This window comes from Salarias fasciatus, chromosome 23, assembly GCF_902148845.1.
Source record: "Salarias fasciatus chromosome 23, fSalaFa1.1, whole genome shotgun sequence".
Lineage (NCBI taxonomy): Eukaryota > Metazoa > Chordata > Actinopteri > Blenniiformes > Blenniidae > Salarias > Salarias fasciatus.
The window spans coordinates 13,097,139-13,215,065 of record NC_043766.1 but is presented as its reverse complement, the minus strand read 5'-3'; the positions used below and the strand labels follow the sequence as shown (position 1 = coordinate 13,215,065).

Below are 117,927 nucleotides of genomic sequence, written 5' to 3'. Positions count from 1 at the left end.
CTACACAGACAGCATTATGGTGGAATTTGTCTTTTATGCTGAATGACTCGCAGATGGCATTTAGGTTGTGGACAAGCACCATTTTTTACTTTCTCTTTTATAAACTTTTCACTTGTTCAAGGTTTGTAGATTCCTCCACGCTTCAGCATCTGTAGAAACCTAATGGATGGAATAACGTTGAGGTTCATTTTATCACTGTTAACGCTTTAAGTCTGCGTGCAGTTTTACGTACTTAACACGATTTCAGAGAAGCTAAGAGAACAAAGCTCTTTTTAATTTATGCCGCGATACTTTTTTTAAACTGACCTGCTTCAAACACTCTTCGGAGGTCACTGATTAACGAGGAGCAGCAGGATTCCTCTCCCGTTCTTTGCTTCAGAAGTTCACATTTTCTTGTTTTTGGTTTAATTGATTAAAAGCACGAGTGTCAGTTATTTCCTCTCTATATGAAGCAGTCTTTTTACACTATAATAACCACTCATATTACTTTTAGTGTTTTAATAGAGAAACCTTTGACTTGTTTACTCTTGTTTTACTGTGTTTCACTTTCTCGCTTTTATTTTACTTTTAAATTGCTAATTGCATTGTGCTGCTGCAGGGATCGTCAGTTTTAGCCGTCTGTTATGTTGCATTACATAAACAAACACAACAGGAGCCAGGTTTTGTGAGACCAGTTTCTAGTACTGCTGCCTTTCTATATTGATACAAATGAAAACGTCGTATAAAACAAACTGAAAGTGGGGATTTTCGTCTTGATTTGGGCCCCTGATACCTTAATTCCCAGTGGCCCCTGTAAGCCTCACATACTTCAGGCCACTTCAGCAATTGATGCCCTTCCTCGCCTCCTCTTCTGTTTCCTCCCACTTGTGTGTTTTTGTTTTTTTGTTTTGTTTTGTTTGGTTTTTTAACTGACGCTTGGATAGCTTTAATACATTGCTCTGTCTTTCTGTGGCCTGCCTGGCTCAGCGACACGTACGCACTCCCTCTGCCCTTAAATGTAAATGCATCTGAGCACAGGAAATGTCTCAGAACAAACAAACAAACAAAAAAAAAAAAACCCTGGATCCACACCGCCTTACATGCCCTACAGTAACCCTCCCCGCTTCCTCCTCCTGCCCGCCCCTCCTCGCACCACCTGTGTTTTCTCAAGGTGTGCCTCCGTCAACAGAACTTCGGCCCGCGATTATCACCGAGAATGAACTTTGCAACTGTGTGAGTGACGTCTGTGTGTCTGTCAGCGGTAGCAGAGTTTAAGGAGAACAACTTTTCCTTTTCTGTCCACGTCCCTGTGTACCGATGTGGGAACTCTTAAGTCCTAGTTCATGAACTCTGACCTTTGACCAGGCACTCATTCAGTCCCTTGTGGTGGAGGTGGAGAGGTGGAGTGATGTGGGGGAAGCCCCACTGTCGGCCCACAGTCAATATTTTATTTATGGACCTCTGCACTTTTGGCTGTGATGACTTCAGTACTTAAGTAGTTATCTGAACTGTATTTTTAAGGATTTTATACAATATTTACATGCAATACAATATGAATTGATTTTTTTTTTTTTTTTTTTTTTTTGCCAAGCTTTTCTTTTCTTCTTTTGTTTTCTTATTTAATTGTCTATCTTGGCATGCGTTGTCACTTATTATTCACAAACATGCCTGTTGAATCTATTTTAGGTATCAAATGTTATGGGGAATGATGTTTTTGTGTCTCTTTGATTCTGATGACAGCTGAACATCACAGAGCAGGTGTTAAAAAAAAATGTTTGCTGGATGAGCAAAGCTTTTAACAGTACAAATAACTGAACCAGGAGGAGGAAAACATCAGGAGTCCACACTTCGGTTCAGGAAACTGAGAATTGATATTTTTCTGTGTCATGTCCACTGTAGACTTGAGGTTCTCTGTCTCTCTCTTTGTCTCTCTCTCTTTTCTCTTTCTCTTCAGTATGAATTGACAGAAGTCCGAACAAGAAACTGTCATGGTCACCCATAGCGAGAGCTGCACTGGAGGTGAATGTGCCATTTATGTGTTAAAAACCACTCTCTGATCACTAAACCTGCCGGCGTCGGCTAAATCTGCTGCACCAGCCGTTGTCACGCTTGTGGTGCATTTCCCTGATCTGGACTGACACAGAAAAAAAATGTAGACTGCATCTTATTGGCTTGGGTACTGCTGGACCATAAGCATCATGAAATACATCTGTTAGAAAACTTCCACAAGAACGCCATGCACTAGTCTCTAAGTGTGGAGGGAGCTTTTAGGGATCGGGGGGGGGGATGTCTTTTCCACAATTTATTTCCTTATTTCTTGAGAGGGGAAAAACCGCGATGAAACAGAACTGAGTTTATTGTAAGTGTCATAAGAACCTATTTGACTAGGGCGGCAGGAGAGGTTTCACCGCCACAGTAAGTGCTTTGGGTTGGTGGCGATCTGTAGTGTAATTATAAGATGCTCTTATGTCCTACATACTAGTCGTTTGGAGTTGAGCCTTCATGGGAGCCCAACTGTGGCAGGAACTGCTCCGTTTTATAGGATTTGCCACATTTTAATCATCCTTTCTGTGGTCGAATTGGCGCTATTTGATCAGTGCTGCTTTCTGGCTGCAAATCAACCTTTACTCAAACTGCATCAGAATTAATTTGGGATTGAACCTTACCTGCTTTTCAGACCAGCTTGGCCTGCGTGCTAGGAGCATGCTCAGATCCTCCAGTTAGCAGATGCAGGTCTACAGATGCACCTCGAGCAGAGCGACCACAGCACTGACAGGCTTGTTTGGACTGAGCCTCTCTAGTGCGAACGCAGCCTGAGAATCCCCTCTGGGACAAGGTGTAGATATCATTCACGCTTCCACTGAAAACTAATGTCCGCTTTAATCCACCCGAACCTAACAAGTGTGAACACACCTTTAGTGGATAGGTAGTTAACTGACGGAAACGACCCCCGTGCATTCCAGCGAGACTCGCTGAAGCTGTATGCATAAAGACATTGCTGAGGGAGCTCACAATATTCTGTTATGTATTCACAAAATGTTTGGATTTGTTAGAATTTTTAGTCAAGCTGAGGCTCAATCGCCCTGACAGATAACCAAACACTTTTCTGAAATATTCTGATGAAGATTTCACATTCAGGAAACATTTTTAAACGGCACAGAGACAACTAGGTATGCATTAAACAGAAACGCAAAGCAGAAAAATCCCAGAGGCTCCTTCACTTTGCGACTCTACAAGCAGGGCAGTGAGAGTGGAGCATGTCAGCTGAGACTATATTATATATAATATGTGTACAATACAGCAAAGGTAGAATATCTACTGTGTGGATCTTTAGAGGATGAGGAAAAAGCAAAAATATAGGGCAAATGTGTGGCGGGGGTGTGGGTGGGTGGGGGCATGTGCAGACGGGGTGTTTCCTGTGTCAGTGGTGTCATAATGTGTCTGTGACAGGGGACAGGGTTACCTGTATTTATAAACGTTTGATTTTTCTTTTTCTTTCTTTTTTTTTTTTTTTTTAAAGTGGGGGAGGGGGTGGACTCTGAAATGTGTTCCTTATATGTGGTCAAAGCAACAAATGACGGGCAGAACAAACGAACTGGATGGCTGATGAACAATTTGGTATTTTTAAAAAGGAAAACTTGGCATTGCAATGCCACCATGTGGCCATATGATGCAAGTTGTTAACGAGGACGAAACATGTTATTTTAATGGTATTTTTTATTTTGAAATCATATTATTAATAAAGTCATTAAGTACTGTTGCCCCTGTGTGTCTCATCATTGGCCTCTGAGTGACCCTCCGCAGAGGGTTCATGGGAAGTTCACGTGACGGGCCGGGAGGTCAAAGGGACGAGCAGCAGGCCAGACGAGGAGCACATCTATTGAGGAAATGGTGAGGGTTGATCAATAAGCTGCCCTGCAGAGAGTCGTGTTTTGACTGGTCACAGCAGGGAGAGCGCACGTGGAAATAATGAAATTAAAGAGGGCCCAGCGCCGTTTAGCGGCTTCACTTTCAAGGAGCTGCCATTGTTCCCACGGGTTCACCGCACACACACAAAGTTGATTTGTATTAGGAGTCACACAACGTCTGAGTGTGAGAGGCAGTTGACAGGATACCTCCACTGCACGCCATTTGTTTGATTCCAACAAGATGTGCAAAAAAATAAAGCTGGTATTGATTTATCTAGGAGTTGTAGAGAGTTGTACCCATTTATCAGTAATTTCACAATAAGTATATAAAAAATTTAATTGAGTTTATAGGTAATTTCAGCCTTTAAGCCAAATTATGACATTATCTCCTTTACTCTGTGGTATACAAACTTAAAATAGTTGGACCCACAGTTTCAATGCTGAATACTGATCGTAATCCATGTAAAAGTGATCGACATGTATACAGTCCAAAGTGTTCAACTTCTGGAAAGAATTAGAAATTAAACCATATGTTATAACTGAGGATATTTCAGCCAAATCAGGTGAATGGTGTTGAATTAAAAGTGCATTTTGTAAGTCCTGCTCCTCTTTTTTAAATAACCAAAAGTAGCTGGAGCTCTAATATATTCACATATCAGTTTATTTTTTTAAGTCATGATTATTCCAACACTTTGGTCCCTGTGCAGCTCTCATAGGAATTGGCAGTTTTTTCACATACTTATACCATTTTTAGATTGTTCAATCAAAATGTTAGAGACCTCCTCATAAATGCATACATCAAGACTTCATTTGTAGAAATGCAGTTGCTTCATGTAAAATGTGTTTGGTGTGACTCAAAGTACTTAAACTACAGCGTTTACTTGCAATATCTCCCAATGGCTCCTTTCGACCAGGGTTTGGTTTTCTACGAACTTCTCCGCTCAGTCACGGACGGCAGGTGATCAAATCATGATCTTTTCCTGTCGGGTATGTTTTCCATAGAAGAGGCTCCTCGGTTGATATTTCTCTAATGAAAGAAATGTGTTCTTGGGGCTGTTTCACATAAACCAGCATAAAGCCTATTCATTCATTTAGACAAATTCAAATGCAAAACTTTTACTATCAATATACACATATTATTTTTTTTAACTTGTTCAATTTTAATGTTGATTTAATTTCCATGTGCATTTTGAATGCCATGAGTATCTCAGGCTAAATAGTGTGAGGTGAAAAATGTTTATCTGTAAAATGGGAACAAAAACCAGAAGAAGACTGCCACGCTCAAATTAATTTTACTTTTATTTGATAACCAGTGACACATAAATTCAAATTTCAGCAGGTAGACACCGCTTCATTTATACTTCTGTCCTTCAACCCTGATATAGTTCATGTCTTCAGGCTCAGGCAAATTCAGTTTTCTGTCGGAGGTGTTGTGAATTCTCTCTGCAGCATTTGAGTTTAACAGTAACTGAAAAATAGATGCGATACACTTTGTGCATTCAATGCAGATTTCAGATTTCTACATTTAAAGTTTTTTCAAATGGATTTCATCGGGTGTCAGAGGTCACTCGCTCAGATGCTTTGAATCCGTGTCACTTCCTCAACTTTTAGCTTAAATAATTTACTTTCAGTGATTAATCACTTTGCCATCGGATTGCTACAAATATTTGTCCTATAATATGGTGATGATATAATACACAACTACTTCATATACAAGATCAGCTGTCCACAGTGAATTTTCTGTCCTGATGATGTGTGAAATGTCTTAAAGCAGGCTGAAGACATCTGAATGGGATCATAAACTTGGGATTTTCTTTGACACAGCAGTACGAACAAGTTGAATCCAGCTGCCATAAACCCATAACTCTGCCATAAACCCACAATAACGTTTACCTTACATACATATCACATTGCCTTCATTTGAGTGCAAAAACCGAGGCGGTGCATTCAGAGCGGTTCCGAGAATAAAATGGTGAAACAAAAATACAAGTAAATGAAGTCCAGTGAAACAAATGAAGAGAAACATATTTACAATATTCCACAAAATTACAGCATTTAAATGAGTCAGTACAAAAACATCAGAAATTCACATTCTGACCAAAACACAAAAAGCACAAAAAGCAAGAGATATGGCTTAATGACATTTTCTGAGTAATGATATAGCTTTAAATGCAGAACCCTTCAGCTTTCTGAGCACAAGTGGAAAAAAATAACTTCCTTTAGATCATAGCTTAAAATGAATGAGAGGAACATCAAACTTGGAAACGACAAGAAGTTGTTCATTATAGGAGGTTCATATGATGTCTGTCCAGAAACGGTTCTTCATTTGATGCTTATTTGGCAAGATGTAAACTTTGGCAAACCCAAAATAATAAGACAATAAGAAAAACACAAATCATTCCTTATGTAACTTGAATTTTTGGGGATTCTCACCATCTCTCCAACTGTGACGTTACAGTACAATAAACAGCTTCTCTCATAAACAGCTGCAGCTACTTCATCCATCTGATATGACTCCCAGAAACACAAATAAATAGCTGAATTTTACAATGTATTTAAAATCATAAAGCTTTTTTATACAATGGCTTACCCACAGATTTCCTCTGTAAAACAAACAAAATTTTTAACCAATACAGAACCAATGCAACTTAAGGCAAAATGTACAACAGCAAAACGGCAGCGAGGATGAGGAGACGAAGGGGATAAGCGGGTTCTTCTCCATTGGGATCTCCCCACGCCTGCTGCAGCGCGCCTATTTGGGAGGCAGCGGGGTGTCCGGGGTTGTCGGAGTCGTCGGAGACAGCTGCTTGTAAAAGTTGTCAATCTGTTCCTTGTACATCTTTGCCACCACCGGCCGCTTCAGCTTCATGGTCGGCCCTGATGAAGAGATAAAGAGTGAGTCAAACACGTGACCTGAGAGCCAAAACCAACATAAATGATGTTCTAACTAAGAGTAAAATTAACTAAGATACAAAACGCCATTTGCCAAATGTGTCCACTGGAGGGCGCGCTGTTAGGAGTGGCGGTTAATCACACACCACAGGGCCCAACATGCAGCAGTGAAAGTCAGTAAAATGAACAATAAAATAACATTTTCAGTATGTAATAATATTTTTCTTAATTGTTTCTGTTGTCTTCATTCTCCTTTCATTTTATTTATTTGTTTGTTTTTTTAAATAGAGTAACTCTTTTACCTTATGGAAAGCTCCTCAAAGCTTTACTTTGTGTATTATCTCAATGCTGTCTTCAAACTTCAAAAAGCATTTAACGGAAATGCAAGAAGAAACTATTGAATACAATGTTTAAAAAGATACAAAGTTAAAATAAAGCATCCCCTAACACTGAAATTTAATGTACAAATAGGGTCACAAGATGAAGAAATTAAGTTGTTAAATGTACGGCTTTTAATCTACTGCTTCCATTTTTGTTCATCTAATTTAACAAAGTTCAGACTTCACATTTTTTGCAGCGACACACTGCTCTCAAACTATTACCCAGTCAGCATTTGTGTGTCTAATTCAAACTGAACATGCTGCAGGAATAAACAGTAACATGAGCAGATTTATTCTTGTTCAGAGAATTTTTCAGCCAAATGAGACGACCCCGATTTCCCAAACGACTCACCCAGCTCTCCTCCTGCGACTGAGAAGTCCCGGTCCAGAACCACCCACTTCTGGACGCGCTGAGCGTTGGACGTCGCCTTCTCGTTGACTTTGTCCATACCCTTCTGGATGGCGGCGTGGACGGCGCGGTCTCGTCCGCCTGCGATCTCAGAGACGCGGGTGGCATTGCTGCCCAGTTTTCTGCAGAACTCCACGGCCTCTGGCGTCAGTTCATCCTCCGGCTCGCCCGACTCCTGGTTCACTTGGCACTGGAGGGACAAAACCCAGGAACGCTTATTATTTGGCACCCATGATTTTAGCTTCCAGTGAAGCATCACTGGCCGGTCATTTAGTTTTTGTTCGTGCTGCATAAACCCAATTTCTGATTATGTTATTGAAATTTAGAATTCAACAGGAAATTTCAAGCAGTTCAAATAAACGTTTGCGGAGACACGGATACTCAAGCAAACCCGACTTCAGATCAACAACAGTGTGATGACAGTGTTTTTACTGGGAATATCAAATGTAGATCTGACAAAAGTGCAGTTCGGTCTGATAAGTTGGTTATCAGATATAGAAAAAAACTCCTAATTGTGAAGGTAGAGAATGAGATACATCACAATAACAGGGAGGAATATAAAGACATATTGAGCACAAACATTTCAGCACTGTGCAGGGCGGTTGTAACTACAACAAATCTGACATTATACAGCATGAGCTGTTGTGTAATAATGGTTTAAAACAAAATCCTTTTTTTTTTTTTTTTTACAAACCTCAAAGATGTATTTGTTCACAGAAGGCAACACTTTACTTAGCCTTGTTATTGACCAGTTGGAAATTATCTAAATGGTTGAAAAACACACTTCCAGCAGTTTATCATTACCATTCACCATTTCACTGTGTAGAATTTTGTTGCTCCTGTGCTTTTATGTATTAATTTTTTTTGAAAGCGTGTCTCTGTCATCAGATTTTATATCATGTAATATCTTTCTGCTTCAGCACCCCATAAGCCTGCACAGGACAAAGATGCATAGAAGTTGCAGGATATTTGCAGGATATAAATGTTGACACATCGTCTTTGTAACATTTAATAGGTATGATATGATAATAGATATTTTAGTGGATTTATTTATTCATTTTAAAACCTGAAAAATGTTATTCATGCTGTATTGTGTTTTAACTTAAATTTATTGAAATCAATGATCAACTAATTCACAAACAGCGCAGAAAATGCATCAGCAGTTGTAAAATATCTGCGGACATACAGTAGTTTAACACCAGAGGGCAGTGTTTCAAAGTAAATTTCTAAACACGCCTCACCTTTATTTCAACCTTTACTCCACCCCCTGTACTCATCTGTGAAAACATTCATACTGACTCTTTTTTAGATTAGATAAAAGTTGCATGTTGTCTGACTGATCGCAAAAGCTAAGTGCTTGTTTTGACATTCATGTTTTGGATACAGGAATGCAACAAAGTTCTGATTCTTGTCACTCTGCAGGAGAAGGTTGTATCCTGTGTTATCTGCACAGAAGAAGATTATCTGGAGGAGTCGAGCCTCCCTGTTGGCTGCACAGACACTACAAGCCTCAAACGTTGTAGATCCAAGCGATAAATCACGTCTGTTTGGTCGGTTTCTACCAGCTTTACCTTAATGGTGAGCAGCATAGAGAGAAACTTCTTCTTGTCGCCGATCAGCATGGCATTGCTGATGATTGGCAAGGCTTCCTTCACTTCATCCTCGATGGGGACGGGAGGGACGTTTTCACCTCCTGCTGTGATAATCAGCTCTGCAAATCGAGCGTGCATACACACACAGATGTTGAATAACAAACACAATCAGAGGTTCAGACATTCATAACAGAAGACCAGATAATGATTTACTGTCTGATTAGAGAGCAAGAGAGTTTACATAAGATTAGACTGCAATAAGAAGATAGAGCTCTTCTGATAATGAAGCGAAAATGAAACAGGGCGAGGAAAGAACATATGGCAAAATAACAAAGCAAAATGTAAAAGTGATCTTTTAAATTACTCTTGAATTACAGAAAATCAGTGTGGCTCTTTGTCTTCATTCTTCTGCTGGAGCGTTGATCATTACCTTTGATCCGTCCGGTGATGAAGAGGAATCCATTCTCGTCGTGTTTACCCAGGTCGCCCGAGTGCAGCCAGCCCTCTGCGTCCAGAGACTCTTCGGTCCTCTCAACCATGTTGAGGTAACCCATGAAGACGTGGCGGCCCCAGAAGCAGATCTCGCCGTTTCCCTCTTCGTCCTGGTTGTGCAGCTTTGTTTTGCATCCCGGGATTTCTTTCCCACAACTGCAACGACAGCATGAGCACCTCTCGCCGTCAGATACGAGTGCTGCGCCGGCTTCAGTTTGTCACTGAAGTAACGAAGGTTACTGTGGAAGTGGAGAAAGGAGGAACTGGTACCTGGTGAGTTTGAAGGCGGAGGGCCGGGAGATGGTGTGAGGGCCGGTGCTCTCGCTCATGCCGTACAGCTCAAACAGGGGAATGTCGAGGCTGAGGAAGAACTCTAAAGTCTCTTTGGTGATGGGTGCGGCGCCCGTGTAGCACTTGGTGCAGCGGTCCAGCCCGAGGGCCTTACGCACCTTCTTGAAAACCAGCTTTTTGGCAATGTGATAGCCCAGTGGAGTTCGACCCGCCGCTGTGTTTCTGGAGAGAAGAGAGAGATGGAACATTTTTGTGTGTTAATATGTTACATTATTCAATTACAATGGTTAAAAAGAACGAAGAAATACTTCTTCAACCACAGAACAGTAAAGTATTAACTGTTACACACTGTCTGAAACTTAGCATTTTCTTTTTTAGTTTGTAGCTCTTGTTTATGTTACCATTTTTACATTTTACTTTAATGATCTGGAACACTAATCGTTTATGTCTACGCAGCCAAATTATCATCACTTTGATAACTGAGCATTTGTTTCCAAGTGATGTCCTCATATTCAGACTTTGTAATTGTATTTTGGGAATTTTTTATTTTTTATTTTCATCTAACCTCTTTTTCATTTATCTGTCACCGCTTTCGTAGCCTTTAAGTGAAGTTCTGTGAGATATAACCTGATTAAAACTACCTCATGGAAATCCTTTTAACTGATTAAATTGGCCCTATTTGATTGACATTATAAATGTTTGGAAGAAGTTATCAGGGGGAAAAAAAAAGCATAACGGCTCAGAGGTCAGCAGATATTGCTGCTTTGAATCATATCAGCATCTCTTCCTGATCAGACCGTGAATCTTGACAATTCCTCTCTGGTGTGTTCCAGTTCTTAAAATAATTCAGTAACAAACACCACAAGCTTCATGAGCTGAACTAACAAATCCATTTTTACCAGCGGTGAGCTGCTGCCTAAAGCTGGATGTGGGATCACGTCCGTGTTACAAAAAAACCAGCACCACAAGCAATGTATTATGGGAGTGATCCCCTGAATTTGAATAATCTTGGTGCAAATAAATGTGGACTGAATCTGACACATTATTCAGTGTTCATGTAAACAAAAGAATCCGATGTCTTAAAGACGTCACCGAAGCACAGAGAAAGAGTTGATCCCTCTGAGGAAATGATTCACACTGAATCAATGGAGCGATCATCTCGCAATGTGTGCTTACTGGTTCATCTTGGTGAGATTCGTCTGCAGACCCACGTCTTTGGCCCAGGCTGCCACTTTTCTCCGCACTGTCGAAGACTTGGCTCCAGCTGATTTCATCTTCTCCTGCATCTTCTCCCAGACACGTGGGACTCCCATGAAGGCCGTGGGACGCACCTCCTTCAGCGTGTTCACCAGAGAGCCCTGTTCACACAACAGCCGATACATTATTATTCATTCTTTTCTGAAGATTCTGAAAATTAATCTAAAAAGAAAAAAGTATATGTATCACAATCAACATTCAACTGTGTGTGAACTTCAAGTTCAGCACCAGATACAATTATTTAAAAGTGACCGGAGCTCTTGAAAGATCAAGTGTATATAATGTGGAGTGAAATTAGGACATCTGTTGCCACAACGTGCAGAAAGAAGCCTGGAAAAAGCTTTTTGAATCAACTGATTTTTTTTTTTTTTTTCCCCCACAGACAAAAGTCTTTCTGTTTTAACTTCCTCTGAATGTCACTGTAACATTTACTGGAGATGCTCAGTTAATGTGCCGCTCCTAACAACATTACACAGCTAATTTAGCTGAATGAACATTGTAGGAGTGAGGATGATGATTAAGACTGAGATGCCTGGAAAAGAAAGTGCCTCTATTTGACAGCAACTCTTCATAACACACGTGTTTCAATGTTATGAATAAAATCTCCCCAAGGAAATGAAAGAACGTGTTCAAGAAGAGGCACATGACAGCAAGTGTTTAAGGACCTGAGAGGAGATTTTCATGCTTCATTATGATCCTCGGGGTTTATTCCTGCCATGGTGTAACCCTAAACTATAAATGCGTCTCTTCTAAGACAGAATTACTGAACTCGGTTTGAAATAAGAACATTTTGAGAAAAAGAAGGGCTAAGTTTTGAATGTGTCTCCTTATTTGTTAATATTTTACATTTATGAATATTATAAAGAAGTAGTTCAAAGAAAAATGCTGCAGTTGTTTAATTATCTTGCTTGCGTGTCGGGTGGCCTTGCAATGACACCGTGAGAGTGAACTGAATCAATAATCTAAGCAAATGGTCTTTATCCTCATAAAGTCTTTGACAAATGTAATAATGGTGGAGTTCAGGCAGCACTGAGTGTAACCTATTAAAAACTGGAGCAAAACACCTCCTGTCTCTTGAATCATGAGTGCAATGTAAGCATATTTTAGATAGTAAATCATATTAAATCAAAAATATGTAGCTTTTTGGTGAGGTGTACATAAATAAAGATTTTTTTTGTACTATAGTTTACAGCTTTAAACTGTTGGAAGAATTTATTCAAAATGTAAATGTAATTCATGTTTGTACCTTTACAATAGCCAACAAAAGCAACAGATCATAAAAGAAAAACTTCCAGCTGCACAGTTGGAACAGACTGAACTGGTAAACCAAACAGAAAAGAAGGGACGGGGAGTTTACTCGGAGACGGTGCTTTGTTCAGGAAGTCTCACCTTCAAGGCGTCTGGCTGAGCGAAGTAAGTGGCCCCTCCGACGCGCATGGTGACCCAGATGTCCACCATCTGAGCGGCGATGTGGCTCAGCGGCAGGTAGCTGACCACAATCTCCTGAGCCTGAGTGGCGTCTGTGAGGCTGACGTGTCGGCTGGTGGAGAGGGCGGTCCAAGTCAACTGCTCCAAAAGAGAGCGATCGTGAGATTACATCAATGCATGTTCTCATTTGTCCAGGCGCAAGACATCTAAAAGCAACTGAATCCAGGAGACTGGACTTTGTCAGAAGTCTTGGAAGACATATGATTATGGTCAGCCACAAAAGACCTCCTGTGAACCCATATGGCCTCAAGTGACTTCGACAATCACAAGAAAGGTCGTCAAAACACGACTGACGAGCTACAGCCAAGGCTGATCATGAAGCAGTTTGGTGGTTTTCCCAAGCAGATAAACAATTTTCTATAAAGATGAAAGTGAACACATTGGAGCAGCGTTCGATCTTTATAGACGAGTGTTTGAATGAAAAAAACAATTAAAAAAAGGTGTGAAGTTAGCAAAAAGTGACAGAAGTACAAGAAGTACTGCAAGTACTGTGACAAGTAAAATCTCACTACATTCCAAAACCTGGATAAAGCATTTATCATGCATGAATCATTTTGATTCGTCATGATGCCCCAACAACAACAAAACAACAACATAATAGTATATGTTGTTAGTACATGTAAAATGCTTCACTTCACAGGCTGAACTCTTTCACCTGGAATTACTATAGTTAATTTGTCAAACAGAAGAATTTCACTCAGACACTGGCGTTGCACACTTATTTTTGTTTTGCCGATTTGTTCTCAGTGCTGTAACCCTGCACACCTGTCAGCTGCAAATGCTTCTGTCTTCTCTCACAAAAACTCAGGGACAAGTTTCTGCTGCTCGCCTCAGGCACCAAACATGTGACGCTGAAGGACGCAAAAACACACGGGCAGACCTAACATAACTCACGTTGTCGTGGCTGAGCATGACTCCTTTGGGCTGGCCTGTGGTTCCTGAGGTGTAGATGAGCGTGCAGCACTGGTTCGGCTTCTGGCTGGAGATGATTGCATCGAGTCGAGCATCAGACTCTTCACGGCCGAGTTCCATGAACTCTGCCCACTGCACCACACAAAGAAAGTCAATTACGTGATCGGTTTCCTGCACATAATGAACACATTGCGCATCTTGTGTATTTTCTGCTTACTGTATACAGATTTGGTCTCTTCTCTTTGAGGGTATCTTTGTACTGGATGATGGCTTTCAAGTGGGGAAGCTTGTCTTCAATCTGCAAACAGAGATACGACGATCTGATAAGTACAAAACTGAACTGTCTCCTGCAAAGCTATAAATGAATATAGTTCGTTCGAAACAAAAAAGACAGTTTTATTGAAGTTATTAGAGGCTTGTTTAATTACATGTCGAGGAAAGGATACATGGATTTTTATCTGTATCTCAAATTTAAACAGCAAACATCCTAAGTAAGCGCTAAAAGTCCAAATTTCTTTTGTTTGATATGAAGGAACTTCAACACATTGTAGAAAAATGGGGAATGATTCAAAATAACTGAGCTGTATTGCGAAAGCTGTGTTTTTTTAAAGGTTTCATGGCATATCTGACATTACCATGAATTATGTAAATATTTCACCTCCTTGATTGTCTTTTATTTTCCAGTTGGCCTGCTCTGTAACGCTCACGCTCGTCTTACCTGAAGGATTTTCTGCAGCTGCTTGTGGTTCTCCACCACCATGATGTCGGCCTTGCAGTTCTCTGCTACATACTGGCAGGCCTCAGGTGAGTTGGTGGTGTAGAAGCCGACAGCAAAGCCCCTGAGAGAACAAAGAGAAAAAAATGAGGAGAGAGCAGTTAAAAAACAAACCTCTATATTTAGTGTGGAAGAGATAAAGGTGTATCTGCCTCGATACTGTCCTGGTGAAGAGATTTGAGGGTATAGAGTAATGAAAATTGATATTTTTGGGAGCTTTAGGAGAATGTCTGAGTTTCATTTAGTTTGAAATCATAAAAAAAAAACAAACAAAACCTTTAGAGAATCTCCAGAGTGCCTGGTGCTGTGGGACCGCTTACCGTTCAGACTCCGTGCAACCCTGACTAGAGTGAACTGGGTACACAGGATGGACTGACAGTGAAATTTGTTTTTGTCTCGGTAAATAATTTTTTTGTGGATAGATGAGTACATAAGTGGCCATTAAAGTTACGATTTTATACACATTAGATCTGCAATATAAGTAGGAGCAAAGAAAACTTGTTAAGAAATAAACAGTTTTACAGGGAAGTTTATTGGAACACTAAAGGTCTCGAAGAACACGAGACTGGATTATTCATCTGCTTAAAATCATTGACTGAAACGTTTCAAGGCTGAATTAAACATTTGAAAGTTTATTAATGGCATGCTAGGATATTCTGAGATGGTGGGGGAAATAACCTTTTTCCATGTTACAGATCATCTGAAATGAAGACTTGCTGTTGCTGAGAACATTCACAGATTTGCTTTTTGTTTCATTCCTACAATTCTACAATTTCATTTAGGAGACGCTTTTGTCCAAAGCGACGTACAACACAAACAAGAATACAGACATAAGAAAGAAACCATTAGTAAATGCTTCAATGGCTTCAAGTGCAGTTCCTACTGCAGATATGGTGACAGGAAGAATACGATCCAGTTAGCCTAGTTTCATTTAAATACAATACAAACTTACAAACCGAAAAATGTACACAAGACTAGAGCAACTGGTTGTTTTGGTTTCTCTTAGTATGTCGATCAAGGTCTCATTCCACGTGTATCCAACACCATCGGTTATTTGGTTCATCTGGACTGGTTTGGCAAGGCGACATTCTTTAGAGGATGACTCAGCACTGAGGACGCAGTGAGGACGTGTGGGAATCTGCAGAGACTACCTGATACTATCTGAGTGTGTTTAGGAGCTCCCATGGAGGAGGGTTAATTCTTTGCGCAACAGCAAGCCAACATCTCCTGATCTGTACAAAGAGACCCATTTACACTTGTCTGCATTCCAAGAAATTACGTGATCAGAGAACTTCGAATTGAACGGAGTGTATTAAAAAAAAATCCACTGTAGCCTAACAGATGTTCAGAGACGTAAGCAGCTCAGGCCTTCACTAGCCGACGTGCTCTGTCTCTTCTTCATTTTTTTTTTTTTTTTTTTTTTTTTAGTTTCACGGATGGAGTGATTTTCTTGTTTCTGTTGAGCTTGTTGAATATGGTTTGGTTTCTGCTCAAGGCCAAATTGAATATCTGCACAACTGCAAAGCAGAGAGGCTCGTGATTGCTGTTGCGTGACCAGAGCTCAGTGCATCAGCTGTGAAGGAAATGCTTTGCTTCAGATAAAATATCAACACACCCATCTGCAAAAACTTAAAAAAAAAGACATCTTGCATTTAAAAGTGAAACTCAATAACTAGTCTTAGCAAAACGCCAAAGGAATATGTGAACATCAAAATGTTTACTTCCAGTGACAACCTGCAGGGAATTGAAGCAGGGAATTTGACTGGGCCAGAATCAGTGTGCACCCTGGACAGGAGAGACTCCTCTCAAAATCTACGCTGTGATTATATTGTCAGTGTTTTTGTATTAGTGTGTGTTTAGTGGCTCCGTTTCTATTACAACAGTCTTTTAATTCCTCACTAAGCAAACTAGTGCAGTCCATCAATCAGTCTGTCAGTGAGGCTGAGAGGCTACGTGATGAACTGGATAACACCAGAGATCCTTTCTGACACAGTCACATTTCAAGTCTACGATTACATAGTCCAAGAATGAAACACTCCTAAACACACATCTATAAAGAGCTCTTCAGCGGGAGACGACTTAGAGATATTGACAGTCACATAAAAATAAAAATTCCTGAGCTAAAAATGAAACTCACCCAGCCAAAATTGCCCCAATGTCGGCGATGAACCACTCGGCAGAGTTGAAGCCCAGGATGCCGACGCTGTGGTAACGCTGCAAACCGAGCTACAGAGACACAAACAGACTTTTAAAGCAACTGTTCAAAAGGTAATTTCCATAATCCAGAGCATAACACTGTGGGAGATGCAGCAGAAGTGAGCATGCAACTCAAAGCTGGGTTCAAAAACACAGATGTGGTGGTCTTTTTTTCCATCCTTCCACCCAACACAGTCCAAATGATACCATTGTCAGCTGAAATTTATACAACAGCCATCACTTCACTTTACAGAGTTTCATCCCATTCAGGGTCACAGGCACTGGAGCTCATTCCAGCTGAGTACTAGTGATGGGAAATACCTCTAGAGTCCATCTGTGCCATCACAGGGCACAGAGAACCAGTCAAAAGCTTCATCACATGTTCTCATACACATGATTTTAAATAATAAAAGACGGCGAATAAATTGTGACGATGATGTTGTAAAATTAAAATAAAGCACAAATAGCATCCGACTTTTAAAAAGGAGTACGTAAGGTTTTTTTGTGGTTTAGAGAAATTATTTGCTTCTGAAGTGTTATTTGTCTGATCAATGGTATCAAATTGTAACAAGAATGATCAATGGGACCATTTATTGTCCAGTCAGTGGGATAATTTGGTGCTTTACTTTGTTAATTTGTATGAAAAAAAAACATTTTCTTGGTTCCCCCCACCCCCTCTTGAGATAAGTTAAAAGAAAAGACCTTCCTACCTTCAAGAAACTCTTGGCAGCGCTGCGACAGGTCTGGTAGTAATCTCTGTAGTTCATGGTTTTCTGCTGCTCACCCTCCTTCCACCCCAAAGCTACGAAGTCGCCAAAGCGCTCCACAGCCGAGGTGAACATCTGGTTGATGGTCAGTGGAGTCTCGGCCGCCAGGCCGGAGTCTCCCATCCTCAGCTTCACCGCTCCATCGCAATGTGTCGTCCATAGACGTGGCTCCGCTGCCGCCCCCACTGACAGAGAGTCTGGACGCGGGGCGCTCACTGGAAGATGCAACAAAGACATTATCATAATACTGGAGGCTTCAGACTCCCTGCAGGAACACATTCACCTATATACCATACTGTGTAAGGCATAAGGAGAAATATGGTTAAGGTGCCACAAAGAATACAAACAAGAATCGGCCTTTAAGCAAATTGGAGAAACTCATTTAAGCCTCAGTCATTCAGAACAGACTGTGAGGTGCAGCAAACCAAACGTGAAATGATCTTTAGGACAACTGCATGTATGTTTCCTGAGAGACGAATTTCATGTAAATGGACTTTTCATTCCTTTGGTCCGACTGCTTACAACTCGTGTAGTTTTGACTTCAAGTTTATAATTAACAATACAAAGAATAATGTCAGTCATGTCTGTTGCATTTTGCTTGCTTGCAGTTTTAGGCTGCCACAAAAAAGAGGTTTTCCACTTTGTCAGGCTGTTATAAGACCATTTGTTTCATTGCCAGATGAATAAAGGCATATCTAATCTCATTGCATTGTGTCTCGCTATCTCATCTTTATTGTGATTTACAACGTTGTGGAGAACCCTGTTCTGACCTCAGACACAAAGTTGCTTTGTTATTTTATGTGAACATTGTTTTACAAGTCTGAAGTCGTTTCGCTTATGGGTTGATTGCAGGAGTGAAAGTGGTACAGGGGTGTACTAGTTTTCTTCAACGCAACAGTGACAAAGCGAAATGAACTTAATCATTCTGAATTCTTCCAAACTGCCGATGAAGGATGAATACAACTACTGGCCTATGACAACATGGCTTTCATACTGTATCTGTGACGGGCCATCTGCTCTGTTGGTCGTGATAACGAAGCACACTCCAGTCATTACTGATATATTCAGAACACAAGCGGGCAGATGGCCATGTCTCCTCATTAGCTAAATGTCATTATAAATGACAACAAAAGTAAACAGTAAAACAGAACCTTTTCAAACAAACCCGGACATCTCAGTTTACACACAGACGTCCTGGTTAAACAGGTTCTACATATGCAGCCACAGAAACACTCGGGGGGCGTCTTTCTTGGTTTTCTTTACAATTAAATGGTTTGTTCTATAAGAAGTGTTTAAAACATCAAAGTGGTTCAGTTTTTACAGCCAAAACAAATAATACAATATTGCGATAGCTGTGAGCAGGATGTTTTGAGTCCGTAATGGTGTCATATAGTGAGTTTATGACCAAACACACAGCTGGTTATCAGCAGGGTCATTGAAAGGCCAGGAAGGCAGTTGCTTCATTTGGAAAACTACACAGAATAAATATGTACACGAACCTTTCAGGTAATTTATATTCACTCAGAATTTCAGAATTTCATAAATCAATAAATGTTTTCATGATGAACATAAAAACTCCACTTAATTTACCCCGTCCGATTTTAAAAAAATGAAGTGGTCAAAGTTAATTCAATTTTTTTTTTTTTCATAATGCTTCATATTGTTAACTTACATCACAAACTATATTTACTGGAACTCTGTCCATCTGCAAGGAAGGCAGGAACGAATCTGGACTTTAAAGGCAGGAAAAAGGAAGTCGGGTTTGTTCTGCCAGAGAATGTGAACTTCATTCACTCCCGCTCACGCAACGCTTCCTCAGGAAAGAAATGGCAAGAGATAAACCAGAAGCCAGCCCAGTACATCGGCCTTGTCTTGATGTGTGTGTGTAGTGATATAGATAAAGTGTTTGTGTACATGGAGGGATGGAGAGTAAACACTTTGAAGCTGGTGTCTTTTAATTGCTTTATCCCTCACCCTGCTGTGTGTTGGAGCTTTGGTCTGCAGGGACCACTGTGGGCTTGGTGCTCCTGGTGACCTCGTTATGCACACCAGTTTCCTCTTCCCTTTCCCCCGCGGACTCTTCCTCTGAGGACTCACTACGGTGAAGGGGGAAAAAAAAACATGTCACTGCACCCAGATGAGGTGCTGCATCCTAACAGACTCACTGAGTCATACGGGGACAACAGTGAGTTTCAAGACAGCACAGTTACAGAACAGATTCATATTGACATAATCTTGGCACAGACAAGAGTGTCAAACCTACAACCTATAACCAAAGAAAGGCACCACAGCTCATCTGCAAGTTGTAAATTTCAACTAATAAGTCCAATAACAAAATATGTAGCTGTAACAAATCTGTTGATTTTACGGTTGTTCTTCTCATGTGTTTTATGCTGATACTCTGGTTTTCCCCCACAGTTACCCATGGTCTGTCTCTCTCTGTTTGTCCTGTGATGAACTGGTAACCTTTCCGTGGTGTGCGCTGCATTTTCCCTGAGTTATCTGGTATCAGCTCCAACCCCTTGTGACACTGAACTACAATACATGGTACAGTTAAAAAGTACTCAGGTTATAACAGTTTACGAAATGGAGACTCAAAGAGCTTGTTTCAGTTTGCAATGACTCTCAATTAAAAGTAATCTCTTTTTAATCTACTTTTACTTCACTGGAAAATTATTCCTTCAATAAAATAAAATCAAAAAAGGTGCCGCTTTCGTAAGTAATTCAAGAAACTCTAGATGCCGAGAGAGGTAAAAACAAACAACCCTACAACATCCAGCAGAGTATATTTGTTGCGCTTTGTGTTTCACATACTTTGCTGTGTCCATGAGGCCATCATCAAGCGATGCTTTGCTGTCACCTGCAGCACTGGATGACTCCAGGAACTCTTGTGCCCGAGGAGGCTCCATCGCTACAGTTTCAGACACACCGACGGACTCGCACACGGTTACTGAAAGAAAGCAGCATCAAGGATTGTCAGCTGTAAGCAACAGAAACATACAATTTACAAAACAATGTAAACAAGTTCTGATTTTGCATCAGGCGCATTGTCTTCAAGAAAAGTCTCTACATAACTTAAAGGGAGCTTTTCAACATTGCACCTTTTTCATGGTTATGAACTCCTGTGCCATCAAATGAATCATTTTGCTAATGCTGCACATCCAGTTACCTGCATGTCACACTGACACTTCTGCAAGTAAATTTCCGGTATATTCAGCAGGCTTACAGATGTAAACATCAGTATTCTCTGGCATCAGTATCATTTGTATGTGAGGTTGCATCTCAACATCCAACGTCCAACATCCATCTTTCTATGTTGTGGTCATTTAATTCAGAGTGCAATCAGTGGCTTAGAGATGTCACTGAGACTTTTCTTTTTTTTTTTTTAAATCACAAAAATTCTTTTTGTCTGCTGAACAAAACATGATTGTAACATGTTGAAATGCACAACGCCACAAGAATTTACTCAAAATTAATGATTGACATCATCAGCTTTGAAATTATTATTGACTTTGTACAAACTTGACTTCTAGTTCAAATTTATTGAGTAGTAACAGTGTAAGCAGCAGATGGAGTCAAGCTGGCAAAGGGGAAAGTCCTGCTACTGATACAATTGTCTTTTGGCAAATGATAGGCTGCCATTCCTTGCTGTACTGGGTCAACAAAACACCAGTTGCAAACATTTCTGCTGCTCCACCCTCAGCAATTCCAACAAAGGTCATACATAAGAATGAACAAAATTATGTGTTAGGCAGCCAAATGAATATCCCTGTCCAGAATGGACAGAGCTGTGGAAGATTGAAAAATATCCCCAACAGTTGCTCTCCTCTCTCTTGACTCGTAGAAACGTCAGCCAGTGTACAAACAGCGAGAGCTACTTTTCAGAAACGTTGTAGAGAAAAATGCTTGACAGCTTTTAGCATCACTTCACTGCCGGAACTGCATCAAAGCCAGTCAAAACAAAAAAAGTGTCATCTTCCATGAAACGCACATCCCTGTCTCTTTCATTCATTGTTGCCTGACACTGACCCCAGCCCTCCCTCATTCTCTCTCTCCGGCTTTGGTAAATCACAGATCCAACTTGCTTATTTAAAGGGGCTGAAAACACATGCCAGCAGCTTCTTCCTGCAGAGCCAACGTCCTATCGGAGTTGGCCTGTCAGGTACAACTGAATCTGTATCACTTATCAAAAAAAAAAAAAAAGAAAAAAAAAGTCTTTAACCAGATCTTATATTTTCCCCTGATAGTCACATTTTAATGCACCTCACTGAGTTCTACTCATTGAGTTCTACTCACGTGCCCTATTCCAGACACACTAATGTCAACAGCTGCTGTTTAAGCTCAGGGCTCAGGGTCTTCTGCAAGGTCACTTCAAACACATCAACAACTTGAGATGGGATCCAACCTTGATACTGGAAGACAACCTGATCCTTTATTCTCAGAGTTTATAACACAGGCAACTGAGTTGCTTGTGATTTTAAAATGATTCTGAAGGCCATGCATTTTCTGTAAATAGAAACAATTGCATGACGAATTCTTAAATCCTCCTTTCAAACACAACAAAGCTTTCTTGCTTGGCAGGCGCCTCCACTGGTGTGTGAATGGGTAAAAGTGAATTGCTCTTTGGTCTCTGCTCAAGCAGTATGAACAGCTCTATATACCTGTCGTCCATTTACCATCATCACATATGCCTACTGCAACTATGTCTCACATCAAAGCTGAAGTTGTATGTCTCTGTTTTAGCTGTCATGTGGTGAAGCTCCACTGTAATAGCTCCCTACAACATGAAAATCATCACTGAACATGTCAATCACCATTACTGATCAACTGCAAGACTAAGAATAAATTCTGACTTTGCTAGTTTCTTTATCAACCTTTTTCTTAGTCAGCTTAGTTTATGGTCTTTCATTCATTTTGAAATAGTTAAGCTATCAAGATCCGGACTAATGATAGATTAAAGTGTGAACTGTTTGATTTGAAGTGTTGGAATAACTCATTGCAGCATTTTTATCAATCAAAGTGACATATTTTTATAAATTCAAAAATGAAAACTCTTGAACAAAGATACAAAATAATTACAGACAAGTTATCTCAAGTCAACATAACTAGCCCTAAACGTTTCAGAAATATACTAAACAACAAAACTATCATTCTAAAGTTATTTGCTTTGATATAATCCACCATGAATTCCTCATCAAAAGACCAAACAAGTGAATAGTATCCAGAAAACTTCCCATTCAAACGTGCTTCAACAAATACTGTTTCACTTGACTCATTACATGTTGCAATTTGTGAATGAGTCCTGCACTCATCCACATACTTAAGTTGTATATCTTTTGGTCAACTACAGGAAACAATCCTCTCAAATGAGAAGTATTAAACCGAGATGATCTGCCATTACCTATTCTTATAGCTGAGTTTTTCTTTCTGTTGACTATATAATTAAAAGATATGCATAGGTATGATGATCATGACTGAGAGAATTAGTATCTTTTTTTTTTATTTGGTGTTTCCTCAATACTGATTTAGCACAACCACAAAAACTGACATCCTGACAGAAACACTGCATTCAATCCCATTCAATCATGGGAGGATTACGACTGTAGTGCAGAGTTGAGCATAGCAACAGCTGTTCCATTCAGAGATGGAAGTCAGCCACAGTTGGGAAACCAACAACATCTAAGTCTTTTAAATGTTATCAATGATTAATACAGATGATTAATACAGACAGAGCCCATGCTCAGACAAAACGTGTCTGCCCCAAACCAAACAAGGGACTCTCCCCAATGCACTCCCCTCCATGGTTGTAAAATTCAGTTAGGTTAATCCCCTGTCAAACACAGCAGACAATAACCCAATCCCCCTTTCAGTTTGGTCTGAGTTCCCCTCTTTGTCATAGATATCAGATGTCTTTCCACTGGACTGACCAAAGCTTGATACAATCCCTGAAAAAAGTGAGACAGACTAAATTTTTAATATTCTGCATCTCCATCCAGCTGCTGCATCCAGTCATCACAGAATACAGCATCTCCCTCAGCATCCTTATTGTGCTGCTCCTATTTCTGTTTAGAGTGTTGACAAAAGCAAGTGCAGACCTTTAACAACACAGATTGAGGCTTAAAAAGCATTCCTGCTTCATGACCGAAATAACACCGGGAAATTCTCACAGATCTGCTGGCTGGGTTACACCCTTCCAGAGAGGGACTAGCCGTGCACATGCTGCTTTTAACAGGCTAAGTCTTACATTTCAGACAATTATGCAGGCATACAGACCAAAAGCAAACCAGTAATAATTCCACAAAGCATTTACAATGAGATGTATTGAGAAATAATTATGACAAATTGAGAGCTTGCGTTCATTACAAGAGCATTACAAGAAATCAACAGAGAAATCTTATACTCACACTGCATTGCTGAGAACTGATTCTTTCCACTCAGGAGATGTTTTCTCTAGTAAGCTTTCTCAAAATATCGCCCTTTTTTTTTCACTAAATGCTGTGGATGCAGTTTAGTGCTGAACACACATTAACGACCCCTGTGTCTACAACTCCAGCAGCATATCATTCATTTTCAAACAGCAGCCGGCTGCACTGGTCCCTCCCCCTGAAAACCCCACCCAGACAGGCCTGCCAGCTTCCTCCAGACACCCCTTCTCAGCCTGCAGCCTCCGGATTGGCTCAAACTGCTCACACCACAAGTCCCATTTCCCATACAAGGCCACGCAAGCCAAACGAGAGAAGGAGGGGTGAAACCAACCCACACATGCACTTCCACAGATGAATCTATAAAACTCAAGCCCATCCCCCCTACAGAGGAGAGAAACCGGCCTCACACACACACACACACACACACACACACACACACACACACACACACACACACACACACACACACACACACACGTTGCAGAGATGCCGGGCGGGGTTACTATCGAACAAATGGAAAGCAAACCCTCAGACTGGGATTGCTGAGCTGCACGAGTTTCTTCTGACTTGGGAAAGCATGCACAGTGCAAATACAGAATCACAGTGACCAATATTTAAGTTAAATATTATAAATCTTACTCATGAGACAGGTCATGACATTCTTTTTAATGAATAATCATCAGATTTTCTTCTTGATTCAAAAATTCGTCATCATTGTAAGGGCTGCAAATAAATACCTATTTATCTGAAACGTAAACCAAAATAATCAATTAGAGCTACAAAGATGATGTCAAAAATATACATATTGGATAACTAAATTTCCTCAAACAGTCCAAAATTAAGGTAATTGGTGGCTCTGAACACAATAAAAGATCACAGGCTGTTTGAATATTTTCTGATGTACCACTGAATGAAATTTTTTTTTAAAAATTCTTGAATGACTAATTTTTTTATTAAACTTGAAAAAAAAAACAAGAACAAAAAACAACTGCACCACACAATCAGACACCAAAAAAGAAAGAACTTCTTAAAGTGTCTTCAACCCCACAATAACCAGTTCAAGTGATCTGGTAAATCAAAAATACTTATGTCCTGATATATATATATATATATATATATATATATATATAATATATATATATATATATATATATATATATATATATATATATATATATATATATATATATATATCTATACATATATATATATATATATATATATATATATATATATATATATATATATATATATATATATATATATATATATATATATATATATATGTATATATATGTATAGATATACACATACATATATAAAATTAAGTTTCATAACACAATATTTAAGTGCCCTATATAGGGTTTTTTTTGTTCAATTCAATTCAATTCAGCTTTATTTATGAAGTGCCAATTACAACATGGTCGTTTCTAGACACTTTTACAGAGAAACCCAACAGATCCACATGAGCAAGCATAAGCGACTGTGGAAAGGAAAAACTCCCTTTCAACAGGAAGAAACCTTTGCAGAACCAGGCTCAGAGGTGGCAGCTTTCTGCTGTTCTGGTTGGGGTGAGGGGACAGCAACTACTAAATACTATTTAGCTAAAGCCGTCAGTCTAATTACATAGCCTCACAAGCTGATCCTGTCTTGCTGGTTTTTCAGTCTGATATACAAGATTGAAGAATAGTTTACATCTCGAAACAGGAACCACTGGCTGAAGAGTGAACTGAAAATAAAACAAACAAAACTGGTTACGCTACAATGTACTATTGTGGAATTACTGCAATGATTGTAAACAAAGCAGATGAAAACAAGGCAAACAGATGATGGCCCTTCATAAACTTCACGTCTATAAAAATATGAAGTAAGGACCTAGCTTTGGTGTTTTAAAGGTTTTATTGCCTATGACAACAGATGTCAGTTTCCACACGAAGGTCTCAATTAAACACATTCTCGAGAAACACTCAAGGGTTGAAAAAAAAAAACCCCAAACAAATATGACTGTGTAGAATATATTAAAGTTTCCCACATGTAATTTCCCCTCAAGTCCCGCCTTCAGGTCAAATAATTCAAACAGAGGAAACAAAAACCCCACACACTTCCTCCTCTGACTAATATACAAGCCACGGAGCCAGTTTTAAGTTTTTGCACCTCAGTTGGAAATGCAAGAAGATATAATGTCCTCTTGTGGCTTGTATCAAAACTGAATTTATAAATTGTAAACATTGAATTTTTTTAAAGCCATTACTGTATATGAAATCAAAACATTCTCATCATAATGTGAGGTGAAATATGTGTATGAAATGGACACCAATTTACCTAGTACACAATGCAAAATGTAAAATTATCTTCAAGAGTATGAGATCAGTTTTTAAATAGCTCATGTCTACAGATGCTCACATGACCTCACAAATGTGTGCCATCACTGCTTTATAGAAAGATCAGTCTCAGCCAATTGGCTTGAGAGACGAAAACACAGAGCCACCACACCACAGCGTCACATGATGCACTGAGGTCTGCTGATCCAGTGTGCTCATGCGCTCACACAGGAGCGCTGCAGGATGCGTTTAGTGCTGATGCACAATACACTGGGGTTACTGTCGGTCAATGACTTTCTCCCACTCATCACAGGCACTGCTGAGGCACACAGACACTCTCAGTTTGTCTCAATCGCGTTTGTTACGATGCAGACAGGACCTCTTCTGTCTCATACGTGTAAATAACATCTCAGCATTTTATTTTCTGGTTTCATGTATTTTGTACACTGGTGGCTGGTTGATTCTACAATACTGCATCATTTTAAATGAATAAAATAATGTGTAACTTTACTGTAAATGGCTTTGTAAATAGTATATAGTGCTGTCTTGAGCATTTAAGGTAGTGTCACCAATAACTGACTTTTTTGCACTTGAAAACAGAGCAAACTGTCATGATGAAAAGATGACAAAGCATTTTCTTTATCTTGTTCAAAAACAATGACAGTGTCATTGACATGAAAACTTGAGAAATACGAGATAGATACTGTAGATACATAGATAGATAGATAGATGATAGATAGATAGATAGATAGATAGATAGATAGATAGATAGATAGATAGACAGACAGATGGACTTACAGGTGGATAGACAGATGGAGAGAGAGAGAGCTCATACACTCATTGGCTATTTTTTAGTACACCTGTGCAAACACCCATGAATGCAAAGAACTGCTAATAGCCAATCAAAGGGCAGAACCTCAATGATAGACATTGTCAAAATAAGCTGATGAGACTTAAACCATCCATGAGAATGGGGACCAAAGATGATTTAAGTGACTCTAAACATGGCACAGCTGTTAGTGCCTCTCCATCTCTGAATATTTGAGAAGCTGCTGATTCACTGGAATCTTTGCATATAAACATATTTGGGGTTTAAAGTGAATGGTCCAAAGAACAGACATTATCATGTGAGTTGCAGTTCTCTGGGCCAAAATGCCTCTCCATGCCAGGACTCAGAGGAAAAATACCAAACTGGTTCAAAATAATAAAGACTCAACAGGACCTCAAAGAATGCAGAAGGCATTTCATGGCTGCTTAACACTTGAAACATTGAAACCGATGAGCACAGCAGCAGGAGACCACACTGGATGTTACTCCTGTCAAGAACAGAAATCTAGAGCAAAATGGGACCTAAGAAGGAGCTTGGAAAAAATGTTATCTGGTCTGATGAGTCTGAAGTTTTGCTGCCACATTCAGATTGGAGAGTCAGAATTTGGTGTAAATAAAACTAAAATATGGATTTATCCTGCCTTGTACCAATGGAATTAGCTGCTGCTAGTGGTGTAGTGGTGTGGGAGGCATTTTCTTTGCACACTTAGGGGCCCTTAGAATGAATTAAACACTGTTTTAACACCACAGCCATCTTTAATATTGTTTGTGATAATGCCCATTCCTTTATGACCACCATCTACTTCTGTAGGACAATGAATTCACAGTATTCCGATAACTTCAAAAGTCACCGGATGTATCCAATAGATTGCCTTTGTTATAGGTTTATAAGGGCACTTTTATACCATGGGCGTGCAGCCAGGAATTGAGGTGGTTTTGAAGGTAAAACTTGACCCAACCTGCTTCTAACAAAGTGTCCTTAAAAAAGTGACTGGGCATTTACATCTCAAGAAGTTGAGCATTGCTAAAGCTGTAGACAGCAGTGGGTAGTTGAAGAAAGGCTGGCTAAATATGTAGTTGTTAAAAGGAAAAAAAGAAAGAAAAAGACTAATATTCAAAGTATGGAAATATAACATTTGGGCCAACCAGACATTGTTCGTTTAAAATGATTAAATTCTAAAGCATCAACAGACATCTTGTTTAAACTCCTGAAGCGTATCACTTATAACTTCAATGTAGTAGAATTTACCTGTAGCATTTACCTGTATTACCTGTAGAATCATACCAATGTAGATTTACCTGAACTTTCAGAACAAATGAGTCATATAACACAAGAACTTTACAGCAGTGTTCCTACAGCTATTGCAATGGAAAGATCAAATACTATAATGTAAATAAATAAATAAAAAATAAATAAAAGAGAAAAATTGAGCGGATTTTTGGTGCCTTACCTGGAGAGATAGTTCCTTGGGACTAACGGTCTCCCTTCACAGCACACGATCCCAATGCTGCAGAGCAAGGCCAACCTGCTGCAGTTCCACACCTGCTGCTGCCAACTGTCAGATTTACAACCGGCTATTCACCCCTGTCACACAACTCATTATGCACATTCTCTTATCAACAATATCTCAACTGCAGTTTTTCTATAACAACAGCTTCTTCTAAAAACAATAGGATTTTCACAACATATGCAGCTGGCCAGCTGAGACTTGGACATCAGCGAATCTGAGCCTCTTCACCTTTTTTTTTACCTTCTGGCTGAGAATTCAGAGGGCAGGGTATTTATTATGCTTAGTTTTTCTTAAGTGTGTATTATTCCAATACCGTGATCTTTCTGGCATTAATGTTCGTGTTATTTTCAGATCATTAAAAGGTTTCATGGTGATATCCTCAGCAAATTTGACCAAGATATTGCTGTTGTGGATAGGTCAACAGTCATTGGTGAAGAGTAAGTTGACAAGCAGACTACGTTCCCGTGCCTCTGTGTGGATGATGTGTAATGTGCCATTCTGATTTCCCATGGGTTATTGTTCAGGAAGTCCAGAATACAAGCACACAGGAAACTATCTGAGTCACCAGATTGATGTACCAGTTGTCATCTCTTCACCAAAGGTTCATTTGATTACCTGTCACAAAGTAGATGTATGCTGCCACCTTGTGCTGAAAAAATGAAATGCACAAAGGCTTGTTTTCAAGAAATAAAGGGAAACTTCTGTGATATTCACACATAACCGTACGATTTTTCGAATTCAAAATTGAGGACACTCATAATCATAGCCATGATAACAACAACGAACATTATTAGAAAATTATATGATGAATACACTTATGCAAATTATGAGATTAAGTATCGTATGAGCTATTTATTCACAGCAGCATCTGAAGTATGGTAACAGAAGCTATTGTGCATTCACATGTAAAAAGTATTATCGAGAGTTGCTCTTTCAGCAGCAAAAACTGCTAACCTTTGCTCAAAAAAGTAAGAATAAATTGAAGGTTAGGAGGCAACATTTCTATCCCCAATGTTTGGTTTAACAGTTACCATTTTAACTCACGGCAGTTAATTTATGAACACACTACCTTTGTGTCACGTAGAATCATAAGGGTTCTTTCACTTATTTTCCAAGCCGCTTGTCCTTTTCATTGTCTGCAGGGGCTGGAGGCAATCCCAGGTCCAAATGGGCGCGGGCGGAATACACCATGCAGCTCTCCACTCTGTCATTCACACAAATCAAAATAAGTACATATGATATGTGACAAGTTCATAAATGAGCTTCCTTTTGAGATTTGTCGACTGATTTACTTTAGGAATAATAATAATAATAATAATAATAATAATAATAATAATAATAATAATAATAATAATAATGATAATAATAATAATAATAATAATAATAATAATAATAATAATAATAGACACATGTTCAATTAATTTTATTAGGAATTCAACAAAAAAGTAAAAAAAAACAAAACAATTACATTATGATTGGAATTGTACACATTTTATGCATGTGTTAACCAGGTCAGTCCCTTTGAAAGACAATGATTTCTTTTTCAATGGAAGCCTGGCCAATCTAGCAGCTTAAAACATTAAGTTTGAAGTATTACTACTGACAGTGCAGAGGTCACTTAAAATACAAAATCAGACAAGACAAAAACAAACACAGAGAGTACAGAGTAATAAAATCAAATAACGGTGCTATCACGGAAAGCAGGAGCAAGAACAATATAATACTGATTCTGGAATACCAACAAGGTTTTTGAATGTTGACTAATTCTTTCAAGTTTTAAGTTTTCAGGAGTGACCTCCAGGCAGTGCATGCAGAGTAGGAGTGCTTGACGAATTCAGTGCAAACTTTTGGTGACCTCTAGTAAATGGTGGTTGTTTGAGCGTATGGAATAACTGTTCTGGATTCTTCTAATATAGCCACATAAATATTGGGGGAGTAGGCCTAAGATGGCTTTATGAATAAAAGTCTGCCATTGTGAAAAACAACGTGTAGTCAATGAAGGGTACTCCACTCTGCTACAATGTTACAATGATGAGTGAGTGCTCTGCAGCTTGCTACAACTCTCAGAGTTGCCGTCTTAATGTAAACTGAATACGTTTTATTTGCATGTTTTAGCTACACCTGCAGGCCTATACATCCATACATCCTTTAAGACCACCTCCTAGCGGTTCAGCTTGACGGTGCAGCCCAGTTGAACTGGGCGGACCGCTCGTGCCTTTGGCCCCTCCCGGATATAGTGAGGGCCGTGACGTCGGCGTTCAAGGGTAGCAACAGTTGCCTCGAGACCCCGTCGCGCTATAGTGACTGTAGCCGTGGAGACAGTTACTTACCAACGGGAGCAACACTCAGCAACAGCAGCAGCAGCAGCATCTGGAAGTCACCGAACGAGAGGGAGAGAGGGGAAAGAGAGCAGAACTTTTCCTCAAGGCAAAGGTGATTATATGTTGATAGAATCTAGAAACAAGCTTTATCTGAATTTAGAGGGACATGCTCCTCAGGACGGAAGCTTTGCTAGCAAAGTCGATTTACCAACATAACTTTTCCTTCCTTGAGGCTTCTGTCCCAAGTTAGGTTTTGTTACTTCTCAATTTCAGTAACTGACGATCAGCTTCTGCTGGTGAGAGATTTTAGCATCTAATGTCCGCCTGGGAGCTCTTTCACTTCACACAGCGTCACTGCTACTCCGAACTGATCCAACATCACTTCACACTTGTTGCTACGTTGTCTCTGTGTGTGTGTGTGAGAGAGAGAGACAGTGGAGACGTGAACGCACTTTCAGCTCAGTCCCAGCTGGATGGACAGTTTGGCTGCGAGTCTCAGCTTCAGCTAAAGGCTAATTTGGACCACTGCAGCCATGGGGGCGAGTTCACTTGTGAGTTTGACCGTTTGTCGTCTTGTTAGCAGCAGCTCGGTGTTGTTCGTGGTAACTTGTGTGCTGGAGCGTCTTTCTCAGACAGGTGGGCATGTACAGCCAGAACTAGCCTTGAGCAACGTTGGTCCTGGTGGTCGAGCTGCAACCAGTGTCTACTGCAAACAGGCGAAAACTCATCACTTTGATATCAGGGACGTATTTAATGGTTTTTCTTCACTTGTGCTTGTGTCCAGAAGGCTGTAAGACATGAAAGTCGCACTGTGGCAGACGTCCACCGGTATTTTGGTGTCTCCCTTTAAACTGCGATCAAAATGATTAGTGATTATACATAATGCCACATAGCGAAGTGTCGATGCCTTACAAAGTTTGTTGAATAACATGATATGTTACAGCTAGGTGGTGCTATGAGGATTCCATTATACCGCTATATTCGAGTGTAAAAACTCCGATTTTATTTGTGCTTCAAAACTACCCGTGCCACAGTACATAGTCTTGCTGTTTATTTGAATCAGAGTGATATACAGGACTCATTTCTCAGCATGCCATTTACGTTTGCCTTTTTTCGAAGTTTCACAGTTTACACCCGCAATAAGCTTAAGAAACAGTTCGCTTATTATCTAGTTACTTTAAGCAACGCCGGTTTGTTGTCTCATTAATGTTGCAGTTTGACCTCTGTGGGATTTTAGCACTATGAGGGTCAAAATTGTGGTCGATGGGAACTTTTATCAATGGTTTTGCATAGTGCATGTGCCTGGTTTTCTACCACTTGGTATGCATTTCTTTCTCCCCTGAGTTACAAAAATGAACAATCTTTTCCAAGATAGCTGTCAGAGGCTACAGTGTTTGTATTGTTTATCATTATAGAATCATAACCAATCTTTACAACATGACTGTTTCTGTAACTGAAAATGACAGATAATTTCAATCAAGAAAAAAATAGTCTGAATATACAGAATGTTGGAATTTAGAAATAGTGGAATGATAAAACAGTTGTAATGTTGATGAAGACAAATCTCTATTAACTTTGATATGAAACGATCAAAATGTAGATTTTATATGTGGTTTTCATCACAATTGTTCAAATGCACTGTTGGAAATGTCCTTTCTGTTATTTTTTTGAAAATGCTTGCAAGAAGAATCGAACATGCATTAACTTAACACTGTGAGTAATAAGTGGCAGAGAAATAAATCTAACTTTGATTGGTCAGACATCTCTCTGCAGCTACAAAGAAAATAAAGAGATGACTGCGCTAAAATTGTATGTAACCCCCGCCTACCCCACCTCCCAATTTGAGCATGACACTGTTATGTTTACATGGCAACTTGATATACAAATACACCCAAGTCATGGAAAGAAAAGGGTTGGATTGGGCCAGGGGCTAAAATGCTATTCTTTTAAAATTCAGTGTTTTTAATCAGGTTATTTTCATCTACTCTGTCACTTTGGTGTGCATTGAGCTTTAGGATACAGGTCTGAAAAAAAGTTTTAAGTAACTTATTTGAACAAGTTAAATAAAATTGGAACACAGAGTGTTCTTTCTTTAGAGTGGTTTCTGTTTTTTTTTTGTTATTATACTGTAAAGTACAAGAATAATTGTAAAAAGAATGCAGAAAATAATTATTTCCATTTATTTTTTTTTCCGTTACTGACACATGATCTACAAAACGTTTTTGGTCCTTTTCAGAGTATCTCTCTTTTCATGAGACTCCTCTTTGACAGTGTAATATTTTTGCATAGTTGTTTCCACTGTTAACTGTGTAGCATTTTGACACTTTAATAGACCTGTGTGTGTTGTACGTACAGTCCAGCTATCAATAGGATAGCTACAGTAAACTCGGGCAGAGGGTGACCCGACACAGCTTTCAGTCACATGTCCTGTGTTGTGTGTGTGTGTGTGTGTGTGTGTGTGTGTGTGTGTGTGTGTGAATGTGTGTGTGTGTGTGTGTGTGTGTGTGTGTGTGTCTGTGTGTGTCTGTGTGTGTCTGTGTGTGTCTGTGTGTGCGCGCACGCTGTATTTAGCTTATCTTGATGAGGCCCACTGCTGCCCCAGGGAGAAGTTCTCAATCCCATAGCCAGTTACAGATATAGACCTGCTCATTGCCAACTGTTTAGCTGCTGCTGTTCACAAGTTATTGTATTCATATACAGTGAATTTACCTCTTGCTGTGATAAATGAATGTTTCCATTTTTTTCACATGTATCAGTATCTGTTTTTTGTACAGTTTTAATGGGTAATCTCATAACTCCAGTCAGAAGCATGTCACAAAATCACGGAGCAAAACAGAATAACAGAGAGAGAATGCCTTGTGGGGCTTGTTAAGTGGAAATTAATAGTACCATTTGTACACATGAAATGTTTCAGCTTCATAATCTTCACAATTCATTTATTTGTTAAGGGCTTTTCGTTTCAAGTGATGTGCTTGAACTGGTTTATAAGAATTTGTTGAAAGGAAAATTGTTTAAGTGTTCTAGGGACTCTTGTATGAAGTCTTCCAGCAATAAAGATTTTGGAAATCATTGTAGACTTACGCTGCTAGGATACAAAGAAACAAACTTGTCATATGCTGAGAAATCCTGCCCCTGGTTGGCCCATGTCTGTTGGCAACAAGTTGAAACTCGTTGTAAGATGAAATGTTTTTCTGTTCTTCTCCACTGTCTGTGTGTGTCATCAGCAGCATTCTTAACATTCCACCTGTTTGTATCGTAGCTACACAACTGGTAATTAAATTTCCTGCCACAAACAGCAGACAAGGCAGTGACATTTGCATTACAATGACTGATCCCCCCACCTTCCTTTCAGGCGGGCATAGTAGCAAACCCCCATTCCTCCTCTCACTTTTTCTTTCTTTTGTGAAGTTTTAGGTGCATTTGTTAAGTGATGTTTATTTAACTAAAAGAAATCAGCATAATCTTGCTACAAAGTAATCACAAAAGTTAAAACTCTTTCTTTGGTTGCAGTGAGATTTGAATTATATTTAGAAAACTAGTAGTTTTAAGCAAAATTGGTTTCAAGAGCACTTATGATTATGTTTACTTTGGTTCAATCACTAAGGATGTCAGATGTAATTAACTGTTATTATTTTATTCTCATTGTTGATTACTAATTTTATAGGATGCATATCCATATAGGAATTAATAATATGCATGTTGTCTGATCTAAAAGGAAAAAAAACCTGATCTGATACTGTGTCTGCTTCACCACTGTTTTTCTATATGGTCTGTAATTGCTGTCTTAATACAAATGACTATGTAATTCTCAAATCATTTATAATTTCTCTGGAAACCGTGTTTGACATGGTTTGCTTAATCAGTGAAATTTAATGAAACTGTTGTTTAATCTTTGAAGCATCATACTGTGCACAATTCACCCTCTTTATTCAGGAAAGCACATTTAAAACCCACACTCTCTATACTGTCTTCTTTGGAAAGACATTTCTGGTTGAATTTGTTCTAATAGCTCATTATGCATCATCCAACATTCACCTTTGACCAAAGATGCAGTTGACATTGCCTTATCCCCAGTGAAATATTTATATGTACGTATTTGTCTGCTTTCAAATAGATAAATTGGAATCCTGCTTCAAATATTAAAACAACCTGGTGCGATATTCACTGCATGAGTAAAAGATACTTTGCTTTCTCAGTGATTTGGAAAAACTACCTGATGACTCATTCTTCATGTCAGATAGTGCACGTGGACGCATACTGTACTTACAGTATTCTCATTCTGTTATCTCTGTATAAAAGACTTATCTACCTTATCACAATGCTTGTCTGATGGAGGTAGGATGCCTGTGCTGCTGAGGTCATCTTTGCAGAACATGTTTCTTGGGAAATAAAATTCACATGTCCACGGGCTGGAAACGCTTATTTAAGAGAGCAGCTGGAAGTAGAATTTAATAATGTAGAGAGTGTTGTGTGCCTGTATTGATTTTTGTTATATAGCTGCAGACTAGAATGCAGGTTCAATTGAGACTGAAGCAAAAACCTAAATACTCAGTCTTAATTAGTCTCAAAGACATTGACTTCTAGGTTTGATATTATGTTATAAAGATTTTTGGAGGAAGAGCAGCATGGCCTCAATATTTTTGGCCTTGTGTTTATCCAAATGTAATACTTTATGTCTTATATTTCTTCTTTCATATAAATATCAAAGGCTAATGCAGTCCTAGCAGGAGTAAGTGTTATCTGAGTCCTTCAGCTGTGGAAGCAAAACTAATATTATGTAATAATACTAACTGTAACTGGCAGCATTACACAGTTTGTCCTTAAGCGGCCAGGTAACTTGAGAGAGCAGGAGAAAAAGAGTGAGAGGGAGAGAATTCACAGTTGTGAAAGTTCCACATTCTTCCTCCTCTCCCCATTTCTTTCCCATGCCCATGTATTTTTTTCATTTGAAATGTTGAAAATTTGCAGTTACAGGTGCCCAGTCTTTATCTTTAGATGATAAATAGCACAGAGAAAAGCTGCTTGAGGTGTAAGGTGGAGGGCAGTGGAAATCTGTAAAAGGTTAAAAAAGACAGGGTGTTGGGGGAGGAAGTTCCTATTCTAAAGCATTGACGAACACACGATCTCCATGGCAACAGTTTGATCTTTCTCTCTGTGGCTGTCAGACCTGCAGTGCACATGGTGACAGAGTGGACAGGTTGAGCTGATGGCCAGAGGTGGGGAGGTGAGCTGGTGAGGGGAGGAGTGGGCTTATATCACAGACAGTGGTCAGTGCCTCCCTTTTTCCACCCCACACTCCCCACCCCTCTAAAACTCTGCCATCTGCAGACCCCAAGAGCTGCTTTGATTGGATTAGCCATGAATTAATGAGACAGGCTTGAAGAACAGCCTCTGTTGTGGAAATCTCTTATCATATCTTAATTTGCTCTTTGTGTCAGTGCATGTAGTGTGTGATCTTATAGCTTCTCTCAATGAAATCAAAGGAAAGTGTTGTGATTTTTTCCTAAATAACAAAATAATAATAATAATAATAATGATAAATTTGTTTGAAATAATAATGTACAACATGTTTACTGAAATTGGGGATTATATCTAACATCTATCCAAAACCTGTTGCTGTCCTATAGTAGATGTATTAGAAATATGTTTACACTCTGAGCTGCAATTGTCTCTCATATGTGTCCCTTTTAAAGCAATATGTGCACGTTTAGATTTTTTAAAATTATTTTCCTTTTCACTATGTTGGATAAAAGCAAAGCTGTAGTCCAGCTGTTCACTCTTACTTCTACTCATGAAACTTCAGGAAAGACTCAGCTTGGTTTTGAAAGTGCTGAATTCCAGTGCCATGAGTGTAAAAGAAATATACTGTTGTCTTTCTGATGACTTAAACATTCCTTGCTCTCCTCACCACCAAGTAGACACAAACTTCTCATACAGTCTTTGCATTTTTCTATGACTGCAGCCCAGGAGTAAATCTGCCTCTATGTTCCCTGGTGTCTGAAATTAATAGCTTACATAGTATTTATTGTTGTAAGTTTCTACTTAGCGTGAGACAGCGGGATCAGGTGGGGGATGGCATTGTTTGGTTTGGGAAGTATTCTGTTGGTTGCATAGCAACAAGCTCCTGGAAACGGGAGTGGACGGTGTTGCCACTAGCAACCGTTGTTGCTCTGCAAACAATGTGGGCCAGTGCAAACATGAGCCAAGACTGTGGGCTCCTGCTTTAATTGAACATCTGTATATGTTTTTCTCTGATTGAGCTCTGTTTAAGTTTGATCTGTCAGTGATAGATGCTTCAATTTTGTCTGCCCTGGAAACATTATAGACTGACGTATTGCCAACAGTTTATGAAGCTTTGAGTTTGTTAAAAATGTGCCTTTTGTTGTTTTTGTACAGCTTTAAAAACTCAGGTATTTCTTGAAGGAGGTACTGTTGCTTTAATAGTGTTAAGTGCTCATCTGGGATTTCCTTGTATAAAACCAGACTTACAGACCTGACATGAAAAGACACTTGTGTGTGAAGTTGTCTTTAGGTTAGAAGCATGAAGGTTTGGCCCTAAACAGCAGCCCATCCTCGGTAGTGGTTTTGCTGCAGTCTGCTGTGCCTCCTGCTGTGTTCTACCTTTGTGCCTTTCAGAGTTGCTGGTGGGGAATTTGTGTGGCTTTTAACCTTCCATGAACACTAAACAGACAGACTCTTCTAAGCCACTTTTTCTTTTTCTCCTCAACTCAGTGATTTGACACACTTGCCAAACCACCATGCCTATTGAAGCTAGTGCTTTAAAGGATGAAAACATGGAGGTCAGTGCTCTGTTTTTTGATCCCTCAGTACCGTATAGTACCACCCACTTTCTTGTATCATAAAGAAGCTCCTTGCTTTTTGTCACTTCCTCTGGTGAAAATGACAACTCTAAAGTAAAACTACGTGATTTTTACAAGTTTATTTATAACTCAACTCACACTTCCCGTACAAATACCAGGGTTTAGGAAGCTGCTCTGACTTTGCAGCAGGTTTTAAATGGTTCGCTCCTTGTTGACATTACTCTGATAATAAACTTTTCATACGTAATGACATGCAAGAAAGAGGTGTGAAAAACAATTTACTGGAATAATAAAGCCCCTACATGCAAGTGTTAATTGTGCAGTGTGCTGGGAAATATGTCAGACTCAAATCTATGCTTAAGCAAGCTTCATGATGGTGCTTACAACCATATCTGTGTTTGAAAATTAAAACAACAGCAGTTTCAACATAGTCAATCCAGTCACTTTATGAGTGATGTTGGCAGAGCATCTTCTTTTTGTCAGACCATCTTTGTCTGTGGCTCAAAAAAAGTTAGTGGTGGCTCACCCAAATATGTATAGCTTTTCATCTGGAAGGAAGATGAATTTTGCAACTGGGATGGTTGGTTTTGTCAGCTCACAATATAGAGTTGATCGGTTTTTATTAAAAAAATGTTTCTGTAGTCAAGGAAAAAAAAGCACTGTTCACACACATAATGAAATGGCATAAGCACACGGCATGCTAACCATGTGAAAGGGGACCCTTCTTGAACAATCTTTTTAACTGTTCATACAATCAAAAATGCTGTTCTTTACTGTGTCATAATTTAGCAAGCAACTCCAATTGAATGGAACATTGAACCTCTTCCAGGTTTTCAATTCTCAGGTAGGAATAGGAAGGATTTAATGTCCGTGACAGATTAACCATGCTGACCCCTGTTTTTTACTGGAAACATTTTAATGGTTTGTGCTGTTCATTCTATGGCCTCAATTTTGAAAATATTCAACAAGATATGTGACACCAATTTGTTTGAGTGCAACAAATTTTGGTTGGTTGATTTCATCTGTCTTCCCACCACCACGGTGTCCTCAGTTGCACCTCACTCATACTTGTTTCCTTTTCTTGACCAATTGACAGATTTACTGTTTATGTTTCATCACTTTTAAGCTATGCATTTTCAGCTGTGAGCTGTTAAAAAGTTTAGAATAGGGTTGAGAAGGCCCAGATTTGTGTGTGTCTGTTTCTTTCAAATAAACCGGTGCACTAATTATTGCAGGTCAAGTTCTGTTAGTCAGGATATTACCAATAAGTTAAGTAAGATTATTGCGCATGTTGTGTGTTATGTCTAATGCTAGCATGTCGAGGGTAGGTTGCATCTTGTGGCTTTCTGCTGTAATACTATTTGTGAACACCGCTCTGTCATTTACGTAGTGACTTTTCCTGCTGCTCCATGATTTGTCCCTTAACCTAAAGACTACTCATCAATTTAACCCACCCCCAACTGTGCCATATCTCTCCCTCCTGCATTGTAATCCTCCTCCCCCTCTTCTCTTTGTGGTCGCACTCAAAAGTTCCTGTGCAAGAGCTTTATAAAAGGGGGGAAATAGAGGAGTGAACATGGAGGGTGGGTGAGTGAGTTGGGGGTGGTCGTCATGGATTCCTCACCATAGCAACCAACAAACGTTTACAAAGCATTGAGGAATTTCCTCATATCAGCTGGATTATTGGAGCCCTTAGAGATCAACTCTCTTTCGAAACAAATGCTGGATATCATCAGGACCCTGGCTGGGGCTGGAACCCCATTGCCATTTTCATCTTTTTTGCTTTTTTTTTTTTTTTTTTGGGAGTGGGGAAGTTGTTGTTTTTTTATCTGCTTACTCCCCCTTGCAGTTCCATTCTTCTCTTGTCTCTGCCTTGCTGTTGCTCTTTCCCTCTCTGTCTTTCTTAAAAAAAGAGAGCCTTTGTGACACTCCATTTTTAGCTCTCCCTTGCTATGCTGTGCACATTGTCACCCAATGGAAAACAGACTGAGTTTGGAACTCAGGAAGTTGGTCACTGCAGTCAGTAACTTTAACTCCTTTACTGTAACTTTCTACTTAGCTCTGTTCTATTAGCAGAGTTCCACGAGAACTGCAAGGTGTAAGGTTAAAATGCATTCATTTGGCATACCTATTTGAATTTGTACACTTCCAAACTTCCATTATTGTCTTTAGAATATATTTTCATTTGGAAGTGTAAACACGTATTAAGTGTGTTCTTTCTTTACCCTTTCCCTTTCTTCACACCTACTAGCATGCAGAACTCCGAGGGAGGGTCAGACTCTACAACCAGCGTGGCAGCGCTGCGGACGTCATCATCGGCCCAGGCTCCTGTGGTACAGCCTGTCCCGGCCTCCCAGCAGGTAGGATAATGTCTTTACCCTGCTACTACTGCAACAACAGGCTAAATCTTTAATGGTTTACATGTACCATCCTGTGTACATCCATATCTTTGGTTTTATAGGAAGTTATTTTATTAATTTTTTTATATCATTGTATGAAATTACACCTGAAAGTATGTTTTCAAAATGGGTTTCCAGTTTGTGAGTTACAGAAGGCTTTTGACGTGAAGTTCCTCTACATTTTGCCATAGCATATTTTTTAACAGACCAATATATTGATTTGAGCAGTGTTTTATTGCATGTTTTGTTTGTTACATTTTTGAAATCAGGTAATAATTTCCTTTATGTTTCACTATCAGTGTTGATCATTCATCAGACATTACATTATCACTCCAAGCTTGATCAAATTGTATTTCATATTAGACTGTCTGCGATAGTGTGTTCGTTTACAATTGTACATACATACCTATGTAATTTGAGTTATGTCTTGTATCCACACAGAGGGTGTTGGTTCAAGCCACAGGCTCAGCTCAGAAGGGAGGACAAGTACAGCAGCTTTCAGTACCCAGGGTCCAACAGGTCCCTCAGCAGGTACACAGTACTGTACATACTGGTACAGCACTCTTCAGTACACCCCACAACTTCAACTCTTTTTATAAAAATAAAGTAAATTCATCAACTGTAGACAATTACTTCAGCACAAAAAAAAACATTTATATGAGCTGATTTACAAGGACAAATTGCATGCACAGCCTGTTCGGTCCTGATTTGGTCCTCAACTGATGACTGTAAGCAAGTCAAACAATTACCAAACCAGGTTTATGATAATAATCCCTGGCAAATGACCACAAACATGGATGCCAATTTTTTCCAGATATGAAACATTTTTCCTGCTTGTTCTGCTCCTCTTGCATGCGCTAAACTTTGTTTTTCTGGCTGAGCCTGGCCCACTGCATGTATACATGAATAACATGGGTTTAAAAACTTAAAACATTCTGCTGTGGCCTTTAGTCCTAGAGGCTTGATATCCAAACAATTATTTTTAGGTGTGAATGATGGGGGAAGAATACTTTTCTTGAATTTCTGCTGCTTCTTTTGTGATGAGGTGTGCAGAAAGAAGTGATTATTGGTGCTGGTGTATAATATTTTCTTTTCGTAAAGCTCAGTGATGTTCTTTTAGGCTTGAACCAAGCCCTTGCACAGATTCTGTGTGGTGTTGAGGGCTGACACAGCTGTACTCTTGTTTACTGTCTGTTTTGTCCATGGTATTCTTCCAATTTGCTTTCTTCTAATATCTCCTTATGACCATTTAAAATTTCTTAATTTTTACATAAACTGTAACATAATTTGTATGAAGATTTACTTTTCCTCAGGCTATCAGTCTGAGATAAATATGTTAATATAAATGGCTTCTTTCAACAGAATGTTGTGAATTACCTGAGCAGAGGGCACTTTTTTTCATGTTTGTCACTGAAATGCATGTTGGTGCACAGGAGGTGTGATGCTGCCTGCAAAATTATGAAGATATGTTTATCTGTGTTGTCTCTGTAAAATTAATATTGAAGCTTGACTTTCAGAGCATGACTTCTCAATCTCTGACCTGTGACCACTGTGCACCAGTTTTATTGTCCTGTTGACCCAATGTAGGTGCAGCAGGTACAGCATGTCTACCCGTCCCAGGTCCAGTATGTAGGAGAAGGTGGAGAGACTGTTTACCCCAATGGAACCATGTAAGCAGTCATTATATTGCAGCATGTAAAATTTGACATTAATTAAAGTGTTTATCGCCACTGAAGTTTTCCACTCTTAACAAAGACACTAAGGGCCATCTTTGCTTTCTCAGCTAGTCAGGCTCTGCCATTCACACACTGTTTGGTGACTCTTCAAATGCAGTCATCTTGAATTATGCATGGATTGGTGGTGATAGAAAAACAAAATGACAACTTCCCAAGATTCCAAAAAGATTTCCCAGAGCACTTTCTCATCATTTCAACTGTGTCACATAAAACTGCTTTTATAAGGCTTAAATCAAAGTACAATTTAAGCTTAGTTGAACCAAAGAGATTTTTTCCCCAAGGTGCATCTGTCATGACATTGCTACAAAACAGTATTTTGGTGAAATCAGTTCTGTTGTTGTTGCTGTCAACGTGATTGTTTACTGTAACAGCAGTACTGTGCTTATGTCCAAGATTATAAATCTAAATCACAAAAACACCACATTGAAAATGTGCTTGGAGGATAAATATAGAATGATGTGCTGAAACTGTGCAGTATCATCATATGGGACTTGATATTGCATTATGATATTTAAGAATTTACATTTCTTTTTTTTCTATTAAAGGCTGCACTACAACAATAATCATGATTTATTAAATACATTATGTAATTTTCACTGATTTCAAGCAGCTGATTTTGAGTGTCAATTTTTACCTGTATGCATGATTTAAAACCACAGTTATTAGTCCAAGTTCTTCAGTTGTTTTTAAGGAGCTGGAATTAGACTTCAACCTTGACAGAACTAACAATTTCATGAGTATCTTGATAAGTTAAAATTTTTCAGTTTACTTTCTTGTAGATTGTATGCTAATTACATTGCTCTTTCTCCAGCCGAACAGCCTACTCCTACAACCCCGAGGCTCAGTTATACGGGCAGAGCAGTGGAGGAACTTATTTTGACTCTCAGGCTGGTGGAGCTCATGTCACTACGGTAGTTTCCTCTGCCAGTGGCGGTGTGCCCCCTCATGGCATGGTTGGCATCGCCATGGATGTGGGCAGCAGTCACATTATCTCCAGTGGCAGTACCTATCTGATCCACGGCGGAAGTATGGAGGGAAGCCGCAACCACATATCCCACTCCTCACGCTCTTCCTCAGCTATGGTGAGCAACTGTTCCTGAGGTACTCTGTTGCACATTCGATATGACAGGATTAACAGGAACGCCGAAAAACAACATAAATCAAGGGGTTTGCACACATCAAGACAGAGTGACTCTAAATATCTGTTCTTCAACATTACTGAATGTATTTGGAGTTGTTTGTCCAAGTAGGAAGGTTTGTAGAAACCATCATCACTAACTGAACTTAAATCCTGACTGATTTACAAGGTTCCCAGGGACCTGCAACCTGAGTTGGGGTCTCCTCGCTCTGTAGTAACACCCACAGAATAGAGTGGTGCAGGGCAGTCAGCCTGTAGAATCAGGGCACTGGCTTAAATGATTCAGCTCTGCCTTGTTTCAGAGGGTTTCACAGGCACTTGAGCACCCTACGAAACAAAGCAACCCCTGGGGCTCATTACCATTTGGCCAAGAGCCCTCGGGAACCTTCTTAAGGCTTGGAACGCTGCCTGCTTCTTTTTGCTTTTCTTCTGTCTCCAGTTTGGCTGCAATACCACATATCTTTTCTTTTTCTGACTTGATTTGCTTCTACAGTTCAACAGAATGTCCCTGGTTTTGTCATTCCCTTTGAATGCCAGTTGGACTCCATAATGTCTTTGTTGTTCAATGATAGGAAAATATGTAAGTGTATTTACAACCATGGCATTCATGTAAATATCAAAAATACATGTTACTCTACCTGCTTTTAGGTTTTCATTTTAAAGTTTATTTTTGGCTAAATGGACTGGTGGGGTGGTTGTTGACCTATTGTCCCTAATCTGAAGGTGACCTGTGCCCCTGTTTGTGGTTCCTATTTGCATACATTAGAGTGTCTGACGTGAGCCTTCACTGAGCAGCTTAACCCTATGAGTTCCTTGATTTGCATGCTTTTGTCAGTCAATAATGGTTTTGGCTGCAACACTGACTGGTTTTAATGGAAATGCAAAAATCTGGCTGCTCGCTAACAGTCTTATTTCCTTCATCTTTTTTGTGTTTTTTTTTTTTTTTTTTTTTTGGTCATATACCCCTGCTTATATCTGTCCTCTTCTTTTTTTCTATCTCACTGTTTTGCCTCCTGCCCCTTCTGTATCCACTCTTTATTTCCTTTTTGGCATGCTTCTTTCTTTAGCTTGAAATGGCGATTGAAAACCTCCAAAAGTCTGAAGGAATTGCAAGTCACAAAAGCAGCCTGCTCAACAGCCATGTAAGTCAACCAGGAAATTTGTTTGAGAAGAATGAGCGAAAACAAAGGGGGAACAAGAAAAGCTGTGGCTGAAGTTGTAGTGCAGTGTGTTCTGCTGTTTTCTCCTCAGTTGGACACACATTATCTACTGCAAGCTTACCTATTTTGCACTGTCTCACTGACACGCATATTTGTCTAAGTTTTTGCCCTTGGCTTGAATGTGTACAGGCTACCACTCGTGTGTGTGTGTGTGTGTGTCTGTGTGTGTCTGTGTGTGTAACTCTGCATTTACTTAAGCTTCCTTTTTTTATTGCTATCATGCTTGACACTTGCACTCATTTGGTATAAAATTGATCACTTTGGAATTTTTGGTCCTGATAGGTGGCTGTCACTTTGTTTGGAATTGATTTCAGTGTCCTACTGAGTGACACTTTTAAGCTGAATCCTTCACATCATGTCATCTGAAAATATTTACATTTGTATAAAGTATTATTTGATGCAGAGCTTGCGAATTAAAAACAAATTCTTTGAAACTGTGGTTACTAACAGCAGTGTAACCTCCTTCCACAATACTGATTTGGACATTTATCCGATAGTTAAAAGGAGAGCTTCAGATGTTTGGCCCATATGCTTTAGTAACAAATACTGAAACATAGCCATGGAGTGCAAATGTTTTTCTGATGTTTACCATCCTAAAGTAGGTGATTTGTGGTTTCCATTTGCAGTGTGTATTTTATGTTAAGTGTGATAATGTGAATTCCATCGCTGGCCAGGTGACCACACAGCGAAGTCTGTCCACTGGGGGTTTGCAAACTGAATATTCGTTTCTTCTTCTTTTATGTGTATTCAGCTGCAGTGGCTGTTGGACAACTATGAGACAGCAGAAGGAGTGAGCCTGCCCCGATGTTCCTTGTATAACCATTACTTACGGCACTGTCAGGAACAGAAACTGGATCCGGTCAACGCAGCGTCCTTTGGCAAGCTCATCCGCTCGGTCTTCATGGGCCTGAGGACTCGCCGACTGGGCACCAGGTAGAAAGAGGAAGGGGCCGTTGCGGATGCTGCTCATGCTGATAACAGTAATCGCGTAACCATTATAGATGTGACAAGTATGATGATGCTTATATGCATTGGAGACTAGCTGATGGAAGAGGATAATGATAGTGATTACACTGATGGGAAAGCTTCTCTTCACTGGTTTCTGGCTTTTCTCTCACTGTCTACCAGAGGCAACTCTAAGTATCATTACTATGGCATCCGGGTGAAGCCAGACTCGCCACTCAACCGGCTGCAGGAGGACACCCAGTACATGGCCATGAGACAGCAGCCTGTCCACCAGAAACAGAGGTCAGCACTTTTGTACTGCCTGTCATTTTTACCTCTCCTACTCTTTTGGATTTTCTTTTCTCTTCAATTTGTTTACAGTTGTCACAAGATGCAACTGCATTTTAATAGTTTAGGTTTATTATGTTGCTCATTATTTAATCATTGACTGCTTTAGGCATTCTCATGTGTAAACCAGATTTACTATCTATTATCACTCTGTGACAGCAATCGCTAGCACATTTTCTCAATTTTTTTTTAACATTGCTACCTTCAGATCTTTCACACTTTGGAGTTATAAAGATTAATCCTGAGTATTTGAAAACAAGGTCATTCAAAGGCCTGTTTCATAATTTTCTTTATGATAATTTTGACAAATTTTGAATATTTTCAGGTTTTCTTCTTGTTTGATGAATGTTTCTTTAGTTGTGTATCCATAAAGACTTTCCTAATACTTTGTAGGTTCAAGCCTCTGCAGAAGGTGGATAGCATGTCTGACAACCTGTGTGGAAGCTCTCAGCACTGTAACAGCACTCCAGAGCAGTCTGTGGCTGCTCAAAGTCAACACCACCAGCAGTACATAGGTAAGTTATTGAGAGATTTACATGTTCCTTCCCATAACTGAGACTCAGTTCCCACATCACTCTCAACACCAAGGCCGATTTCATGTGAATTCTATCTATTGGCACAAAGGACAATTTTCTATCATGTCCCGTGTTTCATGATTCTTAGCACCCATTTTTTAATTCAATTAAATGAATTTGAGGCATAATTTATGCATTTACATAAAGATAAGTATAATAAATGTCAGACCGGTACAATGAAAGATCACGTTTCTTAAATGTTTCTGCACCATAAACCATATAATCAGCACATATGCTTAAAACTGTTCGCTTAGTATTAATTTCTGCTCGGAACACTTTTTGAGCTGTGTTCAAAATAAGTACCACCTGTTTTTTGTTTTTTTTTTGTTTCTCAATGCAGATACGGCTCACACTTTGCCTCCATTTCCTACCCCTGACTTGGGCACCCAGCCTCTGCCTGAGCGCATCAACTTGAATGATATCAAGAAGTTGCAGACACTCTATAGAGACCACTGTGAGGTGAGTTATTGCACCAGAGAACTTGTTCATTTTAAAAAAGGGATATGACCAATATCTGAAGGCTGAGCTCTTCCTTCTTGTTGTTCCACGTATTCAAAACTCCCACAGAGCTCATCACTTGCTAGAAAATGGTTAACACATAGCTGAAGGTTTAAAAACATGCATGCAGCTGATGCAGTTATGCCAATGTTCACTGTATGTCAAAAAAAAAAAAAAAGCGTAAAAATGCCTTATTCTTGATTGCAAAAAAACAACACCAAACAGTCTGTAAAGTTCAATGGTCTTGTTTCCAACACTTAAAAAAATCTGATATTCATACCATCAAAAAACAGATTGGACAACATAAAAAAAAATGGAAGAAAATATATTTTGGGGTGGTAAAAATGATGACAGTGGTCTGATTCTTGCTGTACAATGACCATGTACTTCTGTGTTTCTTATCATATCAAAAACATGCTCAGCAAACAAGAAATTTTAAAATTCACAGGATACAAATCAAACATGAGTAGTAAAAATTAGCGTATGTTTGGTAAAATCTCACCTGGTCAGAATTTTTTAGAATATGAAAGAAAAACCACAAATGGAGCTGAATGGCAGATTTATTCAAGAACGGAGTCTTCTTCTTTGGCATTATTTATCAGGTTGACATATTGTTTTTTGGGGACTTATTTGTTTTTTCAATCTGAAACATAGCTACAGCAGTTTACAGATGCCCTGTTCCTGAACTAAGTAAAGTTTTGTCTGAACTGTGTCTAGGCTAATGTAGGAAGAACATGTTGTGGAGAAATGTATTTTGTTATCAGGACAATAAATTGGGGTACACAGAAAGAGATTAAACACTGGCAATGAGGAAACCACAAATTATACTGAACATTAGAACATGGGGTTTTACATGCAGGAGAGGGACTGTGATTAAAGCAGCAAAGCTCTGGCTTTATCATATTATCCCTGCCCTCCCCTTGTCCAGTCTCACCACACTCCCTTTGTTCCAGCCGTCTTTTCATCTCTGTGCAGCTTTCAAGACATGCCAATTAACCTTTGAGCGCACTGGGTGGACATCTTGGTGTCTTTGTGGTGGCCTCCCCTTGGGCCTTTGTGTAGCCTTGTCTGTGGATGGGCACATGGGCTCCTGTCTTTGTCTGCCTGTGCATTTCTGTCACCCTCACAGCTCTCATTGCCTCTATGTGTTTAATGTTCATGCATCTCAGGTTCCTCCCATTTTGTGTGATCCTGCTGAAATGTGTTAAAACATGAGCCAAGATTTTTTTTTTACTAAAAGCATTTAAAGTTATGACACAAATAAAGGCAACAAGTTGGAATGAGGGTAAAACAGCTTCAACTTCACCTTTAATGCTGTGAAAGGTTCCCTTTTTGAGTGTGCTGTAAAAAGATGAGTATCCACTGCCGGGCAGGTATTTATTTATGTCATAGTAACTGAAAGAAAGTTGGAGAAAGGAGATTCTGATCTCCTGAATATCTTCTACATTTTTCAACATGTACTCACATTGCATAAACAGTTGATGAGGGAAAAAAAGTCAGCAAGACCAAAGTGCTGACCCTGCAAACCAGGACTGCATGTGTGCCTATGTGCCTGTTGAAGCTAAATGTTGAAGTCAAAATTTTATGTTAACATATAAAAGTCTGATGGAGAGCATCCTGTCTTTTAAAACCTCAATGAAATAAAAATACATATTAAAATGTTAGTAACTTGTGCTTGTTATAAATGTATTTATTTTTGTGTACCGTAGTGAAATATACAGTTCAGCTTTACTTTGCTGTTTCCTCACCACACATGTGGCACCATTGGGTTCTGAGAGTATTAATCAAATCTGGAACTTGCCCTCTCTATGTCGAAATGTTCTGCAGAAATCCCAAAGCCCTATGACTTTTTTTTTAATTCCTTTTTTTTGAAGCCTTCAATATGACATGACCATGTGGTTATGTACTTTGAGTCACAAATGGGCAATATGTTACAGACAATAGTTGAGATTATCTCAAAGGTCAAATTGCAAAAGGCAGCTTAGTTGTCTGCATGAAGGAGAGATGACTTCATTATTAGTAACCCTCCTGATCATCTCTGATTAATGTGAGATGTTGCAGTCAGGTAGATAATACACATTCAAAATTCAAGTTCTTTGGCCTAAATACTGTAAAGATGAGTGATGAAAGGATGCTGAAATAGATGGTTTTCACTTCGTAATCTGCTCTTTGCTGAAGCATTCTGATGTGTCATGAAAAACAGTGCTTTTGAGTTTTATATCAGACAGTGATTTTTACACTCACTATGCCTAATTGTAATTTTTTTTATTTTTTATTTTTTTTGGTTTCCCACATTCCACAAATGTTTGTTTGTTTTTATAACAGCCAGTCAAGCTTCAGCTGGGCCAATGAATTGATATCCATCCATAAAATACTTAACTTTTCAATAAAATGTTTTTGTTACTAATTTCACTCTGTGAGCCACATTATTTTGTGCATGCACAAACACGGGGGTTCAAATCTTGAAGCTTTGCTGCAGGCTGTCTGTCTGCGACTTTGCATGTCAACACTTCTTCTTTCAAAGAGGCATGCCGTTTTTCCTGTGTGGCAGAAAAAACAGTGGAGGCAAAATGCTCTTGTTGAGCGGGAATGGGGAATTCTCCTTTTTGTTTTGGAGTTCTGTTATTGACCTGTTGCTGGGGGCAACTGTAAACATGGTTGCCATGGTGATAGCTGGAGAGGAAGCAAAAACATATCATGTGATTGAAGCCGACACTGCTGTGTGTAACAAGATCCAGTGGTAAGCGCTCGTCCTGCCAGATAGAGAAAGGGGAGAATCTCTGGGCACGGTGTGAATCGTTTGCTGCAGATCCCCATGTGGCGATATATGCTCTTTAAAAAGAAAAACTGAGAAATTGACTCTTGGTTTTAGATGGATCTAATTTTCCTCTGGAGTAATAGAGTAATAGACACAAAAACACTTTTGTAATGCTTGAGTTTGCAATCCACTTCTGTTAGACCAGATCCAGGTTTTTCAAACTGTCTTTAGAAACAAACTATCATTTTGGATCAACTGCTTGTCTCGGCTTCCTTTGTGTTCGTGGACTGTTCATTTGTGTGCAGTAAACTCTGCTTTCAAAGAGGCTCATGCATTTTAACAGGAAGGAGGAAGTCACATGGTTCAGATCACTAAAAGTAGGCAGATGCTTGCACAATCCTTGAAACAAATAAGTTCGAATGCACTGAAGACTAAAAAAACAGTGAAATAAACAAATAAAAAGAAACCTGCAGCTGAAGTCTAAATGTGGTCTTTTAAGATTCTCCTGATGATTAATGTGCAGGGAGCTGTGTTTAAGCTGGCTCATTGTATAACCAGGAGGGCCCAGAGTGAGCGAGAGGCTGCCTGCCTGCCGAAACTTTGTTGTGTGTCTGGTTGCCATGGCTCAGCTCTGTATGTTTGCCCCCTCCTCCCCCTCTTCCCTTCCTCTCTTCCTCTCGCTCTGGCTTCTCTCCTGCAGGCAACTCTGGATGTGGTGATGAACCTCCAGTTCCACTATATTGAGAAACTCTGGCAGACGTTTTGGTATTCAACACCGCCATCTAGTGATGGAAATACAACCATCTCCAACAGGTCAGACCACACAGACAAGAGGAGGCAAGCATTCACTAACCTGTGCAGTCATGTTTGAAGATTAAATGTGTGAAGTGATGAACTAAGCTCTTTTCACTTGACTTTACCACAATGTTTTATTTATGCCGTGGCAATATTTACACTGTATTAAAGGGTGTTTTTCTGTTTGCAGTGATGATGATCTGGAAGGTTTGATTCCCAGAGAGAAGCTGCTGGCTCTCTGTAAATATGAACCCATCAGACTATGGATGAGGAGCTGTGACCACATCCTGTACCAGGCCCTGGTGGAGATCCTCATTCCTGATGTGCTGCGTCCTGTTCCCAGTCAGTACTGCTCTGTTTTTATATTTAGGATTTGTGAGTTTAAAAACATTTTAGGAATCTGTGGCAAACCTATTAACTGGTTTTATTGATATTTCTCAGAATATGTCAGAAGAAATTTCTCAGAATGTAGCTGACTGTTTTTACCAACAGAAAAGTCACAAAAGATAGTCACTTTCACACAACAGAATATTAATGAATGTATTAATGAAACTGGTAAAAGTCCAATGAGTATGTGTGCCTAAAAAAGTCAGTGAAATAAAAGTTTCAGGTCTGGCATATGCACTAGCCTCTTCATTATGCTTTATACTGTCTTCATATAAATATATATTGTTTTTTGAAACTTGTGAGTGAAAACATCTACTTTTTCTATGGAAATATGTTACTTTCCAAGACTGGAGTTCGAGTGGCAGGGTTTCCTTATGGCATACAGTTATCAAATTCTAAATCCTTAAAAAAAATTACCCTTCAACATGACATTCAGTAGATTTGAATGTTTTTGTTGTAATTTTTTTAACCGACAGTAACTTCTGCAGAATAGAGACCTTTCTTTGTTACTTTGTAATCCAAGCTGTTCTGTTTCTTCAGGCACACTCACTCAGGCCATCCGTAACTTCGCCAAGAGTCTGGAGGGCTGGCTGACAAATGCCATGACCAACTTTCCTCAAGAGATTGTCCGCACAAAGGTAACAGCAAAAACTGTCCCCCTGTGTCCTCGGACGATTCATATGGTTGGCATGGTGATGCAGTGGCTAGCAAGAAAGTATGGGTGTAAATCTGTCTGTGCCCACGCCTATATATGTGTAATTTCTTCGAATGTGTATATGTGTAATTAATTTTGATGCTCAGCATTTAATATTAACTACTGAAAATCTTGTATTACGACTGTGCGATCTGTCTTTGCAAATAAAAAGTTGGTGATTTCATCTGTATGCTACAGAGAGTTTCAGCCACAGCCTGTCTTTAGAAATGACAGGCTGAAATACTGAAATAACTCTATTAAATTAAATAACATCAAATTTACATCATTAGTCAGAGCAAATTTTGAAAACTTGTCAAGTTCTTATACTCTTCCCTCCTCCTCTTTTTTTTTTTTTTTTTTTTAACCGCCACACATGAAGGTGGCGGTGGTCAGTGCATTTGCACAGACTTTGCGACGTTACACCAGTCTGAACCACCTGGCCCAGGCAGCACGCGCCGTCCTCCAGAACACCTCACAGATCAACCAGATGCTCTCCGACCTCAACAGGGTGGACTTTGCCAATGTCCAGGTAAAGTTTGCTGCCAGTTCCCAGCTCATTTAAAGTGAAAACTCCATGTTTGTGCAGCACAAGATGCACCTTGTGTCAAAGATGTGTCTGTCTGTCATTGTTTCTTGCTGAATGTAATGAGATGCGTATGTTTTGTCCAACAGGAGCAGGCTTCCTGGGTGTGTCAGTGCGATGAGAGCGTGGTTCAGCGTCTGGAGCAGGACTTTAAGGTCACTCTGCAGCAGCAGAGCTCTTTGGACCAGTGGGCCACCTGGCTGGATAATGTGGTCTCTCAGGTGCTAAAGCCTCACCAGGGTAGCCCCAGCTTCCCTAAAGCTGCACGCCAGTTCCTGCTAAAATGGTCCTTCTACAGGTATGACAGAGGAAATGCTAAAGTGTGTAGACATACCCCACTCTGTTGTTAAAATGCTTTTTAGATGATAGCTTCATGACACATTTTGTTTATGCATCTTTCTCCTGTAGTTCAATGGTGATCAGAGATCTGACCCTGCGCAGCGCTGCCAGTTTTGGCTCCTTCCACCTGATTCGCCTTCTTTATGATGAGTACATGTTCTACCTGGTGGAACACCGTGTGGCGCAGGCCACTGGGGAGACTCCTATTGCGGTCATGGGAGAGGTGAGAGAAATCACTCCTCTCTATGGAAGACAAACAATATCACTTTCAGGCTTTGAAAACTAAATGGTTAATAAACTTCAGATCTTCTGTTATGTTCTGACAGACCTCTCTAAAGCTGCATTTATGAGGCAGATTTTGTAAAATAAAGTTGGAAACCTTTTTGGTTGTTTCTCACATCTATTAGTTTAACTATTGATTCTGTAATTCACCATATCTTTGACTCTTGTAATGCAAATAATTTTATTAAGCTTAATTTTTTCAATGATACTTTTTCTAACCTGTCTTAGTTTTATTATTGACTAATAAAGTTAATTCTTTTGCATTTGTTGCCATTCGTGTTTCTTGATATGAAGCACTTGTGGCTGAAACCTTCTTTACAAATGAGTTTGCCTTGTCTTACAGTTTAGTGACCTGAGTTCAATGATGCCGTCACTTATGGAAAAAGGTAAGCCTTCAGTGACTGTGGGTGTATCTGTGATCTGCTCATCAATGCTTAGATGTCATCAAAACATAAACCTTTTGGTCTGCTTTACAATGGAGACAGCCGTCAGAGCACCACATGTAAACATTTTGTCCCAAACATGTTTGACCCCAACTAAGCGTTAATGAAAAATGAAACAGCCTGTTTTGCAGACTGAATTTAATTTGGCCCTAAAATAACTAATGTGTATATCTTAGTCTCTCAACTCATATAAATGAAAAAGATATAAAACAATGTCAAGGCATCTTTTTTAAATGCATTGTCTGGCTGTTTTGACCTGCAGCTGTAAATTAGTTGCATATTTTTCTCTCCGTTTTTTCCCCTCAAAAACACAGTAAATTGTGTTTAGTAAATGGAATGATCACCGAGAACCTGTCTGTGTGCTTCTAGATGCCTCTTTCTCTGATGAGATGAGTGACCTGGGCAGCGACGGCGACACATCCAGAGGACCGACTGAACCTGCTGTAAAGAGAGAGAGGATTGAAATGAGCCACCCTCTGCAGTAGATGTGAGTTCAGTCTGACCCAGGCCAGAATCAGAGCTGTCTGAGAGCCGCGTCGGTCCCCGAGAAGGTAGTTTGAGGGGCTTATCTGGGACGTAACCGCTCTCGGCCTGAGTGTCTTTCTGCAGTTTATGTGTGCAATGTACATAGAGATGAGTGTAGCAACATCAGTCCTCCCCTCATTAGTATTCATAGGGATGATGGACTTTCTCCAAGAAAGTTCAAACATCTGCATTTTCATTTTTTATTTTCGTTACTCACATGGATGTAACACCAGTCTGATTGTCTTTCTGTTTTTGTTGCAACTGTGAATGACTTTGTGCAGTACCTTTTTGTTGGATGTGTAACCTTTGAATGATGGTGTGTGCTGTTCTTGTAAATCTTCTTTATCTCAGTTTCCTTTCTCAATTTAATTAGTTGTGCCATAGTGTCTTTTGAGTGCCTTAGATCGCTAACTTTAAAACCACCACTTACAGATGTCTATCTGTCCCTCAGCCGTGCCTCTACCGCAGGATGAATGTACCGTCTCCAAACCTCAAAAATTCAAAGCACCTTTAACGTTGATTCGGTGTAGGTGTGTTTTCCTTATTGCCTTTGCTGCAGCTTGTTGCAAACACAAAACTAGAAAGTAAAACAAGAAGAAAATACGACCTACAGACCCAAAGGACCTTCCCCTCACTCGTTCCCACCAGCCTAGCTATAGTCTTTGCTCTGCGTGTCAGACATTAGGACCTCATGAAATAGTCAGGAAAGCAGGTAAATCTGTTACCTTAGCCATGTCAGATGTGGGTTTGTTTACCTCAATAGATTTCTATGCTGTGCTTCATTTGACTCGGATGACATGAGGCCAGTATGAAAAGACAAAATGTAGCCACTGTCCTGTTTTGTGTCCCGCTTTATTTCTTTCTGTGTACATAGTTCCTCCATGCTCCTCCAGTGGTTGAATCTTGTGCTTGGTCTCTTTCACCATTAACAGAATTGAACCATGTCCAGCGTGATCAGAGACAGATCTATGATTGGTCCCTCGGTGGCACATTTCATGTAAGGAAGGTAAAGAGAGCACACTTTGCACCTGTAAACCAAAACCCTGCTACAAAAAAAGGATTTTGTTGATAACTGAGGTGGCACACGCTTCTGGACTTAACCGGTTACAAAATAAAATATATTACTTGAAATATACTGCAAGATATACATATGATTGCCACTTTCAAAATATTGGGAAATATTATTATTAAACCTCATGGGAATGTATTGCAGGATATTTTCCAATGAACTGCAATGTTTTGTTTTGTAGGGGAAGGTAGTTTGATATCACCCTGTTAGTTAAGTCTTAACTTCTGTTTGATGGAAGAATACCGTGCATTAATTGAGGACTTTACCTATAATAAATTATATCTATGATATCTTTAATGTTAAAAGTGCGTACTCTGTGGCCTTTGGCTTTCTCCTAATCTGTTTCTCTCCTCTTACGCTGTGTTGGGTTGGTCACATTGTATCACAGGGATATTCTTTGATGTGTAATCGATTAGACTGGTGTGTGTGATAAATTTGTTTCCGATCTCAGTTGTTCAGTGTTTCAAATTCAGTTATTACTGTGGTGCTCATGCTCCTCAGTAAGCTATTGAACTGTCAAAAGTACACTTTCTATTTATGAGAACTAATATGATTTGATGGACTTGAGCTTTGTGTTGAAATCAGTGCGGGGTTGGGTTTTTTTTCCCCCTATCCCTCCTCCTCTTTCCCCTCTTTGGATGATTTTGTTGTAGCGATGAGAATTGTCAGAGTTATTTAAGGCTTTTTGTAACTTGTGCCTGTCACAGTAATTTGCCTTAAAGTGCTTTGGGGAAGAATAATTTTTATGTGTACTTTGTAATGTTTTGTAAGGTTGTTTTAGATTTTTTGGCGGAGGATTATTTTTTATCGAACTCTGTTCTTCTTACAAGTATACTGAACCCTTATTTTTGTGTATTTTTAAATCTGTTCTCGACTACAATTTAACTAGCTCAAGGACAGATGATGGTCTGTAATAAACAACATAGTTCAGCTGTATTTTGTATTCGGTCACATGTGTAATAAATCGGTGTAAACGAAAGCGTTTGAGAACATTTATTTTTATTAAATATCAACATCACAAAACTTTAAATGGAACAACTGCTCAACTTACAAACATTTTTTTCTCTACTCACTTGATCCTTTAGGATGATCTTGAAATACATTATTTACAGAATGCAAAAAAAAAAGCCTTCCTTCAATGGCAACTGCTCTCCAAGCAGTAAATATGTTAACTTAATTCACTCAAGTGATTTCCTTGACACTTGTTCTTACAAGGTTCTGACATGAAGCATGTTTAGAGTTTCTTGTTACAAAGGCACACAGAGCACAATGTGAACAGAGGGGTTTAGGTCATAACAGAGGTTTTCTTCCTGGAAAAACTCCAGTTACAGCACACAACCGAAGTTAAAATGAAATGACGAGGAAGAAGAAAAGGCTCGACCCTAGAAGAGTTTCAGAAGTGAGTGCACACTGTTCTTCAACGCTGAAGCTTTGACGTTTTTAGACATCCTTCCTCCTCCGCTGAGATGTCCACTCAGATGATGGAAAAGTGCAAAGTTGACTGAACCCTCGACGATGGGCCTTTTAGGAATCTGACAGTCCTTCGCAACCTTCACAAGGAGCAGCCTGCCATGTACTTCCCTGTCGAACACATCAAAAGACATGATGAAAAATCAATAAGAGAAATAAAAGGTCAAGTGAAGATGATGATTTCTTCATGGGTTTGATGAAAATTCAGATTCTGTTCCATCTGGTGAATAAGAAGCTCAAGCTTGCTGTTTGCTTTGCAAATAGTAAGTATTAATATCTCTTCCCCAGCTCCCCCTGAAGTCGGTATTAACACGGTATGTGTTTGATGCAGTACGTTCGTAAACCCGCCTAACAGTAAGCACCCCCGGGGTTTAATTTTAGCCTGGGCTTTAAATGGGAGAGTTTGCATGTTCTCCCTGTGCCTGCACTTGATTGTGGTTTCAAGGCCAATTCACACCATCACAATGATACTTCAGGATGTTGATATGTTAGTGCTTTTCAGGGATTTAACAAGCATCCAATTCATTAATGTTATGGAAGTAAGTTTTTTAAATTAGCGAGTATCGGTGTTATGTATATCCAGAAAACTTGAGTCTTATTCAAAATCAGGATAATCATGTTTCTCCGTGGCATGTTTAGAGTCGCAGTACCCTGCAGTACCACCAGGTGGTGTAATGAGTCACTTTAACAGTTTTCACATGTCTACATAAAGTCTGAGCGTATTCAGAGTGTCACCTGTGGCGAATCTCTTCTTGACCAAAGACATTCGGTAGCGGCTGCCCACCAGCTCCACGTCCATCCCCGACAGTGAGGCGCCAGAGCCCACAAACTGAACAGCCAGGCTTGGTGGAGGGCCGCGAGGGACCTCCAGGCACTGCCAGCTGGCACACAGAGTCCCTGAGCCTGAGACCACACATGCAGAAGTATTCAGGATGTCAGTTAGCAGCATGACGACGATCACTGGAACAAAGTTTCTATAATAAGAGATATTCCATAAAAAAACACTTATTTGAAAGTTTGTTGGTTTGATGGCACCCATGAATTTTCTGAGACTCCACTTATATATATATATATATATATATATATATATATATATATATATATATATATATGTATGTGTGTGTGTGTGTGTGTGTATATATATATACATAGTTAAAAAAAAAAGAAAAAAAAATCAAGGACTGTATTCAGTTTAACACAAATGTACCTTTCAAATAAATTCTTTATTTGCAAACTTAAAATCGTCTAACTTTAACAACTTGAAAAGGTTCAGGCCATAAAATTCACATTGAAAAAAAATATATTCATTGAGAGCTTCACAACGAATACAGCAGAATCGTGTGTTCAACGTCTTTTCAGCCCCCATCAAAACGAAATATGTCTGAAGAGGTTCGATTCAGTGTTGAAGATGTCCTGTCAAACCTATTAAATGCACTCTCAGGAGAAGAAGTAGTTATGGTGACCTTTCAGTGCTTCGGCAACAGGATCAACAATCAGCAAAACATAAACATTTTAAGTTTTTTTCCATCACATCGATCACCAATGGTTCTGATTACAGAGGTAATCGCACATCACTGACAAAAGAACAAAGTCACGGGGAGAAATCCCGCCGTCTGACAGAGGCCAAGGAAACCTTCAACTGCACATCATGTCTCAACTGTGCGTCTTTAAAGTTGGTGGCTAATATCCAACGCTGATCTGACACAGTAAAATGTGATTTGTTCAGTCAGTTTTACATTCAGAGGCACCTTCACCACTACTTCTTCTCTCGCAGGATGTCGACAGCAGCTGCCACGTTCAAATGCTAATGCTGCGGTTCAAAAGGTAATGAAAAGGCTTCGGCTGCCTACAAAGGGAAGGATGTGAAGCACAGAGATCTCTTTACTCGGCGCTCAATGACTCATTTTTGCAGTTGTCAACATGATGTAGAGATGTGAAGCTGATTAGAAGGTAACTGAGGGGGAAACTGTCACAGTTTTAATGAGGAGGCTAATTAATAAGTAGACACAAGGCAGGCGGAGACAGGGAGTCAGGTGTGGAGTGTCTCGCATTTCCTAATCACAGCTTTCTTGTTCAATGAGAGTTTGAAACAAGCAGACATATTTTATTAAAAGAAAAAAGAAAGAAATAAAGAAAAGCAAAGCTCTGACCTTTGCTGTGGTTGGTCGGGGATAGATTGGAGAGCTTCCATAGCAGCCGTCGCTCTTCAGCATTCCTACAGAGAAAAAGAAAATGGACAGTGGAGCCAAACCCGTTCCTTCATCTCCATCCTCTGATATCCTTAAATGCTTGACGTTATTTTATTCACAGAGCCATCAGCTCACTTTTAGATAAACAGATAATTTCATTGTTACACTGAATAATTAAGAACATGACAATCGCAGGTGCTTTGCCTCACTAAATGAAGCAAAACCTAAATCTGTTTCATGTAAATTCACATCAAACATGAAAAACTAAGACACTATTAGATGTGAAGAGTTGTCAAAAGTTAAAAAAAAAAGGACTATTTCATTCATGTTTCACAGGCACTTATTTTCACTGTTAAAGTGACAATCATTAAGGAAGAATTTGTCTGGATAGTTTTAAAGCTATCGGCATAAACCTTCATTAATCCCATTGGAAAGATTATTTCTCTGCATCTAGGTCGTCCTTTTCAAAGTTAACTTCACACACTAGAACAGTCTTTGTCAGGGACCCTTGGTGACAATTGAACACTGCAGCAGCTATTTGTTGAGAACAAAATGCTCAAAAAGCACATTGACAGTTATTAGCATTTAAATAAATTCCTAAATGGAAAATAATCGCAATAGTTTTTGGCTGAAAATAATAAATACATCTGATTATTTTCCGCAGGTTCCACCCAGTTTAATTTGCACACAGATAATCTTTGATCTAATATGATATTTCTGAATCCCTAAATGTTTTTTTTTTTTTTTATTTGTATGATTTAAACTCATTTAAAAAATTTTTAAATCGTCCACCAAATGGATTTAACAACAGCTGCACCCTGATCAAGAATCAGTTCGACTGGAGTCTCAAGCACGATTTTAGTCAAGACTCAACATTTTAGGAACTTTTTTTTAATCTAAAGATTTTCTAGTGACATGATGACGACTCTCTCGGTCCATCATCGGGTCGCTGCTGCTCACCAGGAGGCTGGCGGCTGGCACTGCAGGTCCGTGGCGGTGTGGTCCAGCGGCAGCAGCACCTGGACGGCGGTGAGCTGGGTGGAGGGTGCGGTGGCGGGGCAGCAGTGATAATCCAGGGACACCCGGGTCACCGTGCCGCTGCGCTGGCACTCGGCCGACAGCAGGAGAGGAGCCCGGCCTGGATCCTGAGAGGACACCTGAGGAAGAGAAAACGATTTTAAACGGTGTTTAAAACCAGAAGAGCAGAGGAAACTAAAAGGGAGGCGGTGTTTACACTCATGACCTGATATTTGAGGACGCCGACGTTGTAGTATGAGGCCTGGGGGTTAAGTTCAGCTTCTCTCTGCAGGTAGACCTGCAGAGCCTGCATGTTGAACCAGAAGTCTCTGGTGTCTGGATCACTCTGAGATGGATCACTGTGAAGACGCAACGATAAAGACGTGAAACAAACACACTTGGTCAGTTTCATTAGTATTAATTAGCATGTTTGAATGGCTACTCTCTACCTGAAACAGGGTCTGGATCCCACCCTACAAACTATCTGTCTTATCCTTCTCTCTCCTCCTTTCCCCTCACCCCAGCTAGGACTGCAGGAAGATTCCACCTCTCACTCTGGTTCTGCAGGGTTCTTCCTATTCAAGGGCAGTTTTTCTCCTTCCACCATCGCTGTGGTGGCTCAGGTGGAATTGTTGGATTTTTATTTTTCCATAAAAGTGCCTTGAAATGACTACAATATTTGGTGCTATAAAAGTAAAACTGAATTGAATTGGAGTACGAGGCTTTAATTCATGAGATCCCATGATGGCATTAATGATGAAAAGGCACTGAGTGAACTCTGAATACATGTAATCAAATCTGCGCTCATCAATGGGCTCCTGCTATGTAAGAGGTGCATGGACAGACGCCGGCCTAACCAAAGCACTCCAGTAAGGACAGCAAGACAAGGAAAAGACTTAGGGAAAACAGCATTTTGAAGCCCTTTTTAAAACTATAGCAAGAGCCTTCACTTTGATAGAAAAAGGCCACCGTGCTTGCTATTTCAAGTTCTGTGTATAAAGGCAGCATTGAGCAGGCGAGCTCTCCACAGGCTGACGAGAAGCAGGACATTCAACCACAGCTACCACGGAAAAAATTCCATCGAAATATAGATGTCATTGATCAGCTGAATTGCAAACAGTGAAATAGAAATTTGAAATAAATAAATAAATAAATAAATAAATAAATAAATAAATAAATAATATAGGACTGTTAAGTAAAAGCAGGGCACAGCAGACCTAAAGAGCAGCTTTTGATTAGGTAGAAAGTGATCGATCCGGGAGATGTTGACCAGTCTGAAGCTGAGCACGGGAACATTGGGGTTGGCTGTGAAAATACGCGTGATGCCTGCTGGGAACGACATCGTCAAATCGCCTGTGATCTTCACCAGACAGCTGAGGAAAGGAAAACAAAACAAAACACACAAAACATTAAGGTGGCTGTTTTGAAAGAATGCCAATAAAGAGTCGATAATACGAAGAGCGGGAGAATCGGTGAGCGCTGCACTGACCGGTTGTGCTGTCCTCCTTTAAAGTAGGCATTGATATATTCTGTGATGGCTGCGGCGACCGGCCAGGCCTCCTGCGTGCTTAGGGAAATGGGACTAGGACCTCTGGATAGATGCACTGAAGAGGAAAACAGCAGCAGAGTCATGTGAGAGAGAGAGCAGAGACAACCAGACATGGTCCTGAAGCCGTCCTCGAGAGGCTCACGCTGTCTCTGCTGGTCCTGGTGCTGGTAGGGCAGCGGAGACACCTGTCCTGTCCGGGCAGGGCTGGTCGCTCTGTTCTGCCCTCCCCAGTCACCGTCTCTGGCTTGAGGAGCCCACTCGCTGGGGCTGGAGGAAGATGAGGAGGTGAGGGAGGGGCTGGGCTCCGGCAGAGGGGACGAACACAGCGACCGGGACTGGAAGACAAAGCGCTGTTATCAGCACTACCATCGTATCACGCTGGCAGTATTAGTACTGTTGCATCATGGTGATAACGTGATTTTTTTTTTTTTTTATTTTACTTTGAGTGAAATAATAAGATCAGATAGTATGAATGTGTCCAACTGGCTCAGCTGCTAATTGCTGATTGATACTCACTCTCTCGCAGCCACTCAGTCGCCCTGAGGACCTCTTGGCTCGAGCCGTCCTCGACGGAGCAGCTGCCACCACTTCAGCCGTGTCCTGTCTGTAGTTATGCTTGGAGCCTTTCAGAGAAACAACAAGCCCATTTGAATGGCACAGTGAGCTACAAACTAACAGACGTGCTCTGAACTCAGTATGAGCCGCTGTGATCAGCAGAACGAGGAAGGAGCTGTAAACAGCGCCAGAACATGCTGGCATCCACAGTCTGTTTGTGCTTGGTTTATCTGAAAGATTTAACATCTTGTGGGTGTCTGAACATGTTTCAGTGATTTGCCACTCTAGTGAGGAAGAACCAAACAAATCCCAAACAGTTAATGTCTTGTAAACACTGAAAGTCTTCTGCGTGTATTATGACAGCACATGAATTTAAACAGACTTTTATCAAAGAGACTGATGGATAACATGGGGAAGCTTTGACTTATTGATCGTTAACGTATCAATCAGACCTTCCAGGGTGTAACGGGTGGAGTGTAGTGGTTAGGCTGGACTCACATTAACTTCAGTAATAATGAATTACTGCATTAGTGGTGAAGGAGCAAGGCGGGAAAAGAAGCTTTTACACTTCACATATTACAACACTGAACCTCAGCTTTGACTCACTGGTTTAGTTCGGTATTTGCTCTGAGCCCTCATGACAGTTTAAAACTGCGGACAAATATATATGAAGAAAACCAATACCACTATGGTGGCAAAGGTGCTGTGCGAGCATCTCTTCTTTCGTTTGCCTGAAAACCTTTCTGAGTGTTTGACGAAAACATCAATGTACAGGTTTTCTCCTGGTAGAAACAAGACACCAGGCCCCCCGTTTTCCTCTTTCTATTCAATTAATAAATCTTTCAATGGTTTTTAAGCCTCTGCGGCTGTATCACCCAACCACCTCGCTTTTTTTCAGAAGGTTTAATTAAGCTTAACAACACAGTTTCAGAAAGGCAGCTTTTAATTAAGAATCCATTATTTGCACAGTGCAAGGCGTAGCTCGCACCCATCACCCAAAAACGGCGGACAGCTGTTCAACTTTTTTGTTGTTTCTGTCAATCATTATGTTGTGTCTGTCTGCAAACTTGGATATTATATATAATATTGGATATTTCAATATGGCATTTTAGGAAGATGTTGACAGATCGGTAATTTTTGTATTTTGCCCAGTCCTAAAACCCTCAAAATCTAAAACTATCAAACACTAGAAAATTTCAAACATCCTAAAAAAGTGTCACACATCAGGCTGGACAATGTTTTAAAAAAGCTCACACAAAAAAACAACACAGCATATTTCTTAATTGTGCCAGAAACACAAAAGTGTGCTTAAGTGTAGTTTTCTGGTATCTTGTACTTTTAAATTTAACTCCCCAATTTCCAGACAAGTTTCTGTACAACACTGACTCCTTCCACTGGGTTTAATTTTATTTGGCACGTGAGATAAATCAAAGGATTTTGTGATTGAATGATTGCTTCACTAATCTTACTTTTGCATACGGCTGTTGTTTGTCTTCCTTCTCACTGTTGTCAGTTAATAAACCCAATTCTCCAATACTGCAGCAGTTTACTTCAGCAGGTTTTAGTAACTTAAATAGTATCTATGCTGACCATCACGGAGCCAACAGCTCAGCTAATGTGTCACCGAAACGCTACAATATTACAGCAAAATCACACGACGGGACGAATTCTGACAGTGATGTCTTAGAAGTGAGCTTGTCTGGAGGTGAGTCATGCTGTCAACCCCAAGAGCTCCCAGTGCACCGCACTGTAGCAGCCCACCACACCCAGTGTGAGTAGTGAAGGTCTGAATGAGACTGGTGAAGGAGAAGTAATTTCACCAATAAGATCATCACAGTGACTATAACTTAAAATAACACGTTAGCTTCCAAAGTGACTGTTTGCTTGTTTTTAGAGAAGCTAGTTCAGTAACTCCATCAGTTTTCTAGTAGGTGTAATCATTCACTGAGTTCAGGGACTTGCACCAAACTGGAACAACGGCAGACAGAAAACATGAACAATCTGTGTGTCTACCAGACAGTCTATAAGAGGAAAGTGACTGAGCAGAATGAAATGGTGACTACTGAACATGATGTCTGTGAGAAAAAGCTTCATACCTGAAAACTGAAGCAGACATTGAATATAAAGCAGAATCAATCTCCATCAGCCTCATTCCGGAGGAGAGTCTGGAGTTGTTGACTCAAAAACCAGAAATGTTCTCTAAAGAAAGGCTTTTTAAACACTGAGTGCACAGCAGAGCCTGACGCTAGTCACATCTGTACTACTGAACTGAACAAAGGGAGTATGTTTGTCTCTTCTAATTAACTCTGAGTCGCTGCAGGTTTCAGGTGATGCTGTCATGTTGTGTGTGTTTCACAGTCTTCTCGGTGAGACTATAAGGAAGTAACATTTCAAAGGCCATAAAGAGAAGGAGAAGTCTGTACCCTTTCGAGAGCTGACACTGCAGGTGATCTGAGTGTTCAGATCCAGGCAGTCCTGGTCCTTGTCTGTTGAAAAGCACAAGTCCTCCTGCGGCCCTGAATGCCTTGTGAGAGGGGGGGCGTTCCTGCGCGGCTCACTCTCTGACAATCGGTGTTTCCTCCTTTCTCCGCCTCCATCTGACTTCCCTTTCCCCGCCTCTTGTGATTTGGAGCCGACGCCTTCGTTGAACGGGTTGTGGACTGAGTTCCAGTGCATGAGCTCCTTCTTCGAGTGAGCCGATGGCAAGGAGCTCGAGTGAACATCAACTCCGAGTTTGTTGCTGTTAGCGGGGCTGGTGGGGCTGACGCCGCCGCCGCCGTGTGAGAGGATACCTCCCGCCGCCGCCGCCAGCGTTGACTGGTGCGTCGGGCTGCCAATCATGGTGATGGCGAAGGGGTCGTCAGAAGAAACAGGGGGAGGGAGGCTGCGGTCTCGCTTCCTGTCTCTCTCTTTACGGTTGGAGGAGGATGAAGAGGAGGAGGAGGAGGGCGTCGGCAGCGTGTTGGTGTCGGCGAGAGCGACGGAGAACGGGTCCACTCGCGCCTCCGTTCCCCTGCCATGCTGGGCGGGGCGAGGCGGCGGGCGCGCCCAGGCGTCCGACAGGTTCACCGTCTCCTGGGTGACAGTCCTCTCGAAGGCGGCGAGGAAGGGGTCCTCGGGGGGGATGTGTTTGCAGTTCCACACCGACGACTCCATCTCAGGTGGGGGCAGAGACTGGGAGAAGGCCGGGAACTGCACCGAGGTGGGGTCCAGATCCGGTGGGACACGAGACGGACGCGATGAGGCGACGGACCAAACGCTGGCGGGGTCTTCGTGTGGGTGCGGACCACGTCCAGGGACGGGGTCCAGGAACGCAGAGAAGAAAGGGTCCACGGGTCGACCCAGCGTTGACGCCTGGTCTTTACTCTGCGACATCAAGGGCCAGGCAGCCCAGCCGACCGGCTCGGGGGACAGTCCGAGGGGCTGATGGGACGGAGAGTCCAGGCCAGAGTCCTGAACGTTTTCTGGTGACGAGGAGTCGGAGGAGAACGCAGCATCTGACACACACAACACACACAAACCAGGGAGTACATGGGTGAAAATCAGCAAAGGGAAGGTCAAATGACAGAAAAGAAGGACTCCGTCTTGTAATTTAAACTTTTTTTTTAATCTTGCAAGAGAAAACCTAGAGCCTGTATGTGAAAACCTGATGTTTGCATTCCAGATTTCTTTTGAATAAATAAATAAATAAATACCGAAAACCTCTCTTGTCACATTGGCTCTACATCTGTCAATCTTGTTTCAAAATAGTTTTATAGGTTCACTCTTTAACTGTTGTGACAAGAAAAATCAAGGAAATGATGATTTTATTTGTCTCTTACTAACTTCAGTTACTCTATAAGTTGTATTTTTTTCTTACTTGTTATAATTATCCTTATAAATCCTGCTGATGAATGAGCAGGTATTTTTGTGTCTTCATTAAAACCAAGAAACTCGACAAAATGAATAAAATAAATGAAAGAAAATGAGCTTTCAAATTTATATTAAACAGTTTTTCAAACTTAAACAGGTTTGAAAGAAACTATCTTCCTTACATTCACTGGTACCAAAAGCGGTGGGCTCTCTCAGTTGTTCTCGACTGTCAAAGCTTTTGGACTTGAAGGCTAACTCCAGCGGCGGTCCAAAGAGGCTGTCTGAGCCCGACGCCGTCAAACTCAACCTGAGGGAGGAGAGAAGGAACACGGACAGGTTTGTGTGATTAGACCAAACTGACAGAAGTATTTAAAGGAACACAGTTTTGATGTGTAGCCAGTGTTGTTTCAAGTAGTGCTTTTAAAAAATTAAATTTTGTCCCCTCTTTCAACAATTTCAAAAGCAAGAGAAGTCAGTGTAACTTGAGTTATGAGGGGGGACACTTAGAAGTTCTCCTGATGAAGCAGTTTAACTTAAGCGAACAAGTTTCTCTGCCTGGCCAAGAGACCAAAAGCGAGAATGAGACGACACTTTGCACAGAGCTGTCGTACCTGCTGTGGTCGGGGCTGGAGGTGGACCTGCACAGGCCATCCTGCTCTCCATCTGCAAAAATAAACCACACAAAGAGATCCAGAGACTCTCTGCAGAAAATGCTCCCTAATCAGGTCTAATCAGCAGTGGGACCTTCCTCCTCGGAATGCACAGTTGAGGGAAAACCCATCGGCCATTACCTTCCTGGTGATAAATGCCAGCAATTAGCCCGTTCTCACTGAGCTCCAGCCACTGCGGCTGTCACTGCAGAGTCATCACTTTAATCAGATGCTGCTCATTAATCCTGCTGCGTCTGGATTTAAGAGGGAGACTCCTGCTGCTGGAGTGCGGCGGGTTGTAGCCTCCCGCTCCAGCCTAACCTACAGGCGGCTAACGAACCTGGAGGTGATGAAACAAGCGAAGTGCGAGCAGAGAGCCGGCTGTGACTAACGGAGGGAGTGAAGGTCGACCTATGAAGAGATTTGCTGTCCAGTGGGAACCAAAGCAGGCTGGAGGCGCACAGATACAACTCAAGGACTTAATCAATTTACTGATGCTGCGAAATGTAAAGGGACGGTGATGTGAAACTTTCATTATCAGTGGAAACACTGGCGGAAGATCATATTTTTAGTGTTGACCGATGCAGAAATAGAACTGAATATTAATTCTCTTTTCATCAATTATTTGTTCAGTTACTAATGCAAAGCAATTAATCTTTAAAGCTATAGAAATTCAGGGAAAAAATGAATATAGATGAATGTTTTAGTGTTAAATAATCAGTTTTTACCATGGACTGTATTTCAGTCTATGGTTTTTGCTCAAACCAAAAATACCAAAATCATTATAAGCCACAATTCTCAACAACAGTGTTACATTAATTTCCTTCTGGTAAACAAATTTGCAGATTTGATGGTTTAAGCTTCGAAACAGACTCACCTCTGTGGGAAGCAGGTTCACCTTCTTCAGTTCGGCCCCCTGCTGAACTCGAGTTTCCTGCAGAGACCCAGTGGAAAACACCACCTGTTAAATGTGTCTCATGAGCTTCATTGCTTCATGTTAAAAGCAGAGATTGTTCCAGATGCTAACAAATATGTAAACCTATTGCACTGAACTTACTGGAGAGATGACGTTTCACCGGAACCTGGAAGAAGAGAGACGCTGTTTAGAATACTCGACTGGAAAAATATGATTTATAATATCCACTTTTTGCATTTATTGTCTATAAAAAAAAAACCCTACAAATTTGCCTGTGCTTCCTGTGCTTTATTTCTAGAACTTTAATGCAGAATTGAGTTATAAATGATATAAACTCCAAAGACTTTGGAGTCATGTTTAAAATATTAATTAAATGCCCATTCATTATTTACAAGATAAAATATAAAACAAACACATTAATATAATTTTTGCAACTGCTATTATACAGTAATTAAACAGAGAGTTTGTAGTATTTTGTTGGGAGACATTTTGCGAAGTAAATGAACATTTCTGCCAAAATGTCAGTGTAACGCTAAAAATCTATATTGTTTTTTACCATCTTAAAAAAAAATCAGTGGTGAAACTGGGCGGGGTTCAGAGATGGAGCTTTCAAGCATGTCGCCGGAGTCGTCTCCACATTGAAAACAGACCTGCTGCTGCCGCACCCCTCTGTTAGGGGGCAGAGTCAAGGACCCCACAGTGGCCTTCAGCTCCTTCTCTGTAGCCACAGAGTTGCTGCGATTGCTGCTGGCCACCGGCCTGATCTGGATGTGAAACTTCTTTGGCTCTTCGTCGTCACAGTCTGAATCACTTGAAAAGAAGTTGTTGTCCTTTTCCTCAGAACAGCGTACAGAAGGAGGGAGACGAAGGTCAAGGAGAACAAGAACCAACTGCAAACAGTGGCAAAGCACCAACGAGTCCGGAAATAAAGCTTCGGCTCTTCACCAATCAGCACGTTTAAAGTTCAGTCATTATGTTTGATGGGACAACTCAGGGTCTGCAGCCAGACTTTATGATGGATGGACAATTTGTCTGTGTGCAGAAAATCAGATTTAACCTTCTAAACTAAGATAGAAAAAAGATGTGATTAATCATGTATGTAATAAAATAATAATCAAGCAATTAAAAATTATTCTCTATTTAGCTCACTTTAAACTGAAAGATACGAATATTGTTGGCTTGTTGTTTCCATCCATCCATCTTCTCACAGTTTAATCTGGAAGGCTGCAGGGGAATGTTTCCAATGAAAGTAAATCAAAAATAAAATTAAAAAAAAAAAAAAAAAAGCATTTTTAAATGGAAATTTATTAAAGCTACAGGAAACCACTGCAGACTGGTTGAAAAGCTTCATGTTGCACAGACCTGGTGTATTCTATTTTTACTTTGTATTAATGTTTTCTCATCACATTAGCTGAGTAATCACAACACCAGAGCAGCCCAGTCGTCAGATTTCTGAAGAAATTTACTACATTTAGTTTTTCTTCCTCTTGACCAGGAAATCAGGACTTATTTTGATTTTATTGTTACTGAATTGTGAAATAATTTGTAATGTATCAGTTCTTCTGCACCTTTTTAAAAACAATATGAACTTTCAGCATCTGGCATTTTATTTGATAGTAAAGAGCTTCCTCATTCCTAATGACGGTCGCACTGGAAAAATCCTGGGAGACAAAGTGAAGACAAGTAAATGATAACAAAGCTCTAATCACCTCCCTGCTGGTAGTACTGAATTTGATAGAAATGGAAGTTATTATGACTGGAAACTAGAAAGGTTAAGAAACTTTAAGAGTCGGTGCCTTTTGCTGTGTGGCGGTCAAATGTCATGAGCAAACACAAGTGAAATAAAAGATCTAATGAATAAAAATAATATTTTTCTGCATGATTTCTTTCAATGTAAACAGCAGAAAAAAAAGCAGCAACAAGGAAACAAACGTGTTAAAAGCACACAAGCTCAGATTCTGTCTTTCCTGAGGGATCAATGCTGCAGAGCTTCCTGCGACATTATCATTCACCACAAAGGAGGCCACCGCGTTGGCCTGAGCCTTGCTGCATATTGATACATCTATCTGCACCTCCACTGCCTATATTGAGCGACTGTCAAATCCGGGTGAAACGCGAATGCCTGATGAGGAGACGACGAATATGGGATGAGTTGTTGTCTTGTTTGTGGGCTGACTGCTGCTGCTGGAGCGGCTGAAGCGTTGGAAGATGAGGTACTGGAGTATTAACAGTCGTGTGCTGGTGGAGGGCAGGTGTCTCACTTCAGCCTGACTGAATTCCATCCTCAGTTAATGAGGGGGATGCATTTAGTCATTTGTGCTAACAAACACGACAGAGATCCTCATAATTGGCTGTCTCTGAAGTTAATGAGCCTGTGAATGTCTGCAATTGTGCGGACGAATTGGCTGAACTCGCCTCTCACCTCCGACCCTCTCATTAAGCTCTCTTTAAAGCGTTTCCCTCTTATTTGAGGGTTCTATTTAGGGTCTATTCAGCAATCTCACAAGGTTTAATTTGTCACAGCCTGCATCTGCCACACGACAGAGGCAAGTTTGTCACATCTTCGTGAATTTGAAAGAAGTCAGTGAGGCAGTCAAAGAATTTCTGGAGGGTGATTAAAGAGACGGTGATTAAAAAATCAACATACATGTAGTTCAAACGATGGGAAACTGCATGAAGAAAAGCACTTCAGTGTATCATCAATAAGTTGCCTGACACATACAGTATGCTGTAACTCACTTTACAATCAGTTAAGAGTCAGCAGTTAATGAAATGAGAGGAGGAAAGCCACAGCCTCTAGTATCAAACTACAAAAACATGGAGGAAAACTGCAAACTCCGCACAAACTCTGGCCTTTCCACTGCCCAGTGTACTAACATGACGCCCGCTTCAAAGTCAAAGCAGCTCCTGGGAAATGCTAACACATCACTAATGACATGCATCTGTCACTGTTGTGTAACGGCATGTTGGGTTTGAGACGGGGGTTCAGGGGGCGGCGGAGGCCAAGGAGAAGATGTTCTGGATGAGTGAGACAAAGGAGATGTAGCTGGTGTAGAACAGGGCTCTGGGTAAGAAGCATGCAGCTCAGCCAAACCGAAGCCTGGATTTAATGCTCTGCATCTGTTGGCAATTATTTAAATGACTTTTGGCTTTGTCCACACACCAAAACCATTAGGTCAGAGGTCATGAGTCGGTTCTGGTGTCAAGGTCCCTGTTAGACCAACAATTGTAATTGTTCAACATTACATCAGCCTCACTGAAAACCCATTGTCTTGCTAGCAAGAAGTGTGTGTGTGTGTGTGTGTGGGGGGGGGGGGGGGGGGTGTCTATAGGAACTCGTGTGTGTGTGTGTTTTGTTTTGTTATTTTTTTTGGGGGGGGGGGCGTTATTGAACAAAACAAAACATCCAGAAAACATGAATTTCTACAAACCAAATGTCATAATGAACTATGGGAGAGAAAAGGAACAACTGTATAAGGTGCAGAGGAACGATAAAACAAAAGTAAAGTCAGAACAAATTAAAGTCAGAAACATGAAGGCCTGAATAATGAAATGAAAAATCGTTTGGGAAAAGTAAAAACGATGTGGATTGACTGCTTTGGTCGTCACCTGGCTGAGCACTAACGGGTAATCAACCCAGTGAATACATGAATATGTTTCAGCAGACTGGTGTCCATCTTTTCAGCACAGTAGAACAGACAGAGCTGGAGTCCCGCTGTAAGCTTAATAAATACTTTTATGATGCTTTTTTTCTTTTGTCTGATCAGAATTAATAAGATCTTTTCAATCAGGAGTTGGACTGAAATGGAGTGGTGACTGAATGATATGAGGAAATGACAGGATGTTGTGCCCAGAGTGAAGATGCACCAGCAGAAAAAGGATATCATTTTGAGTGCTGTCGGCTCGGATGACGAATCCCTCTTCGTCTACTTCCAAGGGTGAATTCTGTGTGCACAAAGATGAGAACGAAAAAACAAAAAACACACACACAAAAAAAAAAAACACAGGCACCCGCTGGGTCAGCAACACATGGACAAATGGTGCATATCTTCCACAGGGAGGTGCTTTGTCATGCTGTATATCTCAGTACTTCACGTTATCGGCACTACTGAGAGCTTTCCATTTGAGTGTGAGAGTGAATAAATGCGTCCTGCAAATGTGGAATGTGAAATGGTTAAATGAGTGCCGGCATTGTACAGTCAACATATCATTACGGGGAAAACAACTGAATTTGTTTGCTAACGCTACGAGTGCACGTTTAGTATGATTTAAAGACTGACGCTTGACACTGGAGATTAAAATAACACAGAGAAAGCCATGAAAAAGTCTAACCGATGTGAGAGCAGTTATTTATAGGCTGAGTTTGGATTTATAAGGATTACATTACACATGACGTCAGTGAACACTTGTGGGTCATGTTGTCATGTTGAAAAGTTCCTTTATAACGACAGGCCACTTTAACTACGAGTACAAGTCCAATGGTGAAACACACATTTAATTTTTAAAATATTGGTTCATCTTGAATTTGATGGCAAGTGCACATCTAAAAACCATAAAGAAAGTCCACCATGGTCTAGCATCTCTTCCTCTTTAAATTATGTTAATTAAACATAATTAAAGTGTCATTGTTTCATTCTTAGGAGAGGATCGTATTCTTGTCTAATACTGGATTATTCTGTTTCATGACGTATTAAATGTTTTCTACCAGTGAAAGGTGTGGACTGCAGATTATTTCAGGAACTGTCGTTCAAGATTTGGTAAATTACATTTGTGCGTTGGGTATTTGTGCTCTCAGCTCAGATCTTATGCAGCATGTTTTGAAGTGTCCTCTGCTAACAGTATTTATTCCTGTCACACTGCCGTCAGGAGCCTGGTGCCTGTCAAGTGTAACACAGCAACACCAGCAACTCTGTCGTTTACACTCTGCTTTAGGAGCAATCCCTTAAATGCTTTCCAGAAGCGTCACCTCACTCTCTCCCCTGTGCTAATGTGGCGCTGTGCACTTCCCCCGTGGCTGCTTATAATCTCAGAAACCTCTTCTCAGAAGTACCAGAATAAACCTGGGAAACCCCACACCATCAGTCACGTCAACATCACACACTCACGATCCACAATTGACACAAACATGAACATGCAGTAGCTCCACCATATCACTACAAACACTCAGCATTCATGAAGTGCAAATGCTCTGCTGGGATATGTGCAGCAAAACATTTAGTAGATGACACAGGGTGTGAATTTCATCAGATTCTCACCAGAGCTTCTGTCACAGCTGCATCCCTGCAAAAGACAAAAAGATAAATAGAAATTATTTTCATTGTACTGTAAAAACATGTGTTAACTTTCTGCAAAGAGAAAAAATACTAAATCACAATCACATTTCAGATGCTTTCAATGTGTATATCAGTGTGCGCGTGCGTGTCCATGTGCGTGCGTGCGCTCACGTAAAGTCAGGCTCTTTATCCCGCTTGCCAAGGCCGGGGATCCTGAAGGCTTTTGCCCGACTCCTTTTCCCACCCTCCGGAGCTAAAGCTGCCATGTACTCCTCAAATCCCACAAGAGCTGCAGACGACACACAGTTTAACGTGAGATCAAAGATAAATGGCACCATATAAAGAAGAAACACACAACGTCCAAGCAGGCAGGCAAAGTTTTACACCATTATTTATTCTCAGTATTATTAAGAATGGTGACTGTATCTTGAAGGACGTCCTGTTTTCCAGCTGGCTCTCAGTACCTGGCCTGTCCTTGCCGGTTCCCTTCAGTTCAGCAAACTTCTGAATGAGGTTATCGATGCCAATGTTTTCCACATTCTGTTTGAATTCCTCATGAACCTGTAGAGGAAGACATCAGCGAGATTTATTCAGGATTCACTGTGTTTACCTTAGTATTTGTGACAGATGTCTTTTTGTTTAGTGAGCACTGGAACTGAGTGTAATATATATTGATTCAAATTATTTGCCTTTAAATCTGAAGTAAATCCACCATGCATGAATGTTTACTGTTGCATGTGTTTTCACCTTTCTGTACTTATACCTTGCACCATACATCTGGTACAGCTGTTACACTGTTTTTCAAAACTATTTAGGAGTGTGTGTGAGATTACAGGTGTTTATTTACATATAAATAAATAAACACCTGAAGTCTTAAAACAATATGATGCAGTAACTGTAACTTAATTTAACACAAACTACATATATGTAAGGCGCTAAAAGTGAATGATGACAGGTTAACAGTGAAGATATGCTGACTTCTGTAGTTGATAATAACAGGGGAATTTCAGTGCTGCGACGTACCTGTCCGACCTGGACGTGGGTGTCCTCGATGGAGTGAGAGTATCCTTTGATGAGCTGTTTCATCTGACGCAGATGAGCCTCCTCAATTTCCTGAAACTTCTACTCACACAAACACAGGAGAAACACATAAAATCAGTCTTTCCACGCAGACCTGAAGCAGGGCTGTCAACACTTACAGTTAACATTCAACCTAAATCCTCATGACACACATGTTTTCAGTGCCTTCGTGAATCACTGGGAAGCTGAGGTCGTTCTCTCTCTTAGGTCTTGTGTGTGTAGTTCGCTAAAATAAAAATAAAAATCTGCATTTCCATTTGTGTTTCCATTGATGGCACTGACTTTAAAAGCATCCCCTTTTGTCATGTCTACGCTCTGGAAGAGGGAATTTCTGAAATGGCCTTTTTTCAATTTCTCAGCATTTTACATTATTATTTAATTAAATAATTATTCAATAAAATAATCATTATTTCATCTATCATTCCAATTATTTGAATACTAATTAAATTATCTAAAAAAAGTTTTGGGGGCAAAAAATAAAACAAAATATTATTAAATATACATATGTATTTTTTTACACTTCAACAATGATTTTTTAAAAACTATAATTGCAAATGAAGATTCAAATTTGGTGGGTTTATCTTATTTTCTTACATATGAACTTAATATGTGATTATTAAATTGTGTCTTTTGTTGTGGAGCATCTCTCTTCTGTTTTAACTATCAGGCGCTTTCAGATGATCGAGTACTGTCCAATGAAACAGGAACTTTAAATTCAAGCTATAACAATAAAGAACAATAAAAAGAAAATAACCTTTGAGCGAGTTCTGAGCCACATGGAGGCAGCCAGCCAGCCAGCAGGAGAAGCATGCGTTTGCCAGGTCATTAAACCAGCAATAATATGAGAGGATTTAGTATTTAAGTTTGATCCCACGCTTCATTCTGCCAGCTCATTTGTCGCTGTCTGCTTCAAGGGAATTGTCTTGATATAGTGGCCTTGGCTTTTGTGGGAGAATTGAGCTTATGAGCAAAACTGCTGCCAGTTCTTCTCTCAAAGTATTCAGGCAAAATCTGGGCAATACGAGCGAATGGCAAAACACTCCTTGCTCTCCTCTCCACTGCTGTTCGACTTCAGCAGGGCTCTTCCATCTGCCCTCTCCTCTGGTTCCGGTTTTCGCCACAGAGAACCAAAACAGAACTGGAAAACGCGACAGAGCGAGTTTCATTCCCGTTGGGTCAAATCGAAATGAGTTTAATTTTAGGTGTGGATGTGTTATATAAAGCGCCGTCGCCTTTTCTTTCTCATTCTGCAGCTTTGATCCTCTGACCCACGCTGTGCTCCCAGGTAGCTCCTTCATAATTACTACCAGACCTTTCCCTTCAAAGCTATTACAAGAGATAATTGGTCACAAGGACTCCTGCCATCGTTTCAAATGTAAAACCCAGAGGCAGTCATTGGGGTTTGTTGAGGATCTCCATGGAAACAGCAGCCGTAACCATGGAAGTGTGGGGGCAGTGATTAAAGGTAATGAGCAGGATGTGTGTCGAAGTGGGTGGGTGTTTAAGAGTCGGGGGTGAGTTTTCCCTTTTTTGGAGAAAGCATGATGTAGGATAATAAATGAAAGGATAAGACAAAGCTTTTGTTTGGCGGAAGGCTGCAGATTCAGATAGAAGAGCAAACAAACGTTAAAAAACACACACAGATTGAGGTTGAGGGGTACGAGTAAAAATGTGCCCCTTGGGATGGAGAAGGAGCTGACCTGCGCAGACTCGCTCATCTTCTGCTCAAACTCTCCTCCCACACGGTTGTACTTCTCAATGCACAACGCAAATGACTCCGCCGCTTTCTTAGACTTCAGCTCCGCCTAGTGAGAAAAAAAGGAGGAAAAAAAAGAAGAGTCTTCAAGCTGCTAAGTGTCAGTCACATTATGAAAAAAAAAAAAAAAACTTCCAGAAAAGTGAAGGAGGCCGCCCGCGGCTTGTTAAACCACTTCACAGTCGGTCTGCATCACTTCTGCTTCCATCTGCAGTGATTTATCTGACATTTATCAAGAAGCAAAAACAAACTGGACTGCAGCTTCTTGAACATTTACTTTTCTTTAACGTTTTGAACCATAAAAACCAACATTTTAGCTGCTGGACCTGAATACTTTACAGGACAATTGCAAGGAAATTATAATGTTTTTTTTTTTTCTTTAATTGAGTAAAGTTTAGTTCATTCAAGGCTCAATAAATCTAATATATATATATGAACAGAAAAAAAAACATAAGACATAAATCAAAATCAAATTAGCTTAAGCCAAAACTACAATACCGTGAATTAAAGTCATGGGGTTTGCTATAATAAAATAATTGATCATTTCAAATGGCATCTTTGAAGTTCAGAAAAAGGCCACAAAAACTTATCACAAGCAGATTAGCGTAGCTGAATCTACACTTAAAACAAGTCTTGAACATGGGATGATAATAAAAACATAACCAGCTTTGAAAACCGAAATGAAAAAATCTACAGTTCAAGTTTTGCATCATTTCCAAAGCTACGGTTTCAGTTTAACAGAAGTTGAGGCTTTAAGGTGCAAACTGAGTGTTCAGTTTATTCTGACTGCACATGAAAAATTAATCCTGCAACAAACCTCATGTTAAATTTCCTAATGTGTAACACATTTCTGATTTCAAGAATTGATCCTCACAAACTTCAAAAATACAAAACAACAAGAACTTGTTTTGCTCAGACCCTCGGCAGCGAAATGCTGCTGAAGTTAAACTGGTAGAGCATGGCAGTAACTTAGTGGAGTGACCTATCTAAAGTTTTTATATTTCCTTACGGTTGTTTAAACTGACAATTTAATATTTAGACGATTTCTTATAGATTCTTATAGAATATTATCGAATATTTAAGAAAATACAGGGAAAGTAACTTCCTGCAGCCATATCTTCATAGACAGAACACATTCATAAATTAAAATGCAAAAAAGAAATCTTTTCATCATTTATTTATCTGTAACCTACATTCTTCACATCTAAATATGGCTCATATATTTTTTTATTTTAATTTTTTTTTTTTTACTTTGCAAAATGATGTGGTTCCTTATTGATTTGTTGACCTTTCAGTACAGAGTTTGCATGTTATCTCCATGCTTGATTTAAGTCCTTCATTGTCCTCCCAGTTTATAATAATAACAATGCATTAGTTTTATATAGTGCTTTTCTGGACACTCAAAGACACTTTACATTGCATTATTCATTCACACCATACTGGGTGGTGGTAAGCTACTGCTGTAGCCACAGCTGCCCTGGGGCAGACCGACGGAAGCGAGGCTGCCAATCTGCGCCATCAGCCCCTCCGACCACCATCAACTCTCACAACTTTCATACTTAGGCAAGGTGGGTGAAATGTCTTGCCCAAGGACACAACGACAGTTTTACACCTGTGGGAGCGGGGATCGAATCGCCAACCTTCCGGTTATAAGACGACCCGCTCTACCATCTGAGCTACTGTCACCCCAGTTCGGACTGTTATGGGACAACATACATAACACACTCCACACAATTATGCGCACATACAACAAATACTATCTTGTGTCTCCACACAACCATACGTATATAGGTAAGGAAAGGTGGACGTTTGTGTTCTGCAGGGCGTATGATATCCTTGCACATCCTCAATACCCAAGAGAATTAAATGTAAAAGTTCTGAATAACCTTCTCCACTTCTTTCTGCGGTGCTCCCTCCTTCCGGAGCCGGTCGAGCTCCATACACTTAGTGTGGTATCCCTCCTTTGACTTCTGAAGGTGACCACTCTGAACCTGCAGCGCCTGCACCGCCTCCACTGTCCCCACCATCTCCTCCTTGGTCTGAGTGACACAAAAGAACACACATGCAGAACTGCACAAATCATCGCTGCTCTTAATACTGCAGGGGCAAACTTGGGGGGCCATGAAGGAGTAGTCAGTAATTGGATTTTCAGAGGTTTAAATTAGATCAGGGTGACAGAGACTTGATGCAGGGCAAAGTGATGAAAAATGCAACTTAGTTCATCGCAACACATCAGCCTGCTGGAGGACGGGTAAAATCTGCCCTTTCTGCCGAGACACACACCTTGCGATGAATTTTGATCTGCTCGTCTCCGTACTTGTTGATGTCCCGGATGAGATCGTTCATTTTTTTCATCAGCTCCAGGTGGCAGAGGGCCAGTTTGTCTGAGGACACCCTGAACACATCCCACATCGGGGCAAAAGTCCTGCAAAACAGACAAAGCACACATTTTAATGCAATGTCACCGTGTGGACATGTTTTCAGATTACAACCAAGACAATATGAAGAAAACCTCAACAAACAAAAAAATACACCTCAACTCTTGTTACCTCTGCTGAGCCTTGAAAGACTTAAAATGGATTATTCTGTCAAATGAACAAAGGCCTCTCGACTGACAAAGTGAAGCTCTTACTCTTCACACAGAAACACATTAAAAGTATAATGAAAAACAGATATTCAAATTTGTGAGGCAATCAATAAAAGCTAATGAGAGACAGTCGAGCACTAAAGAGTGCATTTTCATCAGAAACGTATTAAAACTTGAGCCAGACTGAATCAGTCAAGGTATTGAAACCACTGACAAGTGTAGGAACTGCTTTTCATTACAAGCCCACTGTTATATCAGAACATTGTAAAGATTAAAGAAAATATTCAGAAAAAGATCCAATGTAAGATTCAGGAAAAGATTCTGAAATCTGTCCATTCAGCATGAAACTGCTCCACTTGCAAAACTTCACACTGACGAAAGCAGAAAAGATTATTTTCTTCAGCTGCTGTCATCTTTTCTTAAATACAAAAGATGATACCTCTAAGGATGAAAAATCGATCCTTATATATGATTTAATAGAAGTTTAATGCAGCCCATCTACTTTCTAAGTGAATGCATTTAGATCCAATTTAACAGTCAATAACCAAGAAATCCTTACTGTAATCAGATTCAGAAATCTGATTAAAGTCTCTCACGGTGAAGAACTTGGATGGATGAGAAATGACGAGTCGACGACAGTGTGATTTGATTTTCTAACTGAACTCTATTCAGTTCAAAACAAACTCTGCAACTCGTTTCTGTGTTTTGAACAGTATTTTACTGTAACGTGGTTTTAGTAGTAGTGTTGAAGCAGTTAGAAGTACATGGTACATACCAATTATTTTTAATAATTATTACTGAAGACAGGAACAAATGAAATTTGAAACTGTTCACAAAGAAAGATGGACAGTCATAAATTTAATCAATGCTGAAAACGAAAAGAAACGAAAAGAACTGCAGCAACGACAGCAAATATTTTAAAACGAAATATTGTCTTTTTTGCTATCAATTAGGTAATCTAGGTCATCTCCAAGCCTTTAGCTCGTCCATGGTATTCCTGGTCGGAAATACCATCCATCAAAAGTATTTCAGAGAAGAGAGTTATAGCAAGGTCATAGACTGATTGATGAATGTGGGAAAGAAGGCTGAAACCACATGTGGCTTGATACCATAAACCAGATACTGCAGCTGAAACTGCTGTAAGAGTTAATGCTCTTTCCTTCTAGAAACATATCAATACACAGCAGCATTATTATTGATTATATCTGTTGATGCGCTCAAAGCTCATATGCACACAATACATACAACACTTTCATAACAGCTTACACGTCCTCCTGCCAGGCACCGAGCAGGACTTCTCGCTGGGCGTGATACTCACCCCTGAGGGCTCCCATTGCTGGCCATTTTAGACAGTTTGCTCATCGACTTGGAGTAAGTCTCCTCAATAGCAGCTCTGCAAATACAGACAAAGACATAAGTTCCAAACTGCTGCATTGCTATGTATCTTGAGTTACTTTATGTTTTCACGGTTTATATTTCCTTGTCTTCTCTTTTTTTTATGTGGTCGTTGTGTGTCCTGACTATTACTCACATCAGATTATTGTATTTTAACATCCAACTCGTTGTCTAGTTGCATTCATCTTGTCAAGGCTCAAGTTCATGCCTGGTTTTATGCTCAGTGCTGGCTCGTGTTCAGTTCTCCTCTTTATTTCAGGTGTGTGGTTGCTCCACCCCTCCCTGATTGCTAGTTTTCCACCTGTGCCTCATGAAGACCTCACTCCTCTTGTGCATACTAGTCTGAGCCTGATGGTGTGTCCTTGCTGGTCTGTGTTTTGAACTCCTGCTGTGTCACCTTCCTGAATAACCCTGCTCTGTGCCTCCTATTATTGTGCACTACTGTTCTCTGCCAGCTCCCTACTGGATTGGTTTAGGGACTTTTTTTTTCCTTTGGAGCTTCTGTTGGGATATAAACTCAGGTTTGTTTGTGTGTTTTTCCCTGAAACCTGAAATCAAGATGATGTACATACTGTATATGTACGCTGAAGTTGTGTTGTTGTTATAAATATTTAATTTATATTGTGTATGTTCTGGGTCACACTGATGATAATTGATTTGCTATTGGATGTTAGGTTTATTTTGTCTTTGTTTGTTTTGATCATAAAAAGGTCGTCTTTCCAGAGGAAGTGTAACCCAGTAAAATAAAGTGACTCTCCTTCTAAACATGCTGATGACTGACAGCAGTTTAATCCATATTCAGTCTGTTACAGACCAAGATGTGGAGGAATCCTGGTTATTTACATTTACTCATATGTCTGATTCCAAAACTCAAACCAATGAATAAATGACACTTTAAAGACTTTAAAATGTCAACACTCAGTTTGAAGTCTGGATTGAGGAAAAAAAGAAGTGATCAGTCTTTGAAGGATAAACTGTCAGTAATTTTTTATTTATATGGTAGAGTCTGCGATCCATCCTCAGTTCTTTCTTTCATGTTTCTAAGTTGATGAGACAGTAAGCCAAGCTCGAGTTTGCTCCCACGAAGAAACAACTGATATCATTCTAAAAACAATCGCCCAAGGCCAGAGGCGGAGCGTGAGTCTCAGTACAGAGGGGGCGGAGCATTCTCAACGGGCCCTTATCATAGTAATTTTACCATTCAAACAATACATCATGCTACCATCAAACAACACACTAATGTTCACTTTTATTGAGCCAAGCAAACCTATATGCCTCAGAAAGCAGAATAAAGTCACAAACCAGTTCACAAACTTGTTCTGAAGAACAAATACACATACGCGCGCTAGACCTGCACAATATATCGTTTGAACATTGCCATCGCAATGTGCGCATGTGCAATAGTCACATTGCAGGATGTGCGATATTTTTATTATTATTATTATTACTTTTAACTTTTGTTTTGCTTCATAAAAGCAGCAAGCTGCTCCATGCTCCGCACAGCCACTCTCTCCCTCCCTCCTGCTCAGCACTCACCGCCTCCCTCCCTCCTCCACAGCAGAGAGAGAGGGGGGGTTCGGGCTACACTCTGAACACAGGCGACATGCAGGAGGAAGCGAGGATTTAGTCCCCAAGAGAAGGCCAACATGTGAAATTTGGATATATTTCGGCTATAAAAAAAGACGATACGGAGCAAAACAACGTCCTCTGCCGACAGTGCCTCGTCGTGGTTGCCTCAACACGAGGTAATACGTCAAACCTGTTGGACTATTTGAAACGCCATCACAAGCTCCTGTATTTCCAGTGCAAAACCAAAGACCCCAGGTGAAACTTCATCTTCTCAAAAAACAATTACAGAAGCCTTTGCCGGCATAACACCGTATGATAGGAACTCCAAACAGCATCGACAAATCACGGATGCAATAACTTTTTACCTAGCAAAAGACATGGTGCCATTGAACACCGTGGATCGTTAAAGAGGGATTTTAAAAAATGATCCGCATGCTCGACAAGCGGTATGAAGCACCACGTATTTCTCTCAAGTGGCCATCTCCCCAAATAGAGCTATTCAGGTCATCTGATGAAAATTCTTCTATTTTTAATATCGCAATATATATTGCAATATATCGCAAGCCCCCAAAAAATCGCAATGTCAGTTTTTTCCAATATCGTGCAGCCCTAACGCGCGCACAGACAAATGCAGATTGACAGCTGTCAATCTGAGAGCGTCCGCTGTCCATGGTGCTGAAATCTCAGTCAAAAACTCACTGGCTAAATCTGTACCATCTTTGATACAGCTTAAATATAAAATGAACACAGCTGGTCTAAAATTACACAATCTATTCAGATAGATATAGACACAGCTATCTATATCTTTTGGAATTCACGTATATTAGAAAAAAAAAATAGACTCGGCGGTCTCATAGTTGAGAGCAACACAAGGCACATTCAAATAGGCAGGTGTTTAAGACCACGGCATTCTGATAAAGATAATATTTTTGAAGGTTTCACTGACTCACCAATGGCTCTGGTTTTGGGTAGTACCGCTAGTGGCTAGCATAGTGTTTAGCATACTGTTTAATGCTTAATGCCGGACAGCCAATCAGAGCTGGCTTACAGCTCTGATGCATTCATGGACATTCATAATGTAACAATTGGCAAATTGGAGCCCACACTCATATGCATATACCTTCTCGCACACACTGCACATTTTATTATTACAATAATTTATTCACGAGTAAATGAGAACACATCACATTGAATGGGGCCCTATGACCTTGTGGGCCCTGGTGCGACGGCCCCTTTGCCCCCACTCTGGCTCCGCTACAGCCCAAGGCGTAAAATCAAGTTAGGAATTTAAAATCTAAGTAGCATTATTATTGTCATTATTTGTCATTATTTTCCTGAGCTCATAATTTGTATTGTTATCTATAGACAAAAAAGCAATTTCATTACTGGTCATGTAAAACATCTCTCAAGCCACGGTGCGTCTCTGCGACTTTAAAGATACACAGACAGGAGGCTAACAACTGGTGCATAATATACTGCTACACAAAAGGGCTTTATTGTCACAACATGCTGACAAGCTGAAGTCAAGAGTGTCTTTGTTGCACCGAGTCGTTTGTAGTGTTTTCTCTTCATTTGAGAAACACCTAGAGCGGGATCTAAGACTCTGTTTACATGGCAACATGTCAAGTGGAAACACATTGATATCGCGTTTTCATTTCAGAAAAATTTTGCGTTCACATGGCAATATTTAGAAAGTGATGACAGTTTACATGGAAACAGCAGAAATGCTAAAAAAATGAAGAGGTCAGCATGTTGGGCCACAAATTAGCACCTATAGTTGTTTTTGTAATGACGCCACACACGCCACGGACAATATAATAAAAATATTAACAGTGGCGAGTACATGATCATTGGCATGGACAGACGACCATGTTGGATTGATTCTACTATGAAACTGCCAGTTCTCTGGAGAACGTGTCTTGGGAGTCATGCACTCTGGAGTCCATCACTGTTCTCCTCATCGATCTACAGAACATCTACAGAGGAACCCTCTACAGCTGCGGTGCTCATACGCTGCAGTGTTTCATGGAGACGGAGACAGAGCATGAAGTTGGAGAGTATATCTTCAGATTATCATCGGAAAACTAAACTCCATGAAACTCGATGCTTGCAATAAAAACACACCAGAGTTCAGCTGTTAGGTACAGCACAGCAGGTAAAGAAGGAAACAGCAGGCAGCATTCAGATTAGTCAGTCAACTGTTACCACTCTTACTAACAAAGAAAATTAGAACAAAAAATTTAAATCAAGTGCAAAATCTTGTGAGTATAAAACTGTGGTTCAAGATAAAAACATAAACATTTAAAACAAAGCCAACATACTGAAAATTGCTTTTACGCCAACTGCACTTTAGCTCATATGCAATCACATAGCTTATCTGTTCACCAGCGACTTGTCGGTAATTAAATGATATTGATTTTATTTTTACAGACATCTCCATCTTCCTATACTAACATGTGGCTGTGCAGTGTATCTTCCTCAGAGGAAGCAATACGGTGAAGCTGGTGAATGTGAGAAATCTTAGGAATGTGGCTGAAGAGTTGCTACATTTCTTTAAACAGCGCGTTTCATAGAGTCTCTTAAATCAAATCCACCCCTAAGGCAGTGAGAGAGGAGAGAAAGGAAAAACCGAGGGTATTCATCAACACAATTGCCTTCCCTCTGTCCTGCAGGATCACACTCCTTTACCCACAATGTTTCATTTCCTTATTGCTGATTTGCTGTCTGCTGCTGTCCAAGCAGCTAAGTCAATTTTCCTCAAAGAGGAATGTGCACCAGCACTCCGAATCAATGTCCAGATTATATCACGGCTGAGACAGAGCACTATGTGTGTGTTAATGTCCAGCTGTGAGAGCATAAACTCCTGTGGGAAACTCATTATTTCCCCCGGTGCACTCCCAGCTAATGACAAATTAGAGCAATAGACTGACCAGCTCAGAGAACATGTGTCTAATTGACCAACACAATTACACGCAGTGTAGTCGTGTCCGTCAAGTCACCGTTCTGATCGCTCTGCACATTTCCTCACTAAATAAACTTAGTTTGGACAAAGACGGGCTTTTTATTTTCCAGCCCGCTATTGTTGATGTTCTCAGCAGAAATAATTCTGGCAAATGTAATTCAAATGACTTGTTAAGGGTGGAGAGTGTGAAATAGACTTGAGAATATCAATGCATGAGACTGATAAGTCTGCTGGCATCCACAGTCCTTCTGACGAATTAGTAGACTCCGGAAACAATAGATTAACTTGATAAGAGCTGTTTTTTTCTACTTTTTCTTATTTGTACAACCAACAATATTCTATGGAGGACAAACTTTCTAAGCTGTAATAAAAAGCCGGACTGCACTATTTGTTAAATTCTACATGACTGATCACTGTCAATCCCTACTGCTTCACATTAATTGAGCAACTGACTCAACCCAGGTAATTAAATGATAATGTGCTCTGTTAGTACTTCCAATCGGTGGATACAGTCTTGATGGGGTTTCTTTAAATTATGAAAACTGTGCTATCTAAAAAACAAAATAACATTAAGATGCTCATTTTTCAGTAGTTTTACAGCACTTCTTCCACATTCTTAGTAGTAGAAAAAAAATACTGAAAAAGCCCACCCAGCTGGTGACCAAGATGCATTTATTCTGTGTGTAATTTTTGGCTGTCTCAGATGACAAACAGGCAATTACATGGGGACAGAGGTTAAAATCAGTGAGGGGGGTTTGCAGACCAGAGACGGCCTGAGATAATCTTCTGCCAGAGTCAGGCAAGACAGACGTCTCATTACCGTCGCACAATGAGACTGCGGCTACGAGCTACCAACAACCAATGCAGCAGAAATTAATGTGGCCATCGAAGCCCCAGCAGCGCAGCAGCAGAACAACTGTTCACAAGTAGAGAAAGTGTTGGACCATCTTCCTCCACAACAAGCTTTGTGCTTGATTATACAAGCTTCTGAAACACAGGTGTGTTTGACACAAACATGTCGCCCGTGCAAATGGACTTAATCTGGCTCCTGGAAGACTTTGTTAAAATATCAAAGACAGTTTAGGTTGTTCTGGGGTTTTTTTCCCCTGAAATGAACTACTTGTCCTGATTAATCCACTGGATGATTAGGACTAGACATCATGGCACATTACTGAGACAGAACTGAACAGCAGATGGCAGCAGTGCTTGTAGCTGAGAGAGCTATTATCCATAGCATTATCATCAAAGACCTAACATGAGGATAAATGTGTGAAAACATGCATGACAGAGGCTGCAGAAATTATGCAGCTTAAGTAACAAGTAGAACGAGCTCAGATTGCACTTTTTTCCTCTAGAAAAGTTAGTGCACTTATTTTAGTGACAGTGCAGTAAATGTGTGAGGATGGTATTGTATTCATCTTCAGGACTCAAGGAAAACTTTAACACCGGCTCTTTAAATTACGGTGATATCAGTTTACCAGTTGGCCCAACTGAGATCAAAGATGCTGCATTTCGCCAATGATCTATCATGATGTTGACATGTCTGTTCAAGGTAAACAGCTAGACTCAAGTCATAACTTCAGACACCAATTTAAATTCTGCTGCCGCTTAGAAGAGTGTTTTTCATCCAGGCACTTGGAGAATAATTTTTTTTTCAAGGTTTATTTTCACTGTGGCAATTTTTCTGTTGTGATTTGAGTGTTACGCTGGAAACTGGAGAGTGATACTGAAAGTAGATAAACACAGCTTAAAATATTCAACACACATTGGCTTTATTTGCTAAACGCAGAGAAATCCTGAGTTTGACAGACCTGCCGCATTAAGTTCCAGAGGCTAAGCGCTGACTGTGGAGGAGGTGATTAGCTGGGATGATGAAACAGAGAGAAGCTAAATCCAGCAGCTGGCATATGTAAAAACACACACACATGTGTGTGTCTAATGCAGGCGCTCAGACATCATCCAAACACACTTCAGAGATAGAGCATTTTGAAAGTAGCATAGCAGTGAGGACAGGGGTCAGGGGTCAGAATGGACTGAGGTGACTGAACCAGTTTTAACAAAGAAACTCTTGTTTAACTGATGGCAGGACTTTAAAAATGCATAAATCTCAAACACTACATTAGACACAGTGGGGAAAAACACTCCTGTATAATTTATACATCATCTTTCAAGCATTTCACTCAACCTTGGCAGCGTCTTCTAACTTTCTCTCCAAGTATGCAGTATCAGTTAAGAAAGTAGATTTTGTCGACCAGGGCGCCATCGTTAGCGCCTCCTCCCACACTCATGTTCACAAATACACACAAACTTTACCTTTCTCTGACAAACTCGGCGAGCTCCTTGGTTGCCAGCTGGCCGTGCTTCATGTTGTGGTAGAGCACGTCAAACCCAGCATTCTTCTCCCCCTGTCAACACACAAAAATCAAACGGTAAATGTCTCTCATTAGCAGCAAATCAATAAACTACACAGCAACAGTATTATAACAACAATCACCTGGAATTTCAGCTTCAAACCTGTTTGAGTTGGAGTCATATTAACACCATGTTCAAACATTTCCCCCCCTTTAGAGATTTTACCAGCTTCTGTTAGTCTTAGAAAACAATATGAAGACCTCATTCAGTATTGTTGCATAAGGAAAATAAGTAAGTAAACAAGTAAAGCCTGAAAAAACAGATACCTGACTTTCTCTAAGCAAAAACTAGCATTTAAAGGTACAGTGTATGAATTTTAGGTGATGACATTTTTGTGCATTCGGTGCCAGCAGTAGCTGCAGCGCCTCTGTCCAACTCTTTTCAAGTCTTATTAGAGTTCTGGCAGTTTGTTTCTTAGTCAGTAAAATCAGCCAGCTACCGTTCTTTAGTATTCAATTTGGGTTTGTTTTTTTTCCTTACTGACCTGAGGATAGACTAGATGTTGGATGTAAAAGACTCTACAAAGTGTAGCCCTCATAGAATGACATCAAAACTGTTCTGTTAACTTCATTGTAGAAGCTTTAAAAAAGGATTTTACACATTGTACATTCAAAGAAAACCTTCACATTATCAGGATTATGTGGAGGAACTCATTGCCTTGAGGCAGCAATGCAAACCAGTGAAGCATCGTCCAATCTTCTGACCATTAAAAGCAAATGCTCAATAGTTTTCACTTTTTTCATTTCTTCAGCTTCAAAATGTTTCTCAGTGTTTGGCACATTCACTGATTTACACACACACATGTACTCTGCGAGAAAGAGTTGCCACGTGAGGCTCTTGCTCTCCACTGGGAGTATTTTGGGGTACAGTGTTTTTGAAACCCCAACAGGGTGAGATGGAAGACTGAACAACCAACCTTTGGACTGAATACAGTCCACTCTGCGTACTTAGTTACAAGTCTCACTATCTGTGGTTTACTGACTTGTGTTGAATATGCATTCAAAGCAAAGTTGCTTCCTGATGGATCTTCTCATGACTATAAATCTGAATTTTGCACTGCACTGTTCTCCCATTATGAGAGGACAGGAGGCTGCTTAGACCGTCACAAGGCAGGCTGGTGTCCTCTGGTTGCAATAGTAAATATATTATTGTCATTTCATGTCACATTATATTTTATTTAATGCAATCAAAAAATGCTTGTAATAAATCCTGAAAACATGCTTGTTGTAGTACTAGTTTGTTTTACCAGATAGAAAATGTCATTTATCATTTTTAAATAAATTACTATTACTGAGTTGCTGTGTCTTTTCCTTGTCTTTTCTTTAATACAGACTGAATAATTACCTGAGTGGAAAACAGTTTCTTTTTCAGGTATTATGCTTTGGACATTTTATTTTAACACAATCCATGTGACTGCAGCATCTCCGTGGAACTTGTATTTTGCTTATAATCCATCCAGTGCAAATTGTGTGTGTGTGTGTGTGTGTGTGTGTGTGTGTGGGGGGGGGGGGGGGGGGGGACGACGACGACACACAACCACAAAACACGGTTGTTGTTGAGACGAGTTGCCATCCTCGCAGCAGAGCAGATTTTGCACAAACCAGATCACCAACTCACACCCATTTGTATTGTAATTACACAAACCCACGCCCATCTCGGTTTAAGTCCCTGTAAGCCGGGAAATTGCCCGGTGAAGGCGCTGCTGTATTTGCAGCCTTCCCACATTTTTCAGCCAAGACACGGCGGGGTTAACGCGCAGACACAGACAGCTGCTTGTCAGGACCTAAAAATACCCCGCTGGAGGAGGACAAAGCAGGTCCCAGGTACCAGGGGAATGGCAGGAATGCCAAGGAAGGGGCAGAAGGGACTACACACGCCCGGCGCTCTGAGCATACGAAGCAAAAACCAAGTACTGGACTACGACAGAGACCAGCACTTGGTGACCACAAAGAGAAACAGCTGCTCTCAGAGACAGTTTGATGACTGAACAGAAAACACAAGGCGAAGCCAATACGTCACGTCTGACATCAACTCACAACTGGCCCTTTCTGCAAGTGGCAATTTATTCATGAGAGAGAGAAGAAACAACCACACGAAGAAACAAAACAAAAAAAACCCTGAATCTGTAGTAAAGTGTGTGAGTGTAGTACCGCGGGAGAATGAAGAGAAAGATTACAGACCCAGAAGCTTTGAAATGCTGTTTACACACACAATATTTTCAGGAGCTTTAATCCAACAAACCGCTCATTCAAAACAAGAAGAAAGACCCACCCATTTATTACAACACAGTGAGCTGTAAATCTTAGTTTTGGCAGATATCACTCTGAATGTTTACAACATGTACAAAATCCTTCATGAAATTATGATAATAAACTGCAGATGAATCGTTTGCTGCCTAAGATTTCATCTCACTCCTTTTTCCAAAGTCATAGAACTTAAAAATCAAAATTGTTTAGAAAAAAGAAAAAGAGTAAAAGTAAAGTTTACATTTCAGTCTAGTTGGCTCGCTAACTTTGGCGTTTTTAACGTCGGACCAATAGATGGAAAATTACAATGAAGCTCAAATAAATCTGATGATCAATCTATCTGGAAATTATTGTGGCATGTTTAACCATAACTGTACAGAAGTAGGTCTCCTCTTCTGTCTAGTAGATGTAAAGATTTTGAAAATCAACACAGGAGTGGCAATATACTACAATTGGAAGCACAATTATATTTCACGTAGCATGACTGATCCAAGAGAAACTGTCAGCAGTTAAAATAAAAATACTGGTTACGCCTGTATGCATACGTATCTTTCAATAAGCATATACACTTCAAAATATTTAATACAGGTCAATAAAACCAAGTAGTGAGCATCCATAATACAAGCACAAATGAACAAAATATTAAATTTGAACTGTCAGCACCCTTCTGGATGTTGCAGTTTAGCTTTGTCATCCTGCAATAAAATCTGAAGTTCATATAAATCAGCCAGTGTTCTCAATCTGAACAAATGGCACTATTTCACATGATTACAACGCAGCTCAACGCTTCAACAGCATCTTTTTATCAGCAGCAAATAAGCCTTCTGCAGACGGTATAGAGTTCCTGACCGTCGGGGAGGGGGTCTGCTCTCTCGGGCAGAGCAACCATTGCTCTTCTGGGGGTTTTGTCCCTTCCTCACAGTTGGCAAACGCCTTTTGTCGAAACTCAACCCTCGCAGCAGAAAGGTGAGATGCCGATATAAGCCCACACACACGCACGCACGCACGCACACACGCACGCACACGCACCTGCCTCTTCACAGCAAGACACAGCACCTGTCCTCCCTTAAAAGCAGGCTGGTCTGTCGGCTATATGCAAAACAAGCAAACCCACAGACTGTTACAGAGCTAAATAGGTCTTGTATGCAGGGTTTGTTAATGATAACAGCCTGGAACAAAGCCTCGATCAAAATCTGAAAAGGCAATTATGAACTCTACTTCCGATGAGTGAAACTCAGCGGCATTTACAGTGCTTAATAATTTATATGTACTTTAGAAAATGCCCTGTCATTAACCGATGACCTCTTTAGACAATCTGATTAAAAAGTTTTGGTCATTACACAGCAACTTTACAGAGATAAATAAAAGCATGTGAAGGCAGGGCCAAGTTAAACAGCTGGCGTATCATCAAAACGCAACACCACCTTAAGTGTAATTCATCAGGAGTGTTTCAGTGTTTCTCTTCTCTGCTGTCAGGACGCTAAAGCGGTTAGCCCTGAAGTTATAACCAGGTTCAGATCAGGAGGTGAAAAATATTCTTTTAACCTCGTTCAGCAGTCAAGAAAAACACTGGACTTGCTTTGTGACTTGTGGTGCTGCAATTTGTCAGTAACAGGAGCTGTAACATTAAATACATGACAACTTATCTTACACATCGCATTTTAGTCTATATCCTGGGCCACTCTCGGCAATATTAATACTATTCACTCACTGTCTCAAACATCTTGAAGGAAAGAAGCAGGAGCCGAGTGAAGCTGCTAAACACACTCTGTTCCTGCCCTTAACATCTGCAGAACAGCTGTGAATGCTTCTGGCTGTGAATAACAGGTAAGAGCAGCCCAGAGTGACTTTGTTTGCAACTTCTTGATGTTTTTTTCCACCATCTATATCGTAAGTGAAATGTGTAAAGCAACTATGAAATATTTGATGTGTTCACAGTAACAGAACCAGTGAAAAGTGCCATAATTTTAAACAGATGGGCGAAAAATAGTTTGGACATAATGCACGAGTGTTTTAATAAGACAGTACAACAATAACATGTAGAAGCAGTCTGATCTTTAAAGAGGAAAACCTTTCAGCAAACATCAACTTGACGCTTTCACTTTTTTGCAGCTTGAATGTAACTGCGTTGCCACAACGCTAACAAAGAGCATATGTTTGAAACGTGTAGGTGCAGCTGAAATGAGAAGTACATCATCGGTGCGACAGCGGTGACTAGTTAATCTTGGCTGCTGTGACTAATACAAAACTACATCCCTGTGTGTTTCAGTGTGCAGGAACTCGATTTAGCGAGCTGATGAGAGATGACACTTGTAAGACAGTGAATCATGCCAAGTAATCTGAGAGCAAGTTTACATGAGCAAACACACCAACAGATTTCTTCAAGTGTCTCTAAAGTGTAGTAATTTATTCCTCGAACCTCCGGAAGAAAATCCTCCACCTCTGATGTATGCAAACCCCCTTTTCTTTTCCTCTCTTGCTGATCTCTTTTTCATCAATTAAGATGACCATTTTGGTCACGCATGACAAACCCCATTAGCATGACAATGAGGCGGGCGATGGGAAAGGTGACGAGCGGAGTCGAGGGGGGAGGTTTATGGGGAGGTATAAAATCTCTATGTCGACAACTTTCACATGAAAGCTCAAGACTTAGCAGACCAACAGGGGCTCCGGGGGATTAGCTAGAAATGTGTTAAGGGGGACTGTCCTGCTGGGAAATTATCATTTATTTCCTCGGTTGAAATCAATACTTTTCCTGGAGAAAAAAGGTCCAGGTCATTTAACTTTTTAGGTCTGAAAACGCATAAACGGAGCTGATAGCTTCAGAGCTGATAAAAAAGAAAGAAAAAAAAACATACCTGAACAAACCAGCAGCATTTATTTGACCTTTTTATCATTTGCACCCCAAAGCTGTAGTAAATACCAAGAGGCTATAAAAGGTCGTCAGGGGTCAACACTTAAGTTCAGCTTGGGGTCAGAGCTGCTGATTGGTGGTGAGACGCTGCTTTATGGAGAAACGACCTACTTATCACATATCAGTATTTTGTTAAAGTTTTGGTTATTGGGTCATTGTTTTAAGTGGATTACAGGTTATCATGCCATCTTAAAATGTGATTTTATGTTTGAAATAACTTCCCTTTTTATTAAATTTCTCTGAGAGCAAACTGAATGATGTTTGAGAGAAGTGAAGAACTGGAGAGAGTTATCTCAGCTACTCCCAAATGCAGACTCAAAATGTGAGTTTGTTTTGTTCGATCACCTCTTCAACAAATGGTTACTGGGATATTCTTTGAGTACCGGTATCCTGTAGGTAGAAAGAAAAATGCAGAAACCACCATAGACAGTCTTTTTCAAACACTGCACAGGTCTTCAGAACTGTTGATGTGATGCTCACGACGCCCTCAAGGCAAAAAAAACAAAACAAAAAGAAACTGGCCTCCTTCTGAGAATTAAACCTGCCTCTGCAGTGATCACAGCACTTAAAACGGTATTTTTAATTATTTCAATTACGGATTATGGGATCCACAGATTATCAAGTGTTACTACTAAACCTCATGCAGAGCAGAGTGGCAGCTGGGCAGTTCGACCGGCCAGTCCAACTTTAAAATGGCAGCACAGGCGTCCCGAGTTGAGCTCAGGGAATACAGAAACCTCTCATACAACAGAAGGAAAAACGCTGGATTGATATTGTTAATCATTGCATTTTAGGCAGGAGGCTAGTTAACACAGACACAAGTGGTTTGTGGGAAAATGGTGTTTATTTACTTTCTTGATCTTTGTTTCTCTCCAACCTGTTTAAACCTCCTGCATGGAGGTCACAGTGCGCGCGCGCGTGTGTGTGTGTGTGTGTGTGTTGCAATTATAGATAACTCAGTTTCAGAATTATTTTTAAAGTTTTTAAAACAATTGATGACATGTGACATGCTGTATGTCCTTCACGGTTTGGAACAATCAGAATTAAGTTACTTTATGACTAATTCCATAAACTGGTAAATTTCTCACTTGTTAAAATTCAGTTTTTCGTTCCCTTTAGTGACGTGGGACAATGCCGGAGCCAAGTTGCAGGTCCCTGGCTGGTGAGAAGAGGACTTGTCTGGAAACTGGAGGCAGCTGGACTAAGCCTCTATAAGACCCACTGTTCCTCTCCTCGCTGGCATAATCATTTGTTTCTTTGTTTGGCTTATTTCTGCTTCCTTCAGTCCTTGAAGTGAATGTTTTTTCCAGTCAGCTCTTCTTGTTAATGTTGTGTTTATTTTTCCGCACACTAAAAGTGTTATTTTACTTAATCCTTTGCCATAAAAACTCACAACTTTCACCACAGATTGATTTCTCCTTTACATGGACATTCTGATGTTTTTGTCAGTCTATAATCTCAGAAGCTGCAGCCGGATTTCAGGACTTCAGTAATTTCATTTGTTTATGTGCGTGCATGCACACTAAGCATCTTTTGTATCTCCACAGTTGGGCCTTTTTTAGCTGCTCTCACTTGATTCTAATTAGACTCATCTTCAGACTTCCCCTCAGGCTGCTGTATGAAACTAATTACAGACAGTGGAGAAACCTGGGCTGAGCTGAAATCTTGTCACCACGGGAGCTTCTTCACAGCTGCTTCACGCTAACAAACCAAACAATTTTCATCTGCAGCTTCATCTTCGCTGTGATTATGTTGATTACAGAAAAAAAAGAAAGAAACAGAACACGGGGTGATGAACCATGGGGGCACAATCTCTTGAACTTTCAGACGTTTTATCAACAAAAGCCTCGGGCAAAGAAAATGGTCTCTGTAATACCCAATCATGTATATCTGTTTTCACAAAGGTCACATGCAAAATGAATATTTTCCATCACTAATCAAACAGCCGAATGCATTTTTCTGCATGGATATCTTTCACAGGCTCTCAGAAACATCTTTGCTGGAGCATGTCAAGATTGGAGGAAGAAATTTAGGTCCGCACTACCCGTCCATTGCCAACGAATTAGTCGCTTATGATATTAAGTTACCAAATATGAATATTCTTTTCAGGATCATATGTGTAAGTACACAAAGTTCTGTAAACTGAACAATTTTAATAACATTAAGAAGTATTGACACATCTCTGTACCACAGACGCAGTGTGAACACCTACATAATATCCATTCAACAGTTCTTCTGAAGCTACAGAAATGGAGCTAGAGCCAATCCGAAGTCACAGTCGGTTTTGAAAAGGGCACACCCTGAACCTGGACTGGGTGCCAGTCAAACATAAGCACTAACACATATGAATGTTAAACAGAGTTCACTGAAATAGAGCTTTTTCCACTGATTCACCAGCCCTCCAGAGGCTTCACAAGTCATGTCCACCACACGTCAGTGGAGGCAGCTGCCATGCAACACGCCGCCCATCCATTGGGAGCAGTTTGAGGTTCAAGGTCTTGCTCAAGAGCACTTCGATACCTGGACAGATGGGGGATCGAACCTGCAACATTCCAATTGGGATTACAACCTGCTCTAAAAGCTGACCCAGTGCCGAGGGAAATTAGAAAATCAAAAGCACCAATTAAATTAATATGCATCTGTGGATTGTGGGAGGATGCCAGGGCACCTAAAAAAAAAAAAACAAAAAAAAAACAGCAGGAATAACATGCAAACTTCAAACAAGACAACCGCATGCCCAGAGTCAAACTGAGGTACTCCTGGTTTTAGGGGAGAAGGCAAACTACTGCGACACTGAGCAGCTACATACTGTACATTTGAAGTAATAAAAGTAAAAAAGCCTTAATTTACATAACTGTTTTTAAAAATAGAAACAAAGTGCTTTAAAAAGCAGAATGCATAAAAATCATTCAAGTTTTATTCAATTAATTTTTTTAGGAAGCATAAAGATCAATACAAATTGCATTAAATTGGATTTCACTGGGTAATATTTTAAGCAAATGTTTTGTTGTTGTGAGACGGGCGACCAATGAACTAGCAAAAATAGGCCTGTGCTGTCAAACAGGCTGAGTGACTGACGGGTGTCTAACCTCCTCAGTTTACAGCAAAGCCTTCAATACCTCTCGATCGATTACCACAGTTCAGATACAGGTTTGTATACATCACAGTTTCCTGCTGGAATCCATTAAAACGCAATTTTGAAAAAAAAGCACATACAGGGTAAAAAAAAAAAAAACAGTGGTGGTTTGTTACAAAAGGGCAGAGGCTGGTTTCGTGTAGCCGATTACACTGGATGGCCTCAGTGACTGTACTTTCTACCTCAGAGAGCTGCTCACCAGACTGAGACACTGCAGAGCCGACGCCGGACCACCAAGATCCCAGACGGCTTTGAGTTTACCTGACCGATTTGTACTGATTCAGGAGGGACACAGAGTCGGTCATTTGAACACTCAGATCAAAATAAATAAATAAGTAAAAAAAGCGTATGTGTTGCTTCACCCTCAGTGCAACACGTGGCTGTCGTACACTTTTTTCCTTGTTTATTGTATTTTTTTTTTTTTGTGGGTGCAGTTTGAACATACTGTATGTGGCATCGGGAAACTGAAGTGTTGCTCAGCTTGGCTCAGGATCTCTCATACACTGATTTATTTTCTGGCAACACTGAAAGCTGTGCCTTTGGTTCTGGCTAATGATCAAATCTGTCTTTAGAGTTGGAGAGGATTTTGAGTCTGAGTACATTCCTGCTCAATATAACGGTGCTTCAGTGGCGTGAAATAAAGGAAATGTTCAGAAGAGAAGGGGACAAGACAGTGCAGCTTCTTTTAACCGGCATTGTTCAAGAACAGCAACAGCTACAGAGTGTATGAACCCTGGTATGAACACGTTTTCTTTTTTGTTTTGTTTTTTTACCCCATATTAATCTATTCAGGTTGATGCAGTAAGGTAAAGTATTTTAAACAACATCATCCCTAATGTGACATAATTGGTTACCGGTTACTGGACTCAGTGTAAGTGAAAATAAAAATCAGCCTCTACCTGAACCCCTAAATTAGTGGCCTATTTTGGTTCCATGTGACTTTATCTCTCGTGAAGAGAAACGGAGTAAAATGAGAAGCTACAGCAGCTTTGCCTCAATAGTACATTAATTTAAACATCTTTTAAAGAATCATTTTTTTAATTGAAAGCTTTCTTACATGTTTTTCTTTTGTAATATTAGGACTGAATGTGGAACCTTTTTGAATTTTGTTGCAGATATTCAGTCATGCACAACTTAATTTAACAGTTTTATGTTATTTATATGGGCACACAGTCTCGTAGTATTTAGTACATTCATATCACACCAAAAAATTTTCTCCACGATTGGTTGTCCACAAGTTCCCTCCCACAGTCAATAAACATGTGTTTGAAGAGAGTTTGTTCCTAAATTGCTGGCAGGTGTGTGTGTGTGTGTGTGTGTGTGTGTGTGTGTGTGTGTGTGTGTGTGTGTGTGTGTGTGTGTGTGTGTGTGTGTGTGTGTGTGTGTGTGTGTGTGTGTGGTTTCAGACCTAGTGAAACGTATAAATACATATTTTATAAAGTTAACTTTTTGACTTCAGTACTCAAAATCCATATTTTCTTTCCTGAGCAAATGCAGGAAATGCAGATTAGTGGCTAACTAGAAAGCTTTTTTTTTTTTTTTTTCCATATTAAATATGATCCCATTCAGCGTGCTGCATAAAGCAACCACCTTTTATTAGGCTGCTGTCAAAAATGAGGCAGAAATTTCCCTGCGACTGCTTCACACACTTTGTCATGAAGCCACGGAGGGAGCCGGCTGACCGCTCTGTCGGGGCCGCTGTGAGTTTCGCTGACTCACACTAACTTTTTCTGCTGACTGAGCAGGTCGGGCGGCAGCAACAGCCCTGCAGCAGAAACGTGTCAGTAACATCAGGAGCAGGTAGCAGCAGCTGCTCATCAGAGAAATTCACTACAGCAGACAAAAAACAACCATCTTGGCAGAGGAGAAAAATTTAACAAATAGATCATTCACAGGAAGGTTTATCTAATCCTCTGTGATTCGACATGCATCGTCGATTGAATTATCACTGATTACCATGGTGTATTTCCAGAAAGCTCAAAATTGATGTTCTTAATTTTCTTTTGCCAATTCAGAGATATAAATATATAAACTAAACGTCTTTATTTTAATACGAAGGAGCTCAGCTAATTTCTAGTGGTTGCAACATTTTTAAGACATCTTAAATATTTTCTTCCTTCACTCTTTTTTTTTTAAGCATGCATTGAGACAACAACACAAACTTAATAACTCCTGTGTCAATGTATCTTGACTATTAATCTTGTTCTGGTCCAAAAGAGAGTCAAAAGGAACAGCTGTGATGAAGAGAAGAAAGCAGTGAAGGAAGGACGACAGGAGCCAGAGAGCAGAGGAACGAGGAGGGAGAGGTGGAAGGATTTTCAGTGTGTGTTTACAATGTTTCACCCTAACAGAAAACCACATGACTCAGTGTGACGGAGGGCAATAACTCTGGAATCATTAAACTGAGAAGCAGGCAATAATAGAAATTAAAAACTGGGCGTTGTTGGTGTACGTCTCAAATTTCGCACTCTTGCTTCTGCAGGCCAGGAGTCAGTTTTAAGAAGACAGAAGACAGAAGGTCCATACGGTATGATGCACAGTACACCCGGTCTGCTGTTTTAAAGTTGTCTTTCTTCAAAAACTTCTTTTAAATTTCCCTGAACAGCATGGACACTCACTTTTTTCTGTCGTATATAAACCACTGCAGAGAGGAAACAGCTTGAATATTAAAGATCCCGCTACCTTAATATTAAATTCCAGCAATGTGGCCTTTCATTCCAGCTAAGATCTCAACAAACTGAAGTTGCAGTCTCAAACAAAGTAGTAGATATATAAATGTAACGGTGCCAAAAAGAAATATCCTATAATAGCCTATTTGGAAAAACATTTAAGGACAGTAAAATCTACCACCTTCCAAGAAATGGCAGCATGGTGAAGTCAGTTCTTTCTTTCAGATTTGTGGAATAATTTACTGATATATCCCCAGATAAAGTCTTGGCTCACATAACAGTTAATAAACTTTTAGATTTATGGAATGTTGCTTATTTGAGACTCACATTATTACATTTTTTAATGTTTTTTTTTTTTTTTTTTTTTTTAAAGAAGTGTTTGTTTTGAGTTGCTTGCTACTCACTTTAAAACCATTACACTGGGCTGGTTCTACTGTTGTCACCAGACCACCCCTTAAAAAAGTAAGTTTTGGACGTTTTCTCATATGCCCACTTTGTTTAATTTAGTGTTGCCTACAATGCAAAATGACGAATGAAAACTCTGCATGGTTCAGTTTTATTTATGAACATATAAGAACACTGATAAAAAAAAAAAAAAAATAGACAAATATAAGTGATAAGAAAAGTATTAAATTTATTGAATTTGATCAAAGCAGCACATTATAACATAAGAGATACCTCTGTTCATCAGCTCCTTTAATTTGGTGGTGTGATGAACAGAAATCACGCAAGTGAATTGGAAGGTGACGACAATGATTACTTCTCCATCATATGTGGGGACAGAAAAAAAAAGCTCAGGTTGTGATCATCTCCTAGAGGTAAAAAAGCATTTTCATTCAAATACCTGGAATAACTGAGCATCACTGATCCTTACCGAGCAAGAAACGATGTTCTCAGAAAACGCTGCCTTCATCTTATAAGTATAAGCTTAATTAGAACCAACGGGCTTCCCCCCTGGGCTGTGAGTGAAGCTTTTATGGAGTTAAAGGGAGAGGATGCCGTGCCATGACGAGGCTTTGTCAGCGGCTGCGAGTGCCGCTGAGCCAAAGAAAGACTGGCTCGGTGTGCGACCGGCTCTCAACTGCTAATTAACTAAAGGGCTGCTTTGTATCACAGAGCTGTTTCGATCCGAACGCAGGATGGGTACAATTTATATGTAAAATGTTAATGTGGAAATGAACTCACAAAACACAAAAAGTGCGTTTGGTTTTAGAAGGCAGTTCAATTGCATTTTGAGGGTTCCTGTTTTTTAGTTGGCTTGTTTTTCCACAGCAGGAAAAACTAACTTCAGTAACACTTTATTTGAAGCCCCCCTGCATAACACATTATAAATACATTTATAAAGCAATATAATGCCATTATAACACGTGTAGCTATAGTTATAAACATTCATAGATGATCACAATGCCAGAACCTAACCCTAACCCTAACCCTATGCTGTATAGTGAGTTATAAAGCATTGTGATCATGTATGAGTGTTTATAACTACTCATAATGTGTTATTCCGGGTGCTTCAAGTAAAGTGCTACCCTAAATTCATATTCACCAGGAACAAAAACAGAGTTAAAGACGATACAAAGCAAACATGCAGAATGATCACAGCAATGCTTTTCAATAACAAATGCACATGTTTAAACAATAAATCCTACTTATTTAATTCTAAATCTCAACTAATCCTCATCCTGTGTGCCTTCAGTTTAAACTACCAAAGAGAAAAGTCACATCGGAATCAAAAAAAAAAAACCTGTTAAGAAGGTCTTTTTCTGCCCTGTTCTTATTTTCAATGTACTTATTTCTTACTACAATATATAAGTTAATGTATGCACTGCTTCAAACTTTTACCCTTAATGGCATGAACAAAAAAATAAATCTTAGTGCCTATTTAGTTTCAGTATTTCCATATGAATCAGTACAATATACTGTACATATTTCCATCTTTTCTTCCTTTTACTTCTTTGACAGTATGGTATTCAATGACATTTCTCTCATGTGGTAAAAATAAAGCCCATATCATTCTCCTTTGATCATCACTGTAGATGAAATAGTACTGAGGGTATAATTTTACTTCGATGTGCATTGTGAACGCTGAGGGCTTTGTGTGGTGTGTGGTTGAATAGAGGATGTAGGACACACCTGAAATAGACGTACCAGGTGTGCGGACACAGAGGAAAGAAGGGTAAAGAGAGGATACAGGACAAAATGAAAAGAGGAAGTAAAGGACAAACTGTAACATTTGACAAAAGTCATTGAGAGAAGAGAGGAATTGGGGGTTTGTTGTTTTGTTGTATCTCTTCTTTTCATGTATGTTTTAATACACTTAGTACACTTAGTAGAAACACTACTAGATGCATACAAATATGCAGACAACAGCAGAAATGTGTACTAAATGCAAACTAATACGTATTCAAGGTTGTAAATGCTTCACGGGTCCTGTAAATACAGGCTAATGTTTCAATTCAGTGTTAGCAGACCTGAGTTTGTTCAGGATTAAAGAGGTGCTCCTCCCCTAGTAAACAGGGAAACTATCAGAGCAGGGAGAGGCACAGCACCTGAAAACTGTTTCCACAGGACAAAGGCAGGGAGTGGTCAAGCCCTCAGAAACATCAGGAATTGTGTTGTGTTTGGGATCAGCCGATTACTTGGATAACAAAGATGCTTTATTATATAAAAACACAAGATCCAGAGCATTGCACTGGACAGAAACAACTGCATCATTACAGACCTAACCGTTAAGCAGTTCCTTGGCAAAAGTAAAAGCATGTTAAAAGCTTTTAATGTAACGATGTGAGAGTTTTCTCGACTTACCCAGAAGTTGTTCTGAAAGAACGTCATCTTCACTCAGAGGTTCACAGCAATCTGTAACAAAAAAAAGAAAGAGGCCAAGCTACGTCAGAGAAAGCATGGGCATCAAGAGATTTATTCTTCTGTCTGTCTGACCTCTATTTTCTTCACATAACAGTTCTAGTGCAGTAGAAAATGACCTGAGGGATTCCCACAGCCGCCTGCAAAATGTGTTTATTATCATCCTTTTCTCTGCACTCTTGAAAATAAACTGCTGCATCAAAGTCTCCGATCTCGCACATTAACAAGCTTAAAGAAAGTCCCACCTTTGTAAAGAAAAAAGAAAGACAGAAAAGAAAACTCCTAAGACACCTTCAGTGTGGGAAGAGTGCTCCTGAGGGAGAGCGGAGAAGAGCTTCACAAATGACTTCAAAGGGTAAACCCAGAAGATGGAGGGAGACGAGGGAGGCTGAGTGACAAGAGAGAGGAAGAGATCGATGGAGGGACAAAAGCAGAAGAGACGGAAGCAAACCACAAAGAAGGAGAAACAGATAGACGCAGCCCTTGGCAACGAATATCTCTGGATGCTGCAGTCTGTCAGCTCACATCCGTAGTCACATTTCTTCATATTTCTGCAGGCGCTCTACCAGGACAATGTTTTCCAACAAGCACTTTGTTTATAGACCAACTACAAGTTGATACATGAGTCAATATTTTCTCAAGGAAAGCATGCTGCGCATAATATTTGTCCGTCGGGGAGTAACGCTACAATAATTTCTCAGTTAGAAAACAACTCATCACTTAATTTTTTACTGGTTTTGATACTGGAGATAAAAAAAGTCCCACATTTGAATGGAGACTGCTTTAAGTCTTGTTTACACAACATTTCAAGCTTTCTTATTGTGTTAATGTTTCAGAAATGTTTTGCATTTAGGTAGTAATGCCCTGAAAGTGATGCCCATTCACAGAGAAATGGCAGAAACACTGAAAATGATGTAGTCTTTCACAGGGCCACAAATGGATCCTTTTTTTGTGTAATAAAACCGTAACATGCACGCAGAGAACAGTACACCATAAACATTCAAGCTCCATTAAACTGTCTCTATTCATCATGTTTGCCCAACTCAACCAGTGTCAGCTGTTTTAGAGGAATAAAAAGTGTCTCCACATGTGACCCAGGTGATGGTGGAGGAAATACACACTTTCTTGGCGAAGCAGTGTTACATTCAAGAGTGGACAGCACATACCACATTCACTGTGGAATGAATGAATGAATCCTTCTCTCTCAGCAAAACCCAAAATTTTCTAAGACCACAGATAAACCCAATAAATTAAAACAACACTGATGCCAAGTAGACATGGTTATTTTTTTCTTTTTTGTAAGGTGCGAGGCCAAAAAACAGTATGGGAGGTGTCTCGAACAGCACGTGGGAGGAGGTCGGGAGGTGTACAGTTGGCAGACAGAGTCCATCAGGTTGTTCAAAGCCATGTAAGATGAAAAACTAGTTCAACTATACTTTGATTCTCAAATTCTGTTTCGAAATGTCTGCTAGTAAATTCTTCATTATCATTATGATGGCAGATTGATTTCATAACCCTGGAAATAAATCTAATTAATCAGGCAGCGGATCTCTGAATGAGAGGGCGGGAAAATGTCCTTTGATAATTTGCACTTCTGTTGTGTAAGGTATAACCGTAACGTCCCCATTTGGGTCTATAACTGTCTCACAGACACTGTAAAACATAAATGGGATGCAGGGGTGGTACTTTCCTCCTTTGTCTCGTTTTGCATCCTAATGTCTCCAAATATATCCTCTACAGGACTTTACCAGCCCAGGGTCACAGGAGGCTGGAGCCGATACCCGCTGCCCGTGTGTGAAGGCAGGGACATTTCACTTGGTCGCCACAGGACGAAGAGTGAGACTCACGCATATAAACAGTCACAGCGATGGTATGTCGACAGTCGCCAAGCGGTTTAGCAGCAAACCAGAGTTCCTGGAGTGCAATATTCCTGCTCTGCTGTGTCATCTATAAACTGCAATTCTCAAAAAGTCAGTGTGGTTTTCCTCTGATTTTACCGGGGGATCTTTCATCATGTTCCCATGATGCAAAAAGCCAACGTACACCTCTTACGTTTTGGGTGACAGTCGTCAGTTCAGTTTCATAGTATTTCAAGCATAGCTACTTGAGAACCACCTTGTGTATGTTGCTATGATGGCTCTGTAGTTTATGCAGGTTGTTGGCCATGTTTTCAGTACCGTTGCTTCCTGTTTCATTCTATGCATTGCAGTTTAAAATGTATTGTCAGCTCCCCAAAGACGTTTAACACAGCATATAAGTGACTGTTCATATGAGTCGAGTTCATTAAGTTCTCTGACAATGAATCCTGGTTTCACTATGGGTTTGGTCGTCATGGTCGTTGATAACCTTCATCATGTTTAATTATTTGTGATATGATCAAAGACTCCCTCACAATGTACATCAGAATATGGAAGTGGGGTAGTAGCTCTCACTCGCACCACACCAGAGCCACACTGAGGCCACCTCGTCGGGTCGGCCATGTCTCGATGCAGATGTTGTCGTCTGCACCAGAGTATAGTAGTCGTGACTATAGCCGCCATAGGCAGAGGACGTCTCTTCAAAAGACGACTCTGTTCAGAACTCGACAGCAGGGTTTGGGGGAATATATTTATGCTGAGGTAATGATTTGCGCTCTGTGCGTGTTACCACATGCAGCATTTGGTGCGCACACAAGAAAACACACACACTATAACACAACGGACCTCCATGTGACAGACTGCAGAGTTTTCAGGAATCGTGAAGCTTTTTTTAATTGGCGAGGTGGTGAGAGTAATGCACTATGGCAGGAGACGAGCACACACCTTCTGACCCCCCACCCAAAACAGACACACACACACACACACACACACACACACACACACACACACACACACACACACACACACACAGAAATCTGCTCCTGCTCGCAACAAGAGAATCTATAAAGTGGTGTTTCCCTAGAGATCCAGTTATCTGTTGTGCTGCTGACTGTGCGTGTTTATCAGTGAGTGTGTGCACGCATGTGGATGCGGTTGTGCGCAGCGCTTTCCCCTGCATTGGCACAGACTCGGCCCAGTCCTGGTGAACTCGCATCAAGCAGCAGGAACACACATGGTAACACACAGAGAATGACCTACAACATAAACACACACACAGACCTGGTACAGCTGACACCTTGTTAATTAGCCCAGCAGTGGACCTGGGGGTCCTAGAGGGAGGTTTTCTTCTTGGCAGATCAGGCCGATGAACCACAGGACAGACATTAAGACAGAAATATTGTGGAGCATGTGCAGCTTTTTCTTTGAGCTATTTTATATAATGCAATTATACAAAAACATATCCCATTATAGTTTGGCGTTTTGAACGATCCATTGTGAAGCACTTACGCATTGACATTTTGCGCCAGTGTCTAAAGGTTAGCATAAAAATAAAGCTTGAATGATTGAACTAACCCAAAGGACTAGAGGAATTAGAAAGGACTAGAGGAACTAACCCTAACCCTTTATGATGCAATCTTTTTTATTGTTGTAGATGTTAATATTGATAGTTTGTTTTTTTTAATTATTAAATTTTGGTGCGAAATTACTCAGCTCTGCAACCAGCCTTGAATAACAAAATGTATCATTTGCTGATTAAATTAGATAAACAAGATAATTCAGTTTCAGTCTGTTGCAAAATGTTTTATACTAGCATTCGATTTATACCATCCTCCTCTACTCACAATATTTTTTGAAGTACTGCAGCTGAGCCTCAAGTCCTCCCACTATTTAACTTTCACTTTACACTGAAATGGACATGCTGCCATTCAGAGGCAGAAACAAAACTGCGACTGCTGTCCTAAACAGGAATTAGCAGCTTCATTAGTTTGGCCTGAATATCCAGAGCACAGAAACTGCTTTTTGGACGACTGAAATGTGTATGGAGAAACTGCAAAACGTCACTGAAATGTGACTAATGTCAGAGGCTTGGCTTGAGGTTCTGCAGGAGTTGGCATAAATCCAGCCTATTTGCAGCACTACCAGAGCTTTGACGTTCCTGTGCATTTGAGAGGCTTCCTGTTGGCTCTTGTTGACCCCATTGTATTGTGTCTGCTTCAGAGAGAGACTCTCCTCTCCTTCAACAAGACACAGTCTTGCCAACGAGCATTAGATATAACCACTTTCACTGGAACTAGAAGAGTTTAACAGAAAACATATATACCAGAATATTTTGGTAAAATGACAATCCGATTTCTTCCAAATGTTTCACATTTTTGTTCCCATGTGAAAATGTCTTTGTGCAGTTACACTTATAAAGTACTGCATCTTATCATCAACATTTTAAAAACCATCAATGAAATTTTGAAAAAAAAACTTTTATATTTCAATTTCAACACTTAAGTTGAACAAGTGCCAGCTCATTTGTACCTGCTGATGTCTTTTCCTGGGGAGGAACTAGAAAACACACAAATGCATATTCATAAAAATATAAAAATATACATATAAAAACAAATTTCAGTCGTAATTTGAAGAATAGACTCAGAATGATAATATTAGCTCTTCAATCTACCCATCCATCCATTTTCTATACTGTTTTTCCCGAGTGGCCAGTGCATCAAATCATCATTTCTTTAATCTAATTTTACAACACTTTTTTATAATTATGTGAAAAATAAGGGAAAGCATTACAACTCAAACTAATAGTGTGTGTGCTCATCAGCATCCACGCTAATAATAGACCAGCCACCGCAAAATGCTGTTAGCACAGATTTCCACGTCAAAACACCATGCAGGACGACGTACTACCAGATGGCTCTCAGGCATCAATGATAACAGCCAGGAGGTGGAAAACAAGAAAAAAAAAACATGTTATGATGGCAAGCAAGACAAAGCCAGTCATTTTCTCCTTGTGGCAGCCTGGTGGGCCATATTGAAACAAGCTGGAGATCTGAGCTAATAAACCACTTTTGCTTTAATCCTCACTGCTTCGACACAAAACAATCCAGAAACACAAGGACAAACAGAGGTAAGCCCCAGGACCCAGTATGGATACCCGCCACGGTGGGACGTATAGAAGTAGCTGACGTCCTGCATTCTCCATCTGCTCCACACTGGAGGTTGCTCTGAATTTAGCTTTGAGGCAAACAGAGCCCCGAGAAGAAGTGGGACACACTGTGACCTTGATTTCCGAAACTCACTATCATTTTTTATTCAGAAATCAAATGACCAATTCTGGCCTTGCAGCAAGTGTCCCCAAGAGCATATGGTTAAAGCAGCACAGCAAAAATTAATCACCTACAGACATAAGCAGTGGACTGCAAACTCCATAAACAGATACAGAGGGGAGATTTTAAGCCATAAACAGCCTTCTAATTTCAAATCCCATTAATTCTTCACTTAGTATCTGCTACGTCATGCTCAAACATACTGGAGACTGGTTTTACAGACATACGGCGCTGAGTGCTGAAAAAGATAAAGCTGGTATAAAAAAAACCCCCCAAAAAACAAGGTAGTATCAAAAAATACTTCAAACTACGAATACTGCTTCAAAAGGTGAATGGTAAAAATGCTTGTGAGAGGTAAGAAAATTGATTGGAAAATGATTAAAAAAGGAATTTCACTGTGTGCCACCAGATGTACAGCATGAACTACCATGGACACACTTGTTTACTGACCAGAAATGAAACTGCATGATCTTCTAGTATTTACTATTATATCATTTTGATATTTCTATGTATACGAAGTTACAGATTTGCAAAGCCACTCAGATAAAACTGGAAAGAGTTTAGGTCAAGAATAAAAACAATTACCCCACACACGCACACGCACACGCACACGCACACGCACACGCACACATGCTTTTTTTAACCAACATAAACTCTCATCATCCTCAGTTAGAACAGCAGTCAGAAGTTGTATTAAACCTGCCTGTTACTTTATGTGATTAAAAACTGTAAAAAAAAAAAATATATCAGCAGATGGCCAGTACAATCATAATTTACCTGAAAGTTTATTTTCTATTGAACTATGGCCCAAATTAGAAGAGTTTCTGGTAATCTTTGCAAGGTAATGTGACATCTAAGAGCAAGATTCTTTTACATTGGACACTGTATCAGATAAAAACTGAAATCAATGTGTTGTTTGCAGGTTGCTGCATGCCAGAAATCATGTTGAGACATGATTTCAGTTTCATTATCAGCTATCATATTTCACAACCTTTTCAAAAATGTGTTTTGCTATCTCGGGACTGTTCCAGGACATGTACTCAAATTTAAAATGGTGATTTGCTCAGTTTCTCATCCTGAAAGCTGCTGCTGAAGATAAATGAACTGATCTGAGAAAAAAAAAAAGAAGAAGAAGTCTGGAGTCTCTGCAGCAGAGCAACAGAAAAAGGATGAAAAAGATGGCAAATTCATAAACACATGTCAAAATAAAGATAAAAAAAGAAAAGTTATGGTAAGAAAAGTGTTTACTTTTAACCTATTCCGACACTCAATATAAGCAGATGTTATGTTGTCTGAATTCATGTGTTGTTAAACAGTTTTAATGTCTGTCTTTTTGTTGCCAATAGTCAAGATCATGCTTTGTCAAAACCTCGATTTAAAAGCTACATGACATTTTGCCACAGGTCAAAGAGCCTCAGAATAGAGACTGACTAACGGCAGCACCGTTAGAGACGGCAATAAAAGCGAGGTTTGAGGTGTGGATCATATCTTTTAACAGAAGCACAGATGAAGAAAGCAGCCAGGCTTATCAATGAAGACACACCAACCTCTTCCTCAACCACCCTCACACCGCCTGACAATACGCAGATGACATGAAAAATTAGGAGGTGAAAAAAAAGCAGATGCATGGGAGAAGTGAAAGACAGCCTCATCCACCCAAAACAAAACAGCCTCTACCCACAAAACCATTAATTTCCTGCAGGAAATAAATGATGCGTCCTCTGTGCTCGCACTAAACACTGCAGTTGTTATTTCCTTTCTTGTTGCCCGATACTGCACTAAAAGCAGATGCCCCTCTCTCTCTCTCTCTCTCTCTCTGAAGGGAAGGAGTGGAAGGTCAACACAAACTCCCGCCTCCTCACAACCTCCACCTGCCTCTCTCCCTCCTCTGGGTGAGAGAAAAGATGAGAAAGGTTGTTACAGGAATTAATCCCAGCATGTCTCCTCGTACTGTCAGAGAAATCGTCAGAACAGCTTCCTCCTCTGGCTCGCACAGCAAAATAAAAATGGAACTGGGTTAAATGTAATGACACAGCCGAGCATGGAATAAAGATGCTTCGCTAACCTCTGAACGGGCGCATTTGTTACCAGCTCAGGTGGCAAAGCACAGGGGATTAAGAAAGAATGAAAATGATGCAAACGGACGGGGGAAATAAGGAAAGAGGGCAGCTAGAGGTGAGAAACTGAGAAGAGCGAGGCACGGTGAGCAGCAAAGCAAACACCACACTGCATTCTCAGATGCACAAGCCTCCAAACAGATGATGGACGGGATAAAAAAAACAAGGCAAAAACATATGCAGCTCCAAACACACCAGAGAAATTACAGAAAACAAGCTTGTTATTACTTTCACGTACATCAATCAAACTAATGCAACCATCACACACAACACACTGTGTGTTTGATGTGGTTAAAGAAACCATTCTGATAATGTATTGCTCAATTTCTTAAATTACTTTTTTTAATTACTTTTATGCCTCCTATGATGAAACATGCTGTTTCCAAGAAAAAGACAGAAACGCATTAACATCAGAAATGTTGCTTTAAGTTTCACTGGTTGGACACACTTGACCACCTGACATATCAGTCTGTCTGTTTCCACACCTGTATCTCTGCACTCATCACCACTCAGTCAGGGAACGTTCAATTAAAAGTCAGAAAAGGTGGAGGTTGTTATTACTTTGAGAAATGAACTTGGTATTTGCACCTTGAAGGTTCTTCAGGCACTCATCTGTAATTCGAGATTAATCTTTCTTCATGTTTACGCCTTATAAACTGTCCAAGACGAGAGTAAGGTGTGGAGCAAAACAGAAGAAACGGATGGATGAAGCTACTGGTGAAGTGGACTTAATGCTACTGATCAACCACTGTACGAACATTGAAAAAGAAGCTGGTACAATTTGAATCGGCATTAAATCAAAATGTAAAATAAAACTGATCACAGGACGTATACCACCAGTAAGAAAAACATAATTTGTAGCAATGTTAGACATCTAAACTTCTTCCAACTTTTTTTTTCCATATTTTCACCTCATTCAGGTGCAGCTGCAGTAAAAACCTCACGGAGGCTGTTACATGCATTCACTGCTGCATTTCATCAGGGTAGCGCTGTGAAGATGAATGAGAATAAGGTGAGCTTTAGGGAAACAAGGCTCTGAGAGACTGTGGGGTTGAGATTGTTGAGGCAAGTTTTTTAAAGCTGTTTATAAAGTCTCAAACCATCACAACAATAATGAAGATGACCACAACAGCTTCCTGTCAAAGTGCAAGTCAGAGACAAACTGCGAGAGACGACAAGGTCAAGGAGAGGGAAGTCAGGCTGGTGATCGACTCGCTTGTCCCTCTGTATTAGTTTTAAATTTGAGTTAGTGAAGCATGGAGGAGAGATCGTCCATGTCAGCCATAATTTCCCCTTCAGCACCGCTGCCAGGCTTCACTGCTCCTCTGCCCCTGCGTCTAGCCTGTATGACTCACTGTCGTGGCCGGTATTTTACAGTAACACTTTACAGCGGTACTTTAATAACCATACTCCTCATGTACAGCACTTTGTTTCATACATGGTTGTGTGAAAGGGCTTTATAAATAAAGATTGTACAGTATTCCATCAGTGGATTCTTTTGATCAATTAAGCTTCAGTGTCTGAGGTTTGCTTGCTTTTGTAAAAAGTCAGCTTCAAGATCATCAGACCTGCAATAACAAAATAAATATGATCAAAACTATTAGTAGTTATTTAGTGTCAAAATAAACTAAACATTATCTATCAATTCAACAGATTAGAAGTGTGGCCATTTCTTCGGTGCTGCACGCGGTCACTTATATCATGGCAGTAATGAAATCTATCAATAAAAAGGTAAAGAATCTTAACAGAAGAGGAAGCTTTTCATAACATAAATACTGCTTCACCTTACAGTACGTTACGCATACCACAATACAATGTGAGACCTTTCTGGGGGGGGTTACATTTTTGTAAACTTTTATCACCAGTATCTTTGGATAGTGGGAGGAAACCGCAGAACAAAAGCCTTGATGAAACTCCTGCACGCCCTTGGAAATTCCACACAGTCACTTTTACTATGGCATTTCATGTGCATTTTAAAGTGCCATGAGGATTAACTCCTCAGTATTTTCTGACATGGTGGCAATAAAACGCTTACTAAAAAAAAAAAACATCAGGTAAGTGAGTGAATATCTTATTAAGCCAGCGTATCAGTTGTCCCTAGCAGAGATTAAGTTCCTGTTTGTGAGTCACTGTTTATGATAAAAAATGAAGTAAGACATACAATCAGTGACAGCAAATTCAGCAAACCTAAACCCTCGGCACAGCTCCCAAAGCAATACACGTCAACAAAAAGCAAAGTAAAACACAATCTGCAGTTTATTGATGACACCCTGAAACCAACAATCACATCACCACCACCATGACGACAGAACTACACCCTGTGTTTAATGACTAAGCCACACTGCGCAAAGGGTTTCTCTTGAAGCGATAAACCGCCCGGCGGTCATGTGCTCGAGCAGTCAGTGACTGAGACGAAGAGAGGGAAGCAGTGAGACAGCAAACACAATAAACAGGAGGAGGCAGCGAGACAGACAGTGAAAGCAGAGTGATAAACACAACCCAGGCTGTCAGCTCCCCATTGTCCCGGCTTGAATGTGCTTTTGTCGCTGCAGCATGCAGCTCCAGCCCAGTTCAGTCTATGACGGCGTGCCAGGCGAGCATTACTTCTGAGGCCTGGCATGGCCAGCTGTGTGAAGAGCACATGGTGGGGTCCATACGCAGCAGGAGACAAGCATGTTTATAGTAGCTCAGCTGTGAATTAGGGCTGTGCTGCGCACACTGAAACACTGCAGTTGATTGTATCTGATAGAAGACAGAGGGCTCATGCTTTCATTTCTTCTCCGCTTTACTATCCTTATTTAGTGATACATTAACCAAGATCATTTCACTTAGCAGCTTTATCTCTGTGTTTTGCTGGGGAGCATTTAAATGAAGACAGAATAAAAATAACCATCATTCTCTAGTCTAGCTGCAAGCAAAAACTTTAATGTATTGCATAGTTAAAAAAATATTCTTACCAAGACTGCTGATAACAAATCTAATGGTTGGTTTTCACTGATCAAAAAAATAAACATGTAAATGCTTGTATTATCACGCAAGAAGAAGAATGAATTTATGTTAGATGACAAGACTTAGGAGCAGAAGAGTTGTATTGAATCAATTTCAAAGTGCATCAAACTGTCCGCTTCAGATTGAATGTTTCGACACTTCTGATACCAAAAGGCACAAACCACTCAACACTGGGAAGAGCACAAAATAATTTCATTGAAGATGAACTGACAAGCATGTATTTGTTTCAGTTTCACAATGTTATTATGATTTATTTTCAAAAACTTATACTTCTCAGAGGCTATCCACTCTGTCAGATATTTCTTTTTCTCCATTTACGCTCGTCTTTTCATCAAGGGACGAACTTTACATTTTTGAACCCTTCATTAGGTCGTCACTCCATCCATCGTCTATAGCGTGGCACCCTGTTCAGGGCTGGAGCCAACCTAACTATGGGTGAAGGCATAGTAGACCCGACCCTGGTCGCCAGTCTATCACAGGGAAAATACAGCGGGACAACCATACACAGTCACGTCTGCAGGCAATTTAGGGTCAGCAATTAACCTTGCATGCATGTTTTCGGACAAATTTTTAATCTGAGACATAATGCTTGTAGTGGCTCCTTTACGAAAACAAGCTCTTAATAAAAATGTTAAAGATTTCTGTACTTGGACTGATGAACGTCTAGACATGTGATGGAGGCAAAACAAAACCTCAGACAGTTAATCAAAAGTGATGATGAACATAATCATGCAGTCGTGTAAAAAACTATTTTCACTGTCCATCATCAAATTAAATTTCACCCTTTGCTACTGATCCCAGCTTAATTTAGATGACGGCACATTAAATTCACTCTCCACAACGATGTGAAGTGAGTCGACAACATAATTGACTTACTTTATAATTCACCTCTCCTTATCGCTCTGCCCTGCTGAGCACAGCTCAGCTTGAGAAGAAGTAGTAACCCAGAAATAGAGCCAGAACCAAAGCTGGAGGGGACAGCATACTCCTCCAACCTGCCCCGGGGTCCTCCCATCTGCCACCAACAGGACCTTGGCTGGACTCACTCACAGCCACAGGCATGGGTCATGGTTTTACACCCGGGGCTTGTAAAATTATTTCCCAGCAGGTTGTCACTCGTTCATAGACATTCCTGACATGAAGTCACAACTAGGTACAAAATTTACAGCAAATACTAGAAACAGGAGCTCTGAAATGAAAGTGACTGTTTGTGTTGTCATTGCATAACAGGTTAGCTTTACAGTTTCCTGCCTCATATTTCCTGCCTCTGGGCCCTGCCCTGCTTGGCTATGACAAGGGAAGCCTCGAGGCTCTGTAGCATATGAGAGACGACATGTATAATTGATATCTGTCACGGGTACCCCTATAACGTGGTGTAGGACAGCCAGGAGGAAAAGGGAGGCACGGCAACAATTAACGGTAACAAGATCTTCATTGGTCGAAACAGTGAAAGAAGAGTCATCAGTGAGTCTGACTGATTGAGTGCAACAGTGTACACACTGCAGCACTGAGAAAAAATACCCCACAACAATTCAGCGGGCTGCTTTCCAAGCATCAGCTGACATAAATATCTTTTCCACTTATGGCCAAATGTAAGGGAGAAAGTACTCTTTTACACTGTTCCTGTAAAATTCATGGTTTATAGTAGTTAGCGTAAGTGGTTTTGGGAAAGGCTCGAGTATGAGAAAAGCCCCATTCAGCACTGACTCAGGTAACCAGCCTCCTCACTTTCTGCAAATGCATAAATAATGACCTGTAACTACGTGTATCTCAGTTGAGGCGATTCCTGAAATGTTTTTCACAACAAATTCTTTTCAGAGGTTTCCGTGCAATTATTACACATCACAACACATACATAATTCAACTCATTTTTTTCCTTCACATAATTGATTTGATTGTGACAGAAAATGTCACAACATGTTGTAGTACAGATGTAACAATATGGCCACAGACAGAGCAAGAGGATAACATTATTTCTTTATCATATCATCTGTTAGTGGGTGGGATATGTATATTAGGCAGCAAGTAATCACTTTGTGATCAAAATTAATTTGTTTGAAGCAGCGAAATGGCAAAAGTAAGGATATTAGTGAGCGTGAAAGATCGAATTGTGACGGCCAGAAAACTGTGTCTAAGCATCTCCAAAGCTGCAGCTCTTGTGGGGTTTGCTGTTCTATGGTGGACTGTGTTTATCCAGAGCGCTCAAACGAAGGGAAAGCATCTGTTTACAAGGTCACAGCCGGTCAAGGCTCATGAGTGGATGTGTCAAGGGTGGTCTGATCCAATAGATGGGCCACTGTAGCTTCAACCGGAGCAGAACATAATGCAGTTTCTGATTGAAATATTACACAGCAAACACAGCGCATCACTGATAGGGACAAGCCTAATATTGGGGTGGTATATTGTGGAGTGGTATTACCATTAAAATTGACATTTTATATTTTGACATTTTTCTTCATTTATTGTAAAAACGGCTTCACCGATCATCCAATGAATCCAAAACTAGTTTCATTTTAAATGAAATAAATAACAAAATAAATAAAAATGAACAGGGTTGCATTTGCTCTGGTTCCAAATGAACAATCGACTGCTGGTTTGGAAACCTTCAGACTATTTAGAAATAGTTTGCTCCTGACTGAATGTCTCAATTTATCCAGAAACAGCACACAATCACCACTGCAGACGTGGTGCTGCGCCTATGGATACGGTAAATATGTCAGCCTGGGTTGGTCACTATGGAAATCTAAGCAGACCTGTTCAATAGGTTCTCCTGCAATATCGATGATAATCTCTTGTACAGCATCAATGGGCCGAGTGCTCATTCTCCAACAGAGGATCTCCAGGGCAATAACTACCAATATTTGAACAGCACTGACAGAATTCTGTGTTGGACTTGAATTGTTTTGGAGCTATTAACTTCATAATGTTTAAACTGACTTATCAACTAATCCAAAATCTTTATGTTTGTAATGGACATAAATATTAGTATTGGACCAAATAAAACACAGACGGCATCAGATGAAATTACAAAGACCATGCTTCACCATAAAATTCACAAACTTACACCTTATTATTTTAAGATTAAGATGAAGTGCAAGCTTTCTCAAGTTGACATTTTATTTCTGACTTGAGTCCGATCCATCTTTTCTGAAAGACATTACGACAGAGACAACCACCGCTAGTTTCAACTGATGAATTTGTCCTTATTACATGAGAATATACCTCATACTTTCAACTTCGTTCTAACCATCTAATTCATTTTCTCAGCATTCAGAAAGGGAAATGTCTTCTGTTCAAGTAAAGTCTCCATGAAGCACGTTGTTTACCTCTTTGATATACATATATTTTCAAAAAAGCAGCTTTCAACTCTCAGCTTCCTGTCATTTGCTTTCAGACACAGAGGCAGAAACACAATATCAACAGACAGGGCTGTGCTGCAGGAGAAGACAAGTGAGCTTCAGTCAGAAAATGCAAACTCTGTGGCTTGCTCTACACGGCTATAGCCGTTTGCAACTTAACTGAAATGTCAAAGTGATGAACCAAATGACAACCAAAAAGGGGAATTCCAGATTGGCTTCTCTGGTGCAGCCAGACAGCAGTTGACTTATACCTCTGAAGCATGACACAAGACACTCTTAAATGCTCCTCTCACTATGACTGTTACTATGACACTGTTCATAAAAAGTACTTCATTTCTTAAAAGCATTCAGGTTGTTCAATGTTGAAACACTAGTGAACAAACGCATGATTCTCCCTTCTTATCTATTTGATTTTATGAAGAAAGCTACTCTACTGGCTTCTAAATCATTAACCAAAACAATAGAAGTGAGAAAGTATGCCTTTTTCCATAACTATTTTTTAAGCAGCACAAGAAACTACAGCTTAAAGGAGGACAGTATACAACTCAGGGAATTAAGATTAATATAGCAAAAGATCTCAATAATCTGATACGTCTTAAAAAGACATTTAGACCTAATGCTCACTTTTGTCCTCACCTTAAGCACGATTCTGCAATGGAAGCAAACAAATGCCTGCCATACCTCAAGGAGTTCAAATATAATCTCCAGGACAGACCACTTGACATTAGCAGATGTGAACAGTTCTCACTCCATCTCCAACCAAAAGAGTGATATGCAATGCCTATGTCAGCATCTAAGTCCTTTTGTGTGCTTTCTACAAATGCCAGCATTATTGTAAAAGAAAAAAAAAATGCCAAAGTCAGCTGGTACCACAGTTCAACACTGTGTTATCATTGCATAGCAAGAACTGTGCATTTGGAAGGGATTAAGTCAAAACTTCACATGGGAGTGTAAACTCCTCTAGTCACTCTTGATATGAATGTGAGAAACCATTCACAGTGAAAAAAAAAGATATTCATTTCAACTGAGCAGTCCAATGACTGTTTATCAACCCACATCTGTAGAGAAAATTAGTGCAAATGATCATCAGGTGTTAAAAATTACAATTAAAAGAAATGAAATGATACCTAAAGAAGACAGTGAGACCAATATCACTATCTTGTCAACAAGCCCAGAATCCACGTTGGTAGATCAGGCAAACGTGAAACCCCTCTAAAGGAAGATTGAGATAAAGTTTAGAATGGACTGGTGCATTGTATCTTGACCTTGTGTATGCACCTGGTAAGTTTTTATCTTCATCATTTGCTGAATTTCTTTATATGTCAAACAAACGTGTTAACTCGCTATCTTCGAGAACCTGCCATTAGCGCGACTGTGAATTTCTGCATTATGCTCCAGGAAGGTAGAGATATATGAAGCCATTTATTACCGTGACAGAGTCTTCAGAAAGCGGCTATGGTACATTTTCCATCCCCGGTGTCTGTGCAGGCTCGGTCCCGCACTTGCGTGCTCCCTGAGCGGGTTGGTCATAGTAGTAGAAATTTACCAGGCAGTTTTCACTGTGAGCGGAGGCTCCGCCCAGCTCAATGCTGATTGGCTGTCAAGCGAGTCAATCAGAGAGAAGCGCGGAGTAGGCATAGCAACCACATAGGGGCGGGTCTAAGAGTAAATCCGAGCACCTTATTGGCTGTTTGCTTTAGGGTAAACGCCCATTGAAGAGAATAATTGGAAACGTGGTGAAATTAAGATTTTGTTCAAATAAAACACACATAAAAATCTTATAGGTCCCGACACTGTAATAACTACAAAATAACTATAAGTGCAAAGGCTCTGAGGTGCAAAGCAATTTGGGATGATCCATTATATTTAGGGAGTTTTGCAAAAATTGCAAAGTAATCATTTACTGAAACGTCTACAACTAAAATTCATCATGGCCACGGCTCAAAATAAGAATGGCAAAACCTCAAGCAAAAATAATCCTTTTTGTTTTCTCTTTTTAATTTTGATTATTAATGTCAGAACATTAAAGTTAAAGTTTATTCTTCCCCGTTTCTCTCCACCTTCTGTTATTTCTTTTCCAGTTCAATTGCATGTCTGATGATGAAAATAGTTGTAGGTGTGTCATCAGACAGGAAGACTGTATTTCTGTTAAGTCTAGAATATAATAGATGGTAAAAGATGCTTTCTTTTGGCCCAAATATGCTTTGGCTCTTCATGTGGTTCTGATAAAAGATGTAAAAAGAAAAGATGGTTGATCAATATTGGATGGAGAGATGGACAGATGGATATAAAGATGGACATTTTTGAGATGAGTGCTGAAATTAAATGTTTGTGGGTAAAGACAGACCAAACATTATGTCTGAGGAGGTTGGGTTGTGAAAAGTATGGCCTATAAAAAACTGTTCAGAAAAACACACACTTGAAACAAAGTTTCATTTCCATCCTTTTCAGCTAGGGCTCTTCTATCATACTGACCTCTGACTTGACTCAAAGGGAGTTCAATTTAGATCCAAAACACACAGCGTGTACAATGTTTATGATACACCTTGGTGTGCGTTGATGTGGCTCCAGTATGAGGCCTGACCTTCTAAGTTTCATTTCCTGACAGTTGTAATATATCTTCATAGATGCATGCCACCAAATGTGTGCAAGTGATAAGACTGGAGCCTGAAGGGTGGCACTCTCTTATCAGCAGAGTATAGTTTGAGGGCAAGTGGAAGAAATATATTCACCTTCACGCCAATCTCCTGATGAATGTCAGATCAGATGAATGCCATTACAAAGATAGACCTGGAGGAGGAGATGATTGCAGGCTGATGAACCATGAGAAGCTCAAGCACTCCTCTTCATCCCTCCTTCAATTAGGGCTGTAGTCTGCACATGCTGCAGTTTACTGTATTATTTGATACCGAGACTTTTTTACAAGGACAAAGACAAAAATGCACCAACATGCTCTTATCTATAGACCCACTACAGCTGCCTCAATTCTACAGTCTACAAAACACTGATGGCTTTTCAGTGAGAGAACACAGTGGCATTAAAAGCAAACAGCAATGTAGTTTGATAATCTCACAAATCAGCAAAACTTTGATAACAAATATGAATAAGGAAACCAAAACAAAAATCATTCTTTAAATAGTTAGATCAATCAATTCAAATGAAGTTGAAATACACAGATTAATATTGTTCAAAACCTTTTTTATACTCTAATACAAGGACAGAAGACCAGGACAAAAAGAAACTCCAGTGTTAAAATGGCCAAATAAGGTCCATCCATTTTTTTTTTTGTCTGATTTATCTAATGTAGGTCCATGGGTGGGCTAGTCTGTCTCAGGACAAATGGCAGGATACATTAAAAGATCAACAGTTTAACACAGGGTGGGAACAGAGTGACAATCACCAATATACACCTATCAGCAGTTTAGAGATAATATTTCAGTTTATCACATATGGGTTTGGATTTTGAGCTTGATAACCTTACAGGAAAATAATTCAAGCACGAGGATGCAAACTCCACACTAGCCTGAAGCTCAGAATCAATCCCAATTTGCTGTAAGGCAAGAGTGCTAAACACTGCATCATTTGTGATTCTCATATACCCATATTTTATTCATAACAAACATAAGTCAAAAATGGGGCAATCGTCCTTCAAAAATTCCAGCACTTGTTGTCTTCACTTTTCAGATGTGTGTAACTTTAACTAAATAAAATAAATTTGCATCTGTTAAATGTAATGTCATGCATATCCACATTTTGATGTTATCAAAGAGATTTGGTATATGCCAATATTATTGTTAACCCTAAAAGACATACATCACTCAGAATGACATGAAAGACTGTTTAGAATGTCACATATTATAAATCCAAAATACTATTCAAAACCAGTAAAATGTTATTTGTTCTAACTGAGTGGCTGTTGAATTGCTTTTAACACTCATCAGTTCAGAATATTACCACAAAAGAACCATTGGGTATTTAAAATTACAGTATTTGTAACCAGGAATTAAATCACACTCATTGGTAACTCTGGCACTAATGTAAAGATGACTGGCAGACTAAGCAAATTTGAAAAAAGTTTAAATTTGATTAACATATTTGAAATCTTAAGTTTGTGCATTTTCCTGTCTACAGGTTAGCTGGAATTGTCTCCACCACCCCGCTGCTGAAGATATATGAATATTAAGTTTTATTTTCATCATTGCCCAAATTTCAGTTTGTTTACATGTCAGTAGGCACGGTCCCTTCACTTTCCAGAATTTTAGTAGAAAAAAAATTATAGAGCAGAAAAATAACTGTGGAAGACGTCATAAAAAAAAAAAACACTACATTTTAATGTACCTGTCATCACCATTGTGCTTTGAAAGTGATATTGTTTTTAATGCTAACTATGGGCCAAACGCTTTATGGCAGAAATATTTAAGAGACCATGTGAGCACCTTTAAAAAAACAAAAACAAAAAACATATAATCAATGCAAATACTTTTTTTTTCCACTCAATTTAGTTTCAGACTTTTAAGATTTCAAGTGCAATTATTTAGTATTTTGGTTGATGTTGGTGAATCCAGCCACCAGCACAGCTGCAATAATCCGCTGTTGAACGCCTCAACCTGTCCTGTCAGTTCCTACCACACATCAAAGGCTTCAGCAGTGAGAGTCCACAGCTGGAAGAGTTGACACCTCATTTGCCGGGGAGTGATGAATTATTGAAATCAATCCAGGGTGCAACAGAGCAAAATGCCAAAGACAGTGTGGCTCTGCACAGGTTACAGTGCAGGCAGAGATGCAATATCACATTATCACTGCTTCCACCTTCATAATTACACCCTGTCACATCCACATTCTACCACAAAGCCACAAATCAAGACATGTTAAAGTCTCTGTGACCACGTATACACAAGAATG

General features: G+C 40.1%; 3 protein-coding genes across 11 annotated transcripts; 1 reads left to right on the top strand and 2 right to left on the bottom strand.

Annotated features, from left to right (window-relative positions):
- Positions 1–5,154: 5,154 nt before the first annotated feature.
- acsbg2 (acyl-CoA synthetase bubblegum family member 2) lies at positions 5,155–23,899 on the bottom strand. Its single transcript, XM_030082801.1, has 15 exons — positions 23,743–23,899; positions 20,153–20,288; positions 19,313–19,434; positions 17,282–17,553; positions 16,513–16,601; positions 14,319–14,439; positions 13,818–13,898; positions 13,583–13,732; positions 12,590–12,766; positions 11,120–11,301; positions 9,923–10,165; positions 9,591–9,808; positions 9,140–9,279; positions 7,512–7,758; positions 5,155–6,764 (listed from the first exon to the last, which is right to left on the bottom strand). Exons 1-15 carry the CDS (start codon positions 23,747–23,749, stop codon positions 6,640–6,642), a joined length of 2,310 nt encoding a protein of 769 aa, XP_029938661.1. The 5' UTR covers positions 23,750–23,899; the 3' UTR covers positions 5,155–6,639.
- Positions 23,900–30,914: 7,015 nt separating this feature from the next.
- rfx2 (regulatory factor X, 2 (influences HLA class II expression)) lies at positions 30,915–55,273 on the top strand. Of its 9 annotated transcripts, XM_030082690.1 has the most exons (19): positions 37,516–37,544; positions 39,817–39,925; positions 40,406–40,495; positions 41,552–41,634; positions 42,512–42,782; positions 43,906–43,980; positions 44,810–44,991; positions 45,187–45,306; positions 45,745–45,866; positions 46,267–46,385; positions 49,883–50,019; positions 50,168–50,319; positions 50,905–51,002; positions 51,438–51,587; positions 51,731–51,939; positions 52,050–52,203; positions 52,606–52,648; positions 53,075–53,192; positions 54,163–55,273. In XM_030082690.1, the coding sequence occupies exons 1-18, from the start codon at positions 37,531–37,533 to the stop codon at positions 53,188–53,190; spliced, it is 2,244 nt and encodes a 747-aa protein (XP_029938550.1). In that variant the 5' UTR covers positions 37,516–37,530; the 3' UTR covers positions 53,191–53,192; positions 54,163–55,273. The 9 variants fall into 9 exon arrangements, with proteins under 9 accessions (XP_029938552.1, XP_029938551.1, XP_029938550.1 ...); XM_030082692.1 differs by lacking the exons at positions 37,516–37,544; positions 54,163–55,273 and adding an exon at positions 30,915–31,040 and having other exon boundaries at positions 53,075–53,519; XM_030082691.1 differs by lacking the exons at positions 37,516–37,544; positions 54,163–55,273 and adding an exon at positions 31,104–31,295 and having other exon boundaries at positions 53,075–53,519.
- Positions 55,274–55,287: 14 nt separating this feature from the next.
- On the bottom strand, positions 55,288–114,548 carry fcho1 (FCH and mu domain containing endocytic adaptor 1). The gene is made up of 27 exons (XM_030082687.1): positions 114,455–114,548; positions 99,302–99,352; positions 85,433–85,524; positions 78,512–78,586; positions 76,890–77,031; positions 76,493–76,645; positions 74,551–74,655; positions 72,794–72,892; positions 72,235–72,331; positions 71,942–72,059; positions 71,753–71,777; positions 70,382–70,442; positions 67,148–67,344; positions 66,639–66,663; positions 66,459–66,515; positions 65,543–65,594; positions 65,114–65,238; positions 63,503–64,576; positions 61,041–61,147; positions 60,667–60,859; positions 60,465–60,579; positions 60,193–60,348; positions 59,202–59,334; positions 58,919–59,115; positions 57,920–57,984; positions 56,505–56,672; positions 55,288–55,880 (listed from the first exon to the last, which is right to left on the bottom strand). The coding sequence occupies exons 2-27, from the start codon at positions 99,326–99,328 to the stop codon at positions 55,852–55,854; spliced, it is 3,687 nt and encodes a 1,228-aa protein (XP_029938547.1). The 5' UTR covers positions 99,329–99,352; positions 114,455–114,548; the 3' UTR covers positions 55,288–55,851.
- Positions 114,549–117,927: the final 3,379 nt, after the last annotated feature.

What these genes read in the sequence shown, in the direction of transcription:
- fcho1 (XM_030082687.1), bottom strand. Translation starts at nt 99,328, where the DNA reads ATGACGTTCTTTCAGAACAACTTCTGG. An exon ending in CCCACGTCCAGGTCGGACAG is followed by an intron (nt 72,332 to 72,793) that starts GTACGTCGCAGC and finishes CTTCCTCTACAG; the next exon opens with GTTCATGAGGAATTCAAACA. An exon ending in CCCGACCAACCACAGCAAAG is followed by an intron (nt 56,673 to 57,919) that starts GTCAGAGCTTTG and finishes GTGTGGTCTCAG; the next exon opens with GCTCAGGGACTCTGTGTGCC.
- acsbg2 (XM_030082801.1), bottom strand. An exon ending in AGCTGCAGAAAATCCTTCAG is followed by an intron (nt 13,899 to 14,318) that starts GTAAGACGAGCG and finishes CTCTGTTTGCAG; the next exon opens with ATTGAAGACAAGCTTCCCCA. An exon ending in AGTCGCAGGAGGAGAGCTGG is followed by an intron (nt 6,765 to 7,511) that starts GTGAGTCGTTTG and finishes TCTCTTCATCAG; the next exon opens with GGCCGACCATGAAGCTGAAG.
- rfx2 (XM_030082690.1), top strand. An exon ending in CACGCTCTTCCTCAGCTATG is followed by an intron (nt 42,783 to 43,905) that starts GTGAGCAACTGT and finishes TTCTTTCTTTAG; the next exon opens with CTTGAAATGGCGATTGAAAA. An exon ending in GCCGTCACTTATGGAAAAAG is followed by an intron (nt 52,649 to 53,074) that starts GTAAGCCTTCAG and finishes GTGTGCTTCTAG; the next exon opens with ATGCCTCTTTCTCTGATGAG.